The 141900-nt window shown below is 47.5% G+C and overlaps 6 protein-coding genes across 12 annotated transcripts; 2 read left to right on the forward strand and 4 right to left on the reverse strand.

Annotated features, from left to right (window-relative positions):
- Positions 1 to 9543: 9543 nt before the first annotated feature.
- On the reverse strand, positions 9544 to 11430 carry LOC308268344 (uncharacterized protein C16orf86; the record flags this gene model as incomplete). Its single annotated transcript, XM_080703489.1, has 4 exons — positions 9544 to 9947; positions 10048 to 10265; positions 10877 to 11103; positions 11350 to 11430. 4 exons carry the CDS (start codon positions 11428 to 11430, stop codon positions 9544 to 9546), a joined length of 930 nt encoding a protein of 309 aa, XP_080559615.1.
- Positions 11431 to 11875: 445 nt separating this feature from the next.
- Positions 11876 to 19111, forward strand: ENKD1 (enkurin domain containing 1; the record flags this gene model as incomplete). The annotated part of the gene is made up of 7 exons (XM_080704511.1): positions 11876 to 11960; positions 12038 to 12232; positions 13749 to 13921; positions 18272 to 18391; positions 18481 to 18644; positions 18735 to 18871; positions 18951 to 19111. 7 exons carry the CDS (start codon positions 11876 to 11878, stop codon positions 19109 to 19111), a joined length of 1035 nt encoding a protein of 344 aa, XP_080560637.1.
- Positions 19112 to 20402: 1291 nt separating this feature from the next.
- On the reverse strand, positions 20403 to 22135 carry PARD6A (par-6 family cell polarity regulator alpha; the record flags this gene model as incomplete). Of its 4 annotated transcripts, none has more annotated exons than XM_080704509.1 (3): positions 20403 to 21157; positions 21368 to 21590; positions 21960 to 22135. In XM_080704509.1, 3 exons carry the CDS (start codon positions 22020 to 22022, stop codon positions 20403 to 20405), a joined length of 1041 nt encoding a protein of 346 aa, XP_080560635.1. The 4 variants fall into 4 exon arrangements, with proteins under 4 accessions (XP_080560635.1, XP_080560634.1, XP_080560633.1 ...); XM_080704508.1 differs by having other exon boundaries at positions 21458 to 21590; positions 21960 to 22022; XM_080704507.1 differs by having other exon boundaries at positions 20403 to 21154; positions 21960 to 22022.
- A 1408-nt stretch (positions 22136 to 23543) lies between these two features.
- ACD (ACD shelterin complex subunit and telomerase recruitment factor) lies at positions 23544 to 26421 on the forward strand (the record flags this gene model as incomplete). The annotated part of the gene is made up of 11 exons (XM_080704505.1): positions 23544 to 23642; positions 23722 to 23849; positions 23952 to 24045; positions 24124 to 24200; positions 24425 to 24469; positions 24579 to 24613; positions 24759 to 24914; positions 24987 to 25079; positions 25592 to 25962; positions 26063 to 26154; positions 26343 to 26421. 11 exons carry the CDS (start codon positions 23544 to 23546, stop codon positions 26419 to 26421), a joined length of 1269 nt encoding a protein of 422 aa, XP_080560631.1.
- A 128-nt stretch (positions 26422 to 26549) lies between these two features.
- On the reverse strand, positions 26550 to 42107 carry CARMIL2 (capping protein regulator and myosin 1 linker 2; the record flags this gene model as incomplete). Its single annotated transcript, XM_080703490.1, has 38 exons — positions 26550 to 26662; positions 26743 to 26820; positions 27133 to 27213; positions 27366 to 27587; positions 27708 to 27779; positions 27903 to 27939; positions 29310 to 29432; positions 29504 to 29867; positions 29945 to 30045; positions 30824 to 31059; positions 31423 to 31489; positions 31619 to 31762; positions 31981 to 32068; positions 32142 to 32302; positions 32472 to 32585; positions 32670 to 32798; positions 37364 to 37465; positions 37542 to 37704; positions 37793 to 37965; positions 38097 to 38154; positions 38240 to 38336; positions 38436 to 38517; positions 38632 to 38701; positions 38870 to 38974; positions 39065 to 39141; positions 39257 to 39334; positions 39433 to 39545; positions 39618 to 39868; positions 39980 to 40068; positions 40143 to 40218; positions 40320 to 40393; positions 40500 to 40570; positions 40748 to 40839; positions 40950 to 41074; positions 41172 to 41234; positions 41603 to 41653; positions 41758 to 41849; positions 42068 to 42107. 38 exons carry the CDS (start codon positions 42105 to 42107, stop codon positions 26550 to 26552), a joined length of 4272 nt encoding a protein of 1423 aa, XP_080559616.1.
- An 8888-nt stretch (positions 42108 to 50995) lies between these two features.
- On the reverse strand, positions 50996 to 76584 carry CTCF (CCCTC-binding factor; the record flags this gene model as incomplete). 4 transcript variants are annotated; one of them, XM_080704497.1, is made up of 10 exons in its annotated part: positions 50996 to 51180; positions 54270 to 54434; positions 59148 to 59280; positions 60667 to 60849; positions 61280 to 61440; positions 64841 to 64990; positions 65578 to 65698; positions 66827 to 66960; positions 75264 to 75434; positions 75801 to 76584. In XM_080704497.1, 10 exons carry the CDS (start codon positions 76579 to 76581, stop codon positions 50996 to 50998), a joined length of 2184 nt encoding a protein of 727 aa, XP_080560623.1. The 4 variants fall into 4 exon arrangements, with proteins under 4 accessions (XP_080560623.1, XP_080560622.1, XP_080560621.1 ...); XM_080704496.1 differs by having other exon boundaries at positions 59145 to 59280; XM_080704495.1 differs by having other exon boundaries at positions 50996 to 51174; positions 75801 to 76581.
- Between the last annotated feature and the right edge of the window lie 65316 nt (positions 76585 to 141900).

Consider the following 141900-nt stretch of genomic DNA (forward strand, 5'->3'; position numbering starts at 1 on the left):
TAGGGAAGAGGGTTCCTTGATTTGGCAGAAAGAAGACAAGGGGAGGCTGTAGGACATCTGATAAATGTCAATAAATAAACCAGAAAATGTGACATCATGGCATGTGGTTTCTGTTTGGTGGCTGGGTTTCTTTAATAACCGAAGGCAGCCGGGTGTGGTGGCGCACGCTTGTAATCCCAGCATTTGGGAGGCTGAGACAGGAGGATCGTGGTTTGCGAACAGCCTCAGTTAATACTTAGGCCCTTTGTAACTCAGTGAGACCCTGTTTCAAAATAAAGAATAAGCCGGGTGTGGTGGCGCACACTTGTAATCCCAGCGCTTGGGAGGCTGAGACAGGAGGATTACACAGGTTCGAAGCCAACCTCAGTTACTTAGTGAGGTTCTCAGCAACTTAGACCCTGTTTACAAATACAGTATAAAAATAGGTCTAAGAGTATAGCCTGGAGGTAGAAAGCCCCTGGGTTCCATCCCCAGTACCGCAAAAAATAAAAAAAAAATATTGGAAGGCAGCTGGGGTTGGTTGTGTACACATGTAATCCCAGTACTTGGGAGGCTGAGACAGGAGGATCACAGGTTCAAAGCTAGCCTCAGCAATTTAAGCTGTCAGCAATTTATACCTTGTTTCCACATAAAAAAAATAAAGTGGGAAGCCGGGCATGGTGGTACACGTTTGAAACTCCAGCATTTGAGAGGCTGAAACAAGAGGATCACGTTTGTGGGCAGCCTTGGCTACTTAGTAAGGCCTTTTGCAACTCATTGAGATCCTGTTTCAAAATAAAGAATAAGCCGGGCGTGGTGGTGCACACTTGTAATCCCTGCTCTTGGGAGGTGGAGACAGGCGGATCACGCAGGTTCGAAGCCAGCTATGCTGGCTTAAGAGACCCTGTTTTCAAATAAAAATATATAAAATAGGTCTGGGAGTGTACCCCAGAGGTAGAAGGGTTTCCAGGAACCCCAGTACCACCAAAAAAAAAAAAAAAGAAGAAGAAAAAGTAGGACTCTGACTGGGTGTGGTGGCGCACACTTGTAATCCCAGAGACCCTGTTTCCAAATAAAAAAATATAAAATAGGTCTGGGAGTGTAGTCCAGAGGTAGAAGGGTTTCCAGGAACCCCAGTACCACCAAAAAAAAAAAAAGAAGAAGAGAAAGAAGACAACCCCAGAGAAGAAGGAGAAGAAGAACAACAACAACACAACCCCAGAGAAGAAGGAGGAGGAGGAAGACAATGACAACAACGACGATGACGGCTCTGACTGGGCGTGGTGGCACACACTTGTAATCCCAGCACTCAGGAGGCTGAGACCGGAGGATCACAGCTCACGAATAGCCTCAGCTACTTAGTGAGGCCCTTTGCAACTCAGTGAGACCCTGTTTCAAAAATAAAAAGACTAAAATATAGGGCTTGGGATGTAGCTTGGACGTATAATGGCCCTGGGTTCCATTTCCAGAACTGCAAAAAAAAAAAAAAAAAATAGGGCTAAGGGTGTATCTTGGAGGTAGAATGCCCCTGGGTTCAATCCCCAGTAGTACCAAAAAAAAAAAAAAAAAGGATGGAGGTGTAACTCAGAGGTAGAATGCCCCTAGATTCAATTCCTGGTACCTCCCAAATAAATCATTGGGGATGTCACACATGGTAAGGCCCTAGGTGCAATCCCCAGTACTGCAGAAGAGATGTTTCCTCAGAGGGCAGGATACAAGGCTTCCATTAAAGGGTGCTGTCGGCCTTTCCCCTTTCGAGCCTGGGGCACCCTGGGCTGGAATTCAGAAGGGGTTCTGTTCTTAACCGTGATGTAGCTCCAGGACAGCCTTGGCGAGAAAGGAGGTTAAAGAAGTAGGGCCCCACGCTGGCTCTAGCAGGTTTGGCTAGTCACTGGCCATGCTTGTTAACTTTGTTCCAGACAGGGATGACCTTTAACCATGTCAGCCAGAGGTGGGCGAGCTGTTGTGAAAGGACCTGGAAGGGCACATCTGAGCTGTGCCTGTAGTCCCAGTACTTGGGAGACTGAGACAGGAGGACCACTCCACAACCTGATGAGACCTAGTTTCAAAAAAAGGCTCAGTGTGGTGGCACATGGTTGTAATCCTAGTTCTCTTGAGAGGCTGAGACAGAAAGATTGCAGGTTCAGCTTGTTTCAGCTACTTAGTGAAGCCCTCCGCAACTTAGACCCTATTTCAGAATAAAGAATAAAAAAAATAGGGTGTGGTGGCGCACGCTTATATTCCTAGACAGGAGGATTGCACAGCCAGCCTTGGCTACTTAGTGAGGCCCTCTGCAATTTAGTGAGAACCTGTTTCAAAATAAAGAATAAAAAGTAGGGCTAGGGTTACAGCTTGGAGTTAGAATGCCCCTGGGTTCTATCCCCTGTACCTCAAAATTAATTAATTAATTAATTAAATGTAGGGCTGGGGTGTAGCTTGGAGGCAGAATGCCCTTGGGATCAATCCCCAGTACTGCAAAATAATAATGATAACAACAATAAAATAAGGCTGAGAGTATAGCTCAGAGGTAAAATGCTCCTGGGTTCCATCCCCAGTACCCCCCCCACACACACACACACACAGGATTCGTCTTCCCTTTGTTTCCTCTGTCAGCCTACTGAATGTGAAGCCTGGACAAACTACCTTTCTCTAGCCTTCCTCCCTCTTCCCGCCCTGGGCTCCCTGACAAAGGCCCAGGGAGGGTCTGCTTCCTTTTGGCACTCCTTGTAGAAGTCATCGAGGCCTGTTTTCCTGCAGTATCCAGGTTTCAGAGTGCTTATGGCATGCTGGCCCCCAGGGTAAACACCTCATGCATATTATTTAATTTAATCACCAACAGCCGGGCGTGGTGGCACACGCTTGTAATCCCAGCATTTGGGAGGCTGAGACTGGAGGACTGCGGTTCACAGACAGCCTCAGCCACTTAGGCCCTCTGCAACTTAGTGAGACCCTGTTTCAAAAGAAAGAATAAAAAATAGGGCTGGGGGTGTAGCTCAGAGGTCAAATACCCCTGGGTTCCATCCCCAGACCCACAAAATAATAATAATTTAATCACCAAACAACTCTTATAAAGTATTCTACTTTTGAGCTATACCCCGAGCCCTATTTTTTTTTATATATTTTGAAACAGGTTCTCATTGAGTTGCAAAGTAGCTGAGGCTGTCCACAAACCACAGTTCAACTTGTTTCTTGTGGGCTATAAGAGATGGAAGCTGGGCATGGTGGTGCACGCTTATAATCCCAGCTTTTGAGAGGCTGAGACAGAAGGATTGTGGTTCGCGGACAGCCTCAGCTACTTAGGCCCTTTGCAACTCAGTGAGACCTTGTTTCAAATAAAAATTAAATAAAAATAAAATAGGGATAGGGTGTAGCTTGGAGGTAGAATGTCCCTGGGCTCAATCCCTGACTAAAAAAAAAAAAAAAAAAAAAAAAAAGAGCCGGGTTTGTGGCGCACACTTGTAATCCCAGCATTCAGGAGTTCGTGGGACAGCCTCAGCTACTTAGTGAGGCCCTCTGCAACTCAGAAAGACCCGGTTTCAAAATAAAGAATAAAAAAGTAGGGCAGGGGGTGTAACTCGAATGTAGAATGCCCCTGGGTTCCACCCCCGGGGACACACACACACACACACACACACACAGATGGAGCCAGGAGCCTAGTCAGAACTGTATGACTACAGCACCTAACTCTTCACTAGATTCCCTGCTCTTGGGAATCTTCTCTTCCCAATCTTGGGTGCCCAGACATTGCCCCTCCTGTAGCAGAAGTCTTAGCCTGGCATGAACTAGGAGGAAAACTACTGAGAAAGTCCACCCTGAGCCAGGGTGCGGACAGAGGAAAGGCTGCTCCTTTATCCCTTGGGAACTCATGAGCTAAGCGCCATGTCAGTCCTTCTGGGCGTTACTAAGATACCAAAGTCCTTCCTAAATGTGGGAATTGACCGAGAAAACCAAAATGGTCCTACATAGGAAAAGGGCCATGTTGCTGACGCCATGATTTGGAGGACTCTGCTGTTTGTAGAGACAGACCTAGAAGTGCTGGGGCAGATTACAGTGGACCTAGTCAGAGCTACTTTGTGAGGACCCCAGGTCCTCTGAGGCCATCCCCACTCCGGAGCCTAGGTTCATCACCCCTCATCCCCTGACATCTTCAGACATACCATCATAAATCTCTTGGGCATCAGAGTTGTTGGTCCCACTTTGGGAATGGGAGGAGGGCTGGGCCCTTGAAGTGGCCTAGATTCCTGTGGTCAAGGGAGCTTGGGAGTGACTGAGCCTGAAACTGGTTCCTGCCTTGTCCTGCGGCGCCCCCTCCTGGAGGAAGGCAGCAGCATCTCTGGGGACCTGTTCCCCAAATCTGAGAATACTGCCAACAACACTTCCTAGGTCAAAGTTAAGATTTCCAGGCCAGTGAAAATGCAGTCAACTTTTCCCCTCTGAGCAACCAGAAGACAGCTTCTAAAATGCCTGTTGCTTAGTCACCAATTTTCAAACAAATCTCCAGACCTGGAAGCCGCCTCCTTACCTCCCTGTCCTATCTCTCCCTTCCATGTTCTGCCCTTCACACTGCTGCCTGTGAGACCTCCCCACGACGTCAGGCCAAGACCCCCATCTGTCTGCACTCCTTTTTTATCACCCCAAGTCTTGGCAAGCCTGGGCCCCTGCTGGCATACCCTCTGATTCAGCCGCACTGAGCGCCCTCCTACATGAGACTGGCATCTTGCACGCCAGCGGGGCTTCATTCTTGGCTTGTACTCTGCCCAGTTCTCTCTCAGGAATAGCTGGAGGGCTGCCTCATCACTACTCCCCCTAGGTGGAGTGGCGGTCACTACCTGTGGTCCAACGTGTCCCCTGGAATCAGGCTGCCTCAGCATTTCCTTAGGGTAAGTTTCTAGGAGCAGCAGTGACTCGTTCCTTTTTGTGGCCCCTATCACCCCACTCAGACAAGCACAAGCGGTAACAGGCCCCAGGAACTGTAGATCAGTTTTTTTTTTCTTTTTGGGGTGTGTGTGTGTGTGTGTGTGTGTGTTTGCACACACATGCACGCACTCTAGGGAATAAACCCAGGGTCTTCTACCTCTGAGCTATATTCCTAGCCCTATTTTATTATTCTTTTTATTTGAAAACAGGTCTTGTTCAGTTGCTAAGGCTAGTTGCTAAGGCTGGCTTTGAACCTGTAATTCTCTTGTCCCAGCCTCCCAAGTACTGGGATTACAGGTGTGTGCCACCATGCCCGGCTAGTAGACCAGTCCTCTTTGACCACCAAATCCCCCTTATCTGTGAGGAGATGAGGATCAGAGCTTCCTTCTCAGTCCATCCTTTCCCACACCACCAGCCTCAGAGACCACCCAGAAAGAGAAGATGCTGGCCTTCTTAGGTCAGATCCTAGTCAGGGAGCCCCCAGGTCCACAGATTCTGTGGAACTCAGTGGAGAGCAGGGCCTGCCAGGTGGTCTATTGCAAGAACTTCCCAGCAGGCCACTGCTTCCTCAGCCATAAAGTAAGGAGATCAAACTCAATTATCTAGCTCTGAAATACCCTGAAGAATCTGCTCATCCCTAATGCAGGAGATTCTGTCTTTGTGGGCCTGATAGACGGTATTGCCTGGGGTGGTCAAATTACCACTCAGGGAAGGAAGTTTGTAGGCACAGAAAGAAAGAACCTCTTTCATCCAGGTATGGTAGCACACTGTTGAAATCTCAGAATTTGGGAGGATGAAATAGGAGGATCACAGGTTGGCAGCCAACCTCATATACTTAGGCCACCTGCAACTTAGACCTTATTCCAAAAATAAAGAATAAAAATAAGGCCAGGCGTGGTGGCACATGCTTGTAATCCTAGCATTTGGGAGGCCGAGACAGGAGGATCGTGGTTTGTGGACAGCCTCAGCTACTTAGGCCCTCTGCAATTCAGACCCTGTTTCAAAATAAATAAAAAAATAGGGCCAGAGTGTAGCTCGGACGTAGAATGCCCTTGGGTTCCATCCTCAGTACTGCAAAATAAAATAAAAATTAAAATAGGACTCAGAGTATAGCTCAGAGGTAGAATGCCCCTGAGTTTAATCCCTACAGGGGGAAAAAATGTCCCCACTCACCCTATGGCTTGCTGGGGGCCAGTAAGCATCCAAGTGACACTACCCCCAAAGGAGGGAGCGTTCGGGGGTGATGCCAAGAAAAGAGGCCAGGTCCATTGTCATCCCTCTCCCACCTGCGCCTGCCCACCCTGCCCCCTCGATGACCACGCCAGGCCATCATTCCAGGCCCGCACATGGCTGTGGACTTAGATGGCTTCAGTTGTTCAGTCTCAGACTTAGTGTCTCCTCCATAGTCTTCTCCACCCCTAACCTTGGTCTTGGTGGGTTTTGTTTTGTTTATTTGGTACTGGGGATTGGACCCAGGAGTGTTCTACTCTCAGTCCTTTTGTTATTTATTTTTCTTGCCAAGTTGATGAGGTTCTCACTACATTGATGAAACTGGCCCCAAATCTGCAATCCTCCTATCTCAGCCTCTCAAGTGCTGGGTCTTGTTGCCTTTTATTGGGGTCCTCTGCTCGGTGGATGTGATGTAGTGATGTGTGACCTGGGCAAGTTCCCAGTCTAGTTGTGAAGGCAGTTATTACCCCTAGTGACAGAAGTACACAGATGCTCCTATGTCGGGCAACGCTGGCTGTTGCCTGGCTCAGCAGAAAGAGGGTGCCCAAGGGTTTGTGTGCACTAGCCAGGTGCACGGGTGAGGAAATAAAAGCACCTAGGCAAGGAAAGCCCTGTGTGCAGAATGAAGGTAAGAAAGGCGTGTGGCGATGGAGAAGGGAGCAGGGAGTCACAGGCAGTCACTGAGAAGTTTCAAGGCAGCGAGGGCAAGAAGATTGTGCTGGGCATGGTGGTACACACCTGTAATCTTAGTACTTGGGAGGCTGTACAGGAGGAATGCAGGTTTGAGAACAATCTCATCAAGTAGTAAGACTCTCATCAAACTAGTGAGACCTTGTTTCCAAATAAAAAAAATTAGGGTTGGTGGTATAGCTCAGAGGTAGAATGCCCCTCAGTTTAGTCCTCAGTGCCACAAAAACAAAGTAAACAATAAAATATAGGGGGCTGCTGGGCGTGGTGGCGCACACTTGTAATCCCAGCATTCGGGAGGCTGAGACTAGAGGATCACAGTTCGTGGACAACCTCAACTACTTAGTGAGGCCCTCCGCAACTTAGTGAAACCCTGTTTCAAAATAAAGAATAAAAAAATAGGGCAGGGGGTGTAGCTTGGAGGTTGAATGCCCCTGGATTCCATCCCCAGACCCACATACATAGATAGATGGGGCCAAGCGTGGTGGCACACGCTTATAATCCTAGTACTTGAGAGGTTGAGACAGGAGGATCACAGGTTTGCAGCCAGCCTCAGCTACTTAATGATGTGCTCTGCAAATTAGCAAGATCCTGTTTCAAAATAAAAGGATAAAATAGGGATTGGGATGTATCTTAGAGAGAGAGTGCCCCAGGGTTCAATCCCCAGTACCAAAAATAAATAAATAAATAAATAAATAAATAAATAAATAAATAAAAAATAAATCGCAAACAGGCTAGGCATGGTGGCGCATACTTGTAATCCCAGTACTTGGGAAGCTAAAACAGAGGAGGATCGCAGGTTCAAAACTAGCCTCAGAGCCAGGCATGGTGGCGCACACTTATGATCCCCGCACTTGGGAGGCGGAGACAGGAGGATGGCGCTGGTTCGAAACCAGCCTCGCTGGCTTAAGAGACCCTGTTTTCAGATAAAAATATAAAAAAATAGGTCTGGGAGTATAGCATGGAGGTAAAAGGGTTTCCAGGAACCACAGTACCACAAAAAAAAAGCTAGCCTCAGCAACTTACTGAGGCTCTCGGCAACATTAGTAAGACCCTGTTTCCAATTTTTTTGTGTGGGTTTTGGAATAGAACCCAGGGGAATTCAACCTCTGAGCTACACCCCCTGCCCTATTTTTTATTCTTTATTTTGAAACAGGGTCTCACTAAGTTGTGGAGGGCCTCACTAAGTAGCTGAGTGATCCACGAACCATGATCCTCCAGTCTCAGCCTCCCGAATGCTGGGATTACAAGCATGCACCACCACGCCTGGCTCCGTTTTCAATTAAAAAAATATGTCTGGGGGTATAGCTCAGAAGTAGAAGACCCCTGGGTTCCATCCCCAGTACCACAAGGATAAATAAATACAAAAGGCTGAAAAAAATTAAAAAGTGTGTAGCTCAGAGGTAGAATGTCTCTAGATTCAATCCCCAGTACCACAAAATAAGATGAAGATGATCAGGATGCTAGAGGGACAGTAACTTCATCAAGGGCGCAGGTGTGTGGCGGCAGGGGCCATGGCATGGATTAGCTGTGGCATGACAGTGAGTGCAGAACGTTCCAAAGCTGCCACTTTGGGGGCAGGCAGATGAACCTGGCCACCTCTGGTGTCAATATGTTGGTTCTCTTGTTGGTCCTCTCTCTGAGAGACAGGTAGCAGAGCCAAACACCTGCTTCCCCTTTCTTTCCTTCCTTCCTTCCTTCCTTCCTTCCTTCCTTCTTTCTTTCTTTCTTTTCCTTTTTTTGCAGTTCTGGGGATGGAACCCAGGGGCATCCCCTCCAGGGGCATAACCCTTCGAGCTACATCCTCAGCCCTATTTGGGGGGGGGTCTGGGGAACCCTCCAGGGGCATTCTACCTCCAAGCTATACCCCCAGCCCTATTTTTTATTTATTTTGAAACAGGGTCTCACTGAGTTGCAAAGGGCCTCACTAAGTAGTAGCTGAGGCTGTCTTCGAACTGCAACCCTCCTGTCTCAGCCTCCCAAATTCTGGATTTACAAACATGCACCGCCACGCCCATTTCTTTTTTGTGTGTAGTACTGGGGATTGAACGGAAAGTCATTCTACCCTCAAGTTATGCCAACAGACCTATTTTCTTTGTTTTGAAACAAGGTCTCAAGCCAGGCATGTGTGGTGCACACTTGTAATCCCAGGACTTGGGAGGGTGAGAAAGAAAATAGTAAAAGATAAACAAAACAGGGTCTCACTAAGTTGCTGAGGCTGGCTTCCACCTGCAATCTGCCTGTCTCTGCCTCCGCCTCCCAAGTGCTGGGATTACAGGTGTGCACTGACCGCCCAGCCCCATTACCTTTCTTTACTCTGCCCCGAGTTCCTCTTTCTTACCTGTCTTCATCTGTCTGACTCTCTTACATACCTGCGGAGACTAAATTCATAGAACCTGGCCTGCCCCAAGCTTTCCTCAGTCCCACTTCAGACTCAGGTCTATAGTGGCACCCAGGAATGTGTCATTTGTCAAGGTCCCTAGGAAGCCAGGTGACTGGTTGGGCTTCAAACCCTGCTCAGCTGAGTCCTCCACCCTTCTTCACAGCCTCTTCCCCAGTTCAGGCATCATATTTGGGGAGTCAAAGTCTTAGGAAAAAATCTTTATTTTTAGCCAGCCCAAGGTTCAAGTGAGGACAGGAACCAAATTCCCCCCTCCACCTGATAGCCCAGGCCCACAGGCCACAGCCCTGGTTCAGGCTTAGAGGAGGGAAGCCGAGATGGGTGGACAGTCACTTGTACTGAGGGGAGAGTGGTGCCACAAGGGGAGCAGTGCAGACACTCAGCATCTTGTCGATGTCCACCTGGGTTGACTTATCCACCTCCGCCTTGAGGTGGCCACTCGCTGCCAAGCTGAGCAAACCTCCAGGCTCCACCCCAGCCTCCTCTCCCAGGGGAGCCAGGGCTTGGATCGGGGCCACTAATGCACTGGGGCAGGGCAAAGAGAGGCCTAAGCCCAGCTCACCTGCCACAGGCAGCAAGGCCTGCAGCTGCTCCACACTGGCCTCCTCAGGAACCAGGGCCAACTCGGACTCAGGCTCTGCCTCAGCCTCCCTGTCTCCCTCCCCTGCCTGGTTCAGCTCAGGGTTGGAATAGTTGATGTATTGGTACAGCGGCCGCAGGCGCTGGGCCTTTCCTGCAAGGACCCGGGCAGGGCAGGGGCTGGAGCGCCAGGCTGTGCCATGTCAGGACCAGCAGGCAGAGGGAGAAGGGAAGGCCTAGGGACTGCCACTCACGCTCCAGCCCCAAGGTCTCTGAGGGTGCAGATGCTGTGCTGGCCGCAGCTGGAAGTATGGGAGCCCCCACACTCTTGCGTTTCTTGGCTTTTTTGTGCTGTTTGGCAGATGGTGAGAGCTCACTCTGGCTGCCCTCCAGCTCCTCCCTCTGCAGCAGCAGCCCCGGTGGCAGCTCGGCTTCTGTCCTAGGATGAGCACAGTGGCTGGTTCCTGGGAGGCTGGGGGACTGGAGCTGGGGACAGAAGGCCTGAGGGGGAAGCCTCCAGCTTTTGATTCCTCTGCTTTGAGCTAGGGACTTGCTTGCCTGCCCCACCACCCTAGGGCTAGATGGCTGTCTCTTTTTCTGGCTGGTGAAGCCCCAGGGCCAATAGAGGCCTAGTGTTCCTGTGAGTCCAGTCCTCTACAAGGTCTGGAGGCTCTATCTCTCTTGGCACTGATGCTCCTCATCCCAGGGATTTTTGCTTTTTCTGTGGAACTGGGGATTGAATCCAGGGCATTCTACCTCTGAGCTACACCCCCAGCCCTATTTTTTATTCTTTATTCTCAAACAGAGTCTCATTAAGTTACTGAGAGTCTCGCTAATTGCTGAGGTTGCCCTCAAACCTTTGATCATGCTGTCTCAGTCTCCCAGGTATTGGACTGCAAATGTGTGCCACCACACCCAGCTCAGGACAGGGCTCTTGAGGAACAGAAGGGAGGTGGAGAGGGAGATGGTAGTGGCAGAGGACAAGAATCTGCCCTGCAGAAGTCAGGACTATCGGTATCCTCCTGGAGTGGGAGACCCACTGCCCAGCTATGCAGCTTCTTCCAAATCTGAAAGCCCCCTCACTTGACTGGCTTCCTCTTCAACCCATGACTGGGCCCCACCATAGAGGCCACAGGCCTGGGACTTCGCTCCTCTCCTGCCTCTGGCTCCGGCTGGAGCCCCTCCTTTTCCAGCTTGAGCCCCTCCTGGAGTTCTGGCTCTGAGCAGTGTCCTATTAAACACTTGTCTTCACCCTGGGTCCTGCCGGCCTTGAAAGCTGGCACCAGGCACTGGTCTCCTGTCACTGGACACTAGAGATGACACAGAGATAATTAGTCACCATACTAAGCAAAAAGATGTAGAGATCAGTCATTCAATGCCCAGCAGTAGCCACCAAATCTAGGAAGGTCACCAGGCCAGGCCCCTCTTGGCTTGTAGGGCCTGGCTTGGCAGTTAGGGGGTCGCATCACTCGGAGGTCAGTCCCCAGAGCACCGCGGCCAAGTGTTTGAAGGTTAGATGGTCTGACTGTCACCTCAAGGGTCTGAGCACTGCTAACCGGCACCTCTAGGACCTGAGTCAGTGCGACCGCGGTCCCCTCCTGGGCCCCTGGCTGCCTCTCGGCCCCTGCTGAAGCCATGGCTGCGAGGGGTCAGCGCATCCTCGACGGTTGCTGAGGGAGGAGGGTGGTCCTCGACAGGCTGGACCGGTGGATCCTGAGGGAGAAGGATAAGCTTGAACTACAAACCCCAGAAGGCCTTTCGCCAGGATCATTGACCCCTGACCTTGAGGACGCAGCCACTCGTTGCCCGGCAACAGCAACTCCGGAGTGGTAGAAGCTGGCGGCAAAACTGCTCTAGTGAGCCCCGGCCGGGCTTGCGGGGGAGGGGCCGAGGGCCGCGCTGGGATGGGGGCGCGGAGCGGGCGAGTGCGGGCTGGAGGGGCGGGAGCCCGGGAGGGGGTCCGGCAAGGGCCGCACGGCCGGGCCGGGCTAGGGAGGAGGCGGGGACTGGAGAAGGGGGTTCGGGCGGGATTTGCTCAGCGCCGCCGGCCTCGGTGCACTGTTGCAGGGCGGCGGCCGCAGCATGTGCGAGGGCCCATCCCGCATCTCGGGGCCCATCCCCCCGGACCCTACGCTGTGCCCTGACTACTACCGGCGGCCGTCCTCGGGTGAGTTGGAGGGTGTTTCGGCCGGGCGAGACCCCCTCTCCGCCACTGAGCCCCGCGCTCCGCGTCCTGCTCCTCAGCCCAAGGGCGCCTTGAGGGAAACGCGCTGAAGCTGGACCTGCTGACCTCGGAACGCGACCTGGGCGCAACCCCTCCCCGACGCGCCCGCATCAGGCCCGGAGCCCGAGAGATCCTGGAGCGTGGCCAGCGCGGCGTGGGGGACATGCTGCTGCAACTTGGGGGCATCTCGCTCGGTCCGGGGGCCCCTCCCAAGAGTAAGTCCCGACCAGAAGTGGCTGCGAGGCAGCTGAGGTCAAAAGTCGAGATCCAAAGGGGCTGCCCCTACCCCCTGTCCTCCACCCCACCTCCCCCACCCCTGTCCTGGGCCCAAGCTTTGCCTCCCTGGGTCTGTTTTCCCAATATAAAAAGAGCGGGAAATGCACAACCTCCTGTCAGGAGCGGACTGACTGTGGTAGTTCCCACGAAGCCCTAGCCAGCTTCAAGCATCAGTGAAACGTAGTTTATTGAAAGTTTACTATGTGCCAGACCCTATCGATGCTCCGAAAACAGGATTAAAGACAAGCACGCAGCCAGGCATGGTGGCGCACATCTGCAATCCCAGTGTTTGGAACGCTGAGATAGTAGGACCATAGGTTCCAGATCAGACTCAGCAACTTATCAAGATCCTGTTTCAAAACAATGACAATAATAATAATAATAATAATAATAACAACAACAACAACAACAATAATAATGATAATAAGTAGGACTGGAAGTGTAGCTTGTAGATAGAACACCCCTAGGTTCTGTTTCTAGTAACACACATTCACACATGCCCAACTTGCACCATCATCAAATCAAATTGGGAGAGCCGGACGTGGTGGCCCACGCTTGGAATCCAAGCATTTGGGAGGCTGAGACAGGAGGATCTCAGTTCCCGGACAGCCTCAGCTACTTAGTGAGGCCCTGTTTCAAAATAAAGAAAAAAAAAAAATAGGGCAGGGGATGTAGCTCCGAGGTAGAATGCCCCTGGGTTCCATCCCCAGTACTGAAAAAAAAAAAAAAAAAAGTTGGGAGTGGGATGTGGTGGCCCAGTTTGTAATCCCAGCTCTTGGGAGGCTGAGGCAGGAGGGATTGTGCAGATTTGAAACCAGCCTCAGCTACTTAGGCTTAGTGAGACGCCGTTTCCAAATAAAATATAAAATAGAGCTGAGAGTGTAGCTCAGAGGTAGAAAGCTTCTGGGTTCCATCCCCAGTCTCTCTCTCTCTCTCTCTCTCTCTCTCTCTCTCTCTCTCTCTCTCTCTCTCACACACACACACACACACACATCAAGTTGGGAGGCAATATGTGAAAAGACAAACATAATTTGCCAGTTGATAGTATATTTCACTACAAAAATGTAGAAAATAATCAGCAGATATTCACTCTGTAGGGAAGGGATTAAGCTGACCAGTATGTGTATAGAGTCTAACTTCAAGAGGTCAGGGAGATCTTTCAGCAGGGGTCCGCGGTGGGCCTATGTGTGATCGTGTATGTGTCACTAGGGATTGACATTCGGAGGCTACATCCCCAGCCCTATTTTTAATTTTTATTTTAAAACAAGGTCTCGCTAGGTTGATGAAAGGTTCACTCTTTGCGGAGGCTGTCCTTGAACCTGTGATCCTCCTGTCTCACCCTTGCAAGTACCGGGATACAAGTGTGCGTCACCACTCCCAGCTCCTGTGTGTGATCTGATGAAAGTTGGGTTGCATGGGCCCTACATGGGGCAGATCTTAGCATATTTTCCCTAGGGAAGGAGCCTAAAGACCATGAGAAGGAAAACCTGAGACGGATCAGGGAGATCCAGAGGCGCTTCAGAGAGGAGGAGCGCAGCCGGGAACAGGGCCAGCCCAGGCCCCTGAAGGCATTGTGGCGCTCACCCAAGTATGACAAAGTGGAGTCCCGTGTCAAGGCTCATCTTCAGGTACTTGTCTCGGGGAGCCAGAAATACTGTCCATCTTGGCCAAAAGGCAGATATACCCTGATCTGGGAGAAAATCAAGGGGATTAAGGATCAGGGACTAAGAGACAGCTGACTCTGCCACAGGGGGATGTGGGCGCTTTCTCAGAAGTGGTGATAGCGAGGATGCACACACCTGTTGGGAGGATAATACAGGAGAATCACAGGTTCAAGGCCAGCCTCCGCAACTTAGTGAGACGCTTTCAAAATAAAAAAGAAGCTGGATGTGGCGGTGCTTGTCTATAATCCCAGTATTTGGGAGGCTGAGACAGAAGGATCGCAGGTTTGAGGCCAGCTTCTGCAATTTAGTGAAACTTGAAGCCACCTAGCAAGACCTTATTTCAAAATAAAATTTCTAAAAGGGCTGGGGTGTAGCTCAGAGGTAGAATACCCATGGGTTCCATCCTCAGTACCACAATAAATAATTAGATAAATACATAAATAAATGAAGATAAGGATATGGCTGAGGTAATCCTGAGAGACAAACAGGAATCAAGGAAGGGGAAGGTGGGTGAAAATGTTCCAGTGCGATGGAACCTCACGGGTGATGTGTAAGACCAGAGTGAGTGTGGGCAGTTTGCCTGAGGAAAAGTGCAGTGTCACGAAGCCAGGTGAATCACATCTGAAAGAGCCGCCGCTTAAGCTTGTCTGTCTGTCTGTCTGTCTGTCTGCTTGCTTTGTTTGTTTCTTTCTTCATGGTATTGGAGTTTTTTTGTTTTGTTTTGTTTTTGGTGGTACTGGGGTTCCTGGAAACCCTTCTCGGGGCTACACTCCCAGACCTTTTTTTTTTTTTTTTTTTTGGAAACAGGGTCTCCTAAGCCAGCGCGGCTGGCTTTGAACCTGCGCCATCCTCCTGTCTCCGCCTCCCAAGCGCGGGGATTACAAGCGTGTGCCACCACGCACGGCTGTTTTGTTTTTGGCACTGGGAATTGCACCCAGAGGCATTTTACCTCTGAGCTAAACCCCAGCCCGATTTTATTTGTTATTTGGAAACAGGGTCTTGCTGAGTTGCAGAGGGCCTCACTAAATTGTTGAGGCTGGCTTTGAACCTGTGATTCTCTTGTCTCATACTCTCAAGTACTGAGATTACAAGCATGTGCCACCACGCCCGGCTTATATTGGCGTTTGAACCCAAGGGCATTCTACCCCTGAGCTATACCTCCTTCCCTGTTTTTATTCTTTATTTTGAACCGGTCTTTTGAACTTGTTGAGGGCCTCATTGAGTAGCTGAGGCTGAGCTGGGCGTAGTGGCACGGTTTGCTGACAGCCTCAGAAACTTAGTGAAGCCTTCCGCAATTTAGTGAGACCCTGTTTCAAAATAAAGAATAAAAAATAGAACTGGGGGTGCAGCTTGGAGGTCAAATGCCCCTGGGTACCATCCCCAGTACCACACACACACACACACACACACACACACACACACACACTAGCTGAAACTGGCTACGATCCTATCTCAGCCTCCCAAATACTGGAATTACAAGCATGCGCCACCACCCCTGGCTTCTCTCTTTACTTTACTCCCTCCCTCCATCCTTTCCATTTCTTTCCCCTCCTTCCATCCATCTACTCTCTTTCTCTACTGTGGATTGAGCCCAGGGTTCAGGGGCATTCTACCTCTGTGGTACACCCTCAGACATGCTTTTATTCTTGAACAAGGTTTCACTAAGCAGGGAGGGCCTCACTAATTGCTGAGGCTGGTTGCAAACCTGTGATCCTCCTGTCTCAGCCTCTCAAGTACTGGGATTACAAATGTGCGCCACTATGCCCAGTTTATTTATTTTTATTTATATATTTTTGTGGTACTGGGGGTGGAACCCAGGGGATTTTCTACCTCCGGGCTATGCTCCCAGACCTATTTTATACTTTATTTGTAAACAGGGTCTCACTAAGTTGCTGAGAGCCTCACTAAGTAGCTGAGGCTGGCTTTGAACCTGTGCGATCCTCCTGTCTCAGCCTCCCAAGCGCGGGGATTCCAAGCGTGCGCCACCACGCCTGGTCTTATTTGTGTGTGTGTGTGTGGTACGGGGATTGAACCCAGAGTATTCTAACTTAAAGCTACATCCCCAGCCCGTTTGTTTGTTTGTTTGTTTGTTTGCTTGCTTGCTTGTTTGCTTGTTTTGTAATAGGGTCTCCATAAGTTGCTGGTGATCTTGCTAAGTTGCTGAGGCTGACTTTGAACCTGCAATCCTCCTGTCTCAGCCTTCCCAAGTTTGGGATTACAGACATTGTACCACTATGCCCGGCTTTATTTTTTATTTTTATTTATTTATTTATTTTGTGGTGCTGGGGATTGAACCCAGGGCATTCTACCTCTGAGCTACACACCCAGACTAATTTTTTATTCTTTATTTTGAAATAGGGTCTCACTGAATTGCAAAGAGCCTAAGTAGCTGAAGCTGTCCATGAACCTGTAATCCTCCCATCTCAGCCTCCTAAATGCTGGGATTACAAGCATCCACCACCATACCCAGCTCATATTTTATTTTTTATTTTGTTTTATTTTTATTTTTTATTTTTTCGGGTCTGGGGATGGAACCCAGGGGCATCTGACCTCTGAGCTACACCCCCTGCCCTGTTTTTTATTCTTTTTTTTTTTTTTTTTTGGTGGTACTGGGGTTCCTGGAAGCCCTTCTACCTCCGGGCTACACTCCCAGACCTATTTTTATACTTTTTTATTTGGAAACAGGGTCTCTTAAGCCAGCACGGCTGGCTTCGAACCTGTGCGATCCTCCTGTCTCCGCCTCCCAAGTTTGGGGGTTACAAGCGTGCGCCACCACGCCTGGCTTTATTCTTTATTTTGAAACAGGGTCTTACTAAGTTGTGGAGAGCCTCACTAAGTAGCTGAGGCTGGCCATAAACCCGGATCCTCCTTTCTCTGCCTCGCAGATACTGGGATTACAAGTGTGCACCACCATGTCTGGCTTATTTTTTATTTTGAAATAGGGTTTTGTTAAGTTACTGAGGGTCTCACTAAATGGCTCAGGCTGGCCTGGAACCCGAGATCCTCCTATCTCGGCCTCCAAAATACTGGTGTTATAAGTATGTATCATCATGCCCAGCTTCTTTCCTTTGTGTGTGTGTGTGTGTGTGTGTGTGTGTGTGTGTGTGTGCGCGTGCACATGCTCATGGGATTGAACCCAGGGCCTCATACATGCTAAGCATGTGCTCTACCATGGAGCTGCACCCCCAGCCCTCTAACATTTGTTTGAGGATATTGGGTGGTGACATTCTGTCTTGGCACCATCCCTCTATCCAAGGACTCACAAGGAAGAGCAGAACCGAAAGAAAAGACAAGGTCACATGAGAATGGGGCTGAGCATCTGTGGGATTTGCAGGGGGCGGGAGTGTGTCCAGGAAACAGATGGATACTCAGGTCTGGGCCTCAGGCATGAGTCTCGAGAGTTATTGAGAGCAGGTTGAGAACAGCGAGATGAGGCAAATGGTCCCCTGGACCTGAGGGCTTGGAGGCCAGCTCCAGTGACCTTAGAGGACACAGGAAGCTTGACTAGGAAGGAAAAAAGGTGGCAGTTGACTCAGGAATGAGAAGTTTTGTTTTTTTTATTTTTGCGGTACTGGGGATTGAACCCGGGGGATTCTACCTCTGAGCTATACCTCCTGCCCTATTTTTATTCTTTATATTGAAACAGGATCTCACTAAATTGGTTGCGAACCTGAAATCCTCCTGTCTCAGCCTCCCAAGAACTGGGATTAGAAGATGCCCCACTATGCTGGCTTTTCTTTTCTTTTCTTTTCTTTTTCAGTACTACAGGCTGAACCCAGGGACATTGTTTCTCTGAGCTACACCCCTACCTTTATTTTATTTATTTTGAACAGGGTCTTGTAAAGTTGCTGAGTCTAGCCTCAAAACTTTGATCCTCCTTTCTCAACCTCCCAAGTACTGGGATTACAGATGTGCACCACTGTGCCCAACTTGTTTAAGATGGGAGAGATTCACATGTGTAAATACTGATGAGGAAAAAGCTCCCTCAAGAGAGGGGAGACGCTTGTAATCCCAGTATTTGGGAGACAAGAGGATCGCAGGTGCGCAGGCAGCCTCAGCTACTGAGTGAGGCCCTCTGCAACTCGGTGAGATTCTGTTTCAAAATAAAGAATAAAAAATAGGGCTGGGGGTGAAGCTCAAAGGTAGAATGCCCTTGGGTTCCATCCCCAGTACTGCAAAGAGAGAGGGAGAGAAGAGACCCAAAGGAACAGATAGAAAGGCCCTGGGAGGCAGGAGGGAGAGGCATGGTCTGTGGCTTGAGGCCTGACACTCCAGCCTTACCATGGCTCTGTCCTGCCTTGCCCTGCGCTGCAGGAGCCTGGTGCTGCCTCTGTGGCAGAGCCTGCCCGCTTCCTGCGGGCACACTCCCGCTGTGGCCCCGGCCTCCCGCCACCCCGTGTGCTCAGTCCCCAGCTCACGCCACCAGGTCCTAAGGTAAGTGCATGTGGGGGGTCGGGGGTCCTGTGGGTGGGGAACCGGGCACAACACAGTGCTCTTGGCCCCGTGTTTGCCATGTCTTGCAGGGGCCAAGCCTGGGTGTGGACTTCATCAGTCACAATGCTCAAGCTGCCAAGAAGGCCCCCCGGCGCCATTCCCGCTCACTGCAAGCCCTGGCCCAGGTGTTGGAGCGGCAGCGGCAGGCCCAGGAGCGCTATGACGCCACCCAGAAGGGCCATGTGCCCCAGTAGTAGGTCCCACTGCCCACCGCCCGGTGAGGGGAGCCCTGGGGTGGGAGGCAGCCTGTGGGTGTCATCACCCTGGGCCCGTGCATCTGCAGCTTGTTGGAGCGCAGGGACCTGTGGCGACGGGAGGCCGAGGCCCGCCAGCAGAGCCAGCCGGACCCTGCCATGCCCCCTGGCCACACACTCATGCCCGAGGCCCAGCGGCTGGAGACGCTGGACAGTCTGCTCCAGAGTGAGTACTACAAGGGGCGGGCTGGGCCCCTGGGGAACATGCACCCTGCCTGTACTCACTGTTCCTGCGCCCCCTGTAGGCCAGAGCCGGCTGCTGCGCGAGCTGGTGCTGCTGCCCGCTGGGGCAGACTCCCTGAGAGCCCAGAGCCACCGTGGTGAGCTGGACCGGAAGCTGGTGCAGGTGGAAGAGGCCATCAAGATATTTTCACGACCCAAAGTCTTTGTGAAGATGGACACCTGAGCCCTCGTGTGGGCAGTGGCAGGGAGAGCTATACCGAGGATCACCATATGGCTGCAACGGGGAGGGTTAGGTCTGCCTTAGGGCAGAGGCCAAGACAGGAGCAGCAGGGTAGGCAGGTCTCCCCAGCACACTCTTCTCGGTGCTGGTGGCTGCAGAAGGGCCATCCTAGCCTTTTAACCCCTTTGTCAAAATTAAACATTTTGTATACAACGTGGTTTGTTTCTGTAAGAATTTTTCTTTTCTTTCCTTCTTTTTTGGTACTGGGGATTGAACTCAGGGACATTTTTCCTCTGAGCTACACTCCCAGACCTTTTTATTTTTTATTTGGTCTTAGCTTTTTTTTTTTTTTTCAGGGGGTCTTTTTTGTGTGTGTGTCTTCTTTGTACTGGGGATCGAACCCAGAGCGCTGCACCCACAAAGCAGGTGCTTTGCCACTGAGCTACATCCCAGCCCCTTGTTTGTTTGTTTGTTTGTTTTGTTTTTTTGGGTGGTATTAAGGGTGGAACCCAGAGGCTTTCTACCTCCGGGCTATACTCCCAGACCTTTCTTATATTTTATTTGGAAACAGGGTCTCACTAAGTTGCTGAGAGCCTCACTAAGTAGCTGAGGCTGGCTTCGAACCCGTGCGATCCTCCTGTCTCAGCCTCCCAAGCGCGGGGATTACAAGTGTGTGCCACCACGCCCGGCTCGCCCCTTATTTTTTATTTGGAAACACGGTCTTGCTAATGCTGAGAGTCAGCAAACCTGGGGTCCTCCTGTCTTAGCCTCCCAAGAACTAGGATTACAGGTGTGCACCACCACATCCAACTTTTTCTCTTTTTTATGGTATTGAGTATTGATCCAGAGTATTGCACAAGCTTTCAGTCACTAAGGTACATACCCATCCCTTTTTGATTTTGAGACAGTTGCTTGCTAAGTTGACCAGACTGGACTTGACCTTGACACCCTCCTGCCTCAGCCTTCCAAGAGCTGGGATTTTAGGCATGTGCCACCACACTTGATGCATGGGAGCGTTCCTCACTCTAGAGATGCCCGAGCCAGCCACCCTGCTGCTGTTTGGCCATGGGAAGGTCTCCCACTGCCCTTACGATGCTGCATTGTGTCCAGGCCCAAAGGCAGGCTGATGGCATCAGGGAGTAGACTGGGACTGGCACACAGAAGGACCATATCTGCATTTGTAGAAAACCTTTAATGTTCCCCAGACTGAGGGGCCTCTGAGCAAGCTAAACCCCCACTGGGAAGTCCCTGCCACACCCCCAGCCTAGCGTGGAAGAGGCTTGCACCCTGCCTGTCAGAGGCTGAAGCCACTGCCGTCTCCTCTCATGCCACTCCCCCAGCCCGAGCGGGCATGTTCCCGGCTATCCAGGGAGGGCAGAGAGCTGCGGGCACCAGGAAGTAGGCAGCCAGGGTGCAGGTCCCAGCACGGGGGCCCCTGAGATAGCCCATTGGGACAAGGAGGCCGGCGGTCCTCAATGACCAGGTCGCTGCCGTCGTCGTCACTGTCGGGCTCAGCAGGCCCAGGCCCTGCAGAGGGAGGCCGGGTCAGACGCCCAGAGGCCCCTCGCACCACGTTATTGCGCTGGTTGGCAGGTTTGACAGTGACAATGAGGTTATGGCTGTTGGCGACCATCATGTCCGTCACTTGGTCCAAGGTCTTCCCAGCCACCTCGATGCCATTGACCTCGAGGATCTCATCGCTGACTGCCAGCAGCCCTGTGCTCTCAGCCAGGCCCCCACGCACCAGGCGGGAGATGAAGATGCCTGGGACCCGCTCCAGGCCCTGGGGGGCCACACGCACGCTCATGCCATCTCGGATGTAGAAGCCCAGGGGGCGGTCCGAACCATGCTTGTGCAGCCGCACCCGTCGGTGGGTCTCAGGCAGTAAGTCCACGTCTATGACAGAGGAAACCTGGCGAAAGTCTTGGGGCAGGCTGATTAGCAGGGGTGGCCGGGTGCGCAGCGGTGCCACTGGTCGCAGCAGGAGCCCTTTCTTGCGCCGCTGCAGAGAGTTGGAGGCAAAAGCCAGGCCACTGGAGTCAGCTTCTGCTGCAGGAGAGGGGTGCTGAGATCAGAGACCCTTCTCCCACTTGAGCCCTTCACAGGGGCAATATAGCTATTTCCTACCACTGGAGGTCAGGCCAAGGGCAGGGCTGCATAAGGTGAAGCCTGGGTGCTCTAGGCACGCAATAACCTCTGGCCCTGCCCCCCTACCCCCCTACCCCGACCAGGCTGCCCACCGTATCCCACTCTTCTCACCCCGCTTCTGCACCAGGAGGCGCAGCGGCGGAGGTCCGCTGGCCAGGGCCCGGTGCAGGCTGTCGTCGTTGGTGAGGGGCAGCAGATCGCCATGAGCATCTGTATAGCCCAGCAGCACGTCCAGGCCGGGGATCTGGTGCACCGAGCGCAGCAACCGCGAGAACTCCTGGAAGCCGCTCACCGAAGCGCGGGGCAGAGCGAAGCGTCGGAACTCGGCGTCAAACTGGGAGGCGGGGGCGGGGTGGGGGAGAGGAGAGGGGTCAGGACCGGGCCTGAGCCCCTTTCTCACCACAGGTCTGAGGCGCGCAGGGGTGGGAAGGGGCCGCCGTAAGAGCTGCAGCCTGAAGCGCGGACCTCAGCTCAGTACCAGGGACGCTGTCCAAGGTCTTCTCCCCGCCCTCCACGTACTCAGGCCACAGAGGGAATCTGGAGGCCGTCAGGGCAAGGAAGGAGGATGGATGGAGGAAAGCGGGCAGGAAAGGTGAATGGGACGTGGGGGGCGGAGGGCGGAGGTGATGGGGCCAAGGAGCCGGGAAGGAGGGAACGGGGAGCGCCTGGGCCAGGGCCAGAGCCGGGCCGGAGGGGCGCTTACTTTGCTCTTCACCTCCACGATGCCGTCGGGAGTGCGCGCCGGGGTCCTCTGCGGCCTGGCCATCGCGGGGCCGGGCGGGCCGGGGACGGCGCCCCAGGCAGCCCGCCGAGGCGCAGGTGCACAGCCCGCCGGCCCGCCCGCGCCGCGCCGCCCCGCCCCCGGCGGCAGCGCTCGCCCCGCCCTCCCATCCGGATCTTGACGTCAAGGGGGCCGCGACGCGGAGGAACGCGGAGTCCACGTTTCCTAGGAAACGAGATGGGGGCGGAGAAGAGGCGGCCCCTGTTATGACGTCATTACGCTTTGGTTCGCGCGTTCGAGGAGTTTGAGAGCGGAGGGACGTGGCCAATCCGAGAAGAGGATGAAGGAAGTGACATTTATGGAGTGTTGTCTGTGTACAGTTATTTCCACTGGCTTTCCAACACTGAGCATTTTGTAGATAAGGAAAATGAGTCAATAAAGATTTACTAAACTGGGCGTGGTGGCGCACGCTTGTAATCCCAGCATTAGGGAGGCTGAGACTGGAGGATCGCGGTTCACAGCCTCAGCTACTTAGTGAGGCCCTCTGCAACTCAGTGAGACCCGGTTTCAAAATAAAGAATAAAAAATTGGGCAGGGGCTGTAGCTCGGAAGTCGAATGCCTATGGGTTCCATCCCCAGGCCCGCAAAAAAAAAAAAAAAGAAAGAAAGAAAGAAAGAAAGAATAAAAACTAGGGCAGGGGGTGTAGCTCGGAGGTCAAATGTCCCTGGGTTCCATCCCCAGACCCGCAAAAAAAAAAAAAAAAAAAAAAAAGAATAAAAAATAGGACTGGGGGTGCAGCTCAGAGGTAAAATGCCCTTGAGTTCCATCCCCAGTACCGCGCGCGCGCACACACACAAAATAGGGCTGGGGTTGTAGCTTGGAGGTAGAATGCCCCTGGGTTCCATCCCCAGTACCGCATAAATAAATAAATAAATAAGATAGGTGTGGTGGTACACGCCTGTGATCTCAGTACTTGGGAGGCTGAGGAGCCAGCCTCAGCAATTTAGTGAGACCCTGTTTACAAATAAAAATAAAATAGAGCGGGACTTCGTGGCAAACGCTTGTAATCCCGGTATTTGGGAGGCTAAGATAGGAGGATTGGAAGTTCCCAGCCAGCCTCAGCTATTTAGTGAGGGGTTGTGCAACTCAGTGAGACCTTGTTTCAAAATAAAGAATAAAAATAAGTCTGGGGGTGTAGTTCGGAGGTAGAATGCCCCTGAGTTCAATCCCTAATGCCGCGAAATAATAAACAAACAAAATAGGGCTGGGGGTGTAGCTCGGAGGTAGAATGTCCCTGGGTTCAATCCCCAAAACCACAAAGATAAGTTAAAAAAAAAAATAGGGCTGGGCTGCATCTCAGAGGCAGAACGCCCCGGCTCAATCCCCACTAACATACACAGACACACGCGCGCACCCGAGCAAACCCTATCAACACGTACGCGCACGCACGAACGCTGGCGCGCACGCAGGCGTAGCCCCGCCTCCCCGGACCGCCCGGACCGCCCGGCGCATGCGCCTTCTCTTCCAACCGGGGCGGGCCGGGGCGCGAGCGGGAAACCTCCAGGATGGCTGGCTCGGGGAACCTGGTCCTGCGGCCCTGGATTCGAGCGCTGATTCTGGGGTCAGAAGCACTCTCCAGCCCGCGGGCCGGGCAGCTGCTCAAGGTGAGCCCTCCCTCGGGGCCGAGAGACCTGCGGGGCAGCCGGGCTGGTGGGGCTGACGCCGGTCGGTCGCCGTCGTCAGGTGTTGCAGGATGCGGAGGCCCCGGGCCCCTCGCACGCCCCTGACGTCGGGGCCATGTTGCTTGTGTCCGACGGGACCCACAGTGTCCGATGCCTGGTGACGCGCGAGGCCCTGGACACCACAGACTGGTGAGAGACGGCTGCGGGGTCGGGAGCGCCTGGGTTGAGCCCGAGATGGAAGGCGGGTGCGCTGTGTCCCTGGGGCTGGGCTGTGAGTGTCGCGCTCTGCAGGGAGGAGAAGGAGTTCGGATTCAGCGGCACCGAGGGCCGGCTCCTGCTGCTGAAGGACGGTGGGGTCCGCATCCAGGTCGCCGAGGACGGCGCGGTGAGTGCCGGCTGGCTGGGCCGGTTACTGGGCCTCGCTCCCCAAGACAAGTCCTGAAATCACCCCTCGCTCCTCCAGCCCGCGGAGTTCTACCTCCAGGTGGACTGCTTCAGCCTGCTGCCCACGGAACAGCCCCGGGTGCCGGTGACTGGTTGGTAAGGGATGTCTCCAAGGGCTGGGGGTGTAGCTTAGTAGCAGAGCGCTTAGCATGTGCAAGACCCTGAGTTCTATTCCATCCCCAGCACCTAAGGGGGAATAAAAAAGTAGGTGATGCCTCGGCCTGCTGTCCCCGGCCAGGCCTGGCTGGTGTTGGGTAGGCCTTTGGGTGAAGGGCCTTGGTCCCCATTAATGCTGACTGCTACTCTCCTCTTTTCTCCAGCAACCAGGACTCGGATGTGCAGAAAAAGCTCTATGACTGCCTTGAGTGAGTCGGGTTGGGTCCCAGGACCAAGTGTGGTAGGTTCAGGGGAGGGAAATTTTGCATCTACAGACCTCAGGGTTGTTCCTGAGGTCTGTTTACTCTGTTTCTATAGGGACCACCTTTCAGAGTCCACCTCTTCCAGTGCAGGTGCTGCTTCCAATGCAGGCGTTACCCACTGACTCAGCCCTGTGAAGTTACCTCTCCTGCCATCATTCTCTTTTTACTGTGCTTCCTCAGTAAGTACCTCCCTTTTCTTTGAGCTTCAACTCATTGCCTGGTTCCCTCTTTCCAGGCCTAACACTATCCCAGCTTCTGGATGAGGTGCAGGAAGACCAGGAGCATCGGGGGGCGCTAGTACGCCTGGCGGAGAGCTGCTTGACGTTGGCCGGCCCTTGCTCAGCACCCCCCCTCACCCATTGGGCCGCCTCCCGCTGCGGGGCATCGGTCAGTGTGGGGTTTCCTTTGGAAGGTGTCAGGGTGAGGAGTTGGGCAAAGGCTGAGAGTCACATCTCACAGGCAGAAGCCACGTACACTGTCCCCAGCTTGTTGCTACACATCTCGGAGAATGACCAGCAAATTTTGAGCTCTCTGGATTCGAGTCAAAGGGCACAAGGTAAGTAGGGCTGGAGAGGTCAAAAGGGGAGTCTCCAGCTGGGCTCAGTAATGCAGGCCTGTCATCTCAGTACTTGGGAGGCTGAGACAGGAGGATCTCAGGTTCAAGGAATCTCAGCAAGTAGTGACACTCTTATCAACTTAGTGAGATCCTGCTTCAAAATAAAAATAAAATAGAGCTGGGGGTGTAGCTCTGAGGTAGAATTTCCTGTGTTCAATCCCCAGCACCACAAAAAAAAAAAAGGGGGGGGGAAGTCACTGAAACTGAGGGCCCACGATGCTGAGGAGTGCCCCAGGTCCTGAGCTGCCCCTATCAGAGCCAGCTCTGCAGGGCCTATCTCTGGCCCCGAGGTCTTGCCCTCTCTCACCCAGTTCCTCAGGGGAGACTGTGCTCAGGGTGCTGTGAAGCGGTGCACAACAGTGGGGTGAACGCAACCTACAGCCCGCCTGAGCTCAGAGGCCACTCAGCTGGTCCGAGAGGGCTGTGCCCACAGTGAGTCTCCTCCTCCCCAGAAACTCCAGCCTTACCCAGCCATGCGTCACTGGAGGAGAGCAGTGCCAGCATTAGCCTTCTCTCTGCCCTGCCCTCGGCTGCTCCTGACGCCACACAGAGGAGCAGCGCCCAGTCCCCAGCAGCCTTCTACATGGCCCCTGGATCCCTGCCCTCCAGTTCCCCATGCCCCAGTCACACACCCAGCTCCCCACTCCTGAGCTGTACCCCTAATCTTTTGCCTCTTGACCATGACCCTGGTCCAAACTGGGCCCCTGTGACCAGGCCCCAGAAACTTAGCCTGGAGTTCAGGGAGCTAGAATTGCCCCTCAGGAACCAGCGACCTTTTCTAAGGAGCAGCAAGAAAGGAGCCCAGGAGCCCTGCCCTGTCTGGGTAAGCACTACCCCTCTGCAGTTGAGAGCTGAAGTGGGGCTGGCCTTGGATAGAGTTAGGAGTCCTTGTTGGCCCCTCCCCAAACACCACACCTTTTCAGGAACCCCCAAAGAGGCATCGTGATGGTTCCACCTTCCAGTATGAGTATGGACCACCCTGCGCCTCCCTCTGTGCCCAGGTCCAAGCTGCCAGGTGAGTGCCTGGGACTACCCCTATTCTGTTTTCCTGGGGGTTTTGCAGTGCTGGGGCTGTGCATCCAGGGCCTTGCGCATACCAGACCAGGCAAGAAGTCTGCCCCTGAGCCATGTCCCCAGCCCTGCCCACCTCGGGTGGTTATCAGTCCCAGGCGACCTCGACTTGCAGCCCTGGTTTCCTCCCAGGCTCCCTCCCCAGCTTGTGGCATGGGCCTTGAACTTCCTGATGGAGCCCCAGCCAGAGTCTGAGCTAACTCAGGTGTGAGGAGTCTGCGGGCACATCCTCAGATGTGCACATACAGGTCCGTGCCTGGGTGTAGACAAACTGTTCCACACTCTTGCTTCCTTCAAGTTTTTTAATAAAATAATCTCATGCGGCAGGAGAGGAGAGACTCAGGGGTTGGGGCCGCCGCCTCTTTGGTCTGTGGCTGGGGAGGGTGGGCTCCTCTCAGGGGTGGAGGGTTCTGTGGGCTGTGGGGGCAGAGGCTCAGTTCCAAGGCCAGATCCTGTGTGGGGAGGAGAAGAGAGGAAGGATCAAGGCTGGGCTGAGCGTCCTGCCACCCTCCCGCCGGCCCTGGCCCCTTACCTAGGCTTGGGGATGGGGGTGCCTCCAGCTTCGGCCTGCGCTTGAGGACAGGGGAGCGCTGAAGCCGCAAGGGCCGCTCTAGGGGACACAGAGGTTCACTGTCTACCCATCCCCAACCACTCTTCCCACTTGCGGTGCAAGCATGAGTACACACTCTGAGAAAGCTGTGGCTGCTCTCAGAGCTCCCCTGCCCGGGGGAGAGGTTGCTATTCAGGAGGTGGAGCCAGGGGCAGCAGGAAGGCCTCACGCCCTTGCAGTTGACCTCCGGCTCCGATTCCTCCAGCCCTCACACCACTGAAGGCCCTCTCCAAGGACCAGAGACAAAGGAAGCCCAGGACCCCACCCTCCCCATCTCCTGCACTCAGACACACATGGAGGCGTCTCCCTCACCAGCAGGGGCCTGGAGCTGGTCCTCATGCACAGACACTGCTCGCCGCCCCGCCGAGAGAGGCCGCGGCCTCAGCTGGCCATCTAGGGGAGGCCAGGGTATCAGGGTGTGCTCCCGACAGTTGCCCCCAGTCCAACCCTGGCCTCCCTCCCTCAGGGTCCCCAGAGGAGCTAACCCAGAAGGAACTCCTGGAGGCCCCAGCCCAGGATTGGGGTGGGGTAGGGTGCTTGTCTACCTTCATTCCTGGGGCCCAAGCACGGGTCTTCCGGGAGGCCCAGGCTGTCTGGGGAGGGGCTGGCTCTGCGGGGGCTTGGGCTGGGACAAGGGGAGGGGGGTCCTGGACCATCCTGCTGGCCCCAACCACGGCCTCTGAGCTCTGCATTCAGCTGCTGACCCAGTGTCTTCCAGGTGGCGGCCTCGGGCCCCTGGCCGGCTGAGCCAGGTCTGCAGGAGGGATCTGTGGGAGGGAGAAGAGAGTTAGCCAAGACCTGGGCCAGGAGATGTGTGTGTGCAGTGGTCTGACCCACTCCTGCCCAGCTCTGCCTGTGCCTCCCCCAGCCGCCAGGGGCTCACTCACCAGCTGACACAGAGTGGGTGCGGGACTTGATGGAGATGGGCGGGGTCTCCGTCGAGCTATCCATAATATCACCTGCAAGGGTTCCACGGCTCAGGCACCAGACATCAGTGCAAAGGGAGAGATCCCTCTCCCCCCAGGAGAGCAGGCAGCCTCCCTCCTCCAGTCGTTGCCGCCTTACCCCAGGGCCCCACTTACCATCGGAGCCAGCTTTCTTGATCTCGCCATCTTTGCTCTGTGGAAAACAAAGCCATCACACACTCGCCCCTCACTCTTTTTTTTTCTTTTTCTTTTTTGGTGTTGAAGACTGAACATGGGTATTTTACCTTAGAGCTAAATCCCTAGCTCTGTTTTGTTTTTTATTTTGAAACAGGGTCTCACTAAATTGCGGAGGGCCTTGCTAAGTTGCTGCAGCTGGCTGCAAACTTGTGATCCCTGTCTCAGGTTCTAGGATTACAAGCACGGGGCAGCACACCCAGTTGGGCTGTGGTTCTTAATAAGGTCTGTGATCAGCCGGGTGTGGTGGCGCATGCTTGTAATCCCAGCATTCAGGAGGCTGAGACCGGAGGATCGCGGTTCGCGGGCAGCCTCAGCTACTTAGGCCCTCTGCAACTCAGTGAGACCCGGTTTCAAAATAAAGAATAAAAAATAGGGCAGGGGCTGTAGCTCGGAGGTAAAATGCCCCTGGGTTCCATCCCCAGACCCGCAAAACAAACAAACAAAACTGATCGGTGTAACCATGGAAGGGAGTCAGGGAAGGCCCCCACAGAACTGTAGGGATAGCTGGGCATGGTGGCACAAGCCACCATGTAATTCTAGTACTTGGGGGACTGAGACAGGAGGATCTCAAGTTCAAGGCCTGCTTCAGCAATTTAGGTCCTCCACAACTTAGACCCTGTTTCAAAACAAACTACAGGCCGGTGTGGTGGCACTCAGTTGTAATCTTGACAGGAGGATCACACTGGTTCGAAGCCAGCTTTGCTGGCTTAAGAGACCCTGTTTCCAAATAAAAATATAAAATAGGTTTGGGAGTGTACCCTGGAGGTAAAAGGGTTTCCAGGAACCCCAGTACCAGCAATATATATATTATATACATACATACATACATACATACATACATACATACAAATAGGGTAGGGCTGGGAGTATAGCTCAGAGGTAGAATGCCCCTGGGTTCAATCCCCTGTAACACACACACACACACAACCCCTAGGAATGACTGAGGAGGATACTGATAAAACCCATGTTGAAACTGCGTGTGGGGTAAACTGTGACGGTTCAGATTATGGATTACAAGAGGCGAAGGGACCCCCAAGGGAGGAAAGCAGTGAGGCCTAGTGTGGCCAGGGTCCCGGAGGACCTTGTAAGAGGATTAGGGGTCTAGACAGGGTCTTGAGATGAAGCCCTTGGGCTGTTTCAAGTACAGGTGGCGAGGTGAGATTCCCTAGCGCCTAGGGAGAGGTGTCTGGTCTGCACCAAAGCAAGTCAAGAGGGAGTTTCATGAGTATTTTGAGGGGAAGGGAGTCGAGCTACCAGTCCGCCTCTGTCACCTGTCACCAGATTGCCGCCTGCCCTCGCGTCACACTCGGGACCTCTCCAACTTACTTGCTTCCTCTTGCCTTCCGTGGCCCCGCTGCCCCGGCTCACGCCGATCCTCTGAAGCATCACTTGTACCCGCTGTTCAAAGGAGGGTGCCAGCTCCGTCTCTCCCCGTTCCAGGGGCCGCCGCTGGGGAGAGAAGCCGGAGTCAGGAGAGCCTGCTGCTTCTGTTCCAGAGGGCCCTCGCCTCAGCCGCTCACCTTGTCGGGCCTGGCCCCCAGGGTGGCCTCCTCCTCCTCGGCAGGCAGCAGTATCATGGAGTAGGCCTTGCTCTCCCGTGTGTAGCGGGGCCGGCTCCTTCGGGCAGGGTCAGGGCTGCTGGCACCCCCCTCAGCCCCACCAGGATCCTCTCCACGACCGGGGCGGGCCGGTGGCCGCAGCAGGTCCCCAAGTGTGGTTTTTCGGGTGCGAGCAGCTGCCCCGGGGCTGGTCTCTAAGTCAGGCCGTGGACCCCGTGTTGAACGAGGCTTCTTAAAGGCAAAGAGGGTGCCCAGCTTCTTTCGAAGTGTGCGCGGGACAGGAGTGGCACCCCCCTCAGTGGCCAAGTCCTCCTCTGGGGCCCAACTGTGGGGACAAGCAGCGGTCAGTGGTGAAGCCCATGGGAATCCCACCCACTCCACCCCAGCAACTCCCTCACTCACAGACGATCCTGCTGGATCAGCCTTTTGGAGAAGAATTCTTCCACACCCTCATCCACGCGGGCACTGAGCCCATTCCCTTCCTGTGGCAGGGCTGGAGGCACCTGGGGTTGTGCCGGGAGGTCAGAGGTCAGGGCAGAGTCAACTGTGGCTTCTCCACCCTCCCCTGTCCAGGAGCCTGGCCGGGTGACACCAGGGCCCAGCTAGGAGCCCTAGGGGGCTGCTGATAACTCTCTTCCCGCTGTCCAGCTCTGGGTTTCACACACTCCCTCCCCTTGCTGCCCCCCGCCACACTCAGCCCACACCCATTCTTATCCCAGAGTATCCTTTGCCCTGGGCCACCCAGCCACTACCAGGCTGGCACCCACGCGTCCCGCGGGGTCACACATGCCAACCTGCCACCTCCTCTGCTCCCAACAGTTTCCTGCAGTACCCCCGCCCCCACCCCACCCGGTCTGCTGCCGGCTCAGCGGCGCCGGCTGCTGCGTCAGACCCTTGGGGGGGCCTCAGGCCGGCTCCTCCTGCCCTGCTAGTGCCCACTGCCCCCCGGGCATCCAGCCCACACGAGCATCTCCCCACACGAGCACCGGCCGGACGCGGAGCGGATGCACGACCGTCCCCGCGGCCCGGCTGCCCCGCACCTCCCAGTAACCCCGGGGGAGGGAGGGCAAGCCGGACACTCGCGCATCCACCCAAGCTGCGGGCCACTCCGAGGCGGAGCCTCCCGCCCGGGCGCGTCCCACACGCCACCCACACCAGTGGCCCCCGCGGGTATGGCTGGGGTGGGGTGGCCTGGGGCCCCGCAGCCTGAAGCCTCTGCCCGCCAGCCCCCGTAGGGCCGACCGCGACCCCGGGTGCACGAGCTCGGGAGGGGGCGCTCACCTGGGGACCCCCCGGCGGCGGGCGGTGGTGGTGCTGGCGGCGTGGCCTCGGCCGGGCCCGGGTCGGATGGCGCAGGGGCTGCCCGGAGGGTGGCAGGTCCATCCGAGGCAGCGGGCCGGCCTGGGGCCCGGGGGCGGCGGGGCTGGGGGAGCCGCGCGCGGACGGCCCCGCCTGCGGCTCCGCATCTTCCCCCGGGGCCGCCAGCTCGGGCTCCCGCTCCGCTCGCTCAGCAGCACCTGCGGCGAGAGCTCCAGAAAGGCACGGAGCGCCGAGCCGGGGAGGTGGCGGCGAGGCTCCGGCGCGGGGGACCCGCCCAGGGCGCGGGGAGGGGCGCTACGCCGCCTGCCCCTCCCCCGCCGCCGCTGTCCGCGGTGCTGAGCGCGGCCCGCGGCCGCCAAGCATGCGCGTCGGGCGGGGCGGGGGCGGGGCGGGGGCGCGCAGGACCCAGCCTGGCTGGCTGCACGACCCCGCCTGCCCTGACTCCGGCCAGGGTCAGGGAGTCCTGGAGACAGGGCTGCTTGAGTCGTCTACGTCCCCAGGTCTAATGGAGCGCGCCGGCCCATTGGGGTAAACTCCCCTCTCCCAAGACCCTGGCTTACTGCGCTCAGAGGGGGCCCGGTGAAGGCGGCGGCCGGGCTCGGGCCATTCCAGTGGAGGACAGTCGTCCTGGTGAGGAGGGCTAACCTCAGACCGGGGTCGGGCACCGCCCCAGCAGAACTAATCACCTCTACACTCCAGAGCAGAGTAAGAAGGGGTGATCCAGAGTTCTGGGCCAGGAAATCTGGAAGCACTTACCTTCTCCTCCTCCTCCTCCTCTTTCTCCTCAGGAAAGAGAAGACTTTCCAGTTCCCCAGGCCTGAGAGAGCTGGGTTCACCTCTATCCAGTGCCAGTAGGGCAGGGGGCACTGCCGCCGGTGCCTGCTGAGCCAGGCTCTCCACCTGCAATCAGACCACCCCAAAATGGGCACTGCTAAGGGAATTCTGGATATCCCTGGGCTACACGACCCCAGAAGGTATTAGAGAACCCCTGCAATACAGAGCCCAGGTATTAGAGCAAGGCGAATGTCCAGGTCACAGTGTGTATGTGTATGTGCGTACACACACACACACACACACACACACACACACACACACACGTGTGCACAGCTCCTCCTCACCAGGCGATCCCGGGCTGCACTCAGACCCGTCAGAGCCTGAGCCACAATGCTCTCTGCCAGGGTCCCGGTGACTGACAGCCGCATGTTCCTGAGGGAAGAAGGGGGTGGGATTCATGTGCTGGCTCTGCCCGGCCCAGCCCAGCCCCACCTGCCCAGCCTACCTGAGCCTAGTGAAGGTGTCTTGCAGCAGCTGCTCTGGCAACAGCTCTGGGAGGCTCCTTGAACCCACCAGGACCCTTTCCAGCTGCTCCCTCCAGCTGGGTTCCTGCAGCATCCGTGGGCAGAGGCTCCTTGTTGTGTCCAGTGTGGCCTGAGTGAAGTCCTGGGCAAAGGTCAGAGTTTGGTGAGGGTGTGGATAGGGCTAGGCCCCTGGGCTTGAGCCTGGCACCCCCACGGGACCCCCACGGATGTGGAGGCCATTGAGCCAAGCCTGTGGGATGGGGGCCGAGCCTGCACCTGGAGGTGGGGCTTGGGCAGTCCAGCCATCTCACCTGGATGTCCTGGCGGCAGACCTCCTCCACCTGTCCCAGGAGGCCCTCCAGCTTCTGCCGCAGCCGCCAGTGATGGCTTGGGGAGCTCCCAGCCTCGTACAGAACGGGGAGAATCTGAGGGCCAAGGAGGAAAAGGTCTTGCACGATTTTCCTTGACTAAGAGGGGACAGGGCCTCCTAGCGGGCGGGCAGTGCTCACGCTGAGTGAGAAGTTGGCCTTCCGGATGGCGTCCTCTGCCTGCTGCACGGCAGCTTCACCCGGGGGCCCAGCCCCACAGCCCAGCAGCTCCATGTGCTCTTGCACCGACTGACAGAGGTCGTTCACTTCCTGGGGGACACCAGGCATCAGCTCCAACGGGTTCCCCCCCCAGCTCCCAGACTCCTCCTGCCCCTTCCAGGGTCTGACAGGATGGACGTGGTGCTCAAGTCCCGCTGGCAGGCGGGCCACTTAGGAACCCTATGTGTTCAGAGAGGGAGAGGAGTGTCTTCTCTTCTGGGAAATTTTAAGGGATTTGCTACTTCCCAGGTGCCCAGAACAGGGAGGAAAGGAGCTGTGAGTCACTGTGTATTGTAGAAGCTCAGTCTGTCCACCATCTAACAAGATAGAGGATGGAGTGTGTGTGTGTGTGTGTGTGTGTGTGTGTGTGTGTGTGAGAGAGAGAGAGAGAGAGAGAGAGAGAGAGAGAGAGAGAGAGAGAGAGAGAGAACAAACACAATGAGGATCCATGGAAAAGGAACTAGGAAAGAAAAGGATGATTTGTATTAGGGTGAAGATTGCAATTTTTTTTCTTTTTTTTCTTGGTATAGGGGATCCAGAGGCATTCTACCTCATTTTTGTGTGTGTGGCACTGGGGACTGAACCCAGGGACAGTCTACCTTCGAGCTACACCCCAAGTCCTGTTTTTTTATTATTTTCTAAATTTTGAAACAGGGTCTCACTAAGTTGCGGAGGGCCTCACTCAGTAGCCGAGGCTGCCCATAAACCTGCGTGATCCTCCTGTCTCAGCCTCCCAAGTACTGAATTACAAGTGTGTGCTACCATGCCTGGCTCCTCTTTCTTTCTTCCTCTTTCTTTCTTTTTCTTTATTTCTTCCTTTCTTTTTTATTTTTATTTTTTTGTCATACTGAGGATGGAACCCAGGGGCATTCTACCTTTGAGCTATACTCCCAGCCCTATTTTTGATTCTTTATTTTATTTTATTTTATTTTTTGTGTGTGGTACTGGGGGTGGAACCCAGAGGCTTTCCACCTCTGAGCTATACTCCCAGACCCTTTTTAAAAATATTTTATTTGGAAACAGGGTCTCACTAAGTTGCTGAGAGCCTCACTAAGTAGCTGAGGCTGGCTTCGAACTTGTGCGATCCTCCTGTCTCAGCCTCCCAAGCGCGGGGATTACAAGCGTGCACCACCACGCCCAGCTCGATTCTTTATTTTGAAACAGGGTCTCACTGAGTTGCAAAGGACCACACTAAGTAGCTGAGGCTGGCCGTGAACCACCATCCTCCTGTCTCAGCTTCCAAAGTACTGGGATTATAGTTGTGTGCCATGAAACCCAGGTCCCCATCCTCTTTTTTTTTTTAAACATAGTCTCTAAGTTGCCCATGGCTGGCCTCACACTTGTGATCCTCCTGCCTCAGCATCATGAGTAGCTGGGAATACAGGCGTGTGCCACTGCACATAGCTAAAGACCACATGTTTCAGAATTGGTCCAGGAGGCCGGGCGTGGTGGTGCACGCTGGTAATCCCAGCATGTGGAAGGCAGAGACCAGAGGATTATGGTTCACTGACAGCCTCAGCTACTTAGTGAGGCCCTTCACAACTCAGTGAGACCCTGTTTCAAAAAAATAAAAAGACTAAGCTGGGCATGGTGGTGCAGACTTGGAATCTCATCATTTGGGAGGTTAAGACCGGAGGATCTGGGTTCGCGGACAGCCTCAGCTACCTAGTGAGACCCTTTGCAACTCAGTGAGACCCTGTTTCAAAATAAAGAATAAAAATAGGGCTGGGGGTGTAGCTCGGAGGTAGAATGCCCCTGGATTCCATCCCCAGTACTGCGAAAATAAATAAATAAATAAATAAATAAATAAATAGACTAAGCTGGGTGTGGTTTTGTAATCCCAGCATTTGGGAGGCTGAGATAGGAGGATCGTGGTTCAACAACAGCCTCAGCTACCTAGTGAGGTCTTTTGCAACTCAGTGAGACCCTGTTTCAAAATAAAGAATAATAAATAGAGCTGGGAGTGTCACTCAGAGGTAGAATGCTCCTGGGTTCCACCTTTAGTACCACACAACAATAATAATAATAAATAATAAAATAAATAATTAATGAAAAAAATGACTAAAAAAATTAGGGCTGAGCTGGGTCTGGTGGCGCATGCTTGTAATCCAAGGATTTGGGAGGCTGAGACCGGAGAATCGCTGTTCGCGGACAGCCTCAGCTACTTAATGAGACCCTCTGCAACTTAGTGAGACCCTGTGTCAAATTAAAGAATAAAAACTAGGGCAGAGGGTATAGCTCGGAGGTTGGATGCCCCCCGGTTCCATCCCCAGACCCGCAAAAAAAAAAAAAAATAGGGATGTAGTTCAGAGGTAGAATGCCCCTGAGTTCCACCTTGAGTGCCACAATAAATAAATAAATAAATAAATAAACAAACAAACTAACTAAAAAATTAGGGCTGGGGGTGTAGCTCGGAGGTAGAATACCCCTGGGTTCCATCCCCAGTACTGAAAAAAAAAAAAAAAGTGGTCCAGAAGGCCAAGAATGGCAGCACACTCTTGTAATCCTAATACTTGGGAGGCTGAGACAGGAGGATCACAGCATCACTAATCCTAGTACTTGGGTTTGGGAATGCAGAGGTGGGCACGTCCCCAAAAGGGTAGGTAATAGCCAGGCATGGTGGTGCACACTTGTAATTCCAGCATTTGGAAGGCTGAGACACGAGGACCTCGGTTCCAGAGCAGCCAACAGCCTCAGCTACTTAGTGAGGCCCTCTGCAACTCAGTGAGACCCTGTTTGAAAAATGAAGATTAGTCAGGCGTGGTGGCGCACGCTTGTAATCCCTGCGCTTGGGAGGCAGAGACAGGAGGATCACACAGGTTCGAAACCAGCTGTGCTGGCTTAAGAGACCCTGTTTCCAAATAAAATATAAAATAGGTCTGGGGAGTGTAGCCCAGAGGTAGAAGGGCTTCCAGGAACCCCAGTACCACAAAAAAAAAAAAAAAAGAAGAAGAAGAAGAAGAAGAAGAAGGAGGAGGAGGAGGAGGAGGAGGAAGAGGAGGGGGAGGAGGAGGAGGAAATGACTAAAAAATTGGGCAGGGGGTATAGCTCGGAGTTAGAATGCCCCTGGGTTTCATTGCCAGTACCACACAGAAAAAAGGCTAGGTGATAGGTGTTAGCTGGGTGTGGTGGTGCACACTTGTAATCCCACTACTTGGGCAGCTGAGCTAGGAGGATCACAGGTTTGAGGACAGCCTCAGCAAGCAATGAGACTCTCATCAGCCTAGTGAGACCTTGTTTCAAAATAAAAATAAAATAGGGCTGGAGGTGTAGCTCAGAGGTAGAAGGCCCCTGAGTTCAATCCTCAATACCAAAAAGAAAAAAGAAAAAAAAAAAAGGCTAAGTAATGGGGTAATGGAGGGAGATGAACCCAGATGGCGCTGGTGGGTTCGACCATACAGGTCAGTGGAAAGAGGAAGTTAGCCCTGTGAATGGAGAGTCAGGGATAGGGCTACAATCAGAAAAAGCAGTCCTACTGTGGGTCTAGGGTGCTGGGCAGAGGTGCCAGGGATTCAACCCAGGGGCAGTCTTCCTGTGAGCTACACCTTTATCCCCCGTTTATTTTTATTTTGAAACAGGGTCTTGCTAAATTGCTGAGAGTTTCCCTAAATTGCTAAGCTGGCCTTAAACCTGCAGTCCTCCTGTCTCAGACCCCTAAGCACTAGGATTATAGGTATGCAGCTCTGAACCTACTGGGGAGACTTTAACTACTTCATGTCTTTAATAGGAGCACCTGCTCACACAAATAAAGCAATCAAGGGTATTATTATTTTGTGTACATGTGTGTGTATGGTACTGGGGATTGAACCCAGAGGCATCCTACCTTTTAGCTACACCCCTAGCTCTATTTTAATTAATTATTTATTTATTTATTGTGGTCCTGGGGATGGAACTCAGGGGCTTTCTACCTCTGGCTAAACCCCCAGACCTATTTTATATTTTATTTGGAAACAGGGTCTCACTAAGTTGCTGAGAGCCTAAGTAGCTGAGGCTGGCTTTGAGCCTGCGCGAGCCTCAGCCTCCCAAGTACTGAGATTACAAGCATGCATCACCAAGCCCGGCTTTCCCTATTTTATTCATTTTAAATTTTTATTTATTTTTTTATTTTTTTATTTTGCAGTACTGGGGATGGAACCTAGGGGCATTTTACCTCCGAACTAGACCTCCAGCCCTATTTTTTAATGTTTTATTTTGAAACAGGGTCTCACTAAGTTGCAGAGGACCTCACTAAGTAACTGAGGCTGTCCTTGAACCGTGATCCTCCAGGTCTCAGCCTCCCAAATGCTGGTATTACAAGCGTGTACCACCATGCCCGGCTCTTTTTTTACTTTTTTAAATTTTGAAACAGGATCTCACTAACTTGCCAAGGGCCTCATGAGATTGCTGAGGCTGGCAGCAAGCCTGCAATCCTCCTGTCTCAGACTCCCAGGTACTGGGATGGCAGGCATAAACCTCTCTGCCCTGCTTAGGGGTATCAATCGGGAGCTATTTAAGGAGTGCTTTGGCTGCCTCTAAACCAAGGAGAGGGAGCTCCTGGGACAGCAGGGCCCGGGCACCCAGACCCTCGGACTCATGGAGCCTCCCAAGTACTTGAAGCTGGGGGAGGGGACACTGACCTGCTCTGAGCGGTCTGAGACTGGACCCAGTGGCTGAAGGTTGGATGCGCTTCCAGAAGAAGTAGGGTCTGCACGGTTGTTTCTCAAAAGACAGGCTTGGATCTGGGGGCAAGGAATATTTAGAAATGGCAGGAGACAGAGCCAGCGCAGAGAAAGGCAGGGGTGGCGGGGCTCCCACCTGGTGGACCGCGTGGGTTGTTAGTTCTGGGCGGCTGCGCTGCGCCTGGGCCACGTCGTACAGCGGCAGAGGCATGGCCTTGAGGCTGTGGTTCTGCTCCAGGGCCTGCGCCACGTCCAGCAGGCCCAGAGCAGACGTGTGGTTCCGATCCCAGCTCACAGACCTGGGCGGGGCGGGGCTTCAGCAGGAGGCGGGGCCCTCAAGACCCCACCGCAGCCCCTCCACGCCACACGCCTTGCAGCCCTGCCCACCGGAGCCTCGTGTTGACTCTCAGCGCCTTGGCCAGCATCTTTGCTCCCGCGTCCCCCATGGCGTTGCCGCTAATATCCAGCGCTGTCAGGTGAGGATTGGTGCCCAGAGCCCGGAGAAGGACGCTGGCGCCCAGCTTTAGCCGCGACTCAGCCACGGACAGAGACTGCAAAGGCTGGGGTTAAGAGAAAACCATTGACGACTGGAGTCGGGATCTGCAAGCAGAGCAGGTCGCAGCTTGGAGAAAGCGTCCGAAGGTCCAAAGGGTCAAATGCCTAAGGACCTCACAGGGTCCCGCGCACTCACACAGTCATCGTCTTGCATGAGCTGGACGATTCGGTGCAGGACGTCATCCAGAGTCTCCCTGTGGGCAAGGGCCGCTGTTGGGGAGGGGACAACAAGGTGACGGGGTGCCGTCTGGGAAGCCCAGGGGTGGGATGGGGGCTCACTTGCACCGGACGTTGAAGTTTCTTCCAAGTGCCACATGTCTTAGCGACCGGCTCCTCCCGATGGCCAACACCAGAGTCACCATGTCTGAGCCGAAACCTGGGGGTGAAGAGGGTCACACACGGGACAATGCCGTGCAAGGCGGGGCAGCCTGGGAATCCGTGGGTGATGGGAGGATGAGATCCGGAGAGGCCTCACCATTGTCCGCCAGATCCAAGGAGCTCAGGGCACTGGCATCACACACTAAGTCTTGTATCACCTGGGCGCCGGCTGAGCGCAGCTGGGGGTTAGGGGGCGGGCATGGGCCCTCAGGCCACAGTGGGGAGTGGCAGGCAGCCCACTGCAGGCTCCCCTCTCCTGGCCCCACTCCCAAAGTGGCTAGCCGGGCGCTCACCTCACAAGCGCTGAGATCCAGGTGCAGGTCGCGGATGTGTGTATTGATGGCCAGGCCATCTAAGAGGGCCCTGGGAAAGGATGTCACAGGGGGTAGCGGGAGCTGGAACAGCGAGCCCCAGGGAGCAGACAGGTACCAGGAAGGCCAGGACACAGGGAGGGTGTGGGTGCGACGGGGGCAGGGTGAGAGACAAGAGAGGCCGGTTAGGGCGGCGGTCGCCCTCAGCCACAAAACTGACCTGAGCGCGTCGGGTGGCAGCTTGCAGCCCGCCAGGCCCAGGTGCCGCAGAGTCCCCGCGTGGCTCAGGTAGAGCTGCAGCGCGGCCGGGTGGGCCCGGGACTTCCTGGGGTGGGGGGCCCGAGCAGTGGGCTTCAGGCACAGGGGGCGGCTCCCGGCAGCCCCCACCCCACCCGGTCCACACCAGGCTGCTTACGTGCGAGAGAAGACATTCCTCGAGGCGTCAAGGTGGCTGAGGCTGGTGCAGCAGCCCCGGGCCAGCGCTGTGAAAAGCTGTGGGAAGAGGGTATTGGCTCCACCCACTGGAGGACCACCAGCCCTTCCAGCCCCGCCCTGCCCTCCGGTCCACCCTGCTCCGGCCACCGCCTCCCTGTGATCACCCCCTCACAGTGTCCAGGGCAGTGTCGGTGCCTGCAACATTCAGGGACCTCAGGAGATTAGGACGGCTCAGAAAGCTATAGAGGCCCTAGAGGGAGGATGGTTGGAGAGCATCAGGGGTTGCCTCCCTAGGACTGCCTGACATCCCGCTGCCTGCAGCAACCCCGATCTCCTGACAGTGCTCACCCCATTGTCCTCGGAAGCCCCCAGGGCCCCGGGGTTCCCAGAGAGGTCCAGGTGGGTCAGGGCAGAGTCGAAGGCGGCATTGATGGCCAGTGCGCGGCCCAGGGCCCTCATTCCTAAGGGGGTTGAGACGCTGGCTCAGCAGTCAGGCAGGCTCTCCCCTCCCCCTCCCCCGCCACCCTACTGACCTCGCGGGGTCAGCCCGGTCTGTGCCAGGCTGAGTCTCCTCAGGGCTCCAGGACGGTGCTCTAGGTGTCTGCTGAGTGCAGCCAAGCCTGGGGATGAGGCAGCCGTGAGCTCCCTCCTCCAGCCGCTGGCCCCGGGGTCCCCAGGTCCAGATGTACCTCTGTCATCCAGCAGGTTGCCCGCCAGGCTGAGCTCACGGAGTCCAGAGCTCCAGTGTCCCTCCAGTGCCTGGGCCAGTCTGCGGACGAAGTCTCTGAGGACCGAGACCCCAGGCGTGAGATTCGGGATTCCCAAGCGCTCTCAGGTCACTAGCCCCCAGTGACCAAGTGCCAGGTTCCTCTCCCAGCCCCTTCCCAGCCCTCACCCCCTTAGGCCACAGGTCTCCAGCACCAGCTCCTCCAGGTGGGACGACTGGCTCATCATGTGCAGAATCTGCTCCGAGACCTCGAGGCTCTGGAACCAGAGGGCTGGGGCTCAGTAGCTGCCCCCGCCCCACACCCTCACTCCTCCCTCCCCACCACCCTCACCAGCTTCATGTCCACACAGGAGAGGGACCGGAACCACAGGTTGTAGGACAGGGCAGCCACACCCAAGGCCAGATCTCTAGGTGGGGAAGGGCAGGGACAGAGCTCAGGGCACAGCATCCCCTGCAATATGGGTCCTGGGATCCTCCACCTCGCCCAAGCCGGGCAGGGCCCCCGCACCGGCTACCAAGATGGCTGAAGTCTCCTAGGCTGAAATGGCGGCAGCCCTGACGATGGTAGATGTTGTCCACATCCTGAATGGGAAGAACGCATCTATGAACAGCTTGGGGACACAATACAGGGGCTCAGCACGTGGGGGCAGATGTCTCGAGAGCCCCCCAGAGAGGGCCCTGCCCTCACCCACTGAATCTCCTCTTGGAAAGGGAAGCCGTTGTAATCACAGAGAGCCTCGTACGTCTCCACGAATCCACCTGGGGAGGTGCCAGGGGTACGGCAGAGGGGAGGAGAGACGATGTCAGCAACGAAGGAAGATCAGCCCTGGGCTGGGTGGTGTCTGGGACCGTTCAGAGGCAGCTCCCCAACTCCAAGGGCCTGGGGCTCCCGGGCAGGGGCAGGCTGGAAGGCCTGTGTGGCCCTCCTCGGCTCACCGCAGGGGCTGCCGGGGACAGCACTCTCTGAGGGGCGGCTTCTCTCCAGTCGAGCCAGCATGGAGGGGGACGTGGGCTTCCGGAATAACTTTCTGCGGACGGGGTAAAGGAGAAGGGGCCCAGGACTTGGAGCTCCTGAGAGATAAAGCAGCCCACCGGTGCCCACCTAGAACGTCAGCCCCTTGCAGTTGCCAGGCCTCACCCAAGGGTCGAGCGAGGGAAGACCTTCTTGATGGCCGCAGCTACGTGCTGAGCCAGCTGTTCCAGGGCAGCCATACCAGGAAACTCCAGGACCAGCTCGGGCAGGGATTCCAGCTCAAAGGTGACCTGGGGTGGGGAGGGCTGCTGGGCCTTGGCTCTATGTGTGGGGGCCAGTGTCCCTTCCAGAGTCCCAAGTGTAGGGAGAAAGGCCCAGGTGTCTCACCTGGGGGGGTGTCTCCTGCAGCGCCATGGCCTGGACCTCCAGGTAGCTGAATGTGCAGTCCACCTGGGGAGTGCCTGGGTCAGCCGAGACCACGCTTGGAGCCCATCCTCATGGGAGCCCAGCTGTTTTTTGCACTGGGCACAAGTACATCCTACCTCTGAGCTCTATCCCCAGCCCTTTTTTATTTTGAAATAGGATTTCACTAAGTTGCTGAGGCTGGCCCTTGAACATGCAATCCTCCTGTCTCAGCCTGTCTGCACCACCACCACCTGGCTGGGAGCCAGCAGACCAGTCCAGACTCTCCTCCTGTCTGCTCCCTGGGGCCCGGTGCTGTTGGAAAGCCCACAAGGGCAGGCAAGACAAGGGCAGATGCAGTGCCTTGCAGGGGAGGCTGCTGGGGGGCAGGAAAGCCGGGCAGGCCTGGGACTCACCCTCAGGGGGATGCAGGTGTGGAGTAGGTAGGCCCTCCATCGTAGCAGCGCCTGGGGGGAGGTGGGAGACAGAGTCTGATACTCTGGGCAGAGCGAGGCTTTTTGCTGGGCCCTGGGCCCTGGTGCCCTCAAATCCCTGCTCCTGTTCACCATACCAGGATATGACTCCGTTCAGCCCCTTCCTGGGGCAGCCAGGTTTTCAGCAGAAGTTCAGCCTCCTTGGGCCACAGGAACCTGGCGATCTCTCCTGTGGAGGGACAGCCTACTGGGTGACTTCGGTCCTCCCATGGAGGCCCCTCGCGCATGGTCTGTGCCAGGCTGGGCACTGAGGGCTCATCTAGGGGCCAGCCAGGAAGAAGCGGGGTGGATGTGGGGCGCCAGCCCTCCCGAGAAGCAGAGAGAAGCCCTGGGCCTCGGGCGGGCCTCTGCTTTGGGCCGCGCTGCCTCCTCCCGGCCAGCGCTTACCTCGCAGCTCACACGGTATGCCGTCGGGGGTCTGGGCCATAGGGCCGCGCGGGAGGACCGGGCGGCCCGGCGAGCTCAGGCGGGAAGGCGCAGCGGCGGGGCGCGCACAGGAAGCCCGGGCCGGGCCAGCGAGGCCACCTGCTCCCCCGCGGGAGCGGAAGGTGCGCGCGGCTTCCTGCAGGGCCGCCCCCGGCCCGGCCCGGCCCTCCCCGCGGGCTCGGGGTTGTCGGAGGGGCGCCGCGCCCCAGCTGCGCGTCCGCTCCGTCGCACAGGAGCTTCTCCCCTGGGTGCACGCGTGGGGAGTGACGTGCCCCAAGGGTTCGCGCGGGTCGTCTGCCTGCTGCGAGGCCCGCGCCCTTCCACCCGCCCCGCAGTCCCTGCCACGAACACCAGGGGGCGCTGCCCGCCAGGGGATCCCGCGCCGCCCAGCTCTGTCCGCTCCGAAGCCCGGGCTGGGAGGTGCGGCAGGCGCCCGACGCCGGGCGGGGGTCAGGGGGTTTGTTGAACCAGAAGCATCTGATCATCTGCTCTCCCAACAGTCGTGGTTCTTCCTGGTTGCTCCGAACTCCATGTTTGGGTCAGCGAGTCCTTCTGCGGTCCTTTTTTTTGTGTGTGATACCCAGGGGCATTCTACCTCTGAGCGACACCCCCAGCCCGATTTTTTATCCTTTGTTTTGAAACAGGGTCTCGCTGAGTTGCGGAGGACCTAATTAGCCGGAGGCTGCCCGCGAACCGCGATCCTCTGGTCTCAGCCTCCGGAATGCTGGGATTACAAGTGTGCGCCACCAGCCTGGCTGATCCACTGACTTTTGAAAGGGAGGGGAAAATGCCAGATGGGCTCGGATCCCTTCTCTAAAGCTTCTAAAGTTCGTCCTCAGCTATCATCAGCTCCAAGCCGGGTCGGGGAGGGCGAGTGCGCCAGAGCCTCTCAGAGGGTGTTTTTTTTTTTTTTTTGGTGGTGCTGGGGGTGGAACCCAGGGGCTTTCTACCTCCGGGCTATACTCCTAGAACTATTATATATTTTTTATTTGGAAACAGGGTCTAAGTTGCTGAGAGCCTCAATAAGTAGCTGAGGCTGGCTTCGAACCTGTACAATCCTCCTGTCTCAGCCTCCCAAGCGCAGGGATTACCAGCGTGCGCCACCACGCCCGGCTTCAGAGGGTTGTTAAGGAGGAACCTGAATCCACAAGGGCCTGGGGTGGTGGTGGAGGGACTCCTGGACAGTCAGGGACACCTCACCTTGGGGGAGGAGCGGGGTCTTCCCACCTGGCCTGGATTCTTGAGTTAGGGGAGGGAGAGCCACCGAGAGAGGGAGAGGGAAGCTAGTCAAAAGACCAGGGAGCCATGCCGGACTGGACGTGGTGGCACACGCTTGTAATCCCCGCGCTTGGGAGGCGCTGGCTTAAGAGACTCTGTTTCCAAATAAAATATAAAATAGGTCTGGGAGTGTAGCCCGGAGGTAGAAGGGGTCCATCCTCAGTACCACCACGTTAAAAAAAAAAAAAAAGATGCCCGGCGTGGTGGCGCACGCTTGTAATCCCCGCACTTGGGAGGCAGAGACAGGAGGATCGCGCAGGTTCGAAGCCAGCCGCGCTGGTTTAGGAGACCCTGCTTCCAAAAAAAAAAAAATGTAAAAATAGGTCTGGGAGTGTAGCCCGAAGGTAGAAGGGCTTCCGGGAACCCCAGTACCACAAAAAAAAAAAAAAAAAAAAAAAAAAAAAAAAAAAAAAAAAGATCAGGGAGCCAAGTGTCATGGCGCACATCTGTAATCCCAGTCCTGGGAAACTGAGACAGTAGGTCAAAGGTTAGAGGACAGCCTCAGACACATAGCAAGATTCCCAGAACCTAACAAGACTTTATTTCAAATACAAAAAGTAAACTGGAGCCGGGCCTGGTGGCGCACGCTTGTAATCCTAGTATTTGGGAGGCTGAGACAGGAGGATCACAGGTTCGAAGCCAGCCTCAGCTACTTAGTGAGGCTCTCAGTAACTTGGTGAGACCTTGTATTCAAACAAAAATAAAATAGGTCTGGGAGTATAGCCCAGAGGTAGAAGGCCCCTGGGTTCCATCCCCAGCACCACACACACACACACACACACACACACACACACACACACCAAAAAGTAAACTGAGCATGGTGACACATGGCTGTAATCCCAGGACATGTGAGGTTGAGAAAGGCATCAAAGGTCTGTGGCCAGTCTCAGCAATTTAGTGAAACACTCCACAATTTGGTGAGTTGGTGAAAATATTATTATTTTCTTTTTTTTTTTGTGGTACTGTGGGTGGAACCCAGGGGCTTTTTCTACCTCCAGGCTGCACTCCCAGACCTATTTTATACTTTATTTGGAAACAGAGTCTAAGTTGCTGAGAGCCTCACTCAGTAGCTGAGTCTGGTTTCAAACCTATACATCTGTCTCCGCCTCCCAAATGCTGGGATTACAGGTGTGCGCCACCACACCTGGTTTTGAAAATATTCTAAAATTAGGCCAGGCGTGGTGGCTCAGATTTGTAATCCCAGCATTTGGGAGGCGGAGACCAGAGGATCAAGATTCACAGGCAGCCTCAGCAATGCCTGTGTTTAATCTCCAGTACCACAACACACCTTACACACACAAACCAAACTCAGGAACCTATTTTCAGAGGGTTCACAGAAATAACTTTTCTTCCATTACAATTAATTAAACTCCACTTAAAAGATATGGAGCATCCTTCTATGTGCCCACACCTCAGCTAGGTAGAGGTTTTATTTATTTATTTGCCCTGGGGATTGAATTTAGAGTCATTTTACCTGCAAACTACACCCTCAGCCCTATTTTTTATTTTTTTGCAGTACTGGGGATTGAACTCAGAGGCATTCTATCTCTGAACTATGCCTTAGCCCTATCTCATTTTATTTATCCCAGGTCTTTTTTTTTTTTTTTTTTTTTTTAAGAGTTGGGGGAGCCAGGCTTGGTGGCGCAGATTTGTAATCTCAGTATTTGGGAGGTTGAGACCGGAGGATCGCGGTTCACGGACAGCCTCAGCTTCTTAGGCCCTCTGCAACGTAGTGGGACCCTGTTTCAAAATAAAGAATAAAAAATAGGGAGCCAGGTGTGGTGGCGCACGCTTGTAATCCTAGCATTGGGGAGGCTGAGACAGGAGGATCACGGTTCAGGGACAGCCTCAGCTACTTAGTGAGGCCCTTTGCAACTCAGTGAGACCCTGTTCCAAAATAAAGAATAAAAAATAGGGCAGGCATCAGGAAAATCAAAGGTTCGAGGATAGACTCAGCAAATTGTGAGACTCCCATTAACCTAGCAAGACCTTGTTCCTAAACAAACAAAAATAAAATAAAATAAAATAGGGCTAGGGTGTAGCCTGGAGGTAGAATGCTTCCATTCCTAGTAGCACCAAAATAAATAAATAAATAAAATAAAATAAAATAAAATAAAAAAAGAGAGAACATGAGCAAGCCAGGCGTGGTGGGGCACGCCTGTAATCCCAGTACTTGGGAGGCTGAGACCGGAGGATCGCAGTTCTCAGACAGCATCAGCTACTCAGTGAGTCCCTTCGCAATTTATTGAGACCCCATTTCAAAATAAAGAATAAAAAATAGGGCTGGGAGTGTAGTTCAGAGGTAGAATGCCTCTGGATTCAATCTCCAACATCACGGGGGGGGGAGAGAGAGAGAGAGAGAGAGAGAGAGAGAGAGAGAGAGAGAGAGAGAGAGAGAGAGAGGAGAGAGGAGAGGGGAGAGGGGAGAGGGGAGAGGGGAGAGGGGAGAGGGGAGAGGGGAGAGAGAGAGAGAGAGAGAGAGAGGGGAGAGGGGAGAGAGAGAGAGAGAGAGAGAGAGAGAGAGAGAGAGAGAGAGAGAAGGAGGAAGAGGAGGAGGAGGAGGAGGAGGAGGAGGAGGAGAACAGACACAGAAATGTGGGTCCCAAGCCAGGCATGGTGGTGCATGCCTATAATCCCAGTACTAAGGAGCCGAGACAGGAAGATCCCTGTATTGGAAGGTTGAGGCAGGAGGATCACAGGTTCAAGGAAAGCTTCAGCAAGGTAGTGAGACTCTCAGCAAGTTGGCAAGACCCTGTTTCAAAACCAAAAAATTAAGCTGGGTGTGGTTGTGCACACTTGTAATCCCAGCATTTGGGAAGCTGACACAGGAGGATCGTGGTTCGCAGACAGCCTCAGCCACTTAGGCTCTTTGCAACTCAGTGAGACCTGGTTTCAAAATAAAGAATAAAAAATAGGGCAGGGGGTGTAGCTCGGAGGTCGAATGCCCCTGGGTTCCATCCCCAGACACCCTCCCCCCACCCCACACACAAAAAGCCAGGCGTGGTGGTGCACACTTGTAATTCCAGAATTCGTTAAGTTGAGACAGGATCACAGTTCGCGGACAGCCTCAGCTACTTAGTGAGGCCCTATGCAACTCAGTGAGAGCCTGTTTCAAATAGGGGTGGGAGTGTAGCTCAGAGGCAGAATGCCCCTGGGCTCCATCCCCAGTACTGCAAAACAAAACAAAACTAAAAAAATAAATAAAAGGGCTGGCGGTATCTTGGAGGTAGAATGCCCCTGGGTTCAATTCCTAGTAACACACACACACACACACACACACACACACACACACACACACACACACATATATAAACAGGGCCAAACACAGTGGTGCCTCCCTGCCTGTAATCTCAGCAATTTAGGAAGCTGAGACAGGAGCTCAAATTAGAGGCCAACCAAGGCAATTTTCTCTTTTCAAATAAAATTTAAGACTTGAGAGTGTAGCCTGAAGGTAGAAAGCCCCTGGGTCCATCCCCAGGAACACACACACACACACACACACACACACACACACACACACACACACGGCTGGTGGTGTAGGTATCTTAGAACACCCCTCCTCCTACCCTGGTTCAGTCCCCATACCACCACCACAGATACCCACTTGCAGGTCACCAAAAGATGGCAAGGTGGGCATTAGGATGAATAGCAGCTCGGAGGAAGCCTTCTCCAGTAACAGCAGGCACTTGTCGGCCATGGAAGGGCTGCCTGGCTGGAGAGGACGCGGGGACGCTGCAGGCAGACTCCTGAGGCCCAGAGGCCCTGCTGCCTCCCACACCGAGTTTGGTCTCCTAAGACCATGTGGAATCCCAGAACCGTCTCTAGGTTGGCAGCTCACGCTTGGCACACTGTGGCCAAGAACGTAGGTTCTAAAGGCAGATTGCCTGAATTTTGATACAGAACAAGTTACTTAGCCTCTTTGTTCTTCTAATTCTTATTCCTTTTAGGGTGTGTATGACACTGGGGATTGAACACAGGGGCATTCTACTTCTGCACTCTAAGCCCCAGCCCTATTTTGTTTTGTTTGCAGGTCTGGGGATGGAACCCAGGGGCATTTGACCTCTGAGCTACACCCCCTGACCTATTTTTTATTCCTTATTTTAAAACCGGGTCTCACTGAGTTGCAGAGGGCCTCACTAAGAAGCTGAGGCTGTCTGTGAACCGTGATCCTCTGATCTCAGCCTCCCGCATGCTGGGATTCCAAGCGTGCGCCACCACACCCGGCTCCTATTTTATTTTTTATTTCCAAAACAGGGTCTCACCAACTTATGGAGGGCCTAAGTTGCTGAGGCTGGCCTCTAACCTGCGATCCTATCTCAGCCTCCCAAGTGCTGGGGTTACAGGCCTGCACTACCAAGTCCAGCTTATTTCCTTTTTTTGTAAACAGAAATTATTAATTTACCCGTGTCGCTAAGGACTTGCTATCTGTGCGAGCTGTGCCCAGCACTCCATGAACACCTGTATTTGTCAAATCTACAATGGCAACCCTAGGACTTCAAAACAGGATGACAGAAAACCCACCTCGCTGGGTTTTTCTGCCTAGAAAAACAAGGGAGAAATACAAGAGCGAATGACCGCCAAGGGCTGCAGTGGCTTCCAGGCAGACGGCCAGCGGCAACACTGGCAAGGACAGTCTGCGCCTGGCGAGAGCCTGGTTGGGCAGGGGCTGCCGAGGAAGCCCAGCTCCGCAGGCGTCAGGACAGGCAGCTGCTGGCGGCCAGGGCGGTAGTGACACCACAAACTGTTGTTGAGAGACCGAGAACACTCAGCTCCTCCAAGTGAGTGACTCAGGGGGGTCTCAGGCTTGTTCTGGAGCGCGCGCCATGCTGTGGGCGTGCGTAGGGGAGATTGCCGACGCTGCCAGCAGAATCGGCCCCGCCTGCGGAGCAGCACAGGACCGAGACGCCACGGCCACCACGCAGCCCACTCGCCACAGTGGGATATCTCATTTTTGTGGTACTGAGGATTGAACCCAAGGAGATTCTACCTCCAAGAGACACCCCCAGTCCAATTTTATTTTTATTTTGAAACAAGATCTCCCTAGGTTTATTTTTATTTTGAAACAAGGTCTCACTACTTATTGAGGCTGTCCCCAGACCTTTCATCCTCCCGTCTCAGCCTCCCAAGTACTGAGATCACAGGCCTACATCAACATGCCTGGCTCCACAGCTGGTTTCCAAAGTCAAGATCCTGATCAAAGGCAAGGAGGGATTCCACTGGGCGTGATGGCAAGTTTGTAATCCCAGAATTTGGGAGGCTGAGACAGGAGCCGGGTTTGTGGTCAGCCTCAGATTCTTAGTGAGGCCCTTTTGCAACTCAGTGAGACTCTGTTTCAAAATAAGGAATAAATAAAAATAGGGTTGAGGGTGTCGCTGGGAGGTAGTATGCCCCTGGGTTCCATCCCTAGTACCAAAAAAAAAAAAAAAAAAAAAAAAAAGAAAAGAAAAGAAAATAGGGCTGGGGGGGGGGGTTTTGCATTCAGAGGTAGAATGCTCCCGGATTCAATCCCCAGTTTTGTTAAAATAAAGAAAATAGGGTTTACAGCTGGGCATGGTGGTGCACGCTTATAATCCCAGCATTTGGGAGGCTGAGACTGGAGGATCATGGTTCAGGGACAGCCTCAGCTACTTAGTGAGGCCCTCTGCAACTCAGTGATACCTGGTTTCAAAATAAAGAATAAAAAATAGGGCAGGGGGTATAACTCGGAGGTCAAATGCCCCTGGGTTCCAACCCCAGACCAGAAAAAAAACCACAAAAAAACAAACAAAAAAAAAACCCCAATAGGGTTTAGTGAAGCAATCTGGAACCTGCCCACAGCACTTTTCATTGATGCATAGCTTTTTAATATCACTGACTCCTGGCCACCCACTGTCCTGATGAATGGCTAGCTCTATTGTCTAGGGGCTGTCTTCCCTTTCAGAGGAACTTCTTGAGAGCAAGCTGGGCCCCGCTCTACGCCCAGGCCCAGTTGAGGGACAAGGGCTGACTCCTGCCCTTCAGCAAGCCCCTGAGGCAGAGCTTCCCATCAGCACCCTCTGCTCCCAGCTGCCCTGGGCGCCCGGCCCTGCACCCGGGCGCAGCTCCCAAGGTGGATGAGCGCGTGGGAGCTGCCCATCTGCTGCCTCTACTCAGATGCACTTTAGGGGAGTTCGAACTGCAGCAGGATGCACTCATACCCCGCCATCTGCCGGCACCATCTCCTCCCGCTGCTCAGAGGAAGTGCCATCCCGGGGACGGGCTTGTCTCAGTACAGGCCGGCACAGCCGGAGCCGCGCACGCCTGGAGGCAGGAACCACACGAGACGGCGTCTTCTGAGCACTTGTTAATCCGTTATGATTTATTAGCTGTACAGCAGTAGATCCTCCTCCCCAGCTTTCAGCCCCATTACATATTTTATTACAGGTCTCATGTTGGCGTCCTAAAATAATGAAAAATATCACACAGTACAGCTAAATACAAAATGCATCAACCTAGAGTCTGATAGCTAACTGATGGCTCTCTTAAAAGCAATACACAGAAGAAAAAAAGTGTTTGAAATCAGTAAGACTGAGGCTTTCTAAAAAACACATTTTAAACGTGACAGTTCATGTGCAAGAATCACTTTTTAGTTGGTTTTGCTTCACATTATTATCATTTTTGAATATCCGAAGTTTAAATTACTGACCTAGAGAAATTTTTTGGCCCAGTGTGTCAGGGCTGTTGTGACCCACTCATAATCACCTTTCTGGCTTTAACGGAGGATTTATAAAACACAACAGTCAGCTACAAACAGAGTAAAGAAAATGTCGATGGGAAATCATAACTGAAAGTTAATTATACAGGTTCAAATGCTGGCTCCGCGGGCCGGAAGTCGCGACCTTCCACACGGGCGTCCATCCTGGCGGCAGCGCCTGCTCTTCTGCTACATGATTGCGATCCAATCCCATGTCAACATTTACATACTATTAAGTTTGTGGTAACTTAATTTGCAAGTAATTAAAATGCTGGGTTTTCTTACACTGCACTTCTTTTCAACCTCTTAATTAATGGAAAAGATTAAAATGTAAAAAAAGTTATTTACAAGCTTGACCATACCAGAAACTTTGCCAAGAAAGAGGCAAAGCTTTCAGGACAGAAACCAATCGTAGCATGCCATACTACTGGTGTGCAGCTGACTCCGAACAAAGGGAGTCAGGGAAAAGCAAAAGCAAAAAACAGGTTAAAAGTCTAAGTCCTTCCCAAGTCTGCATTTACAATTAAAAACTCTCTTGGGAAGAAGACCATAGAACTCTGGGAAACCCGTGGCCATTCTGGAGTGGTTTACTAAATCAAGAGAGAGGGTTCAATGTCTGTTTCCATCTAAGAAAGTAGTTGGGCGTCAACACTGTCCTCAGCACCTCACAGTAAACCTTAGGAACTCAGAACATTCCATGATTTGCTAACATCAAACAGCAAGTTCTAGTTAAATCACATTTTTTCTAACGTCATCCTTGAAGTTTTCGTTCTTAGTATGTTTGGTAAAATGGTGTAAAATGATGCTTTTCCCAAAGCCAAAGAAGAAGGGAGAAAAATTAAGATTCAGGCCGTTTAAACACAGCCCAGAGCAGTCCAGCGCCGAGCACGGCCCCGCCATCACCGGTCCATCATGCTGAGGATCATCTCGGGCGTGAGGTCCCCGTTGGGGGCATCTGTGGCGGCTGGCTGGGCCTCCTCTTCCTCGCCCTCCGCGGGCTCGGCGTCTGGCTCCTTTTTTACTTCGACTATAATGTTCTCAATTGCACCTGTATTCTGGTCTTCAACCTGGATGATGGCTGTTGCTGACAAAGAAGAGCAGGAACAAAACAAATTGCACATTAAAGCCCCCAGGATGACAAGGTTTCTTTCAGATATGACAGTGAACGGGACTGCAGCAAGACAGGAAAGCCCTAGTAGTGATGGAGTCAATAAAAACAAAAACAACAAAAGCCACCCCAAATGTGGCCATACGTAAAATAAAGCCCTACTTCTCTAGAAACTGTGAAAAAACAAAATTTTGACATTCATCTTTCTATGCTTCCTAAGCACTAAAATCCTTAGTTTCCCCTGATGTCATACATTTAGATTTTACAATAATACTGTGGGAAGCAGGCAGGCAGGCACACACACAAAAAGCACACAACACATGACTAAGAATTCGTCACAAAATGTATGATGTGTGCGATACATATACATATGTATTTTGTGGTACTGAGGACGGAACCCAGGGGCATTCTACCTCCGAGCTACACCCCCGGCCCTATATTTTATTCTTTATTTTGAAACAGGGTCCTCCCTGAGTTGCAGAGGGCCTCACTAAGTAGCTGAGGCTGGCTGCGAACTGTCTCAGCCTCCCGAGTGCTGGTATCACAAGCGTGTGCCTCCAGCCTGGCCCCTGTGGGTGACATTTTTTATTGAGTAGTTCTCCCACACCCGGGGCCGCCCACCACTTTGTTCACTCAAGTGTTTGTAGGTGAATGGGAGGGCTGGTTCCAGAATCTAGAGTGAACCTCCTTTTCTTTCTTCTTTTTTTGGTACTCAGAATTAAACCCAGAGGCATTCTACCTCTGAGCCACACCCCCCAGCCCTATTTTTTATTCTTTTTTTTTTTTTTTTGGTGTGTGTGATACTGGGGTTCCTGGAAGCCCTTCTACCTCCGGGCTACACTCCCAGACCTATTTTTACATATTTTTATTTGGAAACAGGGTCTCCTAAACCAGCGCGCGTGGCTGGCTTCGAACCTGCGCGATCCTCCTGTCTCTGCCTCCCAAGCGCGGGGATTACAAGCATGCGCCACCATGCCCGGCTTTATTCTTTATTTTTAAACGAGGTCTCAGTAAGTTGCAGAAGGTCTCACTAAGTGGCTGAGGCTGGCTGCAAACCTATGATCCTCCTGTCTCAGCCTCCCAAGTATTATAAACATGTGCCACCACACTGGCTTTTTTTTTGTACTACTGAGACTTGAATCCAAGGGTGTCCTACCTCTGAGTTATATACCCTTAGTCCTATTTTTAAAAATTTTTATTTGGAAACAGGACCTTACTAGGTTAATGAGAGTCTCACTACTTACTAAGGCTGTCCTTGAACCTGTGATCCTCTTGTGTCAGCCTCCCAAGTACTGGGATTACAAGCATGTGCCACCACATGGGTTTTTTGGGTTTTTTTTTGCGGGTCTGGGGAATGGAACCTGGGGGCAATCTACCTCCAAACTATACCCATAACCTATTTTTTATTTTTATTTTGAGACAGGGTCTCACTGAGTTGCGGAGGGCCTCACTAAGTAGCTGAAGGTGTCCGCGAACCGCGATCCTCCAGTCTCAGTCTCCCGGAGGCTAGGATTACAAGCGTGCGCCACCACACCTGGCTATTTTTTGTTTTGAAACACGGTCTTGCTATGTTGCTGAGCATCTATCTTATTAAGTTGTTGAGGCTGTTCTTTTTTTTTTTTTTTTTTTGTGGTACTGGGGTTCCTGGAAGCCCTTCTACCTCCGGGCTACACTCCCAGACCTATTTATTTTTGGAAACAGGGTCTCTTAAGCCAGCGCGGCTGACTTTGAACCTGCGCGATCCTCCTGTCTCCGCCTCCCAAGTGCGGGGGTTACAAGCGTGTGCCACCACGCCCGGCGTTGAGGCTGTTCTTGAACCTGCAATTCTCCCGTATTAGTCTCCCAAGTACTGAGACTACAGAGAAGCATCACCAAACCCATTAAGACCCTGTTTCAGAATTAAAAAAATAAAAAGAGATGGGGTGAGCCAGGTGCGGTGGCACACACCAGTCATCCTAGCACTTGGGAGGCTGACAGAAGAACTGCACATTCAAAGCCAGCCTCAGCAAGTCAGCAAGGCTGTCAGCAGCTTAGTGAGACTCTGTTCACACACACGAGGACTGGGGATGTAGTCAGAGGCAGAATGCCCCCAAATTAAATCCTTAGCACCCCCCCCATCCAAAAGAGCCCCACTGGTTTAATCTCTAGTACCACACGTGCACACAAAATGATTAAATCTAGCCGGGCGTGGTGGTGCACACTTGAAATCTCAGCACTTGGGAGCTTGGGAGGCTGAGCAGGATAACTGCAAATTCACAAACAGCCTCAGTTACTTAGGGTACTTTGCAACGCAATTTAATAAAACCCTGTTTCAAAATAAAAAATAAGGCTGGGGGCGTAGATCAGAGGTAAAATGCCCTTGGGTTCCATCCTTTGTACTGAAGAGAAAAAAAAAAAAAAAGATTAAATCTGCACTGTTTTTTTTTCCTTTTTTTTTTTTTTGGTGGGTGTTAGATGCAACTCAGGACCTTGTACACACTAGGCAAGCGCATTACCACTAAGCTATACCTCCAGCCCTCTGTATTAACAAACAAACAAACAAACAAAAAGAGATAGGGTCTCAAGTCTAAAGAACACGTGAGTAGCAGAGAACAGAGCCTGCGGTCATCTGGTATGAGGTGGAGGTTGAGGGTCTCCTCTGAATTCTCCGGAAAATCAAAGGCCAGCTCTTGATCCCACAGGCCTGAATTTTTTAGAGAGCCAATATCTGTACACAAAATACTTCTTCCTTCCACCCTTTAAAAACTGGCTCTTTTATGTTCAGTACCATGCCGATTTTGCCAGCTGACTGTACTTTGGTTGTTTTGCAAAACCCACCCACATTAACAGTCCCATCTTGTAGAACATAAGTCCCTTCTACTCTGGACTTTTTCTCCCTGAAATGTAGTTCTCTAGGGACTTCCTCAGTAAAAACTTCTAAAATAAATCACTTCCTGAGAGTTTGTTCCCAGTGTGACCGTAACTTGTTCTTATGGCTTAGTTCCCATCTCCCCAAGAACATGGCCGTCTGGCTGCCCCACATGCTGGATGAGATGCCTGCCTACTGAGCAGGGCGAGTGACTTACGCTGGTTCTGTTTGGGCTGGTTGGTTCTGCCGGGGGGCCGTCCTCTCCGCTTCTTGGCAGGTGGTGGGGCTGGGGTCACAGGCTGAGGCTCTGGCTCTGGCTCAATCTCCACTGCAGGCTCCTCCTCATCCTCGTTGTCATCCAAATCCGGCTCAGCATTTTCTTCTCATGAAATCAAGAAGTACAGGTGGTGGGGTAAAAGGAGTGGTAGAAGAAACAAATGATTACACTCTGAAGTCTCACTTTTCCTTTATTAAGAAAAGTTTCATCGGGCATGGTGGTGCACGCTTGTAATCCCCACGCTTGGGAGGCAGAGACAGGAGGATCGCACAGGTTTGAAGCCAGCCGTGCATGCTGGCTTAGGAGACCCTGTTTCCAAATAAAAAAGTAAAAATAGGTCTGGGAGTGTAGCCTGGAGGTAGAAGGGCTTCCAGGAACCCCAGTACCACCAAGGGGAAAAAAAAAAAAAAAAAAAAATCAATTTTGCAAGCCAGGTGAAGTGGCATATGCATGTAATCTCAGTATTTGGGAGGCTGAGACTGGAGGATCGTGGTTTGTGAACAACCTTAGCTACTCAGTGAGGCACTCTGAAACTTAGTGAGACCCTGTTTCAAAATAATAAAAGCCAAGCATGGTGACGCACGCTTGTAATGCCAGCGTTTGGGAGGCTGAGACCAGAGGATCGCGGTTTGCGGACAGCCTCAGCTACTAGGGAGGCACTCCGCAACTCAGTGAGACCCTGTTTCAAAATAGAGAATAAGAAGCCGGGTGTAGTGGCGCACGCTTGTAATCCCAGCATTCGGGGGCTGAGACCAGAGGATTGCGGTTCACGGACAGCCTCAGCTACTTAGTGAGGCCCTCTACAACTCAGTGGGACCCAGTTTCAAAATAGAGAATAAAAAATAGGGCAGGTTGAATGCCCCCCTGGGTTCCATCCCCAGACCCGGAAAAAAAAAAAAAAAAAAAAAAAGAAAGAAAAAGAAAAAGAAAAGAAAAGAAAAGAAGAAATTGGGCAGGGGATGTACCTCAGAGGTCAAATGCCCCTGGGTTCCATCCCCCGACCTGCCAAAAACCAAAAACAAAAACAAACAAACAAACACCCACAAAACAAAAAAAACAAACAACAACAACAACAAAAAAACCCCACAAAAAACAAGAAAACAGAAGGATCACACAGGATCGAAGACAGCCTCAGCTACTTAGTAAGGCTCTAAGCAACTTAGAGACCCTGTTTCCAAATAAAATATAAAATAGATACCGTATGGGAGTATAGCCTGGAGGTAGAAAAGCCCCTCGGTTCTACCCCCAGTACCACCCCCCCCCAAAAAAAAAAAAAAAAGGACTGGGCATTTTACCTCTGATTTACACCCTCAGCCCAGCCCTATTTTATTTTTATTCTGAAGCAGGGTCTCAGTAGGTTGATTGGAATCTCACTACTTGCTGAGGCTGTCCTTGAACCTGCGATCCACCTATCTCAGTCTCCTAAGTACTGGGATTACAAGCATGTGCCACCACACCTGACCTTTATTATTTTTATTTTGAGACAGGGTCTCACTAAGTTGCCTAGGCTGGCCTTGACCTTGAGATTCTCCTGCCTTAGCCTCCTGAATAGTTGGCATTATAGGGAGGTGACACCACACCAATTATTCACATTTTGTATGGATTGGATGTTTCATTTTTTTCTTTTAGCTGTTGGCCTCAGAATAATGAATTTCAAATTCTTATAGAAATTCCATATTATAAAATTATGTAACAAAAGTTTTAAAGCTGAAAGTAAAATAAACATTCCCTTTTCAAAGATAAAGCAAGATATTAAGTCTGAGATAGACCCTTGGGAATATGATCCTGCTTATATTTCATTGGGTAGTGTGTGTGTGTGTGTGTGTGTGTGTGTGTGTGTGTGTGTGTGTGTGTAGAGAGAGAGAGAGAAAAGAAAAATTCTTGATACACTGTGAGGTCTTATTTATTAGGACAAGTGGTAATAATTCTTTTGGGAATATTACTGATTTTTCTTCTTTTGGTGGCAATGAGGATTAAGCCAAGAGGCATTCTAACTTTGAGCTACACTCCACCCTATTTTGTTCTTCCTCCTATTTTGTAGGATCCTCCTGTCTCCGCCTCCCAAGCGCTGGGATTACAACCGTGCACCACCACATCCAGCTTGTTCTTTTGTTTTGAAACAGAGTCTCACTAATTGCTAAGGCTGGCCATAAACCTGTGATCCTCTAATCTCCACTTCCCAAGTACTGGGAGTAAAGGGATGTTCCAATGCACCCAGCTAATGTTTCTTTTTTTGTGTGTACTGGGATTTAACCCAGGGGTATTTGACCTCTGAGCTATACCCCCTGCCCTATTCTTTATTTGAAACAGAGTCTTACTAAATTGCGGAGGGCCTCACTAAATAGCTGTCTACACACTGCGATCCTCTGGTCTCAGCCTCCCAAATGCTGGGAGGCATTCTACTTCTAAGCTACAACACCAGTACTATTTTTATAGTTTGAAATGGAGTTTCACTATATTAGAGAGGAGCAAGGCATGGTGGCCATGCTTGTAATCCCAGCATTTGGGAGTCTTAGACAAGAGGCTCTTGATTCACACAGCCTCGGCTATTTAGTGAGGCCCTTTGCAACTTAGTGAAACCTTGTTTCAAAATAAAGAATAAAAAATAGGGCTGGAGGGTATAGCTCAGAGGTAGAATACCCTTGGTTCTACCCTAGCAAGGCAAAAAATAAAAACCAAACCAACACAACAAACAAACAAAAACATTAAAAAAATCAAAGTAAAAAACAAACAACTCAAAATCACTAAGAGGGGCATGTCTCTGTGCCTAACCTAATTTTTATTTTATTATTATTAATTTTTTTTTAATATTGGGACAGAACCCAAGGGCATTCTACCTCAGAACTATACCCCCAGCCCTATGTTTTATTCTCAGTATCGAAATAGTCTCACTAAGTTGTGAAGGGCATCAGTAAGTAGCTGAGCCTGGCTTTGAACCTGCAATCTTCCTGTCTCAGCTTCCCAAATACTGAGATTATAAATGTGCGCTACCAAGCCTAGCTCAAGGATGAGCCACCACACCTGGCTTTATTCTTTATTTTGAAACAGGGTCTCAGCCAGAGGTGGTGGTGCACGCTTGTAATCCCAACATTTGGGAGGCTGAGACAGGAGGACGGCAGTTTGCAGCCAGCTTCAGCTGGCCTGGAACCTGTGATCCTCCTGTCTCAGTCTCCCAGGAAGTACTGGGATTATAAGTGTGTGCCACCACATCTAGCTAAGGGAAGTGATTTCTAAGACACACTTAAACCATAACAGATGCAATTCAAGCTTCTAACCTTACTTTAGAGCTACTGTGTGGTGGCACACACTTGTAGGCAGTCAGAGAAAGTTCTAACCCCTTGCCTACTGTTGTGATACAAAGTACACACTGTCTGTTTTCCTCCAAAAAGAACAAGTTATTTAACATACAATCACTTTCTCTGAAACGAAATGTTTAAATTTAGAGATCTGTGGGTAAATGCCTGATTTTTCAGGACAAAATGCCTCATTCTCAAGTGACTGAAATCCTACATGGAGATGCAGGAGCACACTGGTAGGGGGCAGTGTGTCAAAAATAAACTGCTTCTCTCTTGAACTTTTATTTAAGCCCCTGGTGCTGAATTGGCCCAATGCCCAGAAAACTAATAACCTGAGTCAGAATGGGGGGAGGGATCACACAAAAGGTAAATAGGGCAAAGGCTTATTAGATTGGGGAGGTTCTAGCAAAAAGCCTTGAAAAAAGCAGTAGACTTTGCTGGTCATTCTCTGCAAAAGGGCAATAACAGAACACCTGATATGGGATAAATAAGATTGTGTGGCCTTTGTCAGCAGTGAGATGGGAGCCCAGGCTGACTTCCACAGTGGGTGAGAATAGGACAGAAAAAGACACTAGGTTAAAGGCCCCAAACCAAACTCTACTAATTAGTGCTGCAGGAAAAAGAACTGCAGAAATCTATTAGAAACCGCCAATAAGCCGGGTGGGTATGGTGGCACATGCTTATAATCCCAGTACTTAGGAGGCTGAAAAAGGAGGATCACAAGTTTGCGGCCAGCCTCAGCTACTCAGTGAGCCCCTTGCAACTTAGTAAGACCGTTTCAAAATAAAAATACAGGGAGCCAGGCGTGGTGGCGCACGCTTGTAATCCCAGCATTCGAGAGGCTGAGACTGAGGCCCTCTGCAACTTAGTGAGATCCTGTTTCGAAATAAAGAAAAAAAAAAAAAAAAAAAAAAAAGGTGGGGTAGGTGTAGCTTGGAGGTTGAATGCCCAATTTCCATCACCAGTACCCCCCCCCCCACACACACACAAAAGTAGTAGCTCAGAGGTAAATACCTCTGGGTTCAACCCTCAGCACCAAAAAAAAAAAAAAAAAAAAAAAAAAAAGAGGGGGGGGAACCATTAATAATCTATTTAGCCTCAAGATGCTTCTGGCAACATACAAATAGGGAGCAAAGTTGGCCTTGGTGGAGATGAACCACAGATATAAGCAAAGCAGTAGCACAAGAAAGAACAGCACAGGACAGAGTGTGGTACAGCAGGAAGCTCTGCAACTAAGAGAAACCACAGGGATCGCCAAGTTCAAAGTTGTCATGACCATTAGCAATACTTGGGAGTTTCTAATACAACATGATGTCTCCTTAGCCAAAAAAAGGGATCTCATAAAGACTTGCAGTAAAGACTGATGCATTTTTATAAAAGTTAAGTAAACATTATTTATGTGTGTGTGTGTGTGGTACTGGGAACTGAACCCATGGACATCCTACTGCCAAGCTACCACCCCCAAGTCCTTTGGGCAAAATCTGTCACACGTAATTAAATCAAGAAATGAATCACTTACCACTATCAGAGGAATCTTCTTTTTTAGAGCGCATCTTTCTTTTCCTCCCACGTTTACTCTTCTTTGTTTCTCCTCCATTTTCCCCTTCTACACCGTCTGGCCCAGCACAATTATCAGCATGTCTTGCCATGGTGTTCTAACAAAAGGAACAAACCTTCTTTCACACTACTAAAAAAGCTAAAATCAGATCGGAAGTTCTCTTTAGTTTAATAAAATAAAAATTGGGAAAATCCATATTAATCCTAAAAGTTTGGTTATCTGTTAAGTGTATCCAAACTTGTACTCTTCAACTGGGTGTGGGGAGGTAAGAGAGAGAGGTGGGGGGAGAGTGGGAGGGAGGAAGGGAGGGGAAGAGGCTAGAGAACCTCTCAGAAGACAAGGCTGATTACTCTGAGGGAAGGCTCAGCAGTCTTTAGACAAGCAAAGGAGAATCAGATCTCCTGGTCATATGCAGATTCTGGCCAAGGCACCCCCAGGAAAGACCCAAGGAACCAGAGGTGGTGGTGCACGCCTGTAATGCCAGTACATGGGAGGCAGAGACAGGAGAATGTCTGTCAGGTTTCAGGATAGCCTCAGCAAATAGTGAGACTCATCAATCTAGCAAAACTCTGTTTCAAAATAAAGCTGGGCGTGGTGGTGAATGCTTGTAATCCCAGCATTTGAGAGGCTGAGGCAGGAAGATCAAAGTTCGAAGACAGCCTCAGCTACTACTAGTGAGGCCCTTTGCAACTAAGTGAGACCTCATTTAAAAAATAAAATAAAGCTGGGTGTGGTGGCGCACCCCAAGTTTGGGAGGCGGAGACAGGAGGATTGCACAGGTTCGAAGCCAGCCTTGCTGGCTTAAGAGATACTGTTTCCAAACACACACACACACACACACACACACACACACACACACACACACACACACACTCTCTGGGAGTGTAGCCCGGAGGTAGAAGGGTTTCCAGGAACCCCAGTACCACAAAAAAAAAAAAAAAAAAAAAAAGGTTGGGGGTGTAGCTCAGAGGTAGAATGCTCTTGAGTTCAATCCCTGGCACCCCCCTCCCCCGCCAAAGGATCAGGTAGACCTTAGGTAGAAGGTCCCTGGATCTCATTTCCAGTACTGCCTTCCCCCAAGAGTTTCCATCAGTGGGAAAGGGTTCACATAAGGACAGAAAACCTCAAGATGGCGATGACTAGCCCTTTCCAAAGGATGGAACATTTCTATCTTTTTTGTTTTGTTTTGTTTTGTGGTCCTAGGGGTGAAAACCCAGAGGCTTTCTACCTCCGGGCTATACTCCCAGCCCTATTTTTACATTTTATTTGGAAACAGGGTCTAAGTTGCTGAAAGCCTCATTAAGTAGCTGAGGCTGGCTTCGAATCTGCGCGATCCTCCTGTCTCAGCCTCCCAAGCGCAGGGATTATAAGCGTGTACCACCACGCCCGGCCATCTCTATCTTTATAGTGCCTTGCTTTGCGGTGGAATATAAAAATGTAGTACTAATAACCACAATGGGGGAAGTGACATCTTGACCCTTACCCGACGTGTAAAGGTTTTCCCACACTTAGAACAGACAAAGGCCGCAGGGACGAAGTTGGGGTCATGATAGCGCTTGAAGTGCATGTCGAGGAGCTGTTTCTGGCGGAAGGTCTTGTCGCAGTGGCTGCAGGCATAAGGCTTCTCCCCGGTGTGGGTACGCTTGTGCATGATCATGTGCCTCTCCTGAAATAGCAGTATGGAGTAAAGGCCTTAGAGCCTGGCATGGGGTTGCCTCCTCAGCTACAGACTACGTGGATACGGTGACAGGCCCTTCCTCATCAAGGGGCTACTTCAACACTGACAGTCAAAATGATACAGGTATCTTTGCTGAGGTGCAAAATACTGCTGCCATGAATCATAGCACAGAGAGAGCTGCTCACCTCTGGTGGGCAGCTTCTCTAGTTCCCTCCCAAATATCATGCCCTAGGAGGAGGTGAGCTGTGACTCAGATATAATCAACAAGGCCTACGACCTTTGATTTTGGCAACTTTGCTCATAAGCCAGTTTGGAAATACTACCCTTAGAAGTAGCCATCATAGTATGTATACAAAAATCCTCTGCTAATGCCTGACATGGAAAGCCATCAAAAGCTTCTAATTATGACTGTCCTTACCTGTCTACAAGCATAATCACACTGGTCACACTTAAAGCGCTTCTCGTTCTTATGTGATTTCTGATGCTGGATTAGGGCGTAGCGCTCATGAAACACAGCATCGCAGTAACGGCATTTCTTGCCTTGCTCAATATAGGAATGCTGCTTTCGCAAGTGGACACCTGAAAGCAAAACAGAAAGCCAAATTTAACCGGTGAAAATACAAACTATCATTTCAACAATGCATTTCTTCTAAAAATATTATTCCAGTAATCCTAGTACTTTTTAGGCTGAGAAAGAAAGATGGCAGGTTCAAGATCAGCCTCAGCAACTTAGCAAGACTCTTTTTTTTTTTGGTGGTACTGGGGGGTTCCTGGAAGCCCTTCTACCTCCGGGCTACACTCCCAGACCTATTTTTACTTTTTTATTTGGAAACAGGGTCTCCTAAGCCAGCACGCGTGGCTGGCTTTGAACCTGCGCGATCCTCCTGTCTCTGCCTCCCAAGCGTGGGGATTACAAGCGTGCGCCACCACGCCCGGCAGCAAGACTCTTAATAACCTAGTGAAACCCTGTTTCAAAATAAAAATAAAGTACAGCTGGGCATGGTGGCGTATGCTTGTAATCCCAGCGCTTGAGAGGCTGAGACAGGAGGATCGCGCAGGTTCAAAGCCAGCCTCAGCAACTTAGTGAGACCTTGTTTCCAAATAAAATAGAAAATAGGTCTGGGAATATAGCCTGGAGGTGGAGGGCTCCTGGGTTCCAACCTCAGTACACACACACACACACACACACACACACACACACACACACACACACACTCTCTCTCTCTCTCTCTCTCTCTCTCTCTTCTCTCCCCCCCCCTCCTTATTTTTGGTGGTACTGGGGATGGAACCCAGGGGCATTCTACCTCTGAGCTATACCCCCATCCCTATTTTTCAGTCTTTTCGTTTTTGAAACGGTCTGAGTTGAAGGGCTTCACTTAATGGCTGAGGCTGTCTGTGAAGCGCAATCCTCCCGTCTTAATGGCTGAGGCTGTCTGTGAAGCGCAATCCTCCCGTCTCAGCCTCCGGAATGCTGGGATTACAAGCATGTGCCATCATGCCCAGCTTATCTATCTTTTTCACAGTACTGAGGATTGAACCAGGGGACTTTGTAAGTCCAAGCTACACCCTAAGCCCTATTTTGTAGTCTTTTTATTTTTATTTTTTTGTGGTACTAGAGATGGAACCAAGGGGCATTCTATATCTGAGCTATACCCCCAGCCCTATTTTTTTTTAAACATTTTTTTGCGGGTCTGAGGATGGAACCCAGGGGCTTTCGACCTCCAAGCTACACCCCCACCCTATTCTTTATTCTTTATTTTGAAACAGGATCTCACTAAGTTGCAGAGGGCCTCACTAAGTAGCTGAGGCTGTCCTGTCCGCTAACAGTGATCCTCTGGTCTCAGCCTCCCGAATGCTGGGATTACACCTGGCTTTAGACTTTTTATTTTTGAAACAGAGTTTCACTAGTTATAAAGGGCCTCACTAAGTAGCTGAGGCTGTTCATGAAACATGATTCTTCTGTCTCAAGCTTCCCAAATGCTGGGATTACAAGCATGCACCACCACGCCTGGCTGTAGGTCACTTTTAGATCTACAGTTTCACATATGTTAAATATGAAACACCAGTGATATCAAAGCAAGGATGGGGCTAGCAGTGGATAGGTTTTATAAGTCTAACTCAAAGATCTGGAGTAGAAACATAAATTTAAAAATTAGTATGACTAAGCCAGGTGTGGTGGCGCACTTATAATCCCAGCATTTGGAAGGCTAAGATAGGAGGACTATGGTACATGGACAGCCTCAGCTACTTAGTGAGGTCCTTTGCAACTCAGTGTGACACTGTTTCAAAATAAAGAATAAAAAAATAGGGCTGAGGTTGTAGCTTGGAAGTAGAATTTCCTTGGGTTCCATCCCCTGTACTGAAAAAAAAAAAAAAAAAAAAAAAATAGGACTTAAGTGAGACCATGAGAGCTGATGAGATCATTAAGGCAAAGAGTAAAAAGGAAGAGGGGGGTGTGGGGTGGGGTGTGGGGTGTGGGGTGTGTGTGTGTGTGTGTAAAACCCAGGGGCTTTTTACCTCCCCAGGCTACTTTCCCAGACTTATATTTTATTTGGAAACAGGGTCTCACTAGGTTGCTGAGAGCCTCACTAAGTAGCTGGTGTTGGCTTCAAACCTGTGTGATCCTCCTGTCTTAGCCTCCCAAGTACCGGGATTACAAGTGTGTGCCACCACGCCCGGCTTAGTCATACTAATTTTTAAATTTATGTTTCTACTCCAGATCTTTGAGTTAGACTTATAAAACCTATCCACTGCTAGCCCCATCCTTGTTTTGATATCACTGGTGTTTCATATTTAACATATGTGAAACTGTAGATCTAAAAGTGACCTACAGCCGGGCGAGGTGGCGCATGCTTGTAATTCCAGGATTTAGGAGGTTGAGACAGGAGGATCGCAGGATCACTGTCAGCCTCAGCTACTAAGTGAAGCCCTCTGCAACTTAGTGAGACGCTGTTTTAAAATAATATTAAATAGGGCTTGGGGGGGTGCAGCTCAGAGCTAAAAATGTTCCTGCTGGGTTCAATCTCTAGTACTACAAAACAAAACAAACAAGCTAGGGTTATAGTTTTTATTTTTGCAGTACTGGGGATTGAAACCAGGGGCATTTACTTCAGAGCTATACCCTCAGCCCTATTTCTTATTCTTTATTTTGCAACAGGGTCTCACCAAGTTGCAGAGGGCCTAAGAAGCTGAGGCTGGCTTCGAACCTGTGATACTCGTGTCTCAGCCTTCCAAGTGTTGGGATTAGAGGTGTGCACTACCTTGCCTGGCATAAGTATGGGTTATAGTAAAGTTTTTATTGATAAATTCTACTGTGTAACCTTTAACCTAACTATGCATAGGCATAGTTAACACCAAATCCATAAAACAGGCCAATTACTTAAGATAAAGTACAAATTGGTCTGAATTGGTTTGGTCTTAGTCTAAACTATCTTGTGTCACTTCCTTATTTGGGGAATGAAAGCTACTCATTATATAGGTATACTCTGTTTCCTCCCATTATAGTTCTCATAAATTCATGTATGACCTATATTCAGGAGAGAATGCTATAGTTTGACTGCAGCAAGAGAAAAAAGAAATGGGGGAAAAGCAGCTAAGGAATGTTTTTCTTTTCTTCTTCTTCTTATTTATTTGTGGTACCAGGAATGGGACCCAGGAGCATTCTACCTCCAAGCTACATCCTCACCCCTACTTTTTATTCTTTATTTTGAAACAAGATTTCACTGAGTTGTACAGGGCCTCACTAAGTAGTAGCTGAGGCTGTCCTTGAACCCCGATCCTCCTGCCTCTGCCTCCCAAATGCTGGGATTACAAGCGTGTGCCACCACAGCTGGCTTAAGGAATGGCTTTTACTAAGCTGTAGGCCTCCATACATAAAACGTAAAAACATAGAAGGGTTACAAGGGGAAGTTCTTTATGGTTCTCATCTTTTCACGAAGTCTTCTTCAAGATGCTTTGTGCCTCTAATAAATCTACTTACCCAGATCACTTTTCCGGGCTATGACAGTGTCACAGTGGGGACAGTGAAACTTGGCCACATTTTCTGTGTGCTTCTGTAAGATGTGCATCTTCATGGTACCACTCTGGGTAAACCGAGCATGACAAATATAACATTCATAAGGTTTTTCCCCTTAAAAGGAAATACAGAATGGACAAATTAAATAAATAAATACTATGATTTAGTTGGAGGATAACTGAGGTGGCAGGATATGCTAAGCCAGAGAACCGACAATCTTTTTGGAAAGCCCTAGCTCAGTTCCAGCAGCCAGCTCACAACTACCTTCAGAAATGACAACTCCTGAACTGCTGCCAGCCGCCTCTGCTCTTTTCAGCTCCACTATGGAACCCTCCACATAAGAAAGAGGAAGTTCCTATGGCGATGCTTACCTTCAGGGGACACTAGATGGAGGTCCTACATAAGATTTCTTTTTAGAAAAGGATACTATTTAGGCAACTGTACTTGTTAGATACTCTATCTAGACTTTTAAATAATTCTATTTTTCCCTTAAAAGTACTATTTCCATGTTGTAGAAAAACTCAAGTCAAATGAAACAAAATCTACTCTAATATACTTTTCAGAAAAATTAACTCAAAGGATATGCCAGAACTTTGGCTAAGAATCTTCCTTTCAGTACACAATCAGGGATGTAGTATTCACAGGGTCCCATGCAATCCAGTGAGAAGCAGCTCAGTGATACAGGAAGGGAGAAGTCCTACCTGAATGGGTTCTCATGTGTCTTTTCAGCTTGTACGTGTCCCTGCTGGCGTAACTGCACAAACTGCACTGGAACGGCCGCTCTCCAGTATGAGATCGAATGTGACGTTTTAATTTGCTGACCTGAAACATGAAAGCAATCGGACCACTTATGTCCCCGTTAATATAGATTATAACAATGAACACTATGGCTTAAACACAAAGGCTTAGTTTTAGAGTACTTAAGCTAGAAAAAAAATCTATAAGATAGTATTTTTTCTTCTTTTTTATTTTGGTGCTGAGGGTGGAACACAGGGATATTCGACCTCAGCCCTATTTTATTCTTTATTTGAAAACAGGTCTTGCTAGGTTGTTGACAGCCTAAGTTGCCAAACTGATTTCAAAGCTGCAATACTACAGTCTCAGCCTTCTGAGTACTAGGATTACAGTGTGCACCACCATGCCTGGCTACTATTTTTTCTTTATTATTGATTCTAAAACCATATCATTTTTTTATTTTTTGGTGGTACTGGGGGTGGAACCCAGAGGCTTTCTACCTCTGGGCTATACTCCCAGACCTTTTTTTTATATTTTATTTGGAAACAGGGTCTAAGTTGCTGAAAGCCTCACTAAGTAGCTGAGGCTGGCTTCAAACCCGTGCGATCCTCCTGTCTCAGCCTCCCAAGCGTGGGGATTACAAGCGTGCACCACCATGCCCGGCTCACATTATATTTCAAGGGAAGAAAGCAAATGGACAGAAGTATGGATGAGTCAAGAATGATTATCACTAATCCCAAATACTGGAATTAAAGGTATGCATCTGGCTCGTACTTTTATTTATAGTTTTTGGTGGTACTGGGGATTGAACCCAGGGCAGCCTCTCAAGTACTAGAATTACAGACATGTGCCACCATGCCCAGCTGGTACTCAATTCTTCTTCTTTTTTTTTTTTGGTGGTACTGGGGATGGAACCCTTCTACTTCTAGGCTATACTCCCAGACCTATTTTATATTTTTATTTGGAAACAGGGTATCTTAAGCCAGTGCGGCTGGCTTCGAACCTACGTGATCCTCTTGTCTCTGCCTCCCAAGCACAGGGATTACAAGTGTGTGCCACCACGCCCAGCTGACACTCAATTTTAAAAGGTAAATTTCACACTCATTACATCTGTTTTGTGGGGTAGGGTGTGTGTCTTTAGGTCATTTTGGCTCTTTGTATCCTCATACTGGAATCATGATCTACTTAAGTACCAATAAGGAGCTGAAAACTTACTTCTACACTGGCATAATCACACATGGAACACTTAAATGGCTTCTCGTGGGTGTGTTTGTAACGACGATGCCGCACCAACTCTCCACTGGTCACAAAGGCCATGTCGCAGTCTGGGCACTTATGAGGACGAGTACCTAGAGAAAGGAGGGGTAGAAGAAAATGTAAGAAAAAGGGTGGTTAATGATTTTGAATTCAGTGTAAGATTAGATCCGAGTCATCCCTTCAACTCTGCACTAGCCATGTAGTTACGGAAGGTCCAAGCTGAATTTACAACACTAGCCAAAGGATGTGAGAACACACGTCAAACTTCATTCTCTCTTAAATTACTCCTTGGAATCTGTTGCTTTTAAGTATAAAAAACTTATCTCCATTTTGTAAATATTTGGTCATTATGGAGTACAAGTTCATAGAAACCCAATTCTGTTTCAATCCTTGCTAAAAAATACAGAATATATTTTACACTCTGATGTTTCACCAAATACAGGTCACAGAATTAATGAGCTCTAGATAATTTGCTATCAAATCTTACTGTATCTAGATAATACATAACAGGGCCAGTGGGCTGTTCATATTCTTTTTTTTTTTTCTTCTGTTACTGGGAGTGGAACCCAGGGGCTTTCTAACTTTGGGCTATACTCCCAGACCTATTTTATATTTTATTTGGAAACAGGGTCTCACTAAAGTTGCTGAGAGCCTCACTAAGTAGCTGAGGCTGGCTTTGAACCTGTGCAATCCTTCTGTCTCAGCCTCCTAAGTGCTGGGATTACAAACATGCGCCACCTTGCCCAGCTAAAAAAGCTTTTATTAAGGCTCATATTATTTTTTAAAACTATACAAGCTGTTTCCTACGTGAAAACCTTTTTTTGGTAAGTGCTGTTACGTGTGGTAGTGAAAATTGAGCCTAGGGTCATTCTACATACAAACTTTACACTCCCCCAGCCCTTTTTATATTTTGTATCGAAACAGGGTCTTGATAGGTTATTGAGAGTTGCAATATATATATAATTTTTTGGTGGTACTGGGAATGAAACCCAGGGGCCTTCTACCTCCAGGCTACACTCCCAGACCTATTTTCTATATTTTATTTGGAAACAGGGTCTCTTAAGTCAACTGAAGATAGCTTTGAACCTGTGTGATCCTCCTGTCTCAGCCTCCCAAGCACGGGGATTACAAACGTGTGCCACCACGCCCAGCTGAGAGTTGCACTATATTGCTGGGGCTGTCCTCAGCAATCTCGTCTCAGCCTCTGAAGGAGTGGGATTACAGGCATGAGCCACCATGGCCATCTTATAATTTATTTACTTATTTATTATTTATTTATTGTGGTACTAGGGATAAAACCCAGGGGCATTCCACCTCCGAGCTCTACTCCCAGACCTATTTTTTATTCTTTATTGTGAAACAGGGTCTCACTGAGTTGCAAAGAGCCTCACTAAGTAGCTGAGGCTGTCCCCAAACCAACTGCAATCCTCCTGTCTCAGCCTCCTAAATGCTGGGATTATAAACTTGCATCAGCACGCCCAGCTTTAAATTTGTTTTGATTAAATCAATCAAAGAAAGAAAGAAAGAAAGAAATTCCAGGGACTTATTATATCAAAGGTTTTAAAAACCAGTACAACCAAACCACGCGTGATGCCACACACTTGTAATCCCAGCATTTGGGAGGCTGATAGAGGAGGATCACAGTTTGCGGACACCTTAGCTACTTAGCGAAGTCCTTTGCAAGTCAGGGAGACCCTGTTTCAAAATAAAGAATAAAAAAATAGGGATAAAGCCGGGGGTGGTGGTGCACGCTTGTAATCCCAGCATTTGGGAGGCTGAGACCTGGAGGATCACGGTTCGCGGACAATCTCAGCTACTTAGTGAGGCTCTCTGCAACTCAGTGAGACCCAGTTTCAAAATAAAGAATAAAAAATAGGGCAGGGGGTGTAGCTCGGAGGTCGAATGCCCCTGGGTTCCACCCCCAGACCCACACACACAAAAAAAGGATAGGGGTATAGTTCAGAGATAGAATGTCCCTAGGTTTCATCCCCAGTACTGCAAATAAATAAGAACAGTACTATTTTTTATGTGTTTCACTTTAAACAGGTCTAATTCTGTGTTCTGAATGTCAATTCATCTAATTTTTTTTTTTTTTTTTTTTGTAGTACTGAGGATGGAACCCAGGGGCATTCTACCTTCCAGCTACACTTTTAGCCCTAATTTTTATTCTTTATTTTGAAACAAGTTCTCACTGAGTTGCAAAGGGCCTAATTAGCTGAGGCTGGCCACGAACCATGATCCTCCTGTCTCAGCCTCCGAAATGCTGGGATTCCAAGCGAGTGCCACCACGCCCGGCGTCAATATTTTTTATTTTTGTGGTACTAAAGATTGAACCTAGGGGCATTCTACCTTGGAGCACATTCCTTTTGTTTGGAAACAGGGTCTCGGTAGGTTGCTGAGAATCTCACCATGTTTCTAAGGCAGATCACAAACTGTGATCCTCCTTGTTTCAACCTTCCAAGTTGGGATTACAAGTGTGTGCCACCACACTCAGCTTCAATTGATCCAATATTTAAACACTGAAAAAATTTGAGGCCAGCCAAGGCGGACAGCAACTTAGTGACAACTTGCTTCAAAATAAAACATAAGCTTGCTGGCCCATGCTTGTAATCCCAGCATTTGGGAGGCTGAGGCCGGAGGATTGCAGTTCACAGATAGCCTCAGCTACTTAGTGAGGCCCTCTGCAACTCAGTGAGACCCTGTTTCAAAATAAAAAAGAAAAATAGGGCAGGGGTGTGGCTCGGAGGTCAAATGCCCCAGGGTTCCATCCCCAGACCCGCAAAAAAAAAAAAAAAAAGCTGGGTTTCCAAATAAAAATAAAACAAGGGCTGAGGGTGTAGCTCCTAGGTAGAATGCTCCTGAGTTCAATGCCCAATGCTGCCAAATAAATAAAATAAAATAAAAAGAAATACCACACTCAGATAATAGTGACCATGGTAAGCAGATAAAGCTGATACACCACAGCACTTTTCTTTTTTGTGGTACTGGGGATGGAACCCAGGGGCATTCTACCTTCGAGCTACACCCTCAGCCCTATTTTTTATTCTTTATTTTGAAACAGGACCTCACTGAGTTGCAAAGGGCCTCACTCAGTAGCTGAGGCTGTCTTTGAACCGGGATCCTCCTGTCTCAGCCTCCCGAATGCTAGGATTACAAGCATGCGCCACCACGCCCAGCAACACAGCACTTCTATATGTCCAACTCTCCCTTCTTTTATTCTTACAGTACTAGGGATTGAACCCAGAGACACTCTACCTCTGAGCTATATACCCCCAGCTCTATTTAATTTTTATTTTTGAAACGGTCTCAGTCTCACTAGGTTGATGAGTCTCACTACCTGTTGAAATTGTCCTTGAAAGAGTGATCCTCCTGTCTCAGCCTCCCAAGTACTGGGATTACAGGAGGGCACTACCACACTTTAAAAAAGGGTTCAAACTCTTTTTAAAAAAATTTTTTGGACCCAGGAGTGGTGGCGCACAGTTATAATCTCAACATTTGGGAAGCGGAGACAGGAGGATCGCGGTTCGCAGCCAGCCTCAGCTACTTAGTGAGGCCCTTTGCAACTCAGTGAGATCCTTTTTCAAAATAAAGAATAAGCCGGGCGTGGTGGAACCCGCTTGTAATCCCAGCATTTAGGAGACTGAGATCTGGGGATGGCGGTTCGTGGACAGCCTCAGCTACTTACTTAGTGTGGCCTTCTGCAAATTAGAGAGAGACCCTATTTCAAAATAAAGAATAAAAAATAGAGCAGGGGGTGTAGCTTGGAGGTTGAATGCCCCTGGGTTCCATCCCCAGATACACACACACACACACACACACACACACACACACACACACACACCCCTATATACATAAAAAGACTAAAAATCAGACTGGGGGTGTAGCTTGGTAGAATGCCCCTGGATTCCATCCCTAGAACCACTAAAGAAAAAAAAGCAATCTTTTGTTGTTTACCTAGCACAGTCTATGGGAGAGAAAGGACTGCCTTTGGTTGAAACAAGTATGCCAACCAGAAAGCAGCAGACACTGTTACAGAGTGGGGATGTTCATCAGGATGCACCACTTAATGCTACATCCCTTTGTTCACGTCCACGATTCCAAATCATCTCTCATTTGCTATAACATCTTGACATAAAGGCAAGGGTGCCCCTGGAATGTAATACAAGTGCATTTATTTATTTAGCAGCACTGGGGACTGAATCCAGGGGCATTTTTACCTCTGAGCTACACCCCCAGCCCTATTTTTTATCCTTTATTTTTATACAAGATCTAAGTTGTGGAGGGCCTCACAAGTTGCTGAGGCTAGCTGTGAACCTGCGATCTTCCTGCCCAGTCTCACAAGTAATCCCTCCCAAGGGACTACAAGCATGTACCAACTTGTCTGGCTTACAAAGTCATTTAGAAAATAAAAGGGCAGCCTCAGTAATTTAGAAAGATTTTGTTTCAAAATAAAAAAATAGCCAGGCGTGGTGGCGCATGCTTGTAATCCCAGCATTTGGGAGGCTGAGACCGGAGGATTGCGGTTCGCGGACAGCCTCAGTTACTTAGTGAGGCCCTCCGCAACTCAGTGAGACCCTGCTTCAAAATAAAGAATAAAAAGTTGGGCAGGGGGTGTAGCTCGGAGGTCAAATGCCTCTGGGTTCCATCCCCAGACCCGCAATAAATAAATAAATAAAATAAATAAATAAAATAAATAAAACTGTGCTGGTGTGTAGCTCAGAGGTAGAATTCCCCTGGGTTCAATCTCTAGTACCATGGAAAACAAAAAACCAAAAAGGTATATTTCTCACCATTCTATATAATACTCTGGTGTCCACATCTGACTCCTACTGGCTTGGTTAATAATGGATCGATCCTACCAAATCAGATCTGAACCACACAGACTCAATTTATTATTTTCTTTTTTGAGAGGGGAGGCATTCTACTTCCAAACTATAGCCCCAGCCCTATTTTCTTTTTTTTCTTTTTTTTGCAGATCTGGGGATGGAACCCAGGGACATTCGACCTCTAAGCTACACCTCCTGCCCTATGTTTTATTCTTTATTTTTGAGACAGGGTCTCACTGAGTTGGGGAGGGCCTAAGTAGCTGAGGCTGTCCGTGAACCACGATCCTCCAGTCTCAGGAATCCCTCCCGAAAGCTGGGATTACAAGTGTGCACTACCATGCCCAGCTCCTATTTTCTTTTTTTTTTTTCTTTTTTTTTTTTTAGTGGTACTGGGGGTGGAACCCAGAGGCCTTCTACCTCCAGGCTATACTCCCAGACCTTTTTTATATTTTATTTGGAAAAAGGGTCTAAGTTGCTGAAAGCCTAAGTAGCTGAGGCTGGCTTCGAACCTGTGCGATCCTCCTGTCTCAGCCTCTCAAGCGCGGGGATTTACAAGGATGAGCCACCACTCCTGGCTTTTATTTTTCATTTTGAAACAGGGTCTCACTAAATTGCTGAGGCTGCCTTAAAACCTGCACTCATTCTGTCTTAGCCTCCCAAGTACTGAAATTGCAGGTTTGTGCCAATACATTTAGCTTGAATTTCTCATTTTCAAGCTCAAGACTAGGCCAGGACAGAGTACCCATATCAAGGCACACCCATGTTGGTAAGTCCTGTCACATAGCCAGCTACTTTAAAACATATGCTTCTGCCCGGCATTATGGTGCATGCTTGTAATCTCAGCATTTGACTGCAGTTCATGAACAGCCTCAGCTATTTAGTGAGGCCCTTCACAACTCAGTGAAACTCTGTTTCAAAAAATAAAAAAGGCGACTGGCTTGGTGGAGCATGCTTGTAATCCCTGCGCTTGGGAGGCTCAGACAGGAAGATTGCATAGGTTTGAAGCCAGCCTCAGCTACTTAGTGAGGCTCTCAGCAACTTAGTGAGACCCTGTTTCCAAATAAAATATAAAATAGGTCTGGGAGTATAGCCCGGAGGTAGAAAGCCTCTGGGTTCCACCCCAGTACCACCAAAAAAAAAAAAAAAAGGCCAGGCATGGTGGTGCATGCTTGTAATCCCCGCCTGGCCTTTTTTACTTTTTGAAACAGGAAGATCACACAGGTTGAAGCCAGCCTCAGCTACTTAGTGAGGCTCTCAGCAACTTAGTGAGACCCTGTTTCCAAATAAAGTATAAAATAGGTCTGGAAGTATAGCCCAGAGGTAGAAAGCCCCTGGGTTTCACCCCCAGTAACCCCCTCCACACAAGTAAATAAATAAAAAATAAATGAAATGAGAAGACTAAAAAATTGGGCTGAGGGTATAGCTCAGAGGTACACATCCTTGGGTTCCATCCTCAGTAAACAAACAATTATATGCTTCTATTATAGTGTCTTCAAAGTATCAAATAAAACCTATTATCAAATGTCTAAGCAGAGCTGTGCTGGAGGTGCATGCTTGTAATTCAAGCATTTTGGAGGCTGAGATAGGAAGATTGTGGTTTTGCAGATACCCTCTACTACTACTTAGGCCCTTTGCAACCCAGTGAAACTCTGTTTCAAAATAAAGAATAATTAAAAAAAAAAAGGTCTAAGTAGAAACTAGGAAGATACTATAAAATGACTTAGTTGCCATGTGTAGTGGCACATGCCTATAATATCAGTAACTCAGACAGCAGAGATAGGAGAGTGCAGGTTAGAAGCCAGTGTGAGGTAACTTAGCAAGACCCTAATTCAAAATATAAAGAGTTGGGGATATAGCTCATTGTTAAAATGCCTCTGGGTTCAATTCCCAGTATCAGAAAAAATTAAAATAGATAGAATGACTAAGTCACTCAGCAAAGAATATACTAATATACCACATACTGTTTATAGGCCAAAAGACATCTGTTCATTTATTTTTTTAGTGGTGGTACTGGGGATCAAACTTAGGGGCTTTCTACCTCTGAGCTACACTTCTGGTCCTATTTTATTTTTATTTTGAAATAGGGTCTTGCTAAGTTGATGAGAGTCTCACTACTTGTTGAAACTGTCCTTAAACTGTGATCCTTCTATATTTTCCCAAGCACTGAGATCACAGACCTTTATCTCCATGCCTGGCTATGTTTGGTCATATTTATTTAACAACAATCACATCAAATAAAAAACAAGAGCTGTCATATTCAGTCAGGTGGAGAATATAGAGGAAAAACTATTTTGCACGAGGTAGAATATGAATAGAAGAAACTATTCTGTATGAATAACTGAGTGAGAAGACTTGAAGCCAAGTACCTACACTGAAAATACAAAGCACCCAGAAGAAAGCTGGAGAGACCCAGTGCGCAGCCCCTCCACTGGAACCTGCCCGTCACTAACAAGAAGTTAATATTAGGATTATCTGAATATCATATTAAAGTATATCTGGCATCTGAACAAATATTTGAATTGCCAGAATGATGCCTTGAACTTTCTATTTTCAGGTTATAAATTAATTACCTTCCTTGAGGTAAAACAACCAGAAAGAGAAAAAGTTATAGTTTTTTACAAAAGTGTGATTTTACTTTTTTTTTTTTTTTCTTTTGCGGTACTGGGCATGGAACCCAGGGCATTCTACCTGAGCCCCAACCCCAGCCTCCCAAGTACTGAGATTACAAGCATGCACCCCATGCCCAACTGATTTTACTTCTATTTCTCTTGTTTTTCTTTCTCTTTCTTTTTTTCTTTTCTTTCTTTTCTTTTTTTGGTGGTACTGGGGTTCCTGGAAGCCCTTCTACCTCCAGGCTAGAAGGAAACAGGGTCTCCAAAGCCAGCGCATGTGGCTGGCTTCGAACCTGCACGATCCTCCTGTCTCTGCCTCCCAAGGGTGGGGATTATAAGCGTGCGCCACCACGCCCAGCCTGTTTGTGTGTCTATCTGTCTCTCTCTTTTTTTTTTGGTGGTACTGGCAAAGAAAACCCAGGTGCATTCTACTTCCGAGCTATATCCCCTACCCCTATTTTTCAGTCTTTATTTTGAAACAGGGTCTTACTGAGTTGCAAAGGGCCTCCTGTTTCAGTCTCCCCAATGCTGGGATTGTGACACTATGCCCAGCTTGATTTTACTTCTATTTCTAATGTTCTTCCTTAGAGTGACTGACATTTGTTGCTTGGGACTATTTGGGCTCATGTTTTGTCATTGTTGTTAAAACCTCAGCAACATAAAGTTTTTAGAAATTATTCCAGGTAACTACTATAGGTAGCCTATTTCTGAATCATCATTTTTATATCATTTGGATTATTTCTCACTAAACTTTCTTAGCACCTGCCTATAACTAAAAACTGAATAAGTAAAGTCCACTTGCTTATAATAAAAATTAAAATTACCAAAAAAAAAAGCACTACAGGAAGGAACAAAACCTTTCTACTTTAACTTCTTGCTGCTGCAATCAGTTGAGATGACACTTAATCCCAAGCTTTAGCCTTTATCATGCTGTAGTCCCACATTCTTATCCAGTACCTGTGTGTGTGTTAAGGTGATTCCTCAGGAGGGTGACTGTTCTGAATGCCCTGCCACAGAGATGGCACTTGTGTGGTCTCTCATCAGTGTGGCTTTTCATGTGACGATCCAGATTTGAACGCCGTGGACACGTGTAACTGCAAAGCTCACACTGGAATGTCTTCTTAACACCTATACACAAAATAAAACACTTAACTTGCTGCAGGGTTTCAAAGTGTTAAGATTAACCTCGATCTTTAATTCCTACAAACCCAATCTAAGGAATACTAAGTTGAAATTGTCTCATGTTACTAATAGATTTACTTCTTTAACACTGAAAGAAGTATACTTCTAGACTGGTTAAAGAAAAAACTGCTACTCACATAATAACCTTTAAAAACATATTTACTATAACATAAAGTAAGCTGGTAAGAACAATAAGTGCTTCCCCACCCCTCTCTTTTTTACAGAACTGGGAATTAAATCACCAGGGACATTCTACCTCCGAGTTATACCCCCATTTATTATCCTTTATTTTGAAACAGGGTACTTACTCACCTTTCTTTTTAATTTTTGTTGGCTTTGGAGGTTTCATATTACCAACCACTTTCTCTGCATTTACCTCTGACAGCAGACCTTCCTGCTGCTCTTCTTCAAAATCGTACACGGACACATCCACATCCTTGCCCTCCTCTGTGTAACGCAGCTTGCTCTTTTTGGTTTTCTTTGTTTTTTTGGCTGGTGGCTGATAGTCTGGGTCTTTTTGCCAGCTAGGATCTTCCTGAGGGGGAAGTTCTCCTTGCTCTAGTGTCTCCACCTCTCCATTGGCCCCCACTTTCACTACCTGAAAACCTTCAGGCAAAGGTAAGGTATGACATATCATGGGTTCACTTTCTGGAAGGCCCTCTTTAGACACTTCATTCTCGTAAGCCCCCTGAAGTTCTTCTACTGAAGTGGTAGCAACTGGTACAGTCACAGGAACAGGTACTTGAACAAGCTGAAGCTCTCCTATGTTTATGGGCTGTTCCTCCATATTTACAACCTGCAAGGTTATGATCTGGGTATCATCAACGGCAGCCTCCGCTTCTGGAGCCACTGTACCCTCCATTACTTCAGTTTTCATCTGAAGAAGGGTAGGATCAAGCTGTTCCATCATGACCATTTGTACACTGCTATTGACATCCTGGACTACCTCACCGCCATCGGTCTGGTTCTGGGGTAGGTGGCAAGCATCTTCTTCCTGGCCTCCTTCCCGGCGTCGCTGGTAAGTCTTTCTCTCCTTGCCTTTAATGAAAGTTTCAGACTCTTCCACAATGGCTTCAACAGCCTCACCTTCCATCTCCCCTTCCTTAAGTAAGGAAGAACACATTATTATTTAAGATGAAGTTTATCTAAACAAAGACATACATTTAAACAAGCAAGAACCCTGGTAAATGAATTAGACATCAGTGGTTATACAATGGACATTATGTGCTTCATGATGGAAGAAAAAGCACCTCCGCCTATGATGCAACTGTGTCAGTCAAAACAGTGACACCTGAAATTAATCAAGCCTCTAGATCCCAAATACCAATTAACAGGAAACTGATGACAGGATGTTAAATTACACTCCAGGGAGAAACCCAGTAAGACCCAGTATAAATAAAAAACTGCAGAATTCAGTTTCAACTTTTTTCTGCAAAAAATAAATGACCAGAAGAAAAAATGGGAAGGTTGAAAAGATAACCTATAAACGCAAAGCTCTCAACCCAGAGTGATTTTGCAGGGACATTTGACAAGGTCTTAAGACATTTTTAATTGTTACTACTAGGGTAGGATGTCACTACTGGCATCCCAGTGAACACAGACACTACTGAACATCCTAGGAAGAACAGGTCTACTAAACATCCTAGGAGGAACAGGTCAATCCACCAGAAAGAATTATAGGCCCAGCCACATGGTGGCACATATCTGTAATCCCAGTACTTGGAAGGCTGAGATAGAAAGATCACAGATTTGAGGACAGCCTGGCAATTTAACAGGGCCCTCAGCAACTTAGAGAGACCCTGTTTCCAAATAAGTAAAATAGGGCTGGAGCATAGCTTGAAGGTAGAATACTCCTGGGCTTACTCAGACACACACACACACACACACACACACACACACACACACACACACACACACACACTCTCTCTCTCTCTCTCTCTCTCTCTCTCTCTCTCTCTCCCTCCCTCCCTCCCTCCCTCTCTTTCTCTCTCTTCTCTCCCTCCCCCCACTCTCAGAGGCCCAAGATGTCAATAGTGGTAAGGCTGAGAAACTCTAATACAGGCAAGAAAATGCAACCACTCACAATGTATGAATCTTCTAAAATACCTTGAAACCAATAAATATTTAAACACACACACACACACACCATGAGCTAGGCATGGTGGCACATGCCTGTAATCCTAGTATTTGAGAGGCTGAGACAGGAGGATTGCAGATTCAAGACCAGCCTCAGCAACTTAGTGAGAACCCCCGTACCATTAAAAAAAAAAAGTGTGTGTATTTAACATGAGACAATTAGAAACTTAATCTCTGGATATTTGATAATATTTGCAAATCTAGATTAAATCTTATACATTTCCAGGTGAAAATGTTGGTCAAGAGATACAAAAGCGAGCTGGCTGCCAGGTGTGGTGGCGCACTTGTAATCCCAGCACTTGGGAGGTTAGACAGGAGGATTGCATGGGTTCGAAGCCTGCCCCAGCTACTTAGTGAGGCTCTCAGCAACTTAGTGAGACCCTGTTTCCACATAAAGTATAAAATAGGTCTGGGAATATAGAACAGAGGTAGAAAAGCCCCCTGGGTTCCACCCCCAGTACCACCACCACCACCCAAAAAAAAAAAAAAAAAAAAAAGCGAGCTGCTGGGCGTGCTGGTGCACGCTTGTAATCCTAGCATTTGGGAGGTTGAGACTGGAGGATCATGGTTCACGAACTGCCTCAGCTACTTAGTGAGGCCCTCCGCAACTTAGTGAGACCCTGTTTCAAAATAAAGAATAATAAAAAAAAAAAATAGGGCAGGAGGTGTAGCTTGGAGGTCGAATGCCCCTGGATTCCATCCCCAGATCCTAAAAAAAAAAAAAAAAAAGAAATACAAAAGCTCTACCCCAGCCATATTTTTGGAAAAAATATGCTGAAAGCTAGCCATGAAGCTGTGATCCTCCTGTCCTAGCCTCACCAGTACTTGAGATTACAAGCCTGCACCACCATAACCAGCTACAAAATTTCTGTTACTTGGACTAAATCCTTGAGATTCTACTATGTAACTTGGAGGCTGTATAATGTATTAACAAAAATATATCTAATAATTGAAAATCACTGAAAAGGTATTAAGATTATGTGATGTAATACACATATTAGCTCCACTTAATCATTCCACAATGTATATACATATTTCCTAACATCAATTTTTTATACCATATATATATCATTTTCATTTGTCAATTAAAAATAAATCTTAGCCGGGCGTGGTGGTACATGCTTGTAATCCCTGCGATTGTGAGGTGGAGACAGGATCGCGCAGGTTTGAAGCCAGCCTTGCTATTATATATATATAATAGGTCTGGGAGTGTAGCTCGGAGGTAGAAGGGTTTCCAGGAACCCTAGTACCACCAAAAAAATAAAAATAAATAAATCTTAGGGCTGGAGATGTAGTTCATGGGTAAGGTTCTGGGTTCCACTTCTTTTACTATAAGCAACAAAAACCATATATATCTCTTACATATATTTATAAAACATTCGTAGAGAGCCTTGCCAGTTTTTTTGTTGCTGGAATTGCCTTGCTATTGTTTGAATGATTTGATGCTGGAGACTGAGCCAGGGGCCTCATTGAGCTACACTGGAAGCCTCTTGCCTTGCTGGGTTGTTTTTTTTTTTTTGGTACTGGGGATGGAACCCAGGGATATTCAACCTCTGAGCTATACCCCCAGCCCCATATATTCTTTATTTTGAAACAGGGTCTCACTAAGTTGCAGAGGGCCTAAGTAGCTAAGGCTGTCTGCAAACCGCCTTGTATTAGCCTCCCAAATACTAGGATTACAAGCGTGTGCCACCACATCTGGCTTGCTTGCTGTTTTTAAGTTAAATTATAGCCAGGCATGTGCCTGTAATCCCAGTACTTGGGAAGCTAAGACAGGAAGATTGTAGATTCAAGCATACTCTCAGCCAAGGAGTGAAACTCATCCACTTACTTAGTAAGACTTTGTTTCCAAATAAGAAATAAAACTGGGCTGGGAGTGTAATGCTAACATAGAATGCTTCTGGGTTCCATCCCCAGGAACAGGAACAGGAACAGGAACAGGAACACACACACACACACACACACACACACACACACACACACACACAGAGTAAAAATCTACCTTAGAAAAAAATATGTTGACATAGTTTTTTAAAAATCTATTTAGCTGGGCATGGTGGTACACGCTTGTAATCCCCGCGCTTGGGAGGTGGAGACAAGAGGATCGTGCATATTCGAAGCAAGCTGCTCTGGCTTAAAAGATCCTGTTTCCAAATAAAATATAAAATAGGTCTGGGAGTGTAGCCTGGAGGTAGAAGGGCTCCATTATCCCCAGTATCACAAAAAAAAAAAAAAAAAAAAAAGGTACTATTTAGCTGGGCACGGTGGTGCACGCTTGTAATCCCAGTGCTGAGCCAGAAGGATCACACAGGTTCGAAGCCAACCTCAGCTACTTAGTGAGGCTCTCAGTAATTTAGTGAGACTCTGTTTCCAAATAAAATATAAAATAGGTCTGGGAGTATAGCCCAGAGATAGAAAGCCCCTGGGTTCTACCCCCCAGTAGCCCCCCCCCAAAGATCCTATTTTAGCTGGGCATGGCAGCACATGCTTGTAATCCCAGTATTTGGGAGACTGAGACAAGAGGATCACAGGTTCGAGACCAGCCTTAGCTTCTTAGTAAGGCCCTCTGTAACTTAATGAGACCCTATTCTAAAAATAAATAATAAAAAATAGGTCTGGGCGTGTAGCTTGGAGGTAGAATGCCCCGTGTTCAATCCCCAGTTCTGCAAAACAAACAAACAAAACAACTCTTATATTTATTTATTGTTTTGTGCTGCTGGGGATTGAACCCAGAGGCATTCTACCTCTGAGCTACATCCCCAGCCTATTTTATTTTTTTTTTGAAACAGGGTCTCACTAAGATCATACAAGCCTGGTTGCTTAACCTGTGATTCTCCTGTCACATCCTCCCAGGTACTGGGATTACAAGCATGTGCCATCTTGCCCAGCTAAAGAAGCTTTTATTAAGGCATATTATATATATATATATATATTGTGTGTGTGTGTGTGAGAACCCAGGGGCATTGAACCCAGGGGCATTCTACCTCTGAGCTACACTCCCAGCCCTATTTTTTATTCTTTATTTTGAAACAGGGTCTGAGTTGCAAAGGGCCTAAGAAGGTGAGGCTGTCCATGAACCGCAATCCTCCTGTCTCAGCCTCCTAAATGCTGGAATTACAAGTGTACAAGCGTGCGCTACTATGCCCGGCTTAGCAAACATTTTGATGAGTCTATACATATACACATATCTTGGGACATATGTGGTTGAGGTACTAAAAAGGGTGGTGGGTTTATTTATACATTTAGTTTTGGTGGTAAGAACATTTATCATGGGATTTATTTGTTGCCAGTCTAGGGATGGAACCCAGGACATTCAACCTATGAGCTGCTTAAACCCACTGCCCTATTTTTTATTCTTTATTTTCAAACAGGGTCTCACTAAGTTGTGAAGGGCCTCCCTAAGTAGCTGAGGCTGGTTGCGAACCATGATCCTCCGGTCTGACTCCCAAATGCTGGGATTACAAGTGTGTGCCACCATGCCTGGCTGAAATTTACTTTAAAAAAGAATATAGTGGCCTCAAACCTACAATCCTGTCTCAGCCTCCTAAGTACTGGGATTATAGGTGTCTGTCACCACTCTTGGCTCTAGCCCTTTTTATTTTTGTAGTACTAGGGATAGAACCCAAAGGCATTCTACCTCTGAGTTAGACCCCTAGCCCCTTTTACTTTTTTGTTTTACAACACAGTCTCCCTAGGTCGTTGAAAGTCTCACTACTTGCTGAGGGCCTGTCTTGAACCTGTGATTCTCCTGTCTCCCAAATACAGGGATTACAGGCATCCACCACCACATCTAGCTACAATGTTAAGTATTTCTCATAAGTATGTCCAACCAGTTTTACTTGTACAATAAAATTACATAAGAGGTTTACTGAACCTCAACAACAAAAAGAATATAGGACCATCTTATTAACTATAGGTACTGTGGATTTTGTTTTGTTCCTTTTTTTTTTTTTTTTTTTTTGGTGGTACTGGGGTTCCTGGAAGCCCTTCTACCTCCAGGCTACACTCCCAGACCTATTTTTATATTTTTGAAACAGGGTCTCTTAAGCGTGGCTGGCTTCGAACCAGCGCCGATCCTCCTGTCTCCACCTCCCAAGTGAGGGGATTACAAGCGTACGCCACCACGCCGGCTGTTTTGTTGTTTTCATACTGGGGATTAAACTCAAGAGCCATTTACCTCTGAGCTACACCCCCAGTCCTTTTTATTTTGAAATTGCTGAGACTGGCCTCAAACCTGTAATCTTCCTGTCTCAGCCCCCCAAATACTGGTATTACGTGCACCAGCATGCTTGAATTATAGGCACTATGTTGTATAACTTATCTCTAAAATTCATCTGTCTTACATAACTAAAACTTTACACCCATTGAGCAACAATTCTCCATTTCTCTCTCCCTATTAGCTTTGTTTTTGGCAGGGGTGTATGTGTAACTAGGGATTAAACCCAGGGATGTTCTACCTCTGAGCTAGACTACCAGCCCTATTTTTTTTCCCCTAAGTTGCGGAGGCTGACTTGAAACCCAAGATTCCCCCATTCTAGCCTCCCAAGTACTGGGATGACAGGTGTGTACCACCATGTCAGATTTTAGCCCTGTTTCTTTCTTTTTTTTTTTTAAGTCATTATTAAAACCTGCATTTAGACTCTATTTTGCATGTAGCTAACATATAACACAGCTCCGTTCCTTATCTTCAACTTGACAGTCTGTCTTGCCTATGATACCATGAGTTATCATGGACAAGAACCATTTATAACAAGTAGCTTTTACTCAACACTGTGCCCCTGTTGGCAAGTACTCAATAAACAAATGCTAACCAAATTTAATATATAAGAGAAAACAAAGCCTTGAAGATTGTTTCCAAACAAACAACAAAAAGGGGTGGGAGTATAGCTTGGAGGTAGAATGCCCCTGGGTTGAATCCCCAGTACTACACACACACACACACACACACACACACACACACACACACACACACACACACCAAAAAAAAAAAAAAAGTTTTCTCTAATTCTCTGTAGGAACTACATCCATGCTAACTGCCAGAGAAGATCCCTAAGCTAAGACTAACTGTAAGGCAACACAACACACAACGACTATAGAGAGATGGGCCAGGCATGGTTCTACTATCTAAGAGTTCAGGCACAAAGGTTCAAAGTAAACTTAGCTAAGTTTGGAGAAAGATAACACGCCAGGTATGAGAGCAAAGTGCTTCATAATTGTGGAATTTGAATGAAATCCTGAAATATGGACAGGACGTGAAAGAGCTTTTGGTGTGTGTTTGTGTATGTGCGTATTTTGGAGAGGAAAAGTTAAGATTCTTAGGCAGGATAAATACACGTAGGAATAAGTTATAAGGGTAATAATTGGCTTAAAGCACAGGAGAGAGGAAAGCATAAAAAGTGCTGGTTGTAGCCATGGTCTGGACAGTCTTGAATGACAAAATATGAAGCCTATACAACTTGTTTATTGGGCAGAGAAATTAAGATTCAAGGGCTTGTTTTCCTCAACAAAATGTGTATCTATTTTTGTAAAAACTGCATACTGCATTCAATACCTTTAGGCTTTCAAGGTTTCTCAACGTCTGACTCTGACAGCTTCTTCAGATTTATGTCTTGTACTCCGGCACATACTTTCCCCTTCAGTCAAGCTGTTTGCCTTTTCACTCACACACAGTTCCCATCGCCATTTCCCCTTCGTCTCTGTACTCTATATTCTTCTCATCCTTCTCAAATCCAGCTTATTCTTAGCAGAATAAACCTCTTTGAAGTTCCATGGCCATTACTTTGCTCTAGTGGGTCTGCTGACCCACTAGATAACCACACAATTTTGCTCTTAAAAACATTTCAGTTGGGCGTGTGGTGCACACTTGTAATCCCAGTACTTGGGAGGCTGAGACAGGTTCATGGCCAGCCTCAGCAATTTAATAAGGCCCTTTACAACTTGGCCAGACTCTGTTCATTTTCTTTTTCCTTTTTGTTTGTGGTGCTGGAGACTGAACCCAGGGGAATTCTACCTCCAAGCTACACCCCCCAACCCAATTTTTTCTTCTTCATTTTGAAACAGGGTCTTACTAAGTTGCAGAGGGCCTCACTAAGTAACTGAGGCTGGCCACAAACCCGGTTCCTCATGTTTTAGCCTCCCAAGTACTAGGATTACAAGTATGTGTCACCATGCCTGGCTCACAAGACCCTGTTTCAAACTAAAAAAAAAAAAAAAAAAAAAAAGGCTGAATGTGTAGGGTTGATGTAAAATTTCCCTGAGTTCAATCTATAGTACCACAAAATAAATAAGTATCTCCAATTTTTAAAAATGGTAAGGAAATATATTTAGTATTTTCTAGAGCTTTCTGGGCTTTTGTAGCACACAATTCGAAGAACATAGAAAAATCCATTTTTTTAAATCTCTGGTGTGAATCTGAAGGCTTAGAATATTAGAAACTGCACACAAATAACCAAGCTAAAAGGGGTCACAATTATGACAGGTAGACAAAGAACAGTATAAAGGAATAGAAATGAAACCAATTGTGTTGCCTAGGAGTTGGCTGACAGTATTCTCTCATTGTGAAAAGAACACATGGCATTAGGTGCGTGAACACTGGCATCTACTCAGGTCTCAAAGCAGTAGCTTCTATTTTTATAGATAAACATAAGACAAAAAACATGAAGCCAACAGTCTCCCAGACACTGTTTAGAAGTCTCAGTGCATTCTCTCAAGCAGTATATTCTTTAACCTAGTCTCTCCTCTGAATCAATAACTAACCCAATAGGATGGACCAGGCTTTTCCCTCCACTCCCTGGGGAAGGATGGACCAGAGCTCTCCCCCCAACCCCTGGAAATTGCACTCAGCTGCCTCGCCCTTACTAACAGATCCAATCCCTTCCTATATAGACTACTTTCAATACCTAGTTCCTCTTTGCTCAAAACACAAACACACTCTAACTCTGACATACTCTGGCTCTCTCCTTATAGATTAATACCAAAAAGAAGTGGTTGACATTTACTTCCAAAACAACCTTCCAGATTAGCAAAGTATATTAGTGTAGCTAGGCATGGTAATACTCACCTGTAACCCCAGTGCTTGGGAGGCTGAGACAGGAAGGTCATAGGCTCAAGGCCAGTCTCAGCAATTTAGGAAAACACTATTTCAAAATAAAAAATACCTGGGCATGGTGAGCACACCTGTAATCCTGGTACATAAGAGGCTGAGACAGAAGAATCTCAGGTTTTTGGCCAGTCTCAGCAATTTAGCGAGGCCCTTTGCAACTTAGTAAGACCCTGTTTCAAAATAAAAAGGGCTGGGGGTGTAGCTTGGAGGTAGAATCTAGCCCCTGGGTTCAATCCCCAGTACCACAAATAAGTAAATAAATCAGGGTTGGGGGTATAATTCAGAAGTAGAATATCCCTGTGTTCAACCCCCAGTATCACAGAAAAAAAAAAAAAGAATGTAAAAAATAAAGCACATAAAAGATGTTCGCAATTTCTAATAATATCAACCAACAGTCCAGTTTTCTATTACATGTCCCTATGGACATGTACTTTTCAAGTAGATGAGCTCATATTATACATATATCTTGTAATATTTTCTCTTCAAATCATGTAATAATCTTTCACCTTTTACTTGTAAACATTTTTTATCTTTTTTTTTTTTTGTGATGCTGGGGATAGAACTCAGAGGCCTTCTACCTCTGGGCTATAGTCCCAGACCTGTTTTATATTTTATTTGGAAACAGGGTCTCATTAGATTCCTGAGAGTCAAAGTATTTGAGGCTGCTTGGAACCTGCCTGATCCTCCTGTCTCAGCCTCCCAAGTACTGGGATTACAAGCATGCACCACCACACCTGGCTTGCAGACATTTTTTCTTTTTTCTTTTTTTGGTGGTAATGGGGTTCCTGGAAACCCTTCTACCTCCGGGCTACACTCCTAGACCTATTTTTATACTTTTTTATTTGGAAAAAGGGTCTCTTAAGCCAGCACAGCTGGCTTCGAACCTGCGTGATCCGCCTGTCTCCGCCTCCCAAGCTCGGGTATTCATGCATGCGCCACCACGCCCGGCAGCTTGTAGACAATTTTATACAAGACTTCGCTATCCTAAGAATCTATTCTTTCCAGCCGGGCGTGGTGGAGCACACTTGTAATCTCTGCACTTGGGAGGCTGAGACAGGAGGATCGCACAGATTTGAAGCCAGCCTCAGCTACTTAGGCTTTGAGCAACTTAGTGAGAGCCTGTTTCTAAATAAATTATAAAATAGGGCTAGAGGTGTAGCCGGGAGGTAGAACGCCCCTGGGTTCCATCCCCAGTACTAAAAAAAATAAAAATTAAAAAAAAAATCTATTCCTTCTAAAAAGGACTCATAGCCAGCTCTATGTTGTTCAAATCCTTCCTGCCTTGCCGGGCGTGGTGGCGCACGCTTGTAATCCCAGCATTCGGAGGCTGAGACCGGAGGATCGCGGTTCACAGGCAGCCTCAGCTACTTAGTGAAGCCCTCTGCAACTTAGTGAGACCCTGTTTCAAAATAAAGAATAAAAAATAGGGCTGGGGCTGTAGCTCGTAGGTCAAATGCCCCTGGATTCCATCCCCAGTACCGCAAAAAAAAAAAAAAAAAAAAAACAAACCACCCACAAATCCTTTCTGCCTTAAAACTCCTCTCAACCTTACTTGTTCATTTAGTATCCCCTCCCTCCCTCTCTCTTCTTGTACTGAGGATTGAACCCAGGGAGAGTCTACCTCTAAGCTATACTCTAGCTCCATTTTATCTTTAATTTTGAAACAGAGTTTCTCTAAATTGCTAAGGCTAGCTTTTAATCTGTGATCCTAGTGTCTCAGATTCTATTAGGCACTGAGGATTGAACCCAGGGGCATTCTACCTCTGAGCTACACCCCAGCCCTATTTTATTTTTATTTTGAAACAGGGTCTTGATAGGCTAATGAGAAATCTCACTATTTGCTGAGGCTGCCCTCTCCCCTGCAATCCTCCTGTTTCAGTCTCTCAAGTACTGGGATTACAGACCTGTGTCACATGTCTGGCTGGCTCTATCACCTCTTTTATTTCCTCCCATGCTCAACTCCACATTTCCTGTCTCCAAAGCTTTTCTTCTCTTCCATTCCTCAGCTCACCAGTTTGTGTTCTGTTCCCCAATACTCTAATGGACTGCTCTGAACATAGCAATGACCCTTTATTGGCAAAAACAAGAGATTTTTCTATCCTTATTTGACTTGACCTCTCTGTGGAACTCAACCTTCCATTCTAGGCTTTATCCCAGAATTATGCCAAACCATCAGAAAGCTGGGTATATCTGGACCACATGGCCTTATCCCCTACAGAACTGCTTTCACTGAGTTTTGTTTTGGCATTATGCTGTTGGCTTACACTAAAGGATATGTGGGTGAAATTTCATTTGGAGTTAATGCTTGGAAAAGCTTTTTTCAACAAAATGATTTTTTTTCTTTCACTATAAAACCAATGTAACAGTACCAGGTTACCAGTTTTTAGCTGGCCACATCTTGATCAATTTATTGCCTCAATGTAGTAACTTTCTATTCTTATCTGTATTTTCTGATTTTTTAAAGAAATATATTTCTTTCTTTTTTTTTTTTTTTGGTGGTACTGGGGTTCCTGGAAGCCCTTCTACCTCCGGGCTACACTCCCAGACCTATTTTATATTTTTGAAACAGGGTCTCTTAAACCAGAGTGGCTGGCTACGAACCTGTGCGATCCTCCTGTCTACGCCTCCCAAGCGTGGGGATTACAAGCGTGCGCCACCACACCCGGCTAAAGAAATATATTTCTATAAATATTATTTGTATTTTTATGCATTTCTTCAAATTCTCCCCCCCTCCCTACACCAGGGACATACTATCTCTGAAAATACCCCCAGCCAAATTTTTATTTTTAAAACAGGGTCTCTAGCCAGGCGTGGTGGCGCACGCTTGTAATCTCCGCGCTTGGGAGGCTGAGACAGGAGGATCACACGGGTTCGAAGCCAGCCTCAGCTTAGTGAGGCTCTCAGGAACTTAGTGAGACCCTGTTTCCAAATAAAATATAAAAAAGGTCTGGGGGTATAACCCGGAGGTAGAAAGCTTCTGGGTTCCACCCCCAGTACCACCAAAATAAATAAATAAATAAATAATAAATAAATAAAACAGGGTCTCATTACTTGGGAGGACCACAGGTTTGCAGCCAGCCTCAGATACTTAGTGAGGCCCTTTATCAAAATAAAAAATAGGCCGGGAGTGGTGGCATACCCTTGTAATCCCCGCACTTGGGAGGCTGAAACAGGAGGATCACATAGGTTCAAAGCCAGCCTCAACTACATAGTGAGGCTCTCAGCAACTTGGCGAGACCATTTCCAATAAAATATATAAAACAGGCCTGGGAGTGTAGCCCCTGGGTTCCATCCCCAGTACCACCACCAAAAAAAAAAAAAAAAAAAAAAAAAGTGGGGGGGCTGGGTGTATAGGGGTGTAACTTGAAGGTAGAATGCCCCTGGGTTGAATCCTGAGTAATGCAAAAAAAAAACAAAAAAAACAAAAAAAAACAAAAAAAAACAACAAAAACAAACAAAAAAACACTTGGAAATTGTACATATGTACTATCAATAAATAGAAACCACAGAAAAATAGAATATATGGGAATGTAAAGTTATGCCATTCACATCAATCAAAAGAAAAGTAATGGCCTGAACTCAAAATCTCTAAGAATTATATGAAAACTATAGAGCTCATCCTCAAGTCATTAAGACCTCATTAAATAAGGACACTGCTATTTCTTCTTTTTTTGGTGGTCCTAGCAATTGAACCCAGGGGCATTTTACCTTTGACCTACAGTGCAGTTCTCTTTTATTTTTTCTTTTGAAATGGGCTAAGTTACTGCATGCTGGTAGCCTCAAACTACAACTCTCCTGTCTCAGGTGCCCAAGTACTGGGAATACAGGTACATACTACTGCACCCACAAGGACGCTACTCTTTATATTCATGTTTGGAAATGCTAAACCTTTTAAGGATATTATTTCTTCCAAATTTATATAAAATAATTTTGGGGGGGTACTGGGAGTGGAACCTAGGGACATTCTACTTCTGAGCTACCACCACAGCCCTATTTTTAATTCTTTTTTTTTTTAAACAGGGTCTCACTGAGTTACAGCCTCGCTAAGTAGTAGTTGAGGCTGTCCTCGAAACACAATCCTCCTGTCTCAGCCTCCCAAATGCTGGGATTATAAGTATGCGCCACCATGCCCGATTTATAAAAAATAAGTTTTTTAAACAATTGTCTGAAAAATGAACAAGAGATTGAGGATAGCAAAAAAATTTCTGAAAAACAATGAAATGACCTCCTATTCTCAAATATTAACATTAAAAAGCCACAATAAGCTGGACGTGGTAGCATACTCAATTGTAATCCCTCTATTTGGGAGGCAGGGACTGGAGGATCACAGGTTCATGGCTACCCTCAGCATGTTACTGAGACTGTCTGCAACTCAGTGAGATCATTTCAAAATAAAAGAATAATAGGGCCAGGCATGGTCGTGCACGCTTGTAATCCCCGCGCTTCGAGGCTGAGACAGGAGGACCGCACGGGTTCGAAGCCAGCCTCAGCTACTCAGTGAGGCTTCCAGCAACTTAGTGAGACCCTGTTTCCAAATAAAAAATATATATATATTTAAAAAAAGGTCTGGGAGTATAGCCCGGAGGTGGAAAGCCTCTGGGTTCCACCCCCAGTACCAACAAAAAATAAAAAATAAAATATATATATATAAAATAAAAGAATAATAAACTGGGTGTGGTGGCGCACGCTTGTAATCCCAGCGCTTGGGAGGCTGAGACAGGAGGATCGCACAGGTTCAAAGCCAGCCTCAGCTACTTAGAGAGGCTCTCAGTAACTTAGTGAGACCATTTCCAAATAAAGTATAAAATAGGTCTGGAAATATAGCCTGGAGGTAGAAAATCTCCTGGGTTCCACCCTCAGTACTACCAAAAACAAACAAACAAACAAACAAACAAAAGAACGGGCATGGTGGCACATACCTGTAATCCCAGCATTTGGAACGCTGAGACAGGAAGATCATGGGTTTGCAGCCAGTGTCAGCAACTTATTCAGACCGTTTCAAAATAAAGAATAAAAAATAGGGGTGAGAGTGTAGCTTGGCAGTAGAATGCCCCTGAGTTCAATCCTCAGTATTGCAAAAAATAAGATAACAAAATAGGGTTAGAAATATAGCTCTGAGGTAGAATGCCCATCCTCAGTACCACACACACACAAAAATTTTTTTTTTTTTTTTTGCAGTACTAGAGATGGAACCCAGGGGCATTCTACTTCCGAGCTACACCCTTAGTCCTATTTTTTATTCTTTATTTTGAAACAGGGTCTTACTGAATTGCAGAGGGCCTCACTAAGTAGCTGAGACTACCCACAAACTGTGATCCTCCAGTTTCAGCTTTCCAAATGGTGGGATTACAAGCGTGTGCCACCACACCACCCAACTTTAATAATATATTAATAATCAATACTTATGGTATTGTCACTATAACAGGCAGTCATTTTAAACATGAGAGAATACAGAAATAAGCCTTACCAAAGAAACTGTCATTTTACATGAGCAGAAAAGATGTGTGTGTGTGTGTGTGTGTGTGTGTGTGTGTGTGTGTGTGTGTGTACTAGGCATGGACCTAAGGGCATTCTACCTCTGAGTGATACCCTCATCCTTATTCATTCTTTTATTTTGAAAGTTGAAGATGGCCTCACTAAGTTGCTGAGGCTAGCATCAAAGCTGTGATCTTAGCCGGGCATGGTGGCGCACGTTTATAATCCCAGCATTCGGGAGGCTGAGAACTGAGGTTTGTGGATAGGCTCAGCTACTTGGTGAGGCTCTCTGCAACTCAGTGAGACCCGGTTTCAAAATAAAGAACAAAAAATAGGGCAGGGAGTGTAGCTCGGAGGTCAAATGCCCCTGGGTTCCATCCCCAGACCTGAAAAACAAAAACAAAAACAAAACAAAAAACAAAAAACCTACGATCTTCCTGTCTTAGCCTTCAAAGTACTAGGTTACAAGCCACTCCCAGCAGGATTATTTCATTAAAGGTGCCAGTAAAACTACAATTACTTTGAAAAACCCGGATCTTTAATATACTTGGAATATATATTGTTGTAGTATGAGATAAAAAGGTAGTAACCAGCGTGGCGTGGTGGCGTACACTTGTAATCTCAGTACTTTGAAGTTGAGACTGGAATATTACGCTCCCAATTTAGTGAGACCATGTTTCCAGATAAAATATAAAAAAGTAAAAAAGCCCCTGGGTTCCATCCCAGGTACCAAAAAAAAAAAAAAAAAAAAGGCAGTAACCTCCACCCCCTTTGTGTATGTGGAACTGGGGATGGTCTCCTACCTTCATGCGACCTCCAGCCCAATTTTTTATTCTTAATTTTGAAATGGTCTCACTGAGTTGCAAAGGGGCTTCATTAAGTAGCTGACACTGCTGGCCTTGAACCATGATCTTCCTGTCACATCCTCTCAAATACTGGGATTAGCATCATGTGCCACCATGCTTGGCTACGTGAATAGCTTTCTGATCTAAAAATGACAAAGGCTTTGTGCTTAGAAGCCTAGAAAACAGAAGTAATCAGAGGAAATGACTTAGATTTTTTAACCATCATACAGTAAAATTACATGACAAAAACACACTAAACAAAATTACAAAGAAATGGCCAAAAAAGTAACATCTGTGATAATACATTAACATCTTTATTATATAACACAACTGTGAAGTTTATAAGAAAAAGAAACAACAGACAAAATAGCTGGGCAAAGAACACAGATACATAATTCAAAGAAATACAAATACAAATGGCAGGGCTGGAGATGTTGTTCAGTGACAGAGTACCTGCTGAGCAAGCATAAGACCCAAATTCAAACACCATTAAAAAAAAAAAAAAAAAAAAAAAAAGCTGGGAGTGGTGCGCACGCTTGTGATCCCAGCGCTTGGGAGGCTGAAAGGAGGAGCACACAGGTTCGAACCCAGCCTCAGCTACTGGGTGAGGCTCTCAGCAACTTGGTGAGACCGTTTCCAAATCAAGTATAAAAATAGGTCTGGGAGGATAGCCTGGAGGTAGGAAAGCCCCTGGATTCCACCTCCAGTACCACCAAAAAACAAAGAAACAAACAAAAAAACCTGGGCATGGTGGCACACACTTGTATTCCCAGTACCTAGGAGGCTGAGACAGGAGGATAGCAGGTCAAGGCCAGCCTTAGCTACTTAGTGAGACCCTGTTTCAAAATAAAGAATAAAAAATATTCTTCTGCAGCAGAAAAGGCAAAGGTCAAATTAGTAATGTTGCCACTGTGATATATTTAAGAGTACATTTCTAAGTTATTTTACTACAATTTTATTATACTTTAAAATTTTTTCATCTGTGATTTTGAAAATAATCCTAAAATGGCCAGGTGTGGTGATACACACTTGTGATCCTAGTACTTGGGAGGCTGAGACAAGAGGATTACAGATTTAAGACCAGCCTCAGCTACTTAGTGTGGCCCTTGGAAACCTAGTAAGACCCTGTTTCAAAATAAAGAATAAGCCGGGTGTGGTGATGCATGCTTGTTATCCTAGTACTTGGTAGGCTAAGAAAGGAGAATCTTGCAGGTTCGAAGTCAGCCTCAGCTACTTAGTGGAGTTCTCAGTAGCTTAGTGAGTACCGGTTTCCAAACAAAATATAAAATTGGTCTGAGAATGTAGCCTGTTGGTAGAAAACTTCTGGGTTCCATTCCCAGCACCACAATAAATAAATAAATAAATAAATAGCCGGGCGTGGTAGTGCATGCTTGTAATCCCCGGGCCTGGGAGGCGGAGACAGGAAGATAGTGCAGGTCTGAAGCCAGCTGTGCTGGCTTAAGAGACCCTGGTTCCAAATTTTAAAAAAGAGTATAAAATAGATCTGGGAGTGTAGCCTGGAGGTAGAAGGGTTTCCAGGAACCCCAGTACCACATACATACATACATACATACATACATACATACATACATACATACATACATACGGCTGAGGGTGTAGTTCAGAGATAGAATGCCCCTAGGTTTGACCTCTAGAACTGTGAAAAAAAAATCCTAAAATAAATTATTTTTAAAAATAATTATTAGGTAGTCTAATAGCCCAAAAAATGCAGTCACATGTTCTCCGTAGGTACTTTCGATAACAAAGGTTTAGTGAATAAACCATGCATGATTTCCAGTGTATGAATTTCTACTCTGAGATGCAGACTGAATTAAAACAAATTTGTGAGTTTAAATAATTAAAAAAAAAAAAAAAAGAATAAGCCAGGCATGGTGGCACCTGCTTGTAATCCCCACGCTTGGGAGGCTGGGACAGGAGGATCATATAGTTCGAAGCCAGCCTCAGCTACTTAGTGAGGCTCTCAGCAACTTAGTGAGACCCTGCTTCCAAATAAAAAAAACAGGTCTGGTAGTATAGCCCAGAGGTAGAAAACCTCTGGGTTCCACTCCTAGTACCACCAAAAAAATAATAATAACAAAAGAATAAAAAATAGGGCTGGGGAGCCGGGTATAGTGGCACATGCTTGTAATCCCAGCATTTGGGAGGTTGGGACAGAAGGATCAGGGTTTGTGGCAAGTCTGAGCTACTTAGGGAGGCTCTTTGCAACTCAGTGAGGCGCTCTTTCAAAATAAAGAATCAGGCTGTTGTAGCTCTGAGGTAGAATGCCCTTGGGTTTCATCCCCAGAACTGGGAAAAAAAAAAAAAGGATAGATCTGGGCATCATGGTGCCCTACCTGTAATCTGTAATCCCAGTACTTGGGAGGCCAAGTTAGGAGGATCATAGGCTCAAGGATAGCCTCAGCAGCTTAGGAAGACCCTCAACAACTTAGCAAGACTCCTTTTCAAACAAAAAATAGGGGAAGTAGCTCAGATATAGAATGCTCCCATCTTAAATCTCTATTACCATAGAGTACTACAGAAACAATAACAAACAAAACAGTAAGAAAAATTGCCCTCCTGATTGGTTAATGCTTACTCAATCAAGCCCAAACTCTCCAGCTAAGTAGCTTAGCTACTATGTAGATTGTTCCTATCCCTTCTCCCCATTCACCTCACCTCTCAATACTTCCTGCTGGTAAAATCCACAACAGTGCCTATGGTCTCATTTCCAGCTCAAATCATTTCATGTATCAGTGTCTTAACAACCCTGACCAATGTGGACTGATCTCAAGTTTACTTTTTTGTTTTAACTACAGCATGTTCTACATCTGCATCTTTTCCCCAACAAACTTTTAGCTTTTCAAGGGCAGAAAATAGGCCTTTTACTTCTGTATCCTATATAGCAATGGAAACAAAACAGTGTTAAGTAAACAGTAAACATTCTAATATCAATATTGTCATATGAAGCATATAATAGTTCTTACAGAGGATAAACATAGGAAGGAAACATAAAAAACAAGTTTATATGCTAAATGAAATAATAGCTTTATTATCTTTCTTTACTGCTCTTTATATCATTAAAAAATAATAAAGTCTTAATTACAGGTTACATTAAAAGCAACCCACCATGTAAAACAGCCCGTTGAACCTTTTTTTTTTTTTTTTTTGGCAGTACTGGGGATGGAACCCAGGGCACTCTACAGCCAAGCTACACCCCTAGGTTTTTTTTTTATTATTATTATTTTTTTTGGTACTGGGGTTCCTGGAAGCCCTTCTACCTCCGGGCTACACTCCCAGACCTATTTTTACATTTTCCTTTTGGAAACAGGGTCTCCTAAGCCAGCGTGCGCGGCTGGCTTCGAACCTGCGCGATCCTCCTGTCTCTGCCTCCCAAGCACGGGGATGACAAGCGTGCGCCACTACGCCCAGCTTTTTTTTCTTTATTTTGAAACAGGGTCTCACTAAGTTGCTAAGGACCTCACTAAGTAGCTGAGGCTGTCCGTGAACTGTGATCCTCCTATCACAGCCTCCCAAGTACTGGAATCACAAGCTTGTGCCACCATGCCCAGCTTTGATAAACATATTTTTCTTTTTGGTGGGCTGGAACCCAGGGGCATTCTAATTCGGAGCTACACCCCAAATCTATTATTCTTATTATTCTTTCACTTGAAACAGGGTCTCACTAGGCCGGGCATGGTGGCGCATGCCTGTAATCCTAGTGCTTGGGAGGCTGAGACAGGAGGATCGAACAGGTTCGAAGCCAGCCTTAGCTACTGAGTAAGGCTCTCAGCAACTTAGACCCTGTTTCCAAATAAAGTATAAAATAGGTCTGGGAGTGTAGCCCGGAGGTAGAAAAGCCCCTGGGTTCCACCCCAGTACCACAAAAAATAAAAAATAAAAAAATAAAATAGAAACAGGGTCTCACTGAATTGCAAAGAGCCTCATTAAGTAGCTGAGGCTGTCTGTGAACAGAGATCCTCCTGTCTCACCCTCCCGAGTGCTGAGATTACAAGTGTGGAGATTACAAGTGTGTACCACCACACCCAGCTGAAACCTTTTCTTTTTCTTTCTTTCTTTTTTTTTTGGTGGTACTGGGATTCCTGGAAGCCCTTCTACCTCCGGGCTACACTCCCAGACCTATTTTCACATTTTTTATTTGGAAACAGGGTCTCCTAAGCCAGCGCATGCGGCTGGCTTCGAACCTGCGCGATCTTCCTGTCTCTGCCTCCCAAGCGCGGGGATTACAAGCGTGCCCCACCACGCCCAGCCAGCTGAAACCTTTTCAAAACAAAAAATAAAATGGGACCCGAGCGTGGTGGCTCATGCTTGTAATCTCAGCATTTGGGAGGCTGAGACGGAGGATCTGAAGGAGAGGATCAGACAGCCTCAGCTACTTAGTGAAGCCCTCCACAACTTACTTAGTGATACCCTGTTTTAAAATAAAGAATAAGAAGAATAAAAAATAAAGCCGGGCATGGTGGCGCATGCTTTTAATCCCAGCGTCCCGGAGGATCGTGGTTCACAGCCTCAGCTATTTAGTGAGGCCCTCTGCAACTCAGTGAGACCCGGTTTCAAAATAAAGACTAAAAAATAGGGCAGGGGGTATAGTTTGGAGGTCGAATGCCCCTGGGTTCCATCCCCAGACCCAGAAAAAAAAAAAAAAAAAAAAGAATAAAAAATAGGGCAGGGGTGTAGCTTGGAGATAGAATGCCCCTGGGTTCCACTCCCAGACCTCAAAAAAAAAAAAAAAAAAAAAAAAAAAAAAAAAAAAAAAACAAACCCATAAAACAAAATGGGGATGGGATTATATATAACCCATGTATTTAGATCAAATGTGTCATATAATTCCCAGGAAAAAACCCCAAATATACCTTTTGTTTTGGCAGTACTGAGGATGAAACCCAGGGGCATTTTTCCTCAGAGCTACACTCCCAGCCCTATTTTTTATTCTTTATTTTAAAACAAGGTCTCACTGAATTGCAAGGGACCACACTATGTAGCGGAGGCTATCCATGAACCACAATCCTCCTGTCTCTGCCTCCCAAATGCTGGGATTACAAGTGTGTGCCACCATGCCCAGTTCCAAGATATACTTTTATACTCATCACTGCATAGCTTAGTCACTTAGGGAGATTGCTTTTTATACATAGATTGGTATGTTCATATACTAGAAATAATCCATTTGTTACTGATAATAAGGTACTAAAAAGGACAATTTAGATTTTTTTTTTTTTTTTTTTTTGCAGTCCTTGGGATGAAACCCAGGAGCATTCAACCTCTGAGCTAAACCCGCAGCCTTTTTAAAATTATTATTATTTTGACACAGGTGCTCACTACATTGCAAAGGGCCTCAAGAGGTAGCTATGGCTGTCTGTAAACTGCGATCCTCCTGTCTGTCTCCCAAATGCTGGGATTACAAGTGTGTGCCACCATGACCAGCCTAAGAAGAACAATTTCTGCCAGTCTTATTTTTATTTATTTATTATTAATTTACTTATTTTGCGGTACTGGGGATGAAAGCCAAGGGCATTCTACCTCCAAGCTACACCTCAGCCCTACTTTTTAGTATGTATATATGTATGTATGTATGTATGTATGTATGTATGTATGTATGTATGTATAGTACTGGAAACGGAACCCAGGGGCACTGTACCTCTAAGCTACACCCCCAACCTATTTTTTGGTCTTTTTATTTTATATTTTTTATATATATTTTTTTGCGGGTCTGGGGATGGAACCCAGGGGCATTAGATCTCCAAGCTACACCCCCTGCCCAATTTTTTTTTTTTTTATGGTACTGGGGTTCCTGGAAACCCTTCTATCTCCAGGATACACTCCCAGACCTATTTTATTTTTTTATTTGGAAACAGGGTCTCTTAAACCAGCGAGGCTGGCTTCGAACCAGCGCAATCCTCCTGTCTCAGCCTCCCAACTCCCAAGCGTGGGGATTACAAGCCTGCCCCCCCCTTTTTTTTTGAAACAAGGTTTCACTATGTTGCAAGGCCTCAGTAAGTAGCTGAGGCTGTCTGCAAGCCATGATCCTCTGGTCTCAGCCTCCCAAATGCTGGGATTACAAGCATGCACCACCACGCTTGGCTATTTTATTTTATTTATTTATTATTATTATTATTTTTTTTTTTTGTGGTACTGGGGTTCCTGGAAGCCCTTCTTCCTCCGGGCTACACTCCCAGACCTATTTTATATTTTTGAAACAGGGTCTCTTACGCCAGCGCCGCTGGCTTCGAACCTGCGCGATCCTCCTGTCTCCGCCTCCCAAGCGCGGGGATTACAAGCGTGCGCCACCACGCCCGGCTTGGCTATTTTATTTTTGAAACACGGTCTGAGTTGTGAAGGGCCTCAGTAAGTAGCTGAGACTGTCTGCGAACCATAATCCTCTGGTCTCAGCCTCCCAAATACTGGGATACAAGTGTGTACCACCACACCCAGCTAGTCCTTTTATTTTTGAAAAAGGGTCTCACTGAGTTGTGAAGGGTGTCACTAAGTAGCTGAGGCTGTCCATGAACAATGATCCACCAGTATCTGCCTCCCAAATGCTGGGATTACAAGCATGCGCCACCATGCCTGGCTTATTAGTCTTATAAATAAATTGTTTTATAAATAAAACCCCAACTTTTTGTTTTAATATACTTCCGTCAGCTGAGTGGAGCCTAGCCCTATTTTTCTTTTTTTTTGTGTGTGTGTGACACTGGAGATTGAACTAAGGGCTAACTCTGAGCTACACCTCACACTCTATTTTATTTTTATTTTTGAAACAAGGTATTGCCGGGCGTGGTGGCGCACGCTTGTAATCCCAGCATTTGGGAGGCTGAGACCGGAGGATCGCAGTTCGCGGACAACCTCAGCTACATAGTGAGGCCCTCTGCAACTCAGTGAGACTCGGTTTCAAAAAATAAAGAATAAAAAAATAGGGCAGGGGGTGTAGCTCGGAGGTCGAATGACCCTGGGTTCCATCCCCAGACCCGCAAAAACAAAAACAACAACAACAAAAAAAACAAGGTACTGCTAGGGTTGATGAGAGTGTCACTATTTGCCAAGAATTGTCCCTGAACCTGAGATCTTCCTGTCTCAACTTCTTAAGTACTAGAATTAGAGGCATGTGCACTATGACCAGCTGGAAGATCAGTAGTCTGAGGCCAGGCTGGGCAATATAACAACAAAGAAAGCCAGACAGGCATGGTGGTACATGTGTAATCCTAGGACATGGGAGGCTTAGATAGAAGGGTCAAGTTTAAAGGACAACTTCAGCAACTGGGTCAAACCCTGTTTCAAAATAAAAAACAAGAGCCAAGTGTGGTGGCGCATGCTTATAATCCCCGCGTTTGGGAGGCTGAGACAGGAGGATCGCGCAGGTTCGAAGCCAGCCTCAGCTATTTAGTGAGGCTCTCAACAACTTAGTGAGACTCTATTTTCAAATTAAAAAATTATAAAATAGGTCTGGGAGTATAGCCCAGAGGTAGAAAGCCTCTTGGTTCCATCCCCAGTACCACAATAAATAAATAAAATAAATTAAAAAAAAAAAAACAAAAAATAAAAAACAAGGCAGGCATGGTGGCAAACACTTGCAATCCCTGTACTTGCGAGTCTGAGACAGGAGGATTCACAAGTTGGGGGATAGCTTCAGCAAGTAGTGATACTCTCAGGAAACTAGAGAAACTGTTTCCAAATAATAAATAAAATTAGGCTAGGGTGTGGGTTAAATCCCCAGTACCACACACACACTAAAATAAAATAAGCCAGGCATGGAGGCACATGCTTGTAATCCTAGCATTTGGGAGGCTGAGACCCGAGGATCATGGTTCGCAGACAGCCTTAGCTACTTAGTGAGGCCCCTTGCAACTCAGTGAGACCCTGTTTCAAAATAAAGAATAAAAAATCTGACTGGGGGTTTAGCTCTGAGGTAGAATGCCCCTGGGTTTCATCCCTAGTACCGCAAATAAACAAAACAAAACAAAAGATTAAAAAATAGGGCAGGAGAGTGTTGCTTGGAGGTTGAATGCTCCTGGGTTCCATCCCCAGAACTGCAAAAATAAATAAATAAATAAATAAATAAATAAATAAATAAATAAATATTTAAAAATTAAATAAGAGCCAAGCGTGGTGGCGCATGCTTGTAATCCCAGCATTTGGGAGGCTGAGACCGGAGGATTGTGGTTCACAAACAGCCTCAGCTACTACTGAGTGAGGCCCTCTGTAACTCAGTAAGACCCTGTTTCAAAATAAAGAATAAAAAAATTGGGCAGGGGGTGTAGCTCAGAGGTCGAATGCCCCTGGGTTCTATCCCCAGACCCGCAAAAATAAATAAATAAACAAGTACATAAATAAATAGGGTAGGGAGTGTAGCTGAGAGGTAGAATGGCCCTGGATTCAATCCCCAGGAATACTCACTCAGAAAAAAACGAGAAGCCAGACGTGGTAGCGCACGCTTGTAATCCCTGCACTTGGGAGGCAGAGACAGGAGGATCGCGCAGGTTCAAAGCCAGCCGCGCTGGCTTAAAAGACTGTTTCCAAATAAAAAAGTATAAAATAGGTCTGGGAGTGTAGCCCGGAGGTAGAAGGGCTTCCAGGAACCCCAGTACCACCAAAAAAGAATGAGAAGGGGTTGAGTGGGAAAAGTGATTCAGGCTAAGAAGCAGATAAATATAAGTGATCATTTCTTTCATGGCAATTGGGAAATAACCTTTATCTGAAGCAGTGGTCACCTAGTTGGTCAGATACACTTTTTGCTTCTTTTTTTTCTTTTCTTTTCTTTGCGGGTCTGTGGATAGAAACTGGGGGCATTCTACCTCCAAGCTACACCCCTTGCCCTTTCTCTCTTTCTCTTGCAGGTTGAGCTACACCCCTGCCCTATTTTTTTTATTATTTTCAAACAGGGTCTCACTAAGTTGCGGAGGGCCTAAGTAGCTGAGGTTGTCTGCGAAGATCCTCAGGTCTCAGCCTCTCAAATGCTGGGATTACAAGTGTGTGCCACCATGCCCAGTTTTTGCATCTCTTTTCTGTTAATTTTTAGCATAACAGTTAGGAAATGGTTTTAATTTTTTTTTAAGCAATTAAAGGGGAGCTGGGTGTGGTGATATATTCCTGATATCCCAAAGATTTAGGAGGCTGAGGCAGGAGGATCAAGTTTGAGGTGCCAACTTGAGCACCTTAGTGAGATTCTGTCTCAAAATAAAAAATAAAAGGGTTAAGGGGTATTAGCTTGGGGTTAGTGTGCCCTTGGGTTCAGTTCACAATATAGAAAAAAGTAAGGGGAGGGGAGGAAGTTAAGTTGAAAAAAAGTAAGAGCACTTTTGTTGTTGTTGTTGTTTTGTGGGTCTAAGGATGGAACCCAGGGGCAATCGACCTCCGAGCTACATCCCCCTGCCCTATTTTTTATTCTTTATTTTGAAACAGGAACTCACTAAGTAGCTGAGGCTGTCCGCGAACCATGATCCTCCAGTCTCAGCCCTCTGAATGCTGGGATTACAAGTGTGCGCCACCACGCCCGGCTCAGCACTGGGAATTTTTTTTTTTTTTTTGCAGGTTTGGGCATGGAACCCAGGGGCATTCAACCTCCGAGCTACACCTCTTGCCCTATTTTTTATTCTTTAGTTTGAAACCGGGTCTCACTGAGTTGCAGAGGGCCTCACTATGTAGCTGAGGCTGTCTATGATCCGCAATCCTCTGGTCCCAGCCTCCTGAATGCTGGGATTACAAGCGTGTGCCACCATGCCCGGATTGAGCACTGGGTATTTTGTTTTATTTATTTTTATTTTTAGTGTGGTACTAGGAATGAAACCCAGGGGCATTCTACCTTTGAACTATACCCTCAGCCTTATTACTATTCTTTATTTTGAAACAAGGTCTCACTAAATTGTGGAGGGTGTAAGTAGCTGACGTTGGCTGCAAACCTGTGATCCTCTAGTCTCGGCCTTCAAAATACTGGGACTACAGGTGTTCACCACCACACCTGGATCTTATTTTTTGTTTTGAACTAGTCTCACTAAATTGTTTACTCTGGCCTTGAACCTGTGATCCTCCGGTCTCATAGGCAACCACCACTATACCCAGCTCTACTTGTTACTATTAAAAGGGTACAGTCAATACAAAACAAGTATCCTAATGGGTAGGAAAAAACCTGTTTAAGGAGCTCTGAATTTAGGAAAAAGCTAGTATTACAATATTTGTAAAGACAACAGTGAAGCTACTTCAGGAAGAGGTAAAAGAGTTTCTGATACAAAGAATACATGCTAAACTAATAATTTTTTCACCAAAAAATGCCCAATGCTAGGTACTTAAAAAGAAACAAAGTTTTAACAGTTATATTTCAAGTCATGGAGAAGTGGGGATGCTGTACTCTAGCTATCAAGCAAGGAAAGCACAAGGCACTGGAGGCTGACCTCAAGAGTACGGAGGCACTGTTCACTTCCAGATAAGCTTTGAATTCCACACAGGGCGCAGTTCTCAGTGTCCCTTGTCTGGCAGACAGGCAGAACAAATAACAGCTACACAGTGTGACTAGCGCTGTAACAGGGGCTAACATATTCCCCACCACCCTGGCACAGAGGGCAGTTTATGTGGGTGAAGGGCTTAAGGAGAGGCACTGCTAAAGCTGGATTTTAAAGAATCAGATGGATCTTATTGGGCAAACTACTAGAGAGAAGCATTCTAGCAGAGGTGACAATATATAACAAAAACAAATATTAATGTATGGAATTTGACAAATTTTGTGCAGAAGAAAATAACTATAATCAACTGAAACTAAACCATCTCAAACTTAGTATTGTGATTTGGTTTCAGAGGCCATGTTCTAACCCTTCCTTAAGGACAGTCGATTTATTTCACTTAGTGAACACTTAATACATATAACAAAGACAATGTTTATTAAGAAGTCAACAATGGTGCCACAGTACTAACCAGAAAGCTGATTCCTAAAAGATGCTCTCTGTGAGCCCAAATGACACTTTCACTGGCATGTAGCAATCTAATGCTTCTTCTTATTCTCCCAGGGCTGACTATGTTAAGAGACCACCAGACCCCTCCTCACCTCCAAACCCACATTCCCGAAACTTCAGTCATACTGTCTATGGAATAATCCTAGTCTTTTTATCACCTGGAAAGTAAGAAAGGCCAAGGAGCCAGAGCAAATCTATTACCTCGAATAAATACATTACACAACAGGAATATATTACACATAAAGACATGTAGGGTATACACAACATCTAACATGTGCTTCCGTAAGTTTCTGAGCTCACACAACCTGAGCAGTGGTTCCCAAACCTATTTTTTTTGGGGGGGGTGGTGATATTGGGGGCTAGACTCTCAGACCTATTTTATATTTTATTTGGAAACAGGGTCTCACTAAGTTGCTGAGAGCCTCACTAAGTAGCTGAGGCTGACTTTGAACCTGTAGGATCCTCCTGTCTCAGCCTCCCAAGCGCTGGGATCACAAACTTGAGCCACCATGCCTGGCTCCAAAACCTATTTTACATCACAATTACCTAGTCAATTAAAAAAAAAAATCTGAGTGTGGTGACACATGCTTGTAATCCCAGTACTTGGGAGGCTAAAACAGGAGAGCAGGCTCAAGGCCAGCCTCAGCTACTTGGTGAGACCTTGTTCAAAATTAGGAATAAAATGGCTGAGAGTGTAGCTCCAAGGTAGAATGCGCCTAGGTTTAATATCTAACACCATAATGAACGAATCAATCAATCCATCAAATAATTAAAAACAGGGCAGGCTGCTGGGTGTGGTGGCACATGCTTATAATCCCAGTTCTCGAGACTGCTTCCAAATAAAAAATAAAAAGGTCTGGGGGTGTAGCTCAGAGGCAGAATGTCCCTGGGTTGAATCCCCAGAGCTACACACACACACACACACACACACACCTAAAAACCTAATGTGTTTCAAATACCTATATCATACAAAGGTTTTATCTTTCAAATATTACTGAAACCCTAATGTCTCAACAATATTAATATATAGACCCTACACTGCTTTTCCTAAAATACACACGGAAGAGTTCCTATATAAAAAAAATCTAAAAAACTGTACAGAATAATATGTAATGGGAATTCTATGAAACCAGGAGACTGTTCAATCCAGTCTGGGAAATAAAAAAGGCAGAAGAGCTGGGCATGGTGGTGCATGCTTGTAATCCCCATGCTTGGGAGGCTGAGACAGGAGGATCGCACAGGTTTGAAGCCAGCCTCAGCTACTTAGTGAGGCTCTCAGCAACTTAGTGAGACCCTGTTTCCAAATAAAATATAAAACAGGTCTGGGAGTATAGCCGGGAGGTAGAAAGCCTCTGGGTTCCACCCACAGTGCCACCAAAAAAAAAAAAAAAAAAAAAAAAAAAAGGCAGAAGAGCTTATCCTACATCTATGACCTTGGGTAAATAATTTTTGCCTCTTAGTTTTTCTTATCTGTAAAATGAAGGATTAACAGATGACTTGAAATTTCTTTTGGCTAAGCCGGGCATGGTGGCGCATGCTTAGACAGGAGGATCGCGCAGGTTCAAAGCCAGCCACGCTGGCTTAAGAGACCCTGTTTCCAAATAAAAATATAAAAATAGGTCTGGGAGTGTAGCCCAGAGGTAGAAGGGTTTACAGGAACCCCAGTACCACCAAAAAAAGAAAAAACAATTTCTTTTGGCTTTAATGACATAAGCTTTTTTAGGTTATGAATAAGATTAATCCTTACAGAAAGAAGAGAACCAATACCACTATTTTATAGCTAAAACAAAACCCAAAACTCAAAGCCAGGCATGGTGGTACACACTGGTAATCCCAGTACTTGGGAGGCTGCTACAAGCGGATCACATGAAGGCTGGGTGAATATGTAGCTCAGTGATAGTGTCCCTGGGTAGTACTGCAAAACTAAATAAATAAATAGGAATCTGTCAGGCAAAAATGCTATACCACCACACTTGGCTATTTTATTTATTTATTTATTTATTTATTTATTTATTTATTTATTTATTTACTGGCACTAGGAATTGAACCCAGGGACATTCTACCTCTGAACTACATCTCCATCCCTATTTTATTCTTTATTTTAAAACAGGGTCTAACTAAGTTGCCAAAGGCCTCACTTAAGTAGCTGAAGCTGGCTGTGAACCTGTGATCCTCCTGTCTCGGCCTCCCAAGTGCTGGCATTACAAGTGTGTGCTATTGCCATCACTCCTGGCTTATTTTTTAATTATTTATTTGTGGATCTGGGGATGGAAGCCAGGGGTGCTCAATCTCGGAGCTACACCCCCCTTCCCTATTTTTTTTTATTTTGAAACAAGGTCTCACTGAATTGCAGAGGGCCTCACTGAGTAGCTGAGGCTGTCTGCGAACATTGATCCTCTGGTCTTAGCCTCCTGAATGCTAGGATTACAAGTGTGTGCCACCATACCTGGCTTTATTTTTATTTTGAAACAGGGTCTTACTATAAGGTTGAGAGTCTCACTATATGCTCAGACTGTCTTCGAACCTGAGATCCTCCTATATCAGCCTCCCAAATACTGGGATTACAGGCCTGAGCCATCACACCAGCTCAATTTTTATTTTTTCAAACAGGGTCTCACTAAGTTGCTGAGGGCGGTACCAAACATTTAATCCTTTTCTTATAGCCTCCCAAGTACTGGGACTAGACATACACCATCATGCTCCACAGGGTAGTTGTTTTTATGGCGCCAGGTATAGAACCCAAGGCCTCATACATGATAGCCAAGCATTCTACTGCTGATCTACAACCTCAGCCTGATGTCATTTTATTTATTTTGTGGTACTGGGGATTGAGCCCAGAAACATTCTACCATCTAGCTACACCCCCAGCCTGATTTTATTTATTTGTAAATAGTCTCACAAGGTTCCCAAGAGTCTCACTACTTGCTGAGGCTGTCCTCAAAACTGTGATCTTCCTATCTCACCCTTTTAAGTACTGGGATTACAGCCGAGTGCCACCATGCCCAGCTCTTTATTTATTTATTTTTTGTGGTGCTAGAGACTGAACCCAGGGGCATTCTACCTCCGAGCTACACCCCCAGCCCTATTTTCAATTCTTTATTTTAGTTTTTTGTGGTAATGGAGATGGAACCCAGGGGTATTCTACTTCTGAGCTACACCTCCAGCCCTATTTCTTATACTTTATTTTGAAACAGGGTGTCACTGAGCTGTAAAGCGCTTAAGTAGCTGAGACTATCCACAAACTGCAAAACCGCGGTCCTCCTGTCTCAGCTTCACAAATGCTGGGATTACAAGCATGCGCCATCACACCCGGCTCTCCCTTTTTTATTTTGTTTTTTGTTTTTTTTTTTTTTTTGGTGGTACTGGGGTTCCTGGAAGCCCTTCTACCTCTGGGCTACACTCCCAGACCTATTTTTACATTTTCATTTTGGAAACAGGGTCCCCTAAGCCAGCGCGCACGGCTGGCTTCGAACCTGCGTGATCCTCCTGTCTCTGCCTCCCAAGCACAGGGATTACAAGCGTGCGCCACCACACCCGAATCAGTGTCACTAAGTTGCTGAAGTTGCCCTTGTACCTGCAATCTTCCTGTCTCAGCGTCTCAAGTACTGGATTATAGGCATGTACTACTTTACCCGGCTTGGATATATCATTTTATATATTACAAAAAAAAAAAAAAAAAAAAAAAGGCCAAAGAAGTCACCCCTAATGGACTTGCCCAATGACAAATGCCTTTTAAACTGCAAGGCCTGGTCTCAATGCTTAAAAGAATTTAATTTTTTTATGCTTCTTTTTAGTTTCCTGTTACATTGATCATGGTTTCTCCTCCAGAAAGCTCTTTTCAACAACTTTCGTCAAATCCTGTAACTAGCCAGGTACAATGGTACACCCCTGGAATTCCAGTACTTAGGAAGCTAAGATAGCAGGATTGCAGTTTTGAGGACAGCCTCATTGACTTAGTGAGGCTCTCTGCAACTTAGTGAGATGCTCTCAATTTAAAAAGTAAAATAAAACAGGGCTGGAGGTGTAGCTTGGAAGTTAGATTGCCCCTGAGTTTAATCCCTAGTACCACAAATCACCAATCAATCAAATCAAATCAGGCTGGGATATAACTCAGGAGCAGAACACTCTTGGATCCACTCTAGAGTAAAAAAACAGAAAGAAGAAAGAAAGAGAGAGAAAGGAAGGAAGGACCGACCCTATAACTGACCACGTGTCTGTATCTTGAATACATTTTACAGATTTCTTGCCTCATAATATATATATATATATATATATTTTTTTTTGGGGGGGGGGTGTCTGAGGATAAAACCCAGGAGCATTTGACCTCCGAGCTATACCCCCTGCCCTGTTTTCTATTCTTTATTTTGAAATAGGGTCTCACTCCGTATATTTTTTTAAACGATGGTTAGATGCCATGAAGTAGGTGGCAATACCTTAACCGTATACATGTTAGGCCTGAGGGCCTCTTCCATCCTTGTCAAGGGGAGTGCTAACCCTCTTTCCTTTTATACAACATTCATTCCAGTATTTGAAAGGCTGAGACAGGAAGAACACAGATTTGAGGACAGACTAAGCAACCTAGGAAGACCATATTTAAAAAAAAAAAAAAATAGAGCTGGGTAATCCTAGTACTTGGGAGGCTAAGATAGGAGGATTGCAGGGTTTTTTTTGTTTGTTTTTTTTTGGTGGTACTGCTAGGGGTGGAACCCAGAGGCTTTCTACCTGCGGGCTATACTCCCAGACTTATTTTACATTTTATTTGGAAACAGGGTCTCACTAAGTAGCTGAGGCTGGCTTCGAACCTACGCGATCCTCCTGTCTCAGCCTCCCAAGTGTGGGGATTACAAGCGTGCGCCACCATGCCCGGTACAGGATTGCAGGTTTGTAGCCAACTTCAGCTACTTAATGAGGCCATTTCAAAATAAAGAATAAAACACAGAGCTGGCTTGGTGGTACACACTTGTAATCCAGCATTTGGGAAGTTGAGACAGGAGGATTGCAGTTCTCAGACAGCCTCAGCTACTGTTTCAAAATAAAGAACAACAACAAAAATAGGGCTGGGAGTGTAGTTTGGAGGCAGAATGCCTCTGGGTTCACTCCTCAGTACAAAAAACAAACCAAAAAACCTGAGCCAGTGTAATGGCACCTGTAATCTCAGTACTTGTGAGGCTGAAACAAGAGGATCACAAATTAAAGAACAAACTCAGCAAGTAGTGAGACTATTTCAAAGTAGAAATAAGATACGGTTGGGGGGTGTAGGGCAAAAATAGAATACTCCTGGGTTCAATTCCCAATACAAAAATAAAAACAAAAGTAAAACCTATATTCAAAGAACAGGCAGTATCAATTTGAAAATTTTAATTATTATTTTTTGGTGTGTGTGTGTGTGTGTGTATATATATATATACTGAAGATGGTACCCAGGGGCAGCCTACCTCCGAACTACACTCCCAGCCCAATTTTTTTTTTTTGTCCTTTATTTTTGAAACAGGGTCTCATTGAGTTGCAAAGGGCCTTGCTAAGTAGCTGAGGCTATCTGTGAACCGCAATCCTCAGGTCTCAGCCTCCTGAATGCTGGGATTACAGGGATACGCCAATATGCCTGGCTTGGTGGATAGGGGGTTAAAGCTAGGAGTATTCTACCACTAAGCCACACCCCAGCCCTTTTTATTTTGAGACTGGGGTCTTGCTAAATTGGCAGGATGGCCTCAAATTTGTGATCCTCCTGGCTCAGCCTCCTACATAGCTGGGATTTCAGATGCATGCTACCATGCCCAGCAGAAAAGGTAATTCTTTTTATTTTTGTGTAATGTGGCATTTGAGATTGAACTCAGGGGCATTCTACCTTTGAGCTACCCACACACCCCTATTGTGTGTGTACACGCGTTTCTGGGGATTGGGTCTAGGGGTATTCCACCTCCCAGCTATTCCATAAGCCCTATTTTGAATTTTAGTTTTTGAGACAGGGTCTCACTAAGAACATCACAAGGTTGCTGAGCCTGGCTGTCCCAGCATTTCAGTACTGGGATTACAGGTGTGCACCACCATGTCTGGTTTCTTTATCCCTATTTTATTCTGAAATAGAGTCTAAATTGCAGAATTCCTTGTTAAACTGTCAAGGCTGACCTTGAACCTGCAATCTTCTTGTCTCAGCCTCCCTAGTAGTAGGATTATAGGTCTGCACAACCATGCCTGGCTAAAAAATGTGATTCTTATGTGTCATTTACATTAAAAGAAATACATAAGCCAGGCGTGGTGGTGCACGCTTGTAATCCCTGCGCTTGGTAGACTGAGACAGGAGGATCGCACAGGTTCGAAGCCAGCCTCAGCTACTTAGTTTTCCTGTTTATTTCCCTGTTTCCAAATAAAATATAAAATGGGTCTGGGAGTATAGCCCGGAGGTAGAAAGCCTCTGGATTCCACCCCCAGTACCACACACACAAAAAAACAAAAACAAAAAAACATAAAGCCAGGCATGGTGGTACACGCTTGTAATCCCAGCATTAGGGAGGCTGAGACAGGAGGAACGCAATTCGCGGACAGGACAGCCTCAGCTACTTAGTGAGGCCCTCCGCAACTTAAGTGAGACCCTGTTTCAAAACTAAAGAATAAAAAAATAGGGCAGAAGGTGTACCTTAGAGGTAGAATGCCCCTGGGTTCCATGCCCAGATCCGGGGGAGGGGGGGAAAAAAAAAGCAATAAGTAAGTAACAATACTTAGTAGTTGTTGTAAAATGTAAACAGTTAAGAATAGCTGAATCTGAAGCCAGGCATGAGACTTGTGTTAACCTAGTGAGTATTTTGAAATAAATAAAATTGGGCTAGAGGTGAGCTTGAAGGTAGAATGCCTCTGGGTTCAATCCCCAGTATAAAACACACACACACACACACACACACACACACACACACACACGTGAGCTTGAAGGTAGAATGCCTCTGGGTTCAATCCCCAGTAAAACACACACACACACACACACACACACACACACACACACGCGCGCCATATCTGAAGAATTATCTTTTTTTTTTTTTTTTTGGTGGTACTGGGGTTCCTGGAAGCCCTTCTACCTCTGGGCTACACTCCCAGACCTATTTTTATATTTTTCTTATTTGGAAACAGGGTCTCCCAAGGCAGCTCGTCTGGCTTCAAACCTGTGCGATCTCCTGTCTCCGCCTCCCAAGTGCGTGGATTACAAGCGTGCACCACCACGCCCAGCTCTGAAGAATTATCTTAATAGTCAGGCCCATAATATGGAATTTAGCCATTTAATGACTAGCTACTTAATTTGAATATATGACAAAATCAGATTAGACTCAAGTTATAATATTTTATTCAAAAATTCTGTTTTATAGAATTTGCTTTAAGATGTTTTTGTTTTGTTTTGCAGTGCTCGGGATTGAGCCTAAGGGTATTCTACCTCTGAGCTACATCCCAAGCCCTATTTATTTATTTTTTTGGCGGTACTGCAAATGGAACCCAGGGACATCCTACCTCCAAACTACTCCAGGACAGTACAGAGGCTGTCCTGTCCGCGAATTGCGTTCCTCCTGTCTCAGCCTCCCGAATGCTGGGATTACAAGCGTGTGCCACCATGCCTGGCTATATGTATTTCTTTGTGTGTGTGTGTGTGTGTGGTACTGGGGGTGGAACCCAGAGGCTTTCTACCTTCAAACTATACCCCCAGCCCTATATTTTATTCTTTATTTTGAAACAGGGTCTCACTGAGTTGCAAAGAGCCTAAGTAGTTGAGGCTGCCCATGAACCACGATCCTCCAGTCTCAAGCCTCCCAGATGCTGGGATTACAAGCGTGCTCCACCACGCCTGGCTCTGTGATGATATTTTTAAAAGGACCTGTAGGGCACAATTTCTGGAGTGACAAAATTTAACCACACACACCTGTTTTTCCCACACAGGAAGATACCAAGTTGACAGTTTAAAACACAGAGGCTTAAAGAAAACATAGATGTGTATGTGGTGGGCGGCGGCGGGGGGGGGGGCACACCTGTAATCCTAATACTTGGGAGGCTGAGATAGAAAGATTGGAGGTTCAAGACCAGTGTCTGTAATTTAGCAAGGACTTTAGCAACTTAGCAAGACCCTGCTTCAAAATAAAATAGGGCTGGGGTTGTAGATCTGAGGCAGAATGCCCTAGGTTCATGCTTTAGTACCACAAAAATAATAAATAAATAAATAAATAAATAAATAAATAAATAAATAAATAAAAAAAAAGGGCTTTCATTTCTATTTTATTCCTCTCTACTCGCTTCAGGTATACTTTTAAGAAAAATTGTAGTAGTCTTTTTTTTTGGTGGTAATGGGAGTGGAACCCAGAGGCTTTCTACCTCCGGGCTATACTCCCAGACCTATTTTATATTTTATTTGGAAACAGGGTCTCACTAAGTTGCTGAGAGCCTCACTAAGTAGATGAGGCTGGCTTCAAACCTGTGAAATCCTCCTGTCTCAGGCTCCCAAGCGCGGGGATTACAAGCATGCACCACCAAGCCCGGCTTAGTAGTCACTTTAGATGACTCATTCATATATACCTATCTTATTTTAGCATTTAAAAATTCCACCTCTAACAGTCGGGCATGGAGGCACTTGTAATCCCAGCATTTGGGAGGCTAAGACAGGAAGATTATGCAGGTTCAAAGCCAGCCTCAGCTTAGTGAGGCCCTCTGCAATTCAGTGAGACCCTATTTCAAAATAAATAAATAGGGCTGGAGATGTAGCTCAGAAATAGAATGCCCTGGGTTCCATTCCCAGTACCTAAAAAAAAAAAAAAACTAAAAAAAAAAAAAAAAAACACCCCACTATATTCAATTTTCCCATTATAGAAACACAATTAAGTTATTTTCTCTTATTTTCCTTTCTAAAATTTCAAAACAAGGTCTAAGTTGATGAGGCTGGACTCAAACCTGTGATGCTCCTGTTTCAGTCTCTCAAGTATTGGGATTATAAGGATGCTCCACCATGCCCATTTCATTTTTCTAGGCATAAAGAAGTACATTCAGGTACCTAAATAAAGACTATTTTTATAACCAGAATCCTACTTCTTTAATTTTTTAGTACTAGGGGGAATGAATCCAGGGGCATTCTACCTCTCAGATACACTTCCAAGTCTTTTTTATTTTGAAACAGTATTTCACTAAATTGCTGAGGCTAGCCTTGAACCTGTGATCCTACTGTCAGCTTCCTAAGTACTGGGATTACAGGCATACACCACCACCCCTGGCTTCCCTTTTAAATTTTTGTTTTGTTTTGCAACAGAGTCTCACTAGGTTGCTTCAAGTCTAGCTAAATTGCTGAGGCTGGCCTTGAACCTGCTGCCCTCCTGTCTCAGCCTTCCCAATACTGAAATTACAGATCTGTACCACACTAGGCTATTATGGTCTTTTTCTTTTTGGGGTACTAGAGACTGAACTCTGGAGTATTCAAACTCCAAACTATACCTCCATGCCCTCCTCACCCTCATTTTTTGGCACTGAAGATTAACCAAGGGGATTCCTACCTCTGATATAGAACCCCCCACACCCAATTTTATTTTGAAAGAGTCTCTTGCTAGATTGCTGGGGTTCTTGTTAAATTGCTAAGGCTGAAGCCAGGCGTGCGTGGTGGCACACACTTATAATCCCAGCATTCAGGAGGCTAAGACAGGAAGATCACAGTTTGAGGTCAGCCTCAGCTGACACTGTTTTAAAATAAAGAATAAAAAATAGGGGAGGGAGTGTAGCTTAGAGGTTGAATGCCCCTGGGTTCCATCCCCAGATTGGCATAAATAAATAAATAAACTAATTAATTAATTGCTATGGTTGAACTGGAATCTGCAATCCTCCTGTCTGAGCCTCATTTTACTGGAATTACAAGTGTAGGTTATCATGCTCATCTTCCCACTACAACCTTTTTTTCCCTTTCCTTTTTTTTGCAGTACTGAGGATTGAACCCACGGGCATTCTACCACCAAGATATATCCCAGCCCTATTTTGTGTGTGTGTGTGTGTGTGTGTGTGTGTGTGTGTGTGTGTGTGTGTGGCGCTGGGAATTAAACCCAGGGGACATTCTACCTCTGAGCAACACACCTAGGCCAATTTTTAAAATTCTTTATTTTGGAACAGGGTCTCACTAAGTTGCAGAGTGCCTCACTAAGCAGCTGAGGCTGTCTGCAAACCGCAAGACAGCCTGTCCCAGCCTACCAAATGCTGGGATTACAAGCATGCACCACCATCCCCGGCTGCTATTGTGAAATAGGGTCTCACTAAGTGGAGGACCTAGTAACTGAATAGGCCACGGACCTGCAATACTCCTATCTCAGCCTCCCATGTACTGGGATTATAAGTGTGTACCACCATGCCCGCCAATAATCCATTTTTAAGAGTAAGAAATAGAAAAAGCATTACCTCTCCGTGGCTGCAAAGTCAGTTTGGGGAGGGAAAACTGAACCCAGCTCTCGAGCCCCTGGTCAATAATCTGTCCACTAATGCATCTTGTTCTTTGTTTCCAAGTTCATGATCATTCTAAAAGAGAAGCAAAAATTACATATTATGAACCACTAAAATCACATAAGAACACACAGCATGAAAAATAAAATGAGGACCAACAGGATTGGGAAAGAAATAAGCTATTAATATGTTACTAATTGAGCCATTCTGCAAATTTCTATCAAAAGTCAGGCTTAAATCAGGCATGGTGGCACAATACTTGTAATCCTAGTACTTAGGGAGGCTGAGATAGTAGGATTGCAGGTTCAAGTCCAGCCTCAGCTATGTACTGAGGACTTCTGCAAATTAGTGAGACCCTGTTTCAAAATAAAATATAAAATAGGTATGGGAGTGTAGCCCAGAGATAGAAGGCCCGAGTTCCATCCCCAATACCCAAATAAATAAATAAATAAATAAAACAAAGAATAAAAATAGGACTGGGGGTGTAGTTGGAAAGTAGAATACCCCTGGGTTCAATCCCTAGTTTTAAAAAAATAACAATAAAAAAGCCAGGCATGGTGGCACACATCTGTAATCCCAGTACTTGGGAGGCTGAGACTGAAGAATGGTAGGTTGGAGGACAGCATCAAGTACTTAGTGAGGCCCTTCAAATAAATTCTATTAAACCAATAACACTTACTTACTTTTTAGACATTTGCTAATTTTTTTTTTTTTTTTTTTTTTTGGTGGTACTGGGGTTCCTGGAAGCCCTTCTACCTCCGGGCTACACTCCCAGACCTATTTTTGCATTTTTATTTGGAAACAGGGTCTCCTAAGCCAGCGCGCGGGGCTAGCTTCGAACCTGCGCGATCCTCCTGTCTCTGCCTCCCAAGCGCGGGGATTACAAGCGTGCGCCACCACGCCCGGCTAGACATTTGGTAAATATTTAAAAGACTAAAAATTTGTGATTGTCAAAATAGTATTCCAAGCCGGGAGTGGTGGCACACGCTTGTAATCCCAGCATTTGGGAGGCCGAGACCGGAGGATTGCACAGCCTCAGCTACTTAGTGAGGCCCTCTGCAACTCAGTGAGACCCGGTTTCAAAATAAAGAATAAAAAATTGGGCAGGGGGTGTAGCTCGGAGGCCAAATGCCTCTGGGTTCCATCCCCAGACCTGCAAAAAAAAAAAAAAAAAAAAAAAAAAAAAGTATTCCATTAGCCAGGTGTGGTGGCACACACTTGTAATCCTAGCATTTGGGAGGCTGAGACAGGAAGTTCTCAGCCAGCCTCAGCTACTTAGTGAGACCCTTTGCAACTCAGTGAGACACTGTTTCAAAATAAAGAATAAAAAATAAAGCCAGGGGTGTAGCTCAGAGGTAGAATGCCCCTAGGTTCCATCTCCAGTATTGAAAAAAAAAAAAAGTATTCCATTATAATTATGGCACATATACATACCACGTACCAAAACAATTTAAAAAACCTTTTTTTTTTTTTTTTTTTTTTTTAACGGGGTGCTAGAGATTAAACCCAGGAAGCTCACCCATGCTAGGAGTATTTTTTTTTTTTTTTTGCAGTACTGGGGATGAAACCCAAGGGCATTCTACCTCTGAGCTACATACTATACTCCCAACCCCCCTTTTTAAATTATTCTTTATTTATTTATTTTTATTTTTTTTTGGTGGTACTAGGGGTAGAACCCAGGGGCTTTTCTACCTCCGGGCTATACTCCCAGACCTATTTTATACTTTATTTGGAAACAGGGTCTCACTAAGTAGCTGAGACTGGCTTTGAACCTGTGCGACCCTCCTGTCTCAGCCTCCCAAGCTCGGAGATTACAAGCATGCACCACCACGCACAGCTTAAATTATTCTTTATTTTGAAACAGGGTCTCACTGAGTTGCAAAGGACCCAAATGGCTAAGGCTGTCTGTGAACCGGGATCCTCCTGTCTCAGCCTCCCAAATGCTGGGACTACAAGTATGCGCCACAACGCCTGGCTCAGCTATAAGCTAAATCCCCAAATCCACAATTAATTATTTTTGTGTTACTAGGAGTTGAACTACCTCTAAAGCTACACCCACAACCTAATATTTATTTATTTGCAGTACTGGGGAACTTAGGGGTATTCTACCTCCAAGGTATACCCCTAACCCTATTTTCTATTCTTGTGTGTTTGTGTGTGTGTGTGGGGGGGGGTACTGAGGGTGGAACCCAGGGACTTTTCTATCTCCGGGCTATACTCCCAGACCAATAAATTATAAATTCCAAATAAATTTATACTTTATTTGGAAACAGGGTCCCACTAAGTTGCTGAGAGCCTCACTAAGTAGCTGAGGCTGGCTTCGAACCTGTGCAATCCTGTCTCACCTCCCAAGCACGGGGATTACAAACAGTATAGCCACCATACCCAGCTTCTATTCTCTATTTTGAAACAAGGTCTCACTAAGTTGCAGAAGGCCTCACAAGTTGCTAAGGCTGGCCACAAACCTGTCATCCTGTCTCAGCCTCCCAAATGCTGGGATTACAAGCATGCACCACCACGGCCGGCTTCAATTTTTATTTATTTATTTTTGAGGTACTGGGGATGGAATCTAGGGCATTCTATCTCCTAGCTACACCCCCCAGCTCTATTTTTTATTCTTTATTTTGAAACAGGGTCTCAATGAGTTGCAAAGGGCCTTACTAAGAAGCTGAGGCTGCCCTCCAACCATGATCCTCCTGTCTAAGCCTTCCAAATGCAGGGATTACAAGCATGCACCACCATGCCTGGCTTTAAATTTGTTTTGATAAGAAATTCCAGAAATATATCAAAGCTTTATAAACCAGCACTACCTTTTAAGTGTTTCTCTTTAAAAACTCATGTCTACTTCTGTGATCAGATTGTCAATTCATCCAATATTTATTTTTGATTTTTATTTTTGTAGTACTAGGGACTGAACCCAGGGGCATTCTACCTTGGAGCCACATCCCTGGCCCTTTTTATGTTTTTGTTTGGAAACGGTCTCGGTAGGTTGCTGAGAGTCTCACCATGTTTCTAAGGCTAGTCCCAAACCTGTGATCCTCCAAGACATTCTACCTCCCAGCTACACCCTCAGCCCTATTTTTTATTCTTTATTTTGAAGCAGGGTCTCACTGAATTGCAAAGGGCCTAAGAGCCAGGCCTGGTAGCTTGTAATCCCCGCGCTTGGGAAGCTGAGACAAGAGGGTGGCACAGGTTTTAAGCTAGCCTGGGCTACTTAGTGAGGCTCTCAGCAACTTAGTGAAACCCTGTTTCCAAATAAAGTATAAAAAAGTTGGTGTGGGAGTATAGTCAGAGGCACGCGCACACGCACACGCACACACAGCCTCATTAAGTATTTGTGGCCGGCAACAATCTGCAATCCTCCTGTCTCAGCCTCCCAAATGCTGGGATTACAAGCATGCACCACCATGCCCAGCTCCAAATTTTTTATTTTTTTATTTTTTTGGTGGTACTGGACTTCCTGGAAACCCTTCTACTTCCGGGCTACACTCTCAGACCTATATTTTTATTTGGAAATGGTCTCTTAAGCCAGCACGGCTGGCTTCGAACCTGCACAATCCTATCTCCGCCTCCTAAGCGCAGGGATTACAAGCATGCGCCACCACGTCTGGCCCAAATTTATTATTTTGAAATAGGGTCTCACTAAATCGCTGAGGTTGGTCGTGAACCTATGATCTGTCTCAGCCTCCAAAATACTGAGATTACAAGCATGTACCATCACACCAAGCCAAAATTAACTCTTAGAGGTACAGTAAAAGTCCTTTAACAGTTTATTTCCTTATCTTTAAGAAGTAGTGGTCTTGCCAGGTGTGGTGGCGCACGCTTGTAATCTCCTTAGCAGGCAGGCAGACAAAATCTGAATTAAGAGTTCCCAAAGCTGGTTGTGGTGGCGCACGCTTGCAATCTTATCATTTGGGATGCTGAGACATGAGGGTCACAGTTCCCACAGTCTCAGTTACTTAGTGAGGCCCTTTTATCTCACACACACACACACACACACACACACACACACACACACACACACATTTTCCAAAGAATTTGACATATGAGGTATTACTAAGAGGAAATCCTTCTCATAATTAAGTAGCCCACAAAACTCAGGTAATATACTTCCTTTTTTTGGGAGGGGGTTTGGGGATGGAACCCAGGAGCATTTGACTTCCGAGCTAACCCCCTGCCCTATTTTGTATTCTTTATTTTGAAACAGGATCTCACTAAGTTGCAGAGGGCCTCAATAAGTAGCCAAACCACGATCCTCAGGTCTCAGCCTCCGGAATGCTGGAATTACCAGTGTGCAACACCACTCTTGGCTATAAGATGATATACTTTCTTATGCCAATTGAAAGAAAAGTTTCCTCTGTTGAGAATTTATAACACAAATAAAGGTTCAGTGTATTTAATCCAAGAAACACTTTTTTTCTGCAGTCTGTGAGCACACACTTGAGAAAGCCAGCCATCCAGCCAGCAACAGACACAAGATATAGACACACAGACACGAGCTGAACCCAGGTTCTTAAACATGTTGAGCATCCCTAAGCCACAACCCTAGTCCTTTTTTGTTTTTATGATACTGGGGGTCGATCCCAGGGTCATTCTATCTGGGCTACACTCCCAGTCCTGTGTCCTGTGTGTGTGTGTGTGTGTGTGTGTGTGTGTGTGTTACTATGGGTCGACCCAGGGGCATTCGACTTCTGAGCTACATCCCCAGATATATTTTTTTCTTGTGTAGTACTGGGAATAAAACCTAAGGGCTACCTCCAAGCTAGTCCCTCAGAACTATTTTTTAAAAAATTATTTTTTTGAGGTACTGGAGATGGAACTCAGGGGCAATTCTACCTCCGAACTACACCCCCAGCCCTACTTTTTATTCTTTATTTTGAAACAGGGTCTCACTGAGTTGCAAAGAGCCTAAGCAGCTGAGATTGTCCGCAAACCACAATCCTCCGGTCTCAGCCTCCCTACGGCTGGGATTACAAGTGTACTCCACCATGCCTGGCTTTATTTATTTTTTATTTTTTTAATTTTTTGGTGGTACTGGGGATGGAACCCTTCTACCTCCAGGCTACACTCCCAGACCTATTTTATATTTTATTTAGAAACAGGGTCTCTTAAGCCAGCAAGGCTGGCTTCGAACCTGCACAATTCTCCTGTCTCCACCTCCCAAGCACAGGGATTACAAGTGTGTGCCACCATGCCCATCCAGCTTTATTTATTTATTTATTTTTGGTGTGTGTGTGGGTCTGAGGATGGAACCCAGGGGTATTCTACCTCCGAGCTACACCCCCTGCCCTATTTTTTATTCTTTATTTCGAAACTGGGTCTCAGTAAATTGCGGAGGGACTCACTAAGTAGTTGCGGCTGTCCTTGAACCACGATCCTCCAGTCTCAGCCTCCTGAAGCTGGGATTACAAGCGTGTGCCACCTTCTGAAACAGAATCTCTCTAAATTGCAGAGGCTCTCACAAATTGTTCAGGCTGGCCACAATTCCATGTACTAGGATTACAAAAATGCACCACCACTCCTGCCTCATATTTTATTTTTATTTGGAAATGGTCTCACCAAGTTAAGGAGTCTTGACTACTGATTGAGGCTGTCCTCGAACCTGTGATCCTCATGTCTCAGGCTCCGAAGTACTGAAATTACAAGCATGCACCACCAGTCCTGGCTACCCCTATCCCCTTAAAATAATTTTTATTTGTAGCCAGGCCTGGTGGCTCCTGCTTATAATCCCAGTATTTGGGAGGCTGAGAGAGGAGGATCACAAGTTCCTAGCCAGCTTTAGCTACTTAATGAGGCCCTCCACAACTTAGTGAGACCCTGTTTCAAACTAAAGAATAAAAAACAGTACTTAGTGAGGCCCTCCGCAACTCAGTGAGACCCAGTTTCAAAATAAAGAATAAAAAGTAGGGCAGGGGGTGTGGCTCGGAGGTCACATGCCCCCTGGGTTCCATCCCCAGACCTGCAAAAAAAATAATAATAAATAAATTTTAAAAAAGAATAAAAAACTGGGCTGAGGGCATAGCTCAGAGGTAGAATGTCACTGGGTTCAATCCCCAGTACCTCAAAAAAGAAAAAAAAAGAAATTATTTGTGATACAAGATCTCTCGCTAAGTTGAAATTGGCATAAAACCTGTGAAACTTGTTTCAGCCTCCAATGTACTAGGGTTAGAGTTGTGCAACACCGTATCTGGCTTTCCTAGCCCCGCTTTTTTTCCCCAAGTTTTATTTTAAAACAGGGTCTTGCTAAATTGTACAAGCTGACCTCAAACTTGTAACCCTCCTGCCTCAGCCTCCTGAGTAGATGGTATTACATGCATGTGCCAGTGCACCTAACCTGGAGTCCATATATTATTACCACTAGTACACTTCAGAGGAAATGGAATATATATATATATGGTACTGGGGATTAAACTCAGGGGCATTCTACCTCTGAGCTATACCCCTAGCCAATTTTTTAAAAATTATTATAAGCCGGCCATGGTGGCGCAAGCTTGTAATCCCCACGCTTGGGAGGCTGAGACAGGAGGATCGCACAGGTTCAAAGCCAGCCTCAGCTACTTAGTGAGGCTCTCAGCAACTTAGTGAGACCCTGTTTCCAAATAAAATATAAAATAGGTCTGGGAGTATAGTCCAGAACTAGAAAGCTTCCACCAAAAAAAAAAAAAAATTATTATTTTGAAATAGGGCCTCACTAAGTTGTGGAGGTCCTCACTAGGTAGCTGAGGCTGGCCACAAACCTGCAATCCTCCTGTCTCAGCCTCCCAAGTACTAAGTACTGATATTACAAGCATGTGCCACCACTCCTGGCCTGGGAATGGAGTTTTATACCCCTGAAAATTCTAAGAGTGAGTCAACAAAATGAGACTCAAGTATGAAAAAAAAACTTATCACTACCACTGGGATATATATCAGTAATCTATATGCAGTGCCACAAATCTGCACTCAATATTAAATCACTGAAAAATGCATAAAGATATTGGCATAAAGAAAAAAAGGTAGTACTAGAGAAAATTCAGGTGACAAATGTGACATGATAGATTAACAGATCCAATTAAGAACCATGGTCTCCAAATCTATACATTATTTTCCACAATTTTTTTTCTTTTTGTGATATTAGGTATAGAATCCAGGGGGTGAACGACCTGAGCTAAACCTGCAGCCCTATTTTGTTTGTCTGTTTGAAACAGGATGTAAGTTACACTTCAAAACTGTAAAACTGCCGGTATGGCAGTACACACTTGTAATCCCAGCATTTGGGAGGGTGAGACAGGAGGATCACAGCTTCCTTACAGCCTCAACTACTACTTAGTGAGGCCCTTTGCAACTCAGTGAGACCATGTTTCAAAATAAAGAATAAAAAATAGGGCTGAATGCCAGGGATAGTGGCCCATGTCTGTAATCCCCACGCTTGGGAGGCTGTGACAGGAGGATCGCACAGGTTCGAAGCCAGCCTCTGCTGGCTTAAGAGACCCTGTTTCCAAATAAAAGATATAAAATAGGTCTGGGAGTGTAGCCTGGAGGTAGAAGGTCTCCAACCCCAGTACCACCATCAAAAAAAAAAAAAAAAAAAAAAAAAAATTGCTGAGGGTGTAGCTCCGAGGTGGAATGCCCCTGGGTTCCATCCCCAGTAACCACCCCCCACACACACATACTGCAAAACTACAATCCTCCTGTCTCAGCCTCCCAAGCAGTGGGATTACAGGCATGCATCACTGTGCCCTGCTGTTAATGTTCTTCCTAAACTTGTTTGTTGTTTTTTAAAGTCATGTATTTTTTCTTTACAGTACTGGAGATTGAACCCAGAGGCATTCTACCTCTGAGATACACCACCAGCTTTATTTTAATTTTGAAACAAGGTCTCATTAGGTTAATGAGTCTCACTATTTGTTGAGGCTGTCCTTGAACCTTCAATCCTCTTGTCTCAGCAGGGGATTACAAGCATGTACCACCACACCTGGCTCACAGTAGGCTTCTGATCTTAATAAATAAAATAGAGTCTATAAAGTAGATAATGTGGGGTGGGTAGGATGCCAGCAGCATCCCTAAAGCAAAACAAAACAAAAACAACAGTCTCTAGAGGTGACTTTCTGCCAGCAAGCACCACTGCAAGGCTCTGTCACCAGACTCCTCCCTAGGGCCTTAGTCAGCCACAGGTGGTCTCTGCCAAGGAACTCCCCACACCACGCAGAGAAGCCCCAGGTGAGTGCCTTGTGTTCTGAATGTCCTTTAAAACACAGTACTTTGGTGGTGCTGTGGATGGAACCCAGGGGCATTCTACCTCCAGGCTATACCCCCAGCCTATGTTTTAATTATTTATTTTGAAACAGGGTCTCACTAAGATGTGAAGGACCTAAGTAGCTGAGGCTGGCCATGACCTGTGATCCTCTTGTTTCAGCCTCCCAAGTACTGGGATTACAAAGCATGTGCCACCTCACCCAGCCAAAGCACAACTTTAAGCCTTTTAGGATTTGTATCTTCTTGTGTGTGTGCATAGTACCAGGGATTGAGCCCAGGGGCACTCTACCACCAAGCTGCCCCCATCTTTTTGTTTTGAAACAAGATCTCACTAGGTTGTTGAAGGTCTCACTACTTTGCAGAGGCTGTCCTGGAAATTGTGATCTTCCTGTCTCAGCCTCCCAAGTCCTAAGATTACAGGCTTTTTTTTTTTTTTTTTGTACTAGAAATTGAACCCCAGGGACAGTCTACCTCTCAACTACACCTCCAGCTCTACTGTATTTTTTATTTTGAAACAGGGTCTCACAAAGTTGCAGAGGCTGACCTCAAACCCACAATTTTCCTGTCTCAGCCTCCCAAATACTAGGATTACAGGCACACATCATCATGCCTGGCTAAAGATAATTTTTACAACTCTTTTTCTTTTTGAGGTATTGGGGTTGGAATTCAGGCATTCTACCTCTGAGCTACACCCCACCAGCTCTGTTTAATTTTATTTTCAAACAGGGCCATACTAAGCCGGGCGTGATGGCACACATTAGTAATCCCCACGCTTGGGAGGCTGAGACAGGAGGATTGCACAGGTTCAAAGCCAGCCTCAGCTACTTAAGTGAAGCTCTCAGCAACTTAGTGAGACTGTTTCCAAATAAAATAGGTCTGGGAGTATACCCCAGAGGTAGGAAGCCTCTGTGTTCCACCCCCAGGAACACACACACACACACACACACACACACCCATACTAAGTTACTGAGGCTTGACACAAACCTGTGATCCTCCTGTCTCAGCCTCCAAATACTGGTATTACAAACTTGTGCCACCACACCTGGCTACAGCTACCCCTGGTTTTTATGTAGGCCAACTTTCTTATAATCTTCCTCATACTGCTAATAAATAAGTAGGTCTTTAGATTACCCATGATGTATCAATTCGTTCAACTCATTTTTTCTATATATTTAGTTTTCTAATAAAAACGAAGTATGATTCCTGGCATAGAGTAATCTCAAAGGACAGCAACTGTGTTACCAAGATCTATACCACTTAAATAGCATAAATAATGTATAAAACCAGGAAGCTCATGACCACACAATAGAGAAACCAGCACAAAAAAGCAAAATACAATCTGTGAAACACAATAACCTGGAGAAATAAGTTTTACTCCTGGTGTAAGCACAAACCTGCTGTACTTTCATTTTTAATCTTGTGAAACTTATTTTAAAATATAAACTATGCAACTTGTTACCCACATTTTCAGAAGGAAAACTGAGAATACTTATTAATGCAATAGATTACATAAATGAATACATTAGATAATTAAAGATGGTTCTACTTCTGCTACTTCATTAACACCATTGCATTTATTTACTTAGTGCAGTTTTACTGTGGAGTAAAGGGAACAGGTACATTGTGTAGGGTTCAAAAATGAGATGTTAGAGCCGGGCGTTGTGGCACAAGCTTGTAATCTCTCAGCATTCAGAAGGCTGAGACCAGAGGATCGCGGTTCACAGACAGCCTCAACTACTTGAGAGGCAACTTAATGAGACCATGTTTCAAAATAAAGAATCAAAAATAGGGCAGGGGCGTAGCTCTGAGGTAGAATGTCCCTGGGTTCCATCCCCAGACCCACAAAAAAAAAAAAAAAAAAAAAAAAAAAAAAAAAAAAGAGAGAGAGAGAGATGTTAGAGCCAGGAGTAGTGGTGCACGCTTGCAATCCCAGCATAGGATCAGAGGTCTCAGACAGCCTCAACTATATAGGGAGGCCCTTTGCAACTCCGTGAGACTCTGCTTCAAAATAAAGAATAAAAAATAGGGGTGGGGGGTGTAGCTCAGAGGTGGAATACCCCTGGGTTCCATTCTCAGTACCAAAAAAGAAAAAAAGTTAGCCAGGCATGGTGTCCCATGCTGGCAATCCCAGCATTTGGGAGACTGAGAGAGGATTACAAATTCCCAGCCAGCCCCAGCTACAAAGTGAGGCCCTCCGCAATTTAGTGAGACCCTGATTCAAAATAAAGAATAAAAAATAGGGCTGGAAGTGGAGCTTGGAGGCAGAATGTCCCTGAGTTTAATACCAAATACTGGAGGAAGGAGAGAAAAAAAAAGAAAAAAGCGATGTTGAAAGTTTACATATGGCCAGGCGTGGTGGCGCACACTTGTAATCCCCGTGCTTGGACGGTGGAGACAGGAGGATCACACAAGTTCGAAGCCAGCCTCGCTGGCTTAAGGGACCCTGTTTCCAAATAAAAATATAAAATAGGTCTGGGAGTGTAGCCCAGAGGTAGAAGGGTTTCCAGGAACCCCAGTACCACCAAAAGAAAAAAAAGAAAGAAAGAAAAAAAAGAAAAAGAAAAGAAAAGAAAGTTTACATATGAAGTGGGTTGCTTCCAGGATCCACAGACTGAGATTATATATGGCAGATCTGACAACTTGGTTTAGCAAAGGTGTTTTTTTTCTTCATAAACTTAACATAGCTTTCCTTCCTTAACAAACGTCAACCCAGATTTTGTTCTTTCCTTAGGAACCCGAGTTGACACATCAATTGCCACAGGACAGCATATTGAGGTGCTAGAATATGTAAGGATAAAAAACAAGAAAACTCCAGCAATTCAACAGAAAGTTTTTAATAATGCAAGAAGACCTAAAGACAGAGTATATTTAAATATCTGCCCTGTTTAAGTTTTTCCCGCCTGTAAAGACGTGGAATTTTAACTTTGCTACAATGATCTAAACTCAAAGAAAGTATGAAGACTCTACAAATGTGAATGTTTACTTAATGCTGAACTATGGGATACAGGAAGTCAGCTACTAAAAAGTAGTTACATTAGACACAGATATTTATAAACCATCGAGTGACCCGGGATTCAATTACAACATCAACCCTCACATTTCAGCGTATGGGCAAATTACCAGTTGAGTCAAGAATAAATTCATTCTGCCCTACTGGCTGGCCCTTTAGAGTGGATTGCACAATCCCGGGGACAGAATCGCCTTCGTCTAGCCCTAGAGCATCAGGTACTAAATGGTGTAGCAAGTTAGCGTCAGGACACTTTAGTGGGAGGCAAACTCCGGGGTCGCCTGGGCAAACGCAGACAACCCATATGCCCGAACTCGGAAGTTTGTCACGTCACTTAAAAATCAAAGAGTGAAATTAAGTTTCGGTCCCTTTGAGATCTCCGAGCGCACAAAGTCAGGCTGCAGTCGCTCACGGGGCTGGGGAGGACCAGCCCGGCCGGAGAAAAACTCCTGGGAGCGGCGCTCGCCTCTCCCGCTCCCCGCGGGGCGCCGGCCCGGCTCTGGGGGCGCCCGAGGCCGGCGGGGGCGGCGAGCGCGCGTCCCCCCGCCCGCCCGCGCGGCGTCGAGCGGCTCAGCCCGCCTCGCAGAGGGAGCTCGCGGCAACTCTGGGGTCCCGTCTCGCAGCCGCAGCAGCGCCGCCTGCGCCACTCGGCGGAGACGGAGACCAGCGGCGGCGGCGGCGGCGCGCGGGCTGGGCGCGACAGCGGGCGGCGGAGCGGCTGCGGACGCGCGGACGGCCGGGTAGGTCCGGGAGCGGGAGGGCTGGCGGGCGCGCGGCCGGCGGAGGGCCGGGGGCCGGGGGCCGGGGGCCGGGCCCCGCCGCGGGAGGGGCGGAGGGCAGAGGGCGGGCCGCGGCCGGAGAGCAGCCGGGCCAGGAGCCGGCCTCGAGGGCAGAGACAAAGGAAGGAAAATGGAGTCGCCGGGCGCGGGCCGCCGCCGCCGCCGCCGCCCGCGGCCTAGCGTGCTGCCCGCGGGAGGCCTAGCGAGCGGGCGCGGGGCGGGCGGCCGGGCCGCGGCGGCGGCGGCGAGCAATGGCGGCGGCCGCGCCGCAGCAGGGACGGTAGAGGGAGACAAACACCCCCCGGCGGCGGCGCTGGCGCCGGGCTGCAGCCAGCGCCGACCGGAGCGGCCCCATCGTGACACCTAGAGGCGGCCCGCGAAACCTCCTCCACCCTGGGCCCCCTTACCTCGCGCCACACCCCCCGCGGCGCCCGCTCCGCCGCCGCTCCACCGCTCCCGCCGCCGGGCGTCCCTGCCCAGCTCCGCGTGCCCGCCCCGGCTGCCGCTGTCGCCGCTGCCGCCAAAGAAGCAGCTCCGCGCACGGTTTAATCGCTCCACAGGCTCGGACACAAAATGGCGGCGGCGCGGTGCAGTGCGCCTGCGTCGGCGCTGCCGGGGCCGCGGGTGCTGATAAGGGAAGGGACGGGTGGGGGGGCCGGCCGGGCGGCGAGTGGAGGGCGGGGGAGGAAAGGTGAGGGGAGGGGTTGGCGCGGGGCAGCATGGGAGGCGGCCCCGGGCGCCAACTTTCAAAAGCGGGCGCGATGGCGTCACGGGGACGCGCCGCGAGTCGCGTAGTCACGCCGCACGCGCCCTCCCGCGCCCTCGCCCGGTCGCGCGTGGGCTCTGCTGGCGCCCGGGCTTCCCGGCTCTCGCTGGGTGGGGCTTCCTGGGCGGAGGTTGCCGCCTCTGGGCGGGCCCGCGTCCCCGCCTGTTAGACCTGGTTCCTTAGCTGCGGTCTCCGGTGCCCCGAACTCCTAAAGGTTTGGGGGCAGTGGGGGTGCTCGGAGGAGGAAGCGCGCGCGGGGCTGGGCCGGGGGGCCCGGGGGGCCCGGGCGGCTTCTGGCCCGGCCCTGCCCAGTCTCCGCCCCAGCCGGGCCCGGATCCGCCCTCCCGAGGCCACCGCATAGCTGCCGGCCACTGAGTAAGCCCGGGTCGGTCTCTTGCGCTCCGGGTTCTTCGGACACAGTCCTGCGCCTGAGAGCGATGGCAAAAAGGACTGTCCTTGTTTAGCGGCTCTTGTTGATCTCCCCGCCCTAGAAGAGGGCGAGGGACTCTTCTGGGTGTCCTTAAACCACCTCAGCCTGGAAAGTCAGAGGAAGACCGGACCCTTCACTTTTATACGGCCGGAAAAGTCGTCTTTTGCAGAGAGGACTCAGTATTTGGAGCGGCATAATTTTGTATTTTAAGATGTTCATATCTTGTTTTTGCCCAAGAGCTTAAGTTCCCTGGGGGCGGAATCTTTCAGCTGCGCCCCTCTCCAGAAGGCGCCTGCCCAACCTGCCCTCCTGAAGTTGACTGAGGCTAATTGCTATGTGTTCCGCTGAATAGGGAAATGTAACTAATACCCCAATTCCATTGCTTTAAATACCGCAGATTATAAACGCACCCATATTAAAGAATAACTTCTGCTCCATCCAAACTATTGCACCGTTGTGAGATTGTGGACCCAATATTGACAAATACTGTTTTCCCCCCAAAGATTTGGTTTTTTACTTTTGTAGTACTGGGGATTGAACCCAGAGGCATTCTACCTTCGAGCTACACCCCCAGCCCGATTTTACTTATTTGGAAACAAAGTCTTGCTAGGTTGATGAAAGTCTTATTACTTGCTGAGGCTGACCTCGAAACTGTGATCCTCCATCACTTACTCCCCAAAGGTTTTTTTGTTGTTGTTCTGGGTTTTGTTTTTTGCGGTACTGGAGATGGAACCCAGGGGCTTTCTACCTCCAAGCTACACCCCCAGCCCTATTTTTTATTCTTTACTTTGAAATAGGGTCAAACAACACTGAGTTGTAAAGGGCCTCACCAAGTAACTGAGGCTGTCCAGGAATGGTGAACCTCCTGTCTTTTTTTTTTTTGGTGGTACTGGGGTTCCTGGAAGCTCTTCTACCTCTGGGCTACACTCCCAGACCTATTTTTACATTTTTATTTGAAAACAGGGACTCCTAAGCCAGCGTGCGCGGCTGGCTTCGAACCTGCGTGATCCTCCTGTCTCTGCCTCCCAAGCGCGGGGATTACAATCGTGCGCCACCACGCCCGGCAAACCTCCTGTCTTAGCCTCCCAAATGCTGGAATTTTAAGCATCCAACACTACACCTGGCTCCCAAAAGTATTTTAAAAATGAAAATAATCAATAAAATGAGTTTTAGTCGGGCATGGTGGCACCCACTTGTAATCCCAGTACTTTGGGAGGCTGAGACTGGAGGATCAAAGATTCCCAGCCAGCCTTAGCAATTTAGTGAGCCCCACACACACACACACACACACACGCATGCAATTTAGACCCTGTTTCAAAATAAAAAATACAGCTGGGCATGGTGGCTCATGCTTGTAATCCCAGTATTTAGGGCTGAGACAGGAATATCGCCATCCATGGACAGCCTTAGCTACTTATGCCCTTTGCAATTCAGTGAGATCCTGTTTCAAAATAAAGAATAAAAAATAGGGCTGGGGCTATAGCTTGGAGGTAGAATGCCCCTGGGTTCCATCCCCAGTACCTCAAAAATAAATAGAATTAAGCTAAGAGTGTAGCTCAGAGGTAGAATGCCCCTAAGTTTCATCCCCAGTACCCCCAAAAAATAATAAATAAATAATACAATAGGATTGAGGGTATAGCTTAGCAGTAGAATGCCCCTAAGTCCAATCCTTAATACCAATAAATAAATATTTTGAAAATGTAAAATCTCCCAGGTTTTTAGATGTTGGCAACTAAATCAAATGTTTGTAAACTTTATGAGCTGATTCGACCATAAGTGTTGGTGAAACACCAGTTCAGGACCCTTGGCTTGAGGAAAGAGAAATTTCAAGACTAAGACCTAAGGCACTCCAATGTTAGAGGGAGTAATGGAGAGGGAGGCTTAGAAGAACAGCCAGGAAGACAGAAGGAAATCTAGAATGCTGAGTTGTGCAATCCAAGGGCACAGAAGTTTCAGGTAGTAGGGGAAGCTCAACTGTCTAGTGCTGCTGATAATTCTGGTAAACAGGCCAGAGCAGAGACTTGGCTATTGAATTTTTCCTTGGTGGTCACTGGAAAATCATCAGTACCTTGGGCTGATTCATATGGGTCAGTTGGGGATGTTGAGTGGAATGGATTATGAGTGAACAGAAAAGTGAAGGAATAGAGGCATCACATGTAGGCAACCTGAGAAGTGTTTTTCTGAAGTGAGCAGAGAAACCTGGGGATAAGTATAGAAGGATGTCAGGTTAAAGAAAGAGGGTTGTTTGTTGCAGTGCTGGGTAGGAATCAAACCCAGGACCTTGAACATGCTAGACAAGTGCTCTACCTCCAGACTGCACCCCCCAGTCCAGAGGTTTTGTTTTATTTATTTATGTTTGTGTGTAGTACTGGAGACTGTGCCCAGGGGCATTCTACCTCTCTGCTATACCCACAGTGTGCCGGTATTGGGAAAGGGCTTCAAAATGTGTTTTAAAATAGCTTTGGGCTGGGCGTGGTGGCACACGCTTGTAAACCCCACGCTTGGGAGGCTGAGACAGGAGGATCGCACAGGTTCAAAGACAGCCTCAGCTACTTAGGCTCTTGGCACTTAGTGAGACCCTGTTTCCAAATAAAATATAAAATAGTTCTGGGAGTATAACTCGGGGGTAAAAAGCCTCTGGGTTCCACCCCCAGTACCACCAAAAAATATAGAGAGAGAGGGGCGGGGAGCTTGGTTATTAATGTGTTGGTATTGGGGAATGACCTTTTTTTTTGAGGGTCTAAGAATGGAACACAGGGGCATTTGACCTCCGAGCTACACCCCCTGCCCTATTTTTTATTATTTATTTTGAAACAGGGTCTCACTGAGTTGTGGAGGGCCTCACTAAGTAGCTGAGGCTGTCTGCGAACCCCGATCCTCCTGTCTCAGCCTCCTGAATGCTGGGATTACAAGCGTACGCCACCAAGCCCGGTTTGGGAATGACTTTAAAATGTATTTGAAAATAACTTTGGTATTAGAAAGCCAGGGAAGAGATCCTACAGACAGGGAAGAGATCCTACAGAATTCCAGGCACAGAGGGTGATTAGCAAGAAAATAGAGGAAGCCCAGGTCTTTTACATTTTAAAGATAAGCAAAATTCTCCAAGGATCTGAGGGGATTCCTTGATAATCAATTAACACATTTTGGGGTGTAACAAAAGGCTTGGGGTCTGTACCAGAGACAGGGCAGGCCTACTGGAAGGAATCCCCACATCAAAAGACCTGCCCCGGAGGGAGAAGGGATCTAGTCGGGTCAGAAAGACCATGTATCTATAAAACTGTTCTTTATCCAAAAGACTTCCGGTGAATTTCTTTTCAAGTCACCCCACTATGTCACCCTCTATGGCGTAGTGCTTTAAGTTCTGTCCTATCTTTCCATCTCTGTAATAATAAAATCCCTTAAGCTTACAGCAAACAGAGAGTTCAGGCTATTCTTTTCCAAGATAGCTCAGAACAAGAACCCACGGCTATATCTCTCACTGTTACGGTTTGGAAGCCCAATTCTTTATTTATTTATCTATTTATTTAATTTGCAGTACTGGGGAAGGAACCCAAGGGGATTCTACCTCCAAGCTACACTCCAGCCCTATTGTTTATTCTTTTTTTGGTGGTACTGGGGATGGAACCCAGGGATATTCTACCTCTGAGTGACACTACCACCAGCCCTATTTTTTACACCCCAGCCCTATTTTTTATTTTGAAACAGGGTCTCACTGAGTTGTAGAGAACCTTACTAAGTAGCTGAGGCTGTCCGGGTGATCCTCCTGTCTCAGCCTCCCAAATGCTGGATTACAAGTGTGCGCCACCACGCCCGCCTATTTATTTTTTGAAACTGGGTCTCTCTGAGTTGCAAAGGGCCTTACTTAAGTAACTGAGGCTGGCCGAGAACTGCGATCTTCCTGTCTCAGCCTCCCAAATGTTGGAATTACAAGCGTGCACCACCACACCCGGCCCTAGCCCTATTTTTAATTTTATTTTGAAACAGGGTCTCACTAGTGTTAGGTTTAAGTTCCCACGGGTGCAGGGGGTGGGGCTGGAAGCTAGGAGGCAGGAAGGACCCGCCTCCTTACCCCACAGAGCTCCGTGATTCCCATGGAGGAGACCACTCCCCTCGATTTAAGGGAGAGGCTGCTATCTCACAGGGACAGAGAGACTTCTACACTTGTGGAAGGCTCTTCCACACCCCGCTAGAGGGGGGTAGGAGAGGGAACTGCCCGGAAAAGTGTGCTGGCCCTCGGGACTAATAAAAGGCTTATGGCATCTATATCGGACGGCTCTGCGTATCTGAGTGCGCAGAGGGACTTGCTGCCGATCAAATCTAACAACTAGGTTAATGAGAGTCTCACTACCTGCTGAGGCTATCCTCAAACCTGTGATCCTCCTGTCCTGACCTCCCAAGTACTGGGGATTATAGGCATGTGCCACCACACTCAGCTGATTGTAGTAGTTTTTGTTTTTGGTATTGGGGATTGAACCCAAGGGCACTCAACATACACAAATCAAATAGGGCAGACTGTAGCTCGGAGGAAGGATGCCCTGGGTTCAATCCCCAGTACCAAAACAACAATAACAACAACAACAACAACAACAAAAAGTTAAAAGATGGTACGGCTCTTTTTTTCTTTTTCTTTTTGTACTGAGGATTAAACCTAGGAGTGTTCTCTCTCCCAGTGACATCTCAGACCTTTTTTATGTATTTATTTATTTATTTATTTATTTTGTGGTTTCTGGGCATGGAACCCAGGGGCTTTCTACCTCTGGGCTACACTCCCAGACCTATTTTATATTTTATTTGGAAACAGCATCTCATTAAGTTGCTAAGAGCCTCATTAAGTAGCTGAGGCTGGCTTCAAACCTTTGTGAACCTCCTTTCTCAGCCTCTTAAATACTGGAATTATAAGCATGCACCACCAAGCTTGCCTAGCTCTTCTTATTTTTTATTTTTCTGTGGTGCTGAGGGTTGAACCCAGGGGCAATCTATCTCCAAGCTACACCCCCAGCCTGATTTTTTACTCTTTAGTTTAAAAAAGGGTCTTGCTGAGCCGGGCATGGTGACACACACTTGTAATCCTAGCATTTGGGAGGCTGAGTCAGGAGGATCATGGTTCACGGACAGCCTCAGCTACTTAGTGAGGCCCTTGCAACTCAGTGAGACCCTGTTTCAAAATAAAGAATAAAAAATAGGGCTGGGGGGTATGGCTTAGAGGTAGAATGCCCCTGAGTTCCATCCTCAGTACCACAAAATAAAATAGAATAAAATAAAATAGGGTCTCAAGCTGGGTGTGGTGGCGCACACTTATACTCTCAGCATTTGGGAGGCTGAGACAGGAAGATAACAGTTCAAGGACAGCCTCAGCTACTACTTTAGTGAGGCCCTTTGCAACTCAGTGAGACCTTGTTTCAAAAAAGAGAATAAAAAGTCAGGCTGTGGGTGTAGCTTGAAGGTAGAATGTCCCTGGGTTCCATACACATACCACACACACACACACAAAAAAAAAAAGGAGTTCACTAAGTTGCTGAGGCTGGCCACAAACCCAGATCTTCCTGTCTCAGCCTCCCAAGTACTGGGATTACAAGCATGCTCCACCACACCCAGCTCTCTCTCTCTCTCTTTTTTTTTCTTCTTTTGCGGGTTTGGGGATGGACCCCAGAGGCATTTGACCTCCAAGCTACACCCCCTGCTCAATTTTTAATTCTTTATTTTGAAACAGGGTCTCACTGAGTTGCAGAGGGCCTCACTCCGGTCTCAGCCTCCCAAATGCTGGGATTACAAGCATGCGCCACCACGCCCGGCATCTCTTTATATTTTTGAAATAGGGTATTACTAAATTGTTAAGGCTGAACCTTATACTGTGAACCTCCTGTACCAGCCGCCTAAATACTGGGATTGCTGGAGTGTGTCACCACACCCAGCTGATGGTAGTTTTGTTGTTGTTGCTTGGGGGGGGGGTGTTTTGTTTTCCGGTACTGGGGAATGAACCCAGAGGCACTCTACCTCCTAGCTGCACCCCTAGTCTTTTATTTTGAAACAAGGTCTCACTAAATTGCTGAGGCTGGCGTTGAACTTTTTTTTTTTTTTTTTTTTTTTGGTACTGGGGGTGGAACCCAGAGGCTTTCTACCTCCGGGCTATACTCCCAGACCTATTTTATACTTTATTTGGAGACAGGGTCTCACTAAGTTGAAAGCCTCACTAAGTAGCTGAGGCTGGCTTCGAACCTGTGCGATCCTCCTGTCTCAGCCTCCCAAGCACGGGGATTACAAGCTTGCGCTACCACGCCCGGCCTTGAACTTGTGATCTTCCTGTCTCAGCCTCCAAAATACTAGAGTTATAGGCACACATCTCCATGCCCGGCTAATGGTAGAGTTCTTAAGCATGTTTATGCATCTTTGGTAGTGATATAGAGAGGAAGAAAGATGGGTTATAAAGGAGAAAGAGGGTTTGCTTGAGACAGAGAAGAATGAAATTCATGGGAGGATCTAAGCAACAGGATTGACCCTGGATAGAAACAGGGATGCTTCCACTGATATTAAGTGTAATGAAGGTGAAGATGGTTGCAAATGCAGGGAAGGGGAAAGCAAATCCTTAGTAGGACTGCTTTGGTGGCATTTGTACCCATTTGAAGTTTGTGATCATGAGTTTTAGTTGAAACGGATGCATGTTGGGCGTGGTGGCGTACTCTTGTAATCTCAGGACTTGGGAGGCTCAGACAGGAGGATTGAGGTTCTCGACCAGCCTCAGCTACTTAATGAGAACCCCACAGTTTACTGACATCCTGTTTCAAAAATAAAGAAAAAAATAGGACTAGAGGTGTAGCTTGGAGGTAGAATGCCCCTGGGTTTCACCCCTAATACTGAAAATAATAAAGAAAAAAAGAAAGGGAGGGAGGGAGGGAGGCTTAGGGGTGTATCTCAGAGGTAGAATGCTCCTGAGTAGTTCAATCCCCAACATCTCAAAAACAAATACATAAAGAAAGAAATGAATAAATAAGATGAATGGCGTGGCGCATGTTCTTTCTTTGTTTTTGTTTTTGTGGTGCTAGAGATTAAACCCAAAGCCTTTGGTGAGTTAGGCAAACACTCCACCACTGAGGTACATCCCCAGCCCCCGCTGTGTGGTTTTTCTCTAGCAACATTCAGCTGGTTGGGTGCAGACATAAAGAAAAGGGATGAGCCAGGTGTGGGAGAGGGGCACACGCCTATAATCTCAGCACTAGGGAAGCTAAAACGGGATGATAATAGGTTTGAAGCTAGCCTCAGCAATTTAGCAAGGCCCTGTTTCCAAATAAAAAATAAAATAGGGCTGGGGGTATAAATTGGAGGCAGAATATCCCGGGTTAATCCCAAGCAAAACACACACACATACACACACCAGAAAAAGAAAGAAAAGAAATGGGATAAACCAGGCATAGTGGCACATGCTTGTAATCCCAGCATTCGGGAGGCTGAGATCAGAGGTTGGCGGTTCGCGGACAGCCTCAGCTACTTAGTGAGATTCTGTTTCAAAATAAAGAATAAAAAAATATATAGGGCAAGGAGTATAGCTTGGAGGTCAAATGCCCCTGGACTCCATCCCCTGACCTGCAAAAAAAAAAAAAAAAAAAGATAGCAGGACATGGGGGCCCATGCTTGTAATCCCAGTATTTGGGAGGCTGAGACAGGAGGATCGCAGGTTCACAGCCAGCCTCAGCTACTTAGGCCCTCCACAAATAAATGAGACCCTGTTTTAAAATAAAGGATAAAAAAAATAGGGCTGTAGCTTGGAGGTAGAATGCTCCTGGGTTTCATCCATAGCACCACAAAAAAAAAAGCAAGAAAGAAAAAAGAGCTGGGCATGGTGTTAACATGCTCGTTTGTAAACCAGTCTCAGCAATTGTGTGTGTGTGGCGGGGGGGTACTGGGGATGAAACCCAGGGACATTCTACCTCTGAGCGACACCCTCAGCCCTATATTTTATTCTTTATTTTGAAACAGGATCTCACTGAGTTGCAAAGGGACTCACTAAGTAGCTGAGGCTGTCCGCGAACTGCGATCCTCCTGTCTCAACCTCCCAAACGCTGGGATTACAAGTGTATAACACCACACCTGGCTCAGCCTCATCAATTTAGTGAGACCCTGTTTCAAAATAAAAAAATAAAATGGGGCTGGGAGTATAGCTTGGAGGTAGAATGCCTCTGGGCTCAATCTCTAGTAACACACACACACACACACACGCACGTGTGCTCACACGCACGCATACACACCAAAAAAAAAAAAAGGAGAGAGAATTTGGTTTTTGGGTTTTTTTTTTTTTTTTGGTGGTACTGGGGATGGAACCCTTCTACCTTAGGCTATACTCCCAGATCTATTTTTTTAAATATATTTTATTTGGAAACAGGGTCTCTTAAGCTAGCAAGGCTGGCTTCAAACCTGTGCGATCCTCCTGTGTCCGCCTCCCAAGTGCGGGGATTACAAGAGTGCACCACCACGCCTGGCGAGAATTTAGTTTTTCAACAATAAGACCCACTTTTCTCACTCATAATCTCAGTTACAGATGGGCATCACCATGCACATTTGTAATCCCAGTATTTGGGAAGCTGACACGGGAGGAATATCGCAGATTTGTGGCCAGCCTCAGCAATTTAGGCACTCCACAACTTGTACCCTATTTCAAAATAAAAAATAGCCAGGTGTGGTGGCACACACTTGTAATCCTTGTACTTGGGAGGCTGAGACGGGAAGATCACGGTTCGTGGACAGCCTCAGGTATTTAGTGAGGCCTTCTACAATTTATGTTTTAAAATTAAAAAATATTTAAGCCAGGCGTGGTGGCCCATGCTTGTAATCCCTGCGCTTGGGAGGCTGAGACAGGAGGATCGCACAGGTTCGAAGCCAGCCTCGGCTACTTAGTGAGGCTCACAGTAACTTAGTGAGACCATTTCCAAATAAAATATAAAATAGGTCTGGGAGTGTAGCCTGGAGGTAGAAAGCCTCTGGGTTCCACCCCTAGTACCACCAAAATAAATAAATAAATAAATAAATAAATAATATTTTTAAAAATAGGGCAGGGGGTGTAGCTCTGAGGTTGAATGCCCCTGAGTTCCATCCCGAGACCTGCGAAAGAAAAAGAAAGAAGAAAGAAAGAAAGAAAGAAAGAAAGAAAGAAAGAAAGAAAGAAAGAAAGAAAGAAAGAAAGAATAAAAAATAGGGCAGATGTTGCTCAGAGGTAGAATGCCCCTGAGTTCAATCCCCAGCACCCCAAACACACACAACAAAATCCTTGTTATTTGCTTTAGATTAGATACTATCCTAGACAGAAGAATCAGAGGTTTGAAGCTATCCTTGGCAATTTAGGGAGACCTGGTCTCAAACTACAAAAAAAAGAGGGCTGGGGAATATAGCTCAGAGATAGAAAGACCTGGGTTCAATCTCCAATACACACACACAAAAAGAGAGATACTATCCTAGAATTGTGTGAAGTATTTGAAAATTTGCATGCAACCCATCTTTTTCTAGAAACAAAATTAGCCCATTTGTTTCTTATGTATACATTAGAACTTGAGCAAATATAAGGCCTTTTTTTTTTTTTTTGGTGGTACTAGGGGTGGAACCCAGAGGCTTTCTACCTCCGGGCTACACTCCCAGACCTATTTTATATTTTATTTGGAAACGGTCTCACTAAGTAGCCAAGGCTGGCTTCGAACCTGTGCGATTCTCCTGTCTCAGTCTCCCAAGCGCAGGGATTACAAGCGTGCACCACCACGCCTGGCTAAATATAAGGCCTTCTTAGAGAAGAAAATTTTCAAATAGATACCTCTGGGATATTTGCATGTTGGGTTCTCTTTGCTAAAGAGAATAGTGTCCGATATACTTTGGAACTTAGTCCGATATACTACAAAGAGTAACAATGCTGACTTGTACATAAATCATTAAATTTGGGAATGGGGATATAGCTCAGTGGTAGATTACTTGCCTAGTATGTTTGAGGCCCTGGGTTTGATCCTCAGCACCACAAACAAAAATGAAAACATCCATGAGTTTTCCCCAGTATTGGGTATTAAACCCAGTGGCACTCTACCACTGAGCTACATCCCCACCCTTCTTATTTGTTGTGTTGAGATAGGGGCTACACTGTCCAGCCTGGCCTTGAGCTCCAGATCCTCCTGAGTTGCTAGGATCGAAGACAGGCGCCACCACACCTATCAGCCTCTTTTTATTCTAGTAACTCCCTAAGACTTTGCCTCAGATCTTTTTTTTTTTTTTTTTGTATTAGTTTGTTTGTTGTTTACTTATTTTGGTGCTGCTGGGGATTGAACCCATGGGCATTCTACCTCTAAGCTACACCCTTAGCCCTCTTTTACTTTTTATTTTGAAACAAGGTCTCACTAGGTTGATGAGGGTCTCACTACTTGCAGAGGCCAGTCTCAAAATTGTGACTCTCCTGTCTTAGCTTCCCAAGTACTGGGATTACAGGCATGTATCACCATGCCATTTATACTTCAGATCATCTGAACAGTAAGCTACAAGAATATCTTCTACAGTTTTGTGGGAAAACATAAGATAGTATGTTTGGAGGGGAAAAACTTCAACTGTATTTACAACCATTTATTGACTATATTAACAACTACAGAACCTCTGAGGCATCAGTTAGAAGCCAGGAATGAGCTCCAAGTAGTTTAGGAGCCTATTTTCTAAAGATGAACCTATGTGCCGCTCTGATTTAGAAGGGTAAAAACTAGCCGGGCATGGTGGTGAACCTTGTAATCCCCACGCTTGGGAGACAGAGACAGGAGGATCGTGCAGGTTCGAAGCCAGCTTCTCTGGCTTAAGAGACCCTGTTTCCAAATAAAATATAAAATAGGTCTGGGAGTGTAGCCTGGAGGTAGAAGGGTTCCATCCCCACTACCACCAAAAAAAAAAAAAAAAAAAAAGAAAGAAGGGTATGAACTGCCAGTGCTTGGGAGGCTGAGATAGGAGGATTGCAGGTTCAAGGACAGCCTCAGCAAATAGACACTCATCAGCCTAGTAAGACCTTACTTCAAAATAAAAATAAAATAGAGCCAGGTGTGGTGGCGCACGCTTGGAATCCCTGTGGTTGGGAGGCTGAGACAGGAGGATCGCACAGGTTCGAAGCCAGCCTCAGCTTCTTAGTGAGGCTCTCAGCAATTTAGTGAGACCCTGTTTCCAAATAAAATATAAAATAGGTCTGGGAATATAACTCAGAGGTAGAAAGCCCCTGGGTTCCACCCCCAATACCACCAAATAAATAAATAAATAAACAAAAATAAAATCGGGCTAGAGGTATGGCTCAGGTGTAGAATGCCCCTGAGTTTAACCACCAGTGTCTAAATAAATAAATATATATAAGAAAATGCGAAAAAAAAAACTCTGGGAAAGAACAAAAGAACATCTTTTCCATGTAGGCAATCTTGATGTGTCCTCCTTTGTGGAATCAGTTCGAATGATGAAGGAAAGGAAAGCCCAAACCAAAAGGATAGGATATTTTCAGGTTGAAAAGAAAACCTGAGGAAGAATAGTGATGTGCTGAGGGCCCGTGAAACAATTGGAATGACAAAAATAGGGGCAGGATTGTTCCCAGCAGTACTAACCCAGACTACACTACCCATGAGAACTGAGGACCCACTCTGTGACTTGAAAAGGGTAGTTTTAGCTCATTATCCAAGAGGTGGTATGGACTGGAAATGTACATAGGTCTAGTTTTGCAGGTATATTGTGCAAGGAGATTTCAAGTACACCCTCATATCCCCCCCCCCACAGTCTCACTCTGAACTACACCCAGCCGCTTTTTATTTTTTATTTTGAAACAATGTGCTGGACATGGTGATACACACTTATAATCCTCCTACTTGGGAGGCTAAGACAGGACCTAGGGTTCGGCTTCGCAGCCAGCCTCAGCTACTTAGTGAAGCCCTCTGCAACTTAGTGAGACCCTATTTCCAAATAAAATATAAAAAAAAAAAAGGTCTGGGAGTATAGCCCGGAGGTAGAAAGCCTCTGGGTTCCACCCCCAGTACCACCAATAAATAAATAAATAAATAAATAAATAGGGATAGGGATAGGGATGTAGCTCCAAGGTAGAATGCCTCTGAATTTAATCCCCCAAAAGTACCAAAAGGTAGCCAAGCATGGTGGCGCACACTTGTAATCCCAGCCTTTGGGAGGTTGAGACAGGAGGATCGCGGCGATTCGAGGACAGCCTCAGCTACTTAGTGAGGCCCTTTGCAACTCTGTAAGACCCTGTTTCAAAATAAAGAATAAGCCAGGCGTGGTGGCTTATACTCCTGGTACTGGGAGGCTGAGACAGGAGGATTGCGCAGGTTCGAAGCCAGCCTCGGCTACTCTCAGTGACTTAGTGAGACCCTGTTTGCAAATAAAATATAAAATAGGTCTGGGAGTGTAGCCTAGAGGAAGCCCAGTGAGCCCTGGGCTCCTTCCCCAGTACCACCAAAATAATAATAATAATAATAATAATAATAATAATAATAAGGCTAGAGGTTATAGTTTAAAGGTAGAATGCCCCTGGGTTCCAACCCTAGTACCGAAAAAAAAAAAAAAAATCAGGCTGGGGTGTAGCTTGGAGGTAGAATGCCCCTGGGTTTCATCCCTGGTAACACACACACACACAAAGATAGGAAGAAATAAAGAGGGAAGGAAGGAAGGAAAAAAATAAGCAAATGCTAGTAAAGCTTCTGGCAGAACTTTTTTTTTTTTTTCCTGTACTGGGGATGTATCCTAAGTAGCCGAAGCTATCTGTGAACCAGGATCTTCCTGTCCCAGCCTCCCAAATGCTGGGATTACAAGCGTACGCCACCATGCCCAGCTGTGCCAGAGCTCTTGGTACTAGTAATCATACAAAAAGTGTAGCTTTTTGTTCTTTCATTATATGCTTCCTATTTTCTACCCTCACTCTACTTTTTTTTTTTTTTTTTTTCGGTACAGAGGATTGAACCCAGGGACATTCTACCTCTGAGCTACACCCCCAGCCCTTTTTGATTTTTATTTTGAAACGGGTGTCACTAAGTTGCTGAGGCTGGCCTGGAACCTGCAGCCCTCCTGCCTCAGCCTCACAAGTACTGGGATTACAGGTGAGCAGTACCATGCTCAGCTCCAGTTCCACCTTTGGATGAACTTGTTCTTTCTAGATTCATTAATAGACTCAGTTCATATATGTGACTAGGTTTTTCCCTTAGCCATGAAACCAGGAAAAGGCATAGTTTGAGCTATAATTCTCAGAGCAATTCTGTGTGTGTGGGGTGGGGGGGGCTCCGGATTGAAATTAAGGGTGTTTGCCTGATCCACACCCTAGCCATACTTTATTTTTTTATTTTGAAACAGGGTCTCATAGTGTTAGGAATGCTAGAATAATGTTAGGAATATTAGAAATGTTTGATGTTTGATGAAATGTTTGATGTTAAGTGTTTGAAGTGATATTAGAGTCTTGAGAGGCCTCACCCCTCCCCCGCATAGAACTAAAACCTGTCACCCTCTATCTGTAAGTAACATCTGGTTTTACAACCCCGCCTGAATGCAGGCATGGGTGACTAGGCAGGTACCCTGTACGTGGGAGGGCTCGCTTCTTGGCGGGCTATGACGTGGGAGATTGACTTTCAAACCTATTTGCTGTGATTCACTTTCAAAATGTGCTTCTCTTTAAAATCATTGGCTGTAAATGTCGCACGCGCTTCTCTTTAAATTCATTGGTGCCTGTCTTTAAATTTATTGGCTGTGAGTTTCGCGGTCCCAGATGTAACGGTCCTGGGGGATATAAAGGCGCGGCCAAGAAAGTGCTCGGGGGTCTTGTTTTATTCGCCGGACCTACGTGCCTATGTGAGAGGCTTGACCCTGGCTAGCCAGTTTCTTTTAAATAAACTCTGCCTGCGATTTGCAGTCTCTGTCTGATCCTCTGTTAATTTGAGGTGGGGGCGCCTCCTGGAACCTAATATCTGGGGGCTCGTCCGGGATCCCCCCCCCCCCATAACAGATGACCCCCCGGGAGCAGAGTAAACTTAAAAAAAAAAAAGTCCTAGGCGTTGGGGGAGTGAATTTTTTTCACTCCCGTTTGGGGGAACTCTCGTTCCCGTTTGGGCCGTGGCGGGGTTCTGGCCATTCCCCTTTGGGAGGGTCCTTTTGTGACCCTCATTTGGGAGACTGATTGGTCTCGTTTGGGATAGGTTCACCTCTCGTTGGGCTCGAGCAGACTACAGACACCCTGGCACCAGGTGAAGAACTCATTGAACTAGTCGATCGCCGGCCTTTTAGGTGGATACCATTTGACCTGATTCCGGAACCTGACTGTGACAGGGGTGAGTGTGGTGCGCACCAGTGTGAGAGGACAACTGGTCCGAGCGAGTGCCGAAAGTTGTTGTGTGCGTGTGTATTTGCAGTAGTCTTCTTAATTTTCTTACTCTCTGTCACTTCTATTGCTCAATTTGTACTCATGGGGCAAGCTCAGGTTACCCCCAAAAGTCTTATTCTTTCTCATTTTTCTGAAACCTAAAGGAAAGCCCTGAACATGGGCCTGGTCATCAAGAAGGGTAAGTTTGACACCTTTTGTTCTGCGGAATGGCCATCCTTTGGAGTCGGATGGCCGTCGCAAGGGGTCTTTTTCCACGGACCTTGTCTCCAAGGTCAAGACGATTATTACCTGTCCTGACAGTCTAGGCCATCCTGATCAACTCCCCTATATTCTGGTGTGGGAGGATTTAGTTAAGAACCCACCCCGTTGGCTCCAGCCTCTTCTGCCAGCTACCCTCACTCAGAAGAGAACCTGACTCCCGGCTCGGTTACTCCAGCCCTAGTGTCCAGGGAATCCCCAACGCTGAGCCCCCTCGGGAGAAACCTTTAGCTCCATCCCCAGTTCTCCCAGAAAGTTCACCTTTATACCCTTCCCTGCTGGATTTAGAGGCAGAACGACCACCCCCATATGCCTTCGTGGGTCAGGCACCGAGCACACCTGAAAAGCTCCCCTCCTCATCTTCTTCACCAGGCACATTGACATCAGTGGAGGCTGACACCAGAGGAAGGGGTCAGAAATGAGACCCCGGGGGCTTCATGGACAGGAAGGGGAAAATGAACCCTCCTCCTCGATCCCAGAGGAAAGGGTTTCGGTCCTCCCTGTCCGTGCAATAGGGCAGGGAGGGTCCAATGGGGCACAGCAATATCAATACTGGCCCTTCTCCTCCAGCGACCTTTACAACTGGAGGACCCAAAACCTGCCCTTTTCAGAGGACCCTAAGTGTCTTATAGGCTTAGTGGAATCCATCATGCATACCCACTGTCCCACGTGGGATGACTGCCAGCAGCTGCTGAGAATGCTCTTCACTACGGAAGAGAGAGAGTGTATTCTCAATGAAGCTTGGAGACATGTTCTCAGCGACAACGGGAGGCCCACGACACTCCAGCCGGCCATTGACGAGGCGTTCCCCACACCCGGACTGGGATTTCGGGACAGCAGAAGGTAGGGAGCGTCTCTGAGTATACCGCCAGACTCTGATGACTGGTCTCCAGGCAGCCGCTAGGTGGCCTACAAATTTCGCTAAGGTAAAGGCTATTGTCCAAGAGTAAATCGAAAGCCCAGCCGCGTTTCTTGAATGCTTTTATGATGCCTATCGGCAATACACCCCCATAGACCCAGAGGCAGAAGCCCACAGGTCAGCGATAGTACTCTCTTTTATCAACCAGGCTGCTCCAGACATTAGAAAGAAGTTGAGCAAACAAGAAAATCTGGGGGAACTATCCCTCAGGGAAATGCTGCAGGTGGCAGAAAAGGTTTTTAGTGCAGGGAAACTCAGGAAGAAAGAGAAGAAAGGATGAGAAGAGAGGATAGGGAAACCCAGGAAAGATACAGAAAAGAGGACAGGGAATTCCAGGCCAAAGAAAATCGAAAGCAGCAGAGGGAGATGGTCCGAATCTTCCTAGCAGGAGTAAGAGACCGGAATGGGCCCCAACACAAAGCTGGAGGCTCCATCCCAAGATTAGGCAAGGACCAGTGTTCCTACTGCAAAGAATTTGGACACTGGAAAAAGGAATGCCCAAAGCTAGGAAGGAGAAGAGAAAACAGGAGAGATAAGATAGATAGTAGACGGGAGAGGGAGCGGGCAGTGGAGCAGGCTAGGGTCCTCCTAGCAGGGAAAGAGGACTGAGGAGGACGGGGCTCAGCTCCCCTCCCAGAGTCTTGGGTAACCTTATATGTGGAGGGGAAACCGGTGGGATTCATGGTGGACACAGAAGCACAATATTCTGTATTAAATC

Source organism: Muscardinus avellanarius (genome assembly GCF_963383645.1).
Source record: "Muscardinus avellanarius genome assembly, chromosome: 10".
Classification (NCBI taxonomy): domain Eukaryota; kingdom Metazoa; phylum Chordata; class Mammalia; order Rodentia; family Gliridae; genus Muscardinus; species Muscardinus avellanarius.